The sequence below is a fragment of the Aquila chrysaetos genome, chromosome 17 (genome assembly GCF_900496995.4).
Source record: "Aquila chrysaetos chrysaetos chromosome 17, bAquChr1.4, whole genome shotgun sequence".
Lineage (NCBI taxonomy): Eukaryota > Metazoa > Chordata > Aves > Accipitriformes > Accipitridae > Aquila > Aquila chrysaetos.
In genome coordinates, this window is record NC_044020.1 from 21,567,473 (window position 1) to 21,693,569 (window position 126,097).

Below are 126,097 nucleotides of genomic sequence, written 5' to 3' on the forward strand. Positions count from 1 at the left end.
ACTCTGCGAGCCATGGCTTCACAGCAAGGACAAACTCAGCATAAGGCTGATGATGAACTCTTTAGGACTTTGTTATCTCTCCCTCCTTCTTCTGACTCTTCTAGAAGGAGAAGAAAAGTGGTCTGGAACCAATAGGGTCCAAGCAGCTGCTGGCCAGAGTGCCTGCAAACACAAGAACCGGGAGATCCCCCGCTCAGCTGCGGTACTGATGTGTTACCCTCTGGATTCCTGACTGGTGGAACCACAACATGAGATCCAGACGTTGCCCAGCTTTCTGCACGTGTAGCCAGAATAATGTATGGTACAGTGTAAATCATCTCATTGCTTCCTATAGAATACAAATATGCTTAATTGCTATAATGTGCCCCACAGCTATTTAAACAGCTAGGTGAGTACTCCACCTAGCTCAGCCCCATAACACTGTGTGGTGTAACGTCCTCAGAGTGGGTACAGAGACAGAAATTTTAACTAACTACCTTTAGTGTCTTTGAAGTCTTCTTGGTATTTAGCAGATAGGCCCCTTGATAGCTGTCACACCTTCCTTCAAACCGTGTAGAGTTTGAAAGGAACTCTGCTTGGGTCTGGGGGCTGGATGCAATAGCTGGTGTCTCTGCTGTAGGGAGCAAATATTTTCACCTTCTCTATGTGCAGTAAAACGAGGAGATAGAATCACAGCAGAACTACAGGGTGGGACAAGAACAAGCTCAGAGAGGAGGAAGGAGCTTTGTTAAACAGAGACTATCCCCCTGACTGAGCACACTGGTGTCCAGGAAGGGAACTACCCTGTGTGGCAGGTCCTTTCGCTCCAAGTGCCTGGGGACTATGGCTCTGCTCATCTGTGAACTGGCCAACTGCTTACTGTGTCCTATCCTTTACAGCTCAGCAAAGGAAGGCTACCCAAAGAAAATAGCAGAGGAAAGGGGTGGAAGCAAGAGAAGGGACTGATGAGATTGCCAGAGGAAGAGGAATAATCTCTGATACCTTTCCTCAAGAGGAAGAAATCTTCCCTGTCCCTTTCTTCATGCAGCCTCCAGAAAGATGGCACACCTGTGTACCTGGCGCATGTGTGTGTGTGTGTCATCAAAATAGCCGGTGCAGATAGAGCAGCATTGTGAACTGTGTTTAACACTGAGTATCTGTTTTGCATTGATGCTTCTTCCACACGCCTTTTAATTTCCAACTTTGGAGCCTGTGTTCAGTAATTGTGGGCAGGTCTCTATCACTTGCTGCGTGGTTCATCTCCTTTTGTATGCTCAGTCCTACATTAAATGGAAAAGGCACAGTCACAAGATTTTTAGGAAACATCCTGACTTTGAGCGTGGCCTCCTGCCCACATCTGGCAGTGTTCAAGGTATTCCACAAGGATCAGCTCTTCCAAGCTACTGCAATGTCTCAGGTCAGTTTACTGGAACTATTTCCATAGAAAATTAGTTTTGTTTGGTTCTTCCACCAAGAAGGAGCTCCTTGGGTGTAATCAAAGTTGCCACTTAATTGACAAAGTAAGTGGCTCTGCCAAAATTAAGAATCTCATGTAACTCCTGACAAATGGGTCCACAAATATATTATATGTAGTTGAAGCTTCACCACAATTACTCTTGTAGAACTTGCTTTATCTAGGACACCAAACTTTACCCGTAGGTTCTGGTTTGGGTTTTGATTGTTTGTTAACACTAGAGATGATTCCTAAGGCACAGCATTCAGATCCGGAAGTCTTTGTGGTTTTGGTTGAGCCAGTTTACCAACTTGTAAAGAGTTTTCAACTTCCATGAGTGCTTATCTACTTGACGGCTAGATTTGAATTTGCAAGTCAGCATGTTGTGATTCAGAGAAGTCACTATGCCTGGAGTGCTGGTGAGACTTTCTCAGTTCAGTGGGGTGAGTAGGAGAGATGAAGCAAGAACCAAAGCTTTGGTATTGGGCCACAAAGGTTCAGAAGACAATAGGGTCTATCAATGGGTTGTCTGGATTTTTGGAGTGTTAGCTAGAAATAAGCTGCACTAGTTATTTGTGCCCTTTTGTGAAAAGCTGCGGGTTTCAAGGTTCATACCTCTTCCTTGGAGAGAGATCCATGGCTCTCCCATGGTTTGAGAGCCTTCTTGTGAAGGTTTCCAATTCCCTTGGATATAGTTCCGTAATTCTCCAAAGCTCAATTCCAATTAACAATTTTAAAGCCTACAATCTAAAGTCTTGTGCTAGATTTCTAGGCAAAAATTTCAGAAGATTTGCAGTTCTTTGAATGATGTCAGTGTAGGAGCCAAGCATTGAGAGAGGCATAGAACAATTTACACTATGTTGCCTTCAAGCTTTCTGACCCAGTCAGTTCCTGCTCCTTCTGCTGTGTTTGTCCAGGTGTGTTCTCAATTCCTTGCTTGGCTTTAGTCGAGTGGACAAATTCTGCTGTCAAGGCAGCAGAAAGCAGGTGCAGCAGTCTACCTTGGCATTACGGAGAGATTTTTACAGAGAGATTCTTTTCAGGGATTCCATTACATTATGGATGCTGGTCAGGTTGCAGAAACATTATGGCCTCACAGATTTTTATGAACACTGCATGGACTGTGAAGTATTCTTAATACAAAGGTATACTTCACTACAAGGTTATCAAATCTCATTGTCTTTGAAGATGCTACACAGTAGTCATGGAGTGTGTGTATGTGTGTGTAAGAGACAAGCTGGAAATGTCAATGATTGAGAGCATGAAGTTTGTGATTGGAAAGGAAACAATGCAGGAGGCCCTAGGCCTGTATGAAGCTGGTGATGAGTGTCTAGAGGAGAATGAAGAATGGATTATTCTGCACTATAGGCTCTCTAACAGATGTGACTCTTTAAAGAAACTGATTATTTCCTCTTCTCTGCAGAGTCTCCTGTCAAAGTGCTCTGCAGGCATCAGTGCCTCCCCAGTACTCTTCTCATACAGAACATTGATACTATTGCCTTTTTGTTTTCTTCAAAGGTACTAAAACATTGGAACAATTTCCAAGGTGCCATTGTTCCTGAACCTCATTCTGAACCATGGAAGACATCTTCCATGACCATAGGTGTGACCTCTACTAAGTCTTCTCTTCTTCCTTTTCATTTTTGATTCAAGTTATCTATGGAGAACACATATCTATATGGTTTTGCGTTGTCAGTATGTACTATGTCCTTTGCTCCAGCTGAACAGTGTGTTTTTGGGGGGGTAGATCCCTTACTCCCCATGCGTCTCTTGGCTTAGCACTTCTATCACAAAGGCCTTCTCTGAGTCCATTTAGAGAAAGAAACTGCAGAACTAGAAACTACACACAGCCTTGCTGTGCTTTCTCTACTTCAGAGACTTCGTTCAGGTCTGTGACGCCTGTGCAGCTGTCAGTCACTGCCTTCAATGCAGATCCTTCAAATGTATGTTCCTGTGACTAAGAGCCAGGTTTGCTGAAGCCAAGCGAGGAATAGAGAACGCACCTGGGCAAACACGGTAGGAGCAGCACGGTGGGACGGGGTCAGAGAGATCTCCCCAGTGCTGGCCCCGGTGGGTGCAGCTCCTGTCAGAAGTCTGCCAGCAGCTGGACCTCTCTGGCTATGGTTTATTGATTTATGACAGATCTGGCTGGTGCTCTGTAGGAAAATCTCGGGTTTTAGACAAAAATTTCTAAGTTCGCCTGCCATTCTCAGTAACATGACCTTCTTTCATAAAGAGACAAGAATGGGGAGAATGTGTCCATCAAAATAAAAAGTGTCCAGTCTTCCTTACCTAGGAGCCTAGCACTGATTTAGACCAACTCAAAGCTGATTTCTGAAATCAGTTGGGATATTTGGCCTTTGGCCAGTTATCTCAATCAGTTGAGCAGTGAAATGTTCACTTGAGACAAAGGCAATGCGAACACTAACAGCTCCTGTGCATAATGTATAGCCAGCACGATGCATGCTTGTTCTAGAGCGGCCCAGTGATAGAGGTAGAATGGAGATCAGTCTTCCCAGCTTCAGCTGGAAGAAGAGTATAGAGAGCATTGGGAACAGGGATCCCAAGTCAGCTGGAAATTTCTACGGATCCTGGAACCTGGTTTTGCCAGACAGAGAGATCCCAACTGCCTGCTTGAGTGACGCTATGTTGGGACCCAGATATGGAACGCTTAGGCTGCATCAGCGCTACTAAAGAGCACTGGGAAATATTTCCAGGCACAGAACCGTAGCTGTCTATATTAGAAGGACAGTCCCTGGCACATTTCAGCCTGGGCTAACTAACGCTGTCTCACACAAGTCTCGGATGTAGTTTGTGAGTTAATGCAATCTGTGTACTGCTCACAACAGGCAGTTTACTTGGTGCCTGTGCTCTTCCAGAGGCCAGGCTGGTTAAACGGCAAGATTGTCTACCCTTCTCTACGGGTTGTCATCAGTGCTAGAAAATGTCCCGTATGTTTAATTTGTGGGTTTTAACCTGACCCTCAGGTTCTAAAACAGAACCAAAAGGCTGTATCCCTATATCCTAGACCTTTCAGGCCCAGACATGAGCAATGCGGAACAGGAACCAGTTCCTGAGGCCCCCTCCTTGCAAATGGGTGTTTCTGGGAGCTGTTGGAGCCTTCTGATGGCCAGCATATATTTCCATTTCCCTCATTATATGCAGGGAAGGAAAAGGCAAAGTCATTAGCTCATTACTGGTTGCTGGCTGGTGGTAGTGTTTCTGCAGTGCTTCCCTGTGCACATGCAAGGATTTGCTCCCATTCTCAAGCCAAACGGCCTAAGGAGCTCCACATCCACATAATCTGATCCAGAGCTGTTGAGCCTCTGTCCTGAGTGACAACACTGCCTGCTGCGTGCTGGGGTGAGCTCCTGCTGCTGGCTGCGCAGCAGCAATCCATCTCCAGCTGAAACAAAGGGACGCAAGTGACAAGTGATCAGGACCTGGCCTGGGTCACTGATCAGCAAAGTTCTCTCTGGTTGTTGTTTTTTTTTTTTTTTTTTTTTCTTCCATGAAAAGTCCATTTGGTCAGATGTCTCCATGGCAGCCTTGCAGGAGGGGATGTTCTGAACTGGTGGACGGCAGCCAGCGCGGCTGCTATTGGCTAAGGGGTACTTGGCACGGTACCCCCATCTCTACTGCTGCCTGAGTATAATGTCAGGAGAGGGGAAGAGGTGGGGAGAGGCTGGCTCCTCCCTTCATCCCACCACTTCATTTAGGCTGTGCTAGAAAGAAATTGCCCCCTAAAAACAGCCTCAGTGATTTTGGAGGAAGACGGCCATTGGAGACTGGGCAGCAAGAGACCCCAGGATGAGGATAGCTGTCCTCCTGAGCCTTCTGTTCCACATTGCGGCTGCTTTTCACCAACTGTGAGTGATGCTGAACTTCTGTTTCAGTCTCTTTCATGAATGCATCGGTCTAGGTAGATGGACCACATTCCATGCCATCAGCTCGCCTGCTTCCTGCTCTATCAGATCACCCCAAAGGGAAGCTGAGTTGTTTACTTTGCCTCCCATGCATTAGATTGACTTTTGTGAGTTAAAATACAAGCCACCTTTTTGGGGGGGTTTCCAAGACGGACCTTAGGCCCAGGGATGTTTGCTTCTCCAGTTGCCATGCCAGATCAAATCACTGGTGTCTAGACTGCAAAGTTATGAGGCCACTTCTTCTGAAGACTGCGAGGGATGGTTTTAGGGAGTTCAGGAGATGACTGGTGTAAGGAGTTTGAAAAAGATTATAGGGCTGTACTTAAGCTACTCAAGCAGAAGCTATTTCTCAAGTTATCAGTGAAGCAATCACTTTTCTGGTTTCACTGTTGCTTTTGAACATTGACTACAGCCGTGGCACATTGCTGAGGAATTCTGCAGTAGTGGGCTGCTGCAGGGAAGCTCTTTTGCATTTCTGAGCCTTCAGCCTGATGCCACCTCTGTCTTCTTTCCCCTGCCCCAGACATTACCTGGTGGTCATACCTGCTGATCTCCGCTACCCATCCACCCAAGTTGCCTGCCTCCATATCACCTGTTATGAAGCAAAGCTTCAAGTGAGTCTGGTCCTGGAGCGTGCTGCAGGACGTGATGTCTTAGTGAAAGAAACCATCCAGAAGGAGAAGACTTTCGTGTGCACTAAGTTCTGGGTGAGCCACCCTAGGCAAATGCCATCACTGACTTTCACTTCAGGAACTGTAAATCCCTTGTGTTACTCCCTAAGCAGGGATTACATGGACAGGGTCTGCTTTGCCTTGGAGTGAGCCTGCTAGGAATTGAAGTGGGTGGTGTCTAGGGATGTGTAGCCCAGCACAGTATCTGTTGGTCTGGACTGAATTCCCCTTCTGGATCTAATTTTTAAATTGAAGTTACATTTGTTAAAATCTACCGCACTTCTGGATACATAAGAACCCCCCACCTGGTTCCTCCTCTTCCATCCCAGACCAGTTGAAGCAGTTTTAGCTCTTCTCTGAAGGACTTGTGCAGCTCTACAGCTAAAGCCTGGGGAGATGGTGATTTGTATGACATGCTGCAGTTTCTGTAGGACCTGAAATCAGGCAGCAACTCAGCTCTTAGGAGCTATTGAAGAGCAGTTCAACGGAAATGGATGTCCTTGTTAGTTTTAAACAGCGTCTTAGAATTGATTAGTTGTTGGTGAGAATTTAGATCGAGGATAAGGCAGACATGCCTAAACAGTATCCCTGCTATTATATAGTATATTCTGTGCTGAGGCTGCTGGGGTCTTTGGCTGCTGGCATCAGGAAGACCCTCCTGTTGTCTTTTCTAATCTGGCTTTCTTACTTGTACATGCTGGGTAGTTCTGAAGGTCTAGCATTTGAGGCTGTGCTACAGGTCAATCTTTCCTTTGATTCTCTGCTACCATATCCTGCCTTTCGGGCATCTGCCCATCTTCCTGACCAAGTCTGAAGACTCAGGTGTCAGGCACCTGCTTGTCACCAGAGGCAAAATTCCTTAACCAGTGGGAAAAAGGACAAATTCCGTGACATGCAGGGCCTCCTGCTGTCATGTGGGACTGAGTGAGATCTGAATGGGATCTGGATCCAGATATTGGAGGGCATGTCCTGGGACAGGTGGAGGGGAACCGGTTAGTTCTTCCACTTTACTCTCAATTCCTGCTCAGGATCCCCAGAAGATTACCTAGGGGCTGCGTGCTCTCCTCTCTCTGTCTGTATAGGTTGCACCTCCAGCTGATGGCACAGAGGAGATTGCCACTGTCAAACTGATCATCACAGGCAAAGGGGTCAGTACTGAGGAGAAGAAAAAGGTCCTGATCCGCAAGGCCAGCAGTGGCACCTTCATCCAGACAGACAAGCCCATCTATCAACCAGGGCAGACGGGTGAGAACTGCAAACGGGAGCAACTGTGGGCCCTAGGCTTTCTGCTGGTAACACCATATGGAAAGCCTGCAATTGCCTGAAATTCATGGCCAGCCCTAGCAGAAGGCTTTGAGACAACATCTCTTGTTGATGTGATGTTTTCAGTGGCTGTAATGTCCAGCTTGTGGTGAGTGTGAAGTTGCAGGAGGCAGTAGGTCATTGTCCATGGTATCTTACACATGGGAATGTCTGTCAGTTGTTACCACAAATGTGTATAAAATGGAGGCAGCAGCTGGGGAAACAGATAGAGCAGGGGTCTGTAGGGAGGGACTGAGATCTGATAAAAATATTCCCTGATTTCTTGCCTTCAGTGAAATTTCGCATCGTGACTCTGGATGAGGAATTCATAGCACTCAACGATTCGGTAAGCCATCCCTGGGGGGCTGTGGAAAAGGCTGCCTTGTTCCATGCATGGATCCTACTTCCTTTCTACCCTGCTCATCTGCCAAAGCTCCAATTTTTCCACGTTTGTCCCTGGGCCAGACTTGGTGAGTGTCCAGAGAAGAATAGTAACTCAAGTAGAAGCTGGTAACTCAGGAAGATGGCAGAGGTGTACATGTCTCTTGCTCATCTTGGTAAAATGGTCGTGCGAGCACAAGCGTGGGACATACTGATTCCTGATGCGATGGTGTCGTATGGGGAGTGAGTAGTTTGCAAGTCAGGTTCTCCTGGGGGTGTGGTGGGGAGGAGTGCTCTTAATCTGGCTCCTACAAGTTGGAACGTGGGAAATTCTGATTAGACATTAGGAAAAACTTTTTCATTGCAACAATGATCAGATACTGAAACAGGTACCCAGAGAAGGCATTTTTGTCCTCGGAGATATTTAAAACTCAGCTGGAGAAGGCTATGAGCAATCTGCTCTAAGAAGACATAATTCAGCAGGGTGTTGGACTAGACAACCTCCAGAGGTTCCTTCCAAACTGTGATCCTATACCTCTGTAACCCCCTTAAGACTACAGCTGAGCCAGAGCTAGGTCTGTTTGGCTAGTGAGTTTTCCTGATGGAGGGCTCTGCCATGGAGTCATTAGCAAGTGCTGTGTGACCTCCAGACTGACTTTTCCTTTCCCTTTCTCCAGACCTTACTTTAATGGACCCACCTGGTAGTTCTCCTTTTTGGTGATGTTTGTTTTGCTTTATATTGTTGTCAGTGCTCTAAATTTCCAAGTCACTAGTTGCGCATCCTTCAGAGAAGGCTCTGCATCTGAAGTACCTTGTGTGTGTTGCCGGCATGCGTTTCTGTCTTCTAATGTTTTTGCTTTTCTTTCCTCTCCAGATTTCCCTGTTTCTTCAGGTGAGTGATGCTGAAATGTAGTGTTACAGTAATGTTGATGGCAGCCATTTCACTGGGTTATTCATATTCATTTCCTGGTAGATTTTACAGACCTGTGAGTGGAATGGTAGAACTTCAAGATTTCTTAAACTAACATACTCCTAATGGCTTCTGTTTTATGCTCTTGAGGTTGTGCTCCCAGTTACTTCAGTAGAAAACGGAGTTATTTTAGACTTGCAAGAGTATGGACAGATCAACTTAGACCTTTACAAAAGTGGTTAGAACTGTGAAGGATCTTTGCTTGAGATCAGAATTTAGAGAAGGATAGAAGGAGACTCAGATGCTGGGAGCAGAATCTCAGCATTATATTGTCTTCAAAATTTCTTAACTAGCCTATACCAAACCTCATTCCTTAGCTGTAGAACCTGGTAGTCTGCAGCACTGAAATCCTGAAGCTCGATTTCTATGGGGTGTGGATCAGTTTGATGCTGGAACAACTGTTTCTCCTTTCTTGTGGGTGTAGGACCCTAAGAACAACCAGATAGAGCAGTGGCTGAATGTGGTCCCCCAAGACGGCATTGCAGATCTGTCTTTCCAGCTAAGTGATGAGCCTCTGCTGGGGACATACGTCATCAACGTAACCAATGCAAAAGCGTACGGCAGCTTCTCCGTTGAGGAGTATGGTATGAGCATGTGGGGGATATGTCTGAGTTGCAGAGAGGACCTTGCACTCTTGATCCAGGAAGCTGGGTGTTTATTCCATGATAACCATCCTGGGATCCTTGGAAAAGTAATAGCATCTGTCACAGAAAAGGATCTGAGCTGAGGCTCAGGAGAGAGACCACTTTGGGACCTTGGGTCAGTGTGTGGGAGGGATGTTGTGCATAGCTCCAGACCTTTGACACCGAGACCTGATTCCTGCAGGTCTCTGCATCAGACAAAAAAAGGTCATTTAGGATGGGCTTTTCCAGAGAGCATGAAGTCCAGTGCCATCCTACTTCTCTTTCATCTCCTAATTAACTGTGTTGGGAGTCTAGTCTTCTCTCAGTGCAAATAGCTGTCAGAAGTGCAGGGACGTGGACACATTTGGGTTTTAGTATGGGAAGGAGCAATCAACCAGGGACTACACACAAATCTGTTAAAGCAACAATGGAAATCTTCCCTTTCCCCTTCTCACCACCTTCCTTCTCCATTTCCTGGCACTTATTCCACCATAGTCTATCTTCATGTTGATTCTCTGGAAAGGCTGTCCCTGGCCAGTGTTTCCTACAGTTCTCTGTTTTTTCCTTCCAGTGCTGCCAAAATTTGAAGTGATCTTTGAGATGCCAAATCAGATTTATGTGCTAGATAAAACCTTCCTGCTCCGGGTATGTGGCAGGTGAGGATTTTGCTTGGAGTCGTGGCCCTGTGTTAATTTCTGGCCTGATGAGCACAAGGTAGCTAGGTAATCATGAGGAGCTCCGGGGAAATTTATTTACCCTTCAGTTACAGGAGGCCAGAATCTTCCATGGCAGTTTGCACCCTGATGCAACACAAAAAATTCCTATAGCTATCCTTCTGGTAGTCTAATGCCCTTTTTCTAAAAATACTCCGCAAGTCTCTACACACAAAACCTGGGGGAGCAACCTACCCCTTGACAAGCAGCCATTTGCGAGGCAGAACATGGCAGATGTTTGATGTTCATCTCCCTGCAGAACAAACTCATGGGAAATGAAAGGAAGCTTTTCCAGGTTATGCTCTAGAGGAAACTAGAGAGAGGCAAAAAGGAATCTCCCCAGGTACAGTCCAAGGACAGCGCTAGGGTTAACAGCCTCTTGTAAAGGTGCTTTCTTAATGAAAGGCATTTTCTTAATCGTCCATGCTTCCGCTCATAAGATGGTGCATGCCTTCAGCATATCCTGGGGTTATTGCCGGTGATGCTGATGTAAAGTGCGGAGCTCTGTGCTGAGTCAGCACCTACAACACTCTGATTTCCCAGAATAGATTAGTTTGGCACTAATTATATCACAGGGTCCTTCATCTCCCATCACTGCAGTGCCCCAGCCTGACCCTGCTTACTGGGTCAGGGCTCCTGGGCCTGCTGTGTGGCTGCCACTCTTGTGCTATATTGTGAATATCCATGAATAAGTGGTCTCTGGGGCGACGCAAAGCAAGCCCTGTGTTCTCTCACTGTGTGTGACTGTCTCTTCTTTTCCCTGCTCCCCCAAAACAGATACACCTATGGGAAAGGTGTCCAGGGGATGGTTCATGTGAGCCTTTGTCAGAAGATAGCCCCGTTCCTGCCCAGTGCTTCGAAACCTGACCTCTGTCAGGGATTCAACAACCAGGTGAGGTGCTTAGCAGGAGCTGAGCTGTGTTCGGAGACATTCGTGCTCAGCTCCAGGGTAAGGCAAGGCTGCTGAAGGCTTTAGCTGAAATAATAGCGATGTTACCCCATGGTTTTGGCTCCCTGGCCAGTGGTCTACTGGTGCTGCCTCTTAGTAACCGTGCCTGGTGACCACGACTGGGTGTGTGTCACGTGCCTGCTCCGCATTCTGGACTGCTATGTCAAAAGGCAAGCTCCCTGAGAGCAGGGATTTTGCACTGCTGTTTCTGTGCCATTTGGGTAACTTCTAACGTCAGTGCCTTGCTCAGACCTTGTTTCCTCTCGCTGTACTTTCAGACAGATGAGACGGGTTGCTTCTTCACAAATGTGAGTCTGTCCTCCTTCAGTCGAGACTTTCGGTACTATCGGGACAGCATAGTTGCAGAGGCCTCGCTGGTGGAGGATGGCACAGGTAACTCTGGAAACATCTCTGGTGGCTGGGAAGAGGCATGTGAAGATGCACGAATCTTACCAGCAACGCTGGAGACTTTCGGGCTAGCGAGGGCTCTGAGCTTTCTGAGCCCGTTGGGGCCTGCCATCTCACCTCACAGGTAGAGACAGAGCCAGCGGTTCTGACGGCATGACACACTCACTCTGAGCGCCTGCTGTCTCAGATGGTGAAGCTTAGGGACCTCGCTAAGGGCTAGAAGTGAGTGGGAGGAAGACTAGATACCCAGAGCCCTGGGCAGATCCTCTCCCTGGTATGAAATGCAGCTGAACATGTGCACCAGTATTACCAGTGGGTCACTCTGCAGGGAAGTTGCTGAGGCGTGCTTGGCTTCCTTGCTCCCTCCCTTACGTTTCTGTCTCGCTGCTTTCGTTCAGAGATACACGTCAATGCTTCCCACAAATTACTCATCTCCAAGATTGGCGGGATGGCCTTGTTTGATGATGTGAATTCTTACTACCACACTGGAGAGACGTACAGGGGGAAGGTAATTCCCAGTTACAGTCCTTTGGAGGGGAGAGCGTGAGCAATGCCTTCACAGTGACTCTTACCTAGCGTCTTTTCCGACCTCACCTCCAGCCAGGGGCTTGGGAGGGCATGAATGCATCCCAGAGACAAAACTCGAATTGTCAAAAGTGAGAATAACACCCAAGAATGCCATTTGCCAAAAAACGTTTGAGTAGCAGCAGCTATGGGGATCCATATGTGGGGTGCAAACCCAAACATTTGGAATTTCAGCAGCCAGGAGGCCTTCTGCTCTGAAGGGTTAGAGAGCATGGGGGTGAATGAACACAGTAGTGCAAATGATAATAGGAGGTGACTAGTAGCAGTGTTGATAATATTGTTAGTGACTGAAATGGTGACCTTGCTGTCTTTGGAAATGCTGCCCCTTACTTGGAGAAGCAGGAGATTCTGTCCACTGATTAGACCCTTCTGCTCTTTTCTTGCTTACCGCGATATTCTCAGATTAAAGTCGTCAACTACCAAGGAAAGGCACTGAAGCACAAAAAAGTCCTCCTCGTAGTACGTTGCGGTGAACGGCAATTTAAGCAAAAGTACATCACTGGGGACTCTGGGACAGCTTCATTTAGCCTGAACACAACTACTTGGAACAGCACCTCGGCCTCCCTGGAGGTAAGTGAGGAAGGGTCTGTCTTCTTGGCAGGGGTATGCATGCACGTCAGAGCTATTTACTGCCCCGCAGACGTCTCCCTCATTCATGAAGGACAGTAATTCAAACCTGAAAAACCTCAGCATGTTCTGGATCTTGGCTCCCTCCGAGACCTTATTCTCTGGATCCCAGTTGCTTTCCTCATGAACTCTCCACACAGAGACCTGTGCTATGGTGTTGCTCAGACCTGATCTGAGCTTCTCACCAAGCCACAGCTAGGGTGATTTGCAGTTGACTTGCCTAACTAGAGAAATTAACTCTTTGGTTTTTTGTTTTTTTTTTTTTTTTTTTTTTTTGTCTCACCAGGCAAGTGTACTGCATCAAGATTTGGGCAGAGAGCCTGGGACAGTTGATTTGAGTTACCAGCGAGCCTCTTACTTCATACGTCCATTCTACAGCACCAGCAGGAGTTTTCTCTCTATTGTCCGTGTGCCAGAAACAATGCCCTGTGGTAAAAAGCAAGCTGTCCAGGTGGACTTCAGAATTTATCAGGAGGACCTGGAACATGGGCCCAAGCGTGTCATTTTCTCCTATTTTGTGAGTTTCTGGGGAAGTGCTCGTGGGTGATGGCTGAAGGCACAAGATCAGCATCTCCTACAGAGTCAAGCCTGGTATTTGATAGATTTGGCTCAGCCCAGGACAGGTAGCTCATCCAGCCATCATGGGGCTGGATCCTGGTTTCGATCCTGGGGCTGCAGTAATTGCAAGAAAGGCAGCACTTTTCTTTTGGGCTCGGTGCAGGGCAGGTCTTGGTCTTATGTGTCCTCCCCTGAGCTCTCCCTACTACCTGAGAGTGAGTAAAGCTCATATCCCTCCCCCAACCCCCATTTAATCTCCAATTTCAGGGTTACTTTGATCTGTGTAGTGATCTCAAAGACTATGTGACTGGCATTCCCTTGCCTTTCTGTATTCTGCCCTAGGTCACAGGGAAAAGAGGGATAGTCCACGCAGGTCAGAAGACTGTTTGGGTTGGGCTGCCAAGAAGTAAGTGCACTCCCCTGTTTTGTGTCTAGCAAGCACTCGGTGGTCTGTGGCATCCCATCTTATTTGGATATGTGGCATAAGCCTCTTTGCAATTTAGAGCTGGCTCGCCACTTTTCTGTTGCATCAGAGCAGTATGCCTTTTCAGCTTTCATGCTTCCTTTACCTTCCTGCTTGTTACCAAGATAACAATACTCAGCATTTCCCAGCCCATAGTCTCATCCTCTGTTGTCTTTGTTTTCAAAGTCTCCTTTTGCTGCCCCTGCAAGTGGCATGAAACTATAGCCTTACCCTCTATCAAAACTCTCCTGCTTTAATTTGCAATTGTGTCTACAAATAATCTGAGTAGTTAGGATGCCACAGCTTGTCATTTTGATGGGCGTTAACTCACTGTTGTCTACTTCTCCAGCTCTTTTTTTTAAAACCTAAATTATAAGTGCTTTGGGACAAAGGTCACCTCTTTGTTGGTGATGGGATGGGAGATGTTCGGTGACAGGAGGCCTTGAAAGATATCTGAGACTCTCGGTCTTGGTGGAGCTAAGCTTGAACTCCAAAGAGCTGTTTCATCTCCTTGAGGCAATGAACAGAACCAGGAATAGTCTTTTGCTGGTCGTGAATACCAGATCCAGAGATGTGCTGATTGTTCAGTGGTCTCCAGAAATCTCCTTGGTCCTGAAAGACTTGAGGAAAGGAATTAAACAGGCACATGCAGAATGGCAAAAGCTGATCAGAGTCCATTTTCACTACCAAATCTACTTTCTCTTCTTTCCTCTCTCCTCCATCCAGTGCTGAAAGGCTCCTTCTCCATCCCTCTTACCTTCAGCTCGATCTATGCCCCAGCTCCAAGACTTGTTGTTTATGTTATCTTCCCTAATGGAAAAATCATCGCTGATTCTGCCATCTTCAGTGTTTCCATGTGTTTCAGAAATAAGGTAGGATTTGTGTCTGAGGCCATGACTAAATGTGTGGGAGTGTATCTGTCTGCTGCAATGAAAGAAGAGACTGAGGAATACCTAATATGCGTAGCTGTGTGTGGCTGATACTGTGTGGGATGCTGTCACATGAACTGCAGTACGTGAATGGTGAAGTGTGCTATGATATATGGAGCAAGTATGTGCTGAGCATTGTGGGGGCTGCTGCAGTGTTTGGGAAAGGCAGAGAATTACTGTGCCTGTCTCCATGGGCTGGTATAGCAACTGCAACCCAGTAGGATCACAGCCCAGCACAGGTTATTAGTGTGATTCCCAGGAGAGCTCAAGGCTGCTCTGCTGCTGCAGCAGACACTTAGACTTGTTAGTATGTGGTGTTGGGAGGACAGCTGAAAGTGGCTGATGGAAGAAGTGGATTTTTACTGGCTGTGTAGAAGGGGCTGAGTGCTTGTGGTCGGTGACATCCATGGGAATCCTGCTTTCTTGGTTGCGTCTTGCACTCCAAAGATGAACTTCTGAGGACTGGCATTACCCCTGCTCCACAGCTGTTTATCTCCCACGGACAGTCAGATTCAGGCAAGGACAAGAGGTGCTTCAGGAAACTTGAGACCAACCCTGCAAAGAGCCTAGAGATAAGGACTAGGCTTATTTTTGATCTGCGGCTCCAAAAGGAGCAGAAGGACAGCTGTGCGAGGTGTGTGATCATGGCTGGCTGGTTTGCTGGGTAAAGAGAGGGCTGTGTTCTGACACAGGAATGTCTCCAGTACTGTGAGCTGTGCACACTGATGGTTCCCCCTCTGACATCTTTCCTGTTACAACCTCAACGGGATGTTTTTTAAAATGCCTTCTGGGGGTCTTTGGGAGATTCCTCACGTTTCCATCCAAGGCAAGTCCTTGGAAACTCTCTTCACGTAGGTCCCTTCCCTGCTCAGGAAGTGGTAGGGTGTCCAGGAGCAGCAACGTCGCTCAGGTATTGCCTGCACGCTTCCCATCCAGGTGGAGCTGGGCTTCTCGACGCCGGAGACTCTTCCTGATTCAGAGGTTGGTCTCTACCTGCTGGCAGCTCCTGGGTCCATGTGTGCTGTCTGGGCTGTGGATCGGAGCGTCCTTTTGCTGAAGCCAGGAGAAGAGCTCAGCAGCTCCTTCGTGAGTGAGCCTGCTCCCGCTTCTTCCCTTCCCTTGTAGTGATGTGAAGAGGGAGGGAGGGAGGGAGGGAGGCAGGCTGTTGCATCTGTGCAGAGCTTATCTCCCAAGGAACTCAAAGCACTGCCCAGAGGGGTCAGCAGCACTCTGTGTGGCACGGGTAAGGATTAGGGAGCTTGCATTAAGAAAGAAGTTGAACGTCACTCAGTTCGCCAGTGGTCAATCAGCGTCTGTTGTTGTGTCTCGTGTCCAGTTCAGTGGGTTGTGCTGGCTCTGTGGGAGGAGAGCCAGGGAAGAGTGACAGTGAGCCTGCGCTTTCTGGCGTGCGTTCATGCACAGTAGCCAGGAGCGATTCAAACAGGCCTTGGAAGTATGACAGGAAAGGAATGCCAGGGGTTTTTTTTTCATGCTGATTTTTTTTTTGCTTTTTCTTGCTTTCTCAGATCTATGGGCTGTTCCCATCTGTTTATAACTCCAGGTATCCTCGCCAAGTGTCTGAAGATGATAATTCTTGCGGGTTCCCAAATTCTGATGAGCCTGATGTGTTTTCAGCATTCAGGGTAAAAATGGTTGATTTGGTGGGTTGGGATAACTCATGAACTGAGGGAAGTGTGGCCTCCTGACTTACCAGTATCTTAGGGATGCTGTTACAGACAGTAAAGGGAACAGGTCCAGTTTAGGCCCTTGTAACTTACTTGTTATTTGAATAAGCGACTTGAAATGTTGACCAAGAAGAAATTGTTGTGTGGTGTCATGGTTTAACCCCAGCAGCCACTTGCTCATATCCCCCCCCACCCAGTGGGATGGGGGAGAGAATTGGGGGGGGGGGGGGGGAGTAAAACTTGTGGGTTGAGATAAACACAGTTTAATAGGACAGAAAGGAAGAAAATAATAATGATAATAAAATGACAATCATAATAATAACAGAATTGGAATATACAAAACAAGTGATGCACAATGCAATTGCTTACCATTCACTGACTGATGCCCTGTTAGCTCCTGAGCAGCAATCTGCCCCACTCCGTGCCAACTGGGTTATATACTGGGCATGACATCATATGGTATGGAATATCCCTCTGGCCAGTTGGGGTCAGCTGTCCTGGCTGTGTCCCCTCCCAACTTCTTGTGCCCCTCCAGCCGCCTTGCTGGCTGGGCATGAGAAGCTGAAAAATCCTTGGCTTAGTATAAACACTACTTGGCAACAACTGAAAACATCAGTGTGTCATCAACACTATTCTCATACTAAATCCAAACCGTAACACTGTACCAGCTACTAGAAAGAAAATTAACTCTATCCCACCCAAACTCAGGACATGCGGTCCTGCAACTTTGGTTGTGTGATTCAGGAAGCCAAGGATTATTGGTTACTTGAATTTGATTTCACATAGTTTGTTTAATTTCCATAGCATGAGCAATTGCACTCTGCAGGCTGAGAAGGCATAGTACCTAAATGACCAAGTGTTTGAAAAAGAATAAATTTGGCTGACTCAGGCCAGATGAATTTGCTCAGAAGACCTCGTTTGCCCATTGCTGAGGATCTGAATGAAGATCAGCAAGAGATGATAAAAAGTATTCTCTTGCTTAAAATGAAGCAAGAGAATACTTTGCCAAGCCAGAGGACAGCCAAGTCACCGCTGCATGAGGGGACAAGAAGGCACAGGGTAGAGGGCAGAGAGGAGAGGACAAGCTCCTGGTGCATCAGTTCTCTTTTTCCTACAGGAAATGGGGTTGAAAATTATGTCCAACACTAATATAAGGAGACCCAGAGTGTGTCCAACCACTCCATTGACAACTATGCTGCAGGAAACAGGAGTGTTTACTTCCAGGCCCCAGTTGATGTTTGCCCAGCCCCATAAAGCATATACCAGTAAGCATTTGCCAACTGTTTCTTCTTACATGGGATGCTTAGTCTTTCAGGTGAAAGCAGTCCGGGGTTTGAGCTAAGAGGCAGTACTTGCTGTAATTGCAAATGGAGAAATAGCGTTCCCTGGCCCTGAACCTGTTGTGCTAGTGTGAGGCTGCCTGAAATGAGGCTACCTGTGAAATGTTAGTGAGCTGTCTGGAACCCAGGTCTTATCTCTGAGGTGAGGGAACGGTTGTCCTTCCCATGGTGCCTACAAATGCAAGTAAGGCCCAAAGCACCTCTGTCATTTCAAATGAGGCAAGAGATTTTAAAATATGGGATGGCACCTTTTGTTCCAGTGCTGTGTTTCCCAAGAGCTTACTGGATGACCTGCAGCCTGAGCTGGGCTGGAGCTCCTCAGCTCTAAACCAGGGCCTGAGGACCCTGTGGTGACTGGGTCTTTGTTATTTCCAGCAGAGCATCTGTCAACATCTACCTATCAGCCCACTATGTTTTCACCTCTTTCTTCAGCTGGAGAGAAAGTACACAAGCATTTCCCTAAAACATGGATATGGGATTTGTATTCTGTGGGGTGAGTAAACTGGGCAGTGGGGGGTCTAGTCTGGGTGGCTTAGTGTGACCAGGAGTGGCAGCAGATACAACTGAGTTTAGATCCTAAGGGGCTGAGGCAGATGCCTAAGGACATATGTCATGGGGCTCATACCAGTCAGGCTGTTTCTCTCATTGGAGCTGATGTCTGCATTAATGCATTTTCCTCTACTAGATGATCATACAGAGGTATTGTCCATCCATGGGAGGTGGCTGGCATGGGAAGATAGGAAAGCGGGTATGGTGCAGCAAACCAGCTTGGTTTACTGCCTACACTCTGCTTGTGGTAGCCCTGTGGGGCGGGATTTCCCAAACTGTGCTCGCAGGATGTATCCTGGGATGCAGGGGAATCTGATCTCCACAGAAGTCCTTCACAGGACTGGGAGTTGTGACTTGTGAGAAAGGCTCAGTGAGGAGCCAGGGTCTGCTGAGGGAGCTTTTGGAGATTTTCAATCTCTGACTTTTAAGAATTTCTTGTCTGGAGACTGGAGTCTGCTCAGGCCAGATGTCCCCACATCTGCCCTCTCCCACCTCCACTGTCCTTCCAGCTACATCCATCTCTTCACCCCCCAGCAGCAGATATCTCCTATGTGATTTGTCCACCAGCCTGATCTGAGCAGCCAAAGGTCTCTCTGTTGTATGTGTTGCCTTCCTGTATGTGCCTGGAAAAAGTGAATGTCTCCAGTTATTGGAGTCAAATAATATCATTAGCTTTAGCTAGGACTGTTTTTATGTCTGCTGTGGTAGCAGCCACAGAACAGTCTGCTGCTCTCAGAAGTTGTGATGTGGGCACAAGGCAAGTCTCTGCCGTGTCTTCATGTTGGAATTTAAGCTGTCAGTGTCTCACAGGAAGGTGAATGGCTGGATCTGTCTCTTCTGCTAAGTTCTACTAATGCTGAGCCAGTCCTGTTGCTCTCCTGGTGTCTGGTTCTCCGTCCCTAGGCCAGGAAGAATAAAACTGCTGACATCTGTAAACCATTTTTAGATGTGCAAAGGGCAAGCGCTGTCTGAGAAAAGCACTCAGTGTGATTGACGGCATCTTGCAGCCATGTAACCTATTGTCAAAAATGTTCTGTTGATGTAAACATCTCAGGCAGTGGTCCCTACTTCTACAAGGACCTACTTGTAACTCTACAAGGGCTACAAGTTCAGCAGAGGTTAGGGGTTAGTCTGAGGTTAGGGGATGGGGTGCACTGGAGAAGAAGGGCGCAGACCAGTTCATCTGGTGCGGCGTGCAGCAAGATTCAGTTAAATGCTTCTGTTGCTGTCTGCTTCTCCTCAGTCCCAGTGGGAGCAAGAACATCACTGTCACTGTGCCTGACACCATCACAGAATGGAAAGCAGGGATGTTCTGCACAGGACATCATGGCTTTGGACTTGCTCCAACCTCCAGTCTGCTTGTTTTCAAGCCTTTTCTTGTGGAGCTCACACTGCCATCTTCTGTGATCCAGGGTGAGACCTTCATCTTGAAAGCCACAGTCTTCAACTACCTGCAGCGATGCATGAAGGTAGGTGGCCCCTGATAGGCTCTGCAATAAAAGCAGGGTATGGGGGGGGGTAGGAGACGGCCGAAATCTATGGCCTGTGATGTTTATCTTGTTACCACCTGCCATCCCTGCTGCCCCTTCAGATCCAAGTGGCCCTGGAGGAGTTTGCACACTTCCAGCTGAAGCCATGCAAAGGCTGTGTCTACAGCAGCTGCTTATGTGCCGGAGAAGCTAAGACCTTTCAGTGGAATGTCACAGCTGAGCAACTGGGTGAGAAGAACAGGGAGGTGGGATTGGAAGGGATGCGACCAAGGTGGGGATGTTTTGTTAGAGCTGACGTGGAGTGAGGAGTTATTTGCCCTGTTAACTGGAGAGTACTTGTTTGCACTCATCCTAAGGTCATGATTACTTGCAAGGCTGTGCCAGGAGGTACAGAACCGTTTAGGGCTCTGATCCAATTTTTTATTGTCAACAGGTGACTTCTTGTGTATTAACGGGAAGTGCTTCCTCAGAAGATGTTTTATGCACCTAAATGTGTGTTGTTTTCAGGGCTCATGAACATCACCCTCAGCACAGAGGCTGTGGCCACTGAAGAGCGCTGTGGCGAAGAAATACCATTTGTCCCAAACCAAGGACAGAAAGACACGATCATCAAACTCCTTCTAGTCCGGGTCAGACAAGCTGTTCTGTTACCTAGACCTAGAAGTGGGTGTTGTGCAATTCCCAGATTTTGTGGGGGTTAATAGCAAGTTACCACTTGCTATTCAAGGTGTGTAACTAGAATCTCAGGGCCTGAGCTGGGCCCAGCCGTGAGGGCTGATGGATGTGAGAGGTAGAGGGGTAGCCTCCACTTTAAATATGTACACTCTTTTATCTCCTCACTCATGAGGTCTCTGCTGAATCTTACAGCATCAGTTTCACAGACGTTCAGAAGTTATGAAATTCTGAAAATATGTGCTGTTTTCTTATCTGAAATGAAAATGATTGACAATAATTTACATTTTTGTGATAGTGATGTTACTCCAGCTGACTCTCCAGCCTGAACCAGGATTTTGTCAGTATCTATTTCTAATCCACTTGTAATCCTGTTTCTCTCCTGTGTGCTCATTACAATGCTACTTTCATGTGCTCCAACAGCCAGAGGGAGTGTTGGTAGAGAAGGCTCACAGCTCCATCCTGTGTCCCAAAAAAGGTAGAGAGATTGTTTTCTTCTTTCACCCTGCTCATCCCCCCCTTCCTGCCTAACCACCTTCTGGGTCTTTCTACTTGTTGAAATATTTTCTCTGTCAACAAGACCAAGCTACAGAAGCATACTCTAATTGTGGTGCCAGCTAGAGGTTCCCTTGGGTAAGGATGTGGGGAGGTCCAATCTTTTAGCATCAGCATCCCTGACACTAATGTGACAGCTTGAGGCCTTTTTCGCCTCTGGTCATAAAACCAGACTACTGAACAGGGTGAGGCTGAAGGACATGATTTAGGATTGCTGTTCCTGTCTTGAATTTTGTGATGTATGACATGGCCATTAGCAGATTTTGAGAGCACGAGGTGCATTGAGAAGGCATGCCTGCAACTGAAATCTGAAATGAGATGGAGCAACTTATGTAGAGAAAAGCAAGTGGCTTTGACCACGGAGAGTTTCCAGGAGAAAATCCTCCCACCCTCTTTAGAAGGAAGGCTGTTAGGATAGCGCAGTCACAATGAGGTTGATGGAGGAAGTTGAGGGTGGAATGGGACAGGGTTTTTGAGGTGATCTGCAACCTCTGTGACAGGAAAATGGAGTGTTAGCACGGAATAGTCTTGAACAGTTTTTGGGGACTTTAAAGGCTGTTTTCATCAGAATCTCTTTCTCTTTGTCCTCCCCACACACCTTACCCCACTGTTGTCAGGGAATCCAGCACAGGAGTCTGTGTCCCTGATGTTGCCTCTAAACGTGGTTGAAGGTTCAGTCAGAGCCACCGTCTCAGTCACCGGTAAGGAATTCAGCTATCATAATACCTTTCCAAATCCCATATCTCTTGAGTTTAGCTGTAGGAAAGCTCAAACCCAGAACCCCCCACACCCTTTCTGAGGTTTCCAAGGCTCCACTGCTGCCTTCTTCCCATGCGTGTGGCTGTGTTCCTGATTCCCGATAACCTAAAACACTCAGCAGTGGAGAGAATGTTCTGTTTACAGGCTTCCCTTGCCAGGATGGGAATGTGTAGAGTCCGTATGGAAGGCACAGTGGAACTGATAAGCTGGCTGGACAGAGGTGCCCCCCCCACTGCTCTGCTGGGTCTGTCTTGCCTAGTGCACTGCTGGGAATGGATCACGGGTGGGAGGAGGTGATTCCCCAAGCCTCCTGCCCAGGAGGTGGTCAGGGTGCCTATGCTCTGTTCCAGGTGACCTCATGGGGATGGCACTGCAGAACCTGGACCACCTGGTGCAGATGCCCCACGGCTGTGGGGAGCAGAACATGGTGCTGTTTGCCCCCATTGTCTATGTGCTGCAGTACCTGGAGAAGACGAGGCAGCTGACCCCTGAGATCAAGGAGAGGGCAACAGGATTCCTGCGCAACGGCAAGTACAACGGACCCACCTCGCTCCTCTGCCTTCCCCTGTGTCCAACCCCCTAGTAGTTCTGGGTGACTATTCCCTTTCCACCCAGAGTGCTCAACCACCCCATTCCCTTCACAGTGATTTCATTGCAAATACTGTTTTGAGCAGTAATGTCCTATCCTGCTTCCCAGGGTACCAGATACAGCTGCAGTATCAGCACCCTGATGGTTCCTACAGTGAATTTGGTACCAAGGATGAGTATGGTAATACTTGGTAAGCCCTGGGCTCCCTCCCTGCTGTCTACCTGCTCTCTGACAGCCTGGAGGTGGGCAGCTTTCTGCTTCCAGCATCGAATCCTTTCTGTCCTGTTGGACCCAAAGTGTTCCAGACGCTTTGTGGGCTGGGGTACCCCAGGGGTATGCAACTATCCTTGGGATGAACTGTCCTTGGACCAGCAAATTAGGAATAGCACAACAATAGGTGAGGAGAGACCCACCAGTTTCAAGGTCCCACTTTTTTTCTTTTTCCTCAACTTCTGCTTAGACTCTTCCTTTCCACTCATTCTTCCCTCTCTCTCATTCACTCCATCTCTTTCTGCTTCTGTCTTTCCTTCCTCATGCCTTTTTTTTCTGTTCTCTCCCCAACCAGGCTGACTGCATTTGTGGTTAAATGCTTTGTCCAAGCCAAGCCATACATTTTCCTGGACAACAGGACCATCCAAGCTGCTCTCACCTGGCTGGAGTTCCACCAGCTTCCCAATGGTTGCTTCAGAAATGTGGGCCAACTTTTCCACACAGCCATGAAGGTAAGAGCCAGAGCACCTTGAAGGACAACTCAAAGCAGTTCTTGCCAAGTGTACTGGTAATTGTTTAGTTCACTTCCCTGTGTTGTTCTGCTTTCTTGCATGGGAGCAAGCCAGGGATAGGTGGGACCTTTGCTGAAAAGCTTGAGGTCTTTGTGTATTAATTTTCCCAGCTTTTTGGATGTTTATGTTTTTTGTAGGGAGGTGTGGATGGAGAAGTCCCCTTGGCTGCCTACATCACTGCTGCATACTTAGAGGCAGGAGAGACACCAGAGGTAAATATTGGGATTCTTTGCCACGCTCTTGCCTTAAGATCTGAATCCTGAAGAACTTAGTGGTGTCACTGAGGCAGGCAACAGAGCATCTTGGACAGGCTTGTGGACAAAGTAATAGGGTGGGGGAGGAAGAACTTATCACTTCTCAAGAAAAAGCCTCAACTACCCCTTGAGGAGGACATTGCTGGCAGGGAAGAAGGCGAGGTTAGACTACTGGGAGCCATTGGAGTTCGTGGTGAGATACTATGCCCATTTCCCAGGCTTTGGCTTTTCATTCCTGCTCCCCCTTCTTCATCCTCCCATCCCCTTGCTACCCCTACACAGCTGAGAGCTGATGGTGAGTTGTTAGGTGGGTGTAGCTGCTCCTACAGTCAAGTAAGTAGACATAATGACATTTTTAATATGTTTTAGCTTCACAAAACATGGAAATCTGGGAAAGGAGCGCTGTAGGGCAGTTGGAATTGCACACCTAAGTAATGACAATAAGAGGGAACTCTTGGAAGTGCTAAGGATCATAACTAATTACTAGACTGTGGTACTGACAAGTAAAAAACTATAATCAACTTGATGGAGAAATGTGATTGCTATAGACTTTGAGAAGCAAAGTTCTCTGGAAATAAGAAAAGTAAGTGAAAGAGCAGTGCTTTTCGTTGCAACTGAAAGCAATGGGCTTAGGAAAAAAAGGGAGACACATGGAAATTAACCTTCTTTCTGGCAACAGATGTCCTTCAGGTCACCTTTTTTCACCATAAGGACAATTAAGTGTTGGAACAGGTTGCCCAGCGAGGTTTAGTTGTCTCCACCATTGGACATTTTCAAGGCCTGACTGGATAAAACCCTGAGCAACCTGGTCTGATCTCATAGCTAACCCTGCTTTGAAGAGGAGGTTGGATTAGAGACCTTCTGAGGTCCCTCCCAGTCTGAATTATTCTATCATTTGGTAGTTCTATGAACTGTCGAGTTTTGGCTGACTTTTTTTGGAGAAGGCTTTTCATGAACCTGAATGACAAATATTTGACACATACTGTGCTCTGCAGCAGAATGAAACAAAAGGACAAGGCCCTTCATCCTGGTAGAAAATAAATGAAGCATTTGTTGTAGGTCCTAAGAACCAGTTTTGTCATTTGGGAAGGAAAGCAAAGAGTTACTGAGAAGAAACCAGGCTGTGCTCTAAATCCATGAGTAAAATCCTGAAAGGGAGACAAACAGGACTTCAAAGCAATTTGCATAATTGGCTAGTGGAAGGCACTGTTCCACAGAGGGTTACTTAGTGCTCTGACAGTGGTGATAGAAAATCTAGGCTACCACGAGGTAGGAGACCTTATGGAATTCCTCATGCTCCGGAGAAGATGGCAACAGTATTGTTAGCTCAGAAGATTGTCCATGGAGTGAGGAATGCTTTGTTGCAGCAGCAGATTTGTTGATGTGAAAGTAACCAGACAGTTATTCAATTGAACATAGATGCCTAACCCATTGGTTTTAGATCAAATGGTCATGATGATGAAAGACACTCAGAAGTAACAATGAATAGGTAAAAATACAAGTCTCAAAGAGTTATCCTAGCTCCAATGAAGGAATTTGCTGAGTAGGTCTGGGGGTAGATGAAGTGGGAAACAAAAAGCTTGCCATAGCACCCAGGAAAAGAGTGTCCTTGAGTGGGTTATAAATGCATTTACAAAGAATACACACTCACTGGGGGTCAAAATTCTGAGAAAGGGTTTGAGGATGTCCTACAAGGGCTAATGTACTGAAGATGTTCAGAACACATCCTACTTTCCCTTACAAGCATATCTAAAAGGCTCATGAAAGTTGTTAGGGGTTAAAATGCAGGGAAAAGGTTAGGGATGTTTTACACTGTCCTGAATGAACCAATATTAAAGCATGGTTTGCATGACAAAAAAATCGAGGCAAACAGCTCTCTACCCCTACTCTGTGTTGGAATTTGACCTCTTGGAACAAACCAGATTGTTTATATTGACTGGAGAAACAAATGGTGTGTTGTAGAGGAGCAGTTTCTTAGCCTGTGCTTGACTGCTCCCACGGAGGCTAAATGCTTCTGTACAGTATGCACTTAGGACTGCTATTGTCAACACCAAGATGAGCACACTAAGTGTGAAAACACTTCCAGTACAGTGGCACCCTCAGTTCTTGTGTTAGTTTCACCAGAAGACACCAGAGCCAGATGGGTTATAATACGTCACACTGTTCCTAGACAAGGTATTAAAATGTATGATAACCGTCTGCACTTCTCAGGTGGTACACCAAGTGTTTTCACTTGAAGTTTGGTAGTTGTACAAGCACTAGTGCTGTTACCGCCATTTTAACTGTCTGGGAGAGTGAGAGATTTAAGAAGGGAAAGGAATAATAATAAAGGAGCCTCTGAACAAATTCATGAACTCACTGTAATCCCTACTTAGCTCTATTCAATTACAGAATAGAAGGGTTACTGTGGTGCTTGCAGTTATTACATTTAAGAGCAGCAAACAGAAAAGTAGGACTTACTGAAATTATGGAAGCTTAGCTTAGTGCTTCTGCTGGGCTTTAGCAAGAGACAAGCAACCAAAAAGCAGCAGTTGGATCCCGGGACCTTTTTGTACTCCATGAATAGATACTAGGAGCATTTCTGAGAATTGGTGACTGCATCCAGCACTAGTATTCCACTGTCTAGAGAGCACAAAGATGACACGGGCATTACTTTTTCTCTTTCCTAGAAGGGAAAGAGGTGAGGAGCATGTCGCATGTCAGAATAAATCTTAAATGTAGCCCTTGTGTGATCCTTACTGTACTTAATCAAGAGGCCACTGGAAGAGGGGAAATCACAAAGTGCTGTAGATGCACAGATGGGACAGGCAACCACTGCAAGCCTTTGGCTCGTGTTTGGAATAGCATAGCTGAATGCTGGAATACAACGCTGCTGAGACCAGTGGGTTTGCTGCCTCCTGCCAACAGCAGTACTGCTGTTTCAGGGGAAACTGGAAATGCCAGTGACCTTGTAAGGCACCGTAGAGGTGAATTGAACACAGTAATCTTGGTCAGCAGGCTGTGCACAAGCATTTGCAATTGTGTGTTTTTGCTCGTGTTGTGTTCAGACTTGGAAAGTAAGACGTCGTGGTGTTATTCCAGCGGTAAGGGCGTTCATTTCATTGAGAGAGCACTGCTGAAACCTATGACCAGCTCAGGAGGGGGTCTGTCAAGCACTTTGCAGTAAGGGCTGGAGACACTTCTTACTGGTGCTGCAGTGATAGAAGAGTGCAGGCTCGAGCACAGAGACACCTGGGTGAATGTATGGGGTGTTTTCCGTACCGGCATATGCTAATGCGTCCTTCTGCTTGTGTCTCGGTGTTTGCCTGCCTCGTGTGTTTGTCTGTGACCAACACCCATGTAACTCTTCTCTGTAGAGCACAGTGGTGCGCAAGGCTCTGGGCTGCATCGCTCCTTCCCTTCCCAAAGCTGCCAGCACTTACACCCAGGCCCTGCTGGCCTACACCTTCGCCCTGGCTAAGGACTCTCAACGCACGCAAGAGCTACTTGATACGCTTGATCAAAAGGCAATCAGAGCAGGTATGGGAACCTCAGTGCCAGGTGAACATTAGAGAAGGGACGAGTGACCTTTCTGAGCCCTTGGTTACATGCAACCTGGAAGGACCATAGCCTTACCCTCTAGGTCCTTCACCAAAGAGAGTTTTTAGACAGCCAGTCTGTGAACGCAAGGTATGTGCTGGCACTACTGTGGCGTGGGTGCTGATTTCCTTCAAATCTCTCGCCCTTTTCTGGTGCCCCAGGTGGAGGTTAGGCTCTGAGGGAAGTGGGCTTTCTTATGCAGGACTGCAGAGTGCCAGAGAGGGAAGCAAGCTGGCATGCTGCCCTGCTCCTTGTTAGTCCCTGACCCCCGGGACTGGCTCGTGGGTAGCGAGCTAGTATCAGGTAGCTAGAGGACCTGGCAAACAGGACGATGGAGAAGTAGGATGTCTGGGATGTAATGTGTATGCAGATTATTGGCATATTATTTTTTGTGTATCAGCTTGGTGTGTAATACAGAGTGTTGGGTGTTGCAAAATACATGGGATTGCAGTTCACCCAGTGATGTGATGACCCAGCCAAGAGGTATTACTCGATGGTCTTTGCAGACACAAGCATTGTGCCTCCTAGGCCTCAAGATTTCTTTCCTGACATCCCTCAATGTCATCTACTCCCTTCCTTTCCCAGGTGGGCAGATCCACTGGAGTCAGACCTCATCCAAGCCCAGACCCAGCACCAGCCCTTGGTCGCAGCCACTGTCTGTGGATGTGGAGTTGACAGCCTACGTCCTCCTGGCCCTGCTCTCCAAGCCAAACGTCACAGGGTCTGATCTCGCCACAGCCTCTGGCATCATGGCCTGGCTCACCAGGCAGCAGAATGCCTATGGAGGGTTTGCCTCAACACAGGTAACTAACTCGTGGCCGGGGAAGGGGATGTTGCTTGAGAAAGAAGCCCCGCACAATATATGCGAATGGTTTCAGGAGAGGAGTCCTCGTATACAGAGGTCCTCAAGACGGTGAGTTCGAGTGTCTTTAGGTCTTGGAGCTGCAAATGTAATTGTTTCTTCCTTTTCAGGACACAGTAGTCGCCTTGCAGGCCTTGGCTAAGTATGCAGCACTGACATACAGCACGAAAGGCTTTGCAGAAGTGAGGGTGAGGTCCCAGAGAGGCTTTGGGAGGAAGTTCCAAGTCTCCTACCAGAACCGGCTGTTGGTGCAGGAGGCGGCACTGACAGAAGTCCCGGGCAAGTTCTCAGTGCAGGCCCACGGCAGCTGTTGTGTCTTTACCCGGGTACGTTCCCACGGACCCTGCTGTGACAACCCTCTGCTCATCATCACATCAAAACCAAAACTCGCTGTTGCAGCTCTATGCAAGGAAATGTGCATTAACTGTGCTTTAATCCCAGCCTGTTTCCAATACAACAAATCTGTGTGCTGCAGGAGACTCAGAGACAGAATATGTCCAAATGTGAGGACAGTGATGCTTCCATGGCTCTCAGAGTATTGGAGGAAATGTTGTATAGTCGTCCCACTGCTGTGTGCCTGACTTGCACAGTCTCAAGGGGAAGGGTGAGGAGAAGGACCCCCAGCTGGAAGGATCATGGAAGGTTTCCAATTTGAGTGACCTGTGTCCTGGGTGCTGGGATGAGTGTGCTCACTGCATATGGTTTATCCAGTCACTGTCTGCGGTCCATATCGTGAGGATTAGAGTAGTCAGTGGAAAAAAAGGCATGATAGATGATATTGAACCAATTATCCATGTCTTATTCTGCCTTTTTGCCTCTCCCTGCAGATGGTGCTGAGGTACAACACGCCCTCCCCACAGGTCTCCACATCCTTTGCCTTGCGAGTGAAAACCGAGCCAGTCAATTGCACCGAGGATGATACACACTCTGTTACTGTCTATGTCCATGTCAGGTGACTCTAAAGACATTGCCCCGCTCGGGAAGGAAAGTCAGGCATGGCTGGAGAGCTGAGGGGTGCTTCTTGGCTGCAATGGAGGCACCAGGCAGTTTCAGCAGAAGGTCCAGATGGAAGATGGAGAAGGAAAGATACAAGTGTCTCTGGGGATGGGGAAGTGTTTCCAAGGGCTTTGGTTCATGCTAGGGAAAGGACTGCAAATAGTCACCTCGGACTGGGGATGCTCAGAGCAGTGCAGCCATCATCTGCCCTCTGTGAGAGGGAGCAGGGACTGCCTTTGCCCTGGTCCTGGCTGGGCTGCCTGGCTCAGGGTCCTGCACGCAGGGTATGGCGGTGGAGGGAAGGGGAAGCTGGGAGAGACTCTCTTTTTGATTTTCTCCCCCAGGTACACTGGGAAGAGATCCACTTCCAACATGGTGATCGTGGAGGTGTCCCTACTGTCTGGATTCATCCTGGCTCCAGAATCCAGGATGTCTGTAAGAAGCCTGGAATCAGGATGGTGGTGTGGTGTCAGTGGGACCATCCATGCCCAAGGAGAGGGGGAGGTTGCATAGGAAGGTGTTGCCTGTCTCTCTCTTGAGCAATCTCACCATCTGCCCCACAAGAAACATGAACACATGCTGTTGGCTCTCTCTTAGTGCCTTGAGGATGGTGATCCTTCTGGCCCGATTTGCTCAGCGTATCCTTGACAGCTAAGTAGCCTAGATTCCTGTCCTTGAGTTTTGCAGGAGCTGAGTGGCCCTGCAGAGGGAGATCAGCCTGAAGGGGTAAGAGCCCAAAATAATTTTGGAAGTGAGTGAATGAGAACCTGCCCACTCAAGCTTAGATAAACCTTGTTGGGATGTCTCACGCCTGCTTTTCAAAAGACCCAACTAAATTGCTTCCTCTGCTCTCCTGTCCTAGCTGCAGCATTGGCACTCTGTGAAAAGAACTGAGAAAACACAAGGAGGTGTTGCCTTCTACTTGGACAAGGTACGCGTGTGCTACTAGAGAAGCTGCAGGAATGGAGGGCAGTGGCAGAGTTGTGTGGAGAATCCAGGACTGGGCTAGCAGAGCAGGATATTCAAGATTCATCTTGAAGTCCTGCCTGTGACTCCACGGAGTTGTTATTGCCTATCAGTCGGATCAAATTTAGGTGAGGAATAAAAAGAACAGCTCATAAGTGAACTGTCATTTGCTCCTCTTCCCCAGCTGAGCCATAAGTCTGAGACATATGTCCTGCATCTGGAGCAGGAGATTGGGGTGACCAACCTGAAGCCAGGCCATGTCAGGGTCTATGACTACTACCATCCAGGTCAGTGTGGAACCATGGGGTGCCAGGGCTGTCTGGGTGTTTGCACTTGGCTCTGTGCAAGGATAACTTAGCTGTCTCCTGTCCTGTTGCAGAGGAGCAGGCCCTGGCTGATTATAATGTCTTCTGCATCTGAGGTAGGTGTGAGTCCCTTCCTCAGTGCCTGTACAGACCTAGCAGCCTTGTGATGTTTCCTCTGCAACTCAGCCACGTCTCTCTGTCCCACAGGAGCCCTGTGTATCTCTGATTCAGCATGTTCCCTTCATCCAGGACTGTATCTGGAACTCCCTAGGCCTCCAGGAACTTTAGTCTCTGCCCTCTGTTTTCTGGACTTTGTAATGTAGTCTTTGCTGGATTGCCCTGTAGGCTGGGCATGAAGTGATTAACGTGTCCATGCTGTGAAGGACTAGTCGTGCGCATTTTCTGGGACTCTGTGCAGGGCTGTCTGGGCTGGTATAGTTCCTGGGTCTGCATGCCAGCTGAGTGACAATGCTCATAGATGGTTTGCACTGTTCCAGAAGAACTTGCAAGCAGAATTCATGGTACTAGTTTGAGCTTACTCTGCGTGTGGAGAGTCCCTCTTTCTGGGGAGGGGCTGAGGTAGAACAAGGGCACTAGATCAAACCAGAAAAAATGCTTTCCTTCAGAGTCCTTAGTGAGAGCCTGGGCTCCCTAGCTGTTAGCATCCCAGAGTTAGTAATTTGGGTCATATTATTTGCTGGCTGGGTTACTCCCTCTTCCTGCTCTCATTTCTCCAAGGACTTGGTCTGCTCCCTTATTGTCCACTGTTTCAGCCCGCAGGGATCCCACTAGTGCGAGATGCCCTAGGGACAGCAGGGCTGCTGCATTATTGCTTCTGGTATGATGGGGCATGCACCACCTGGAAAGTCACTTATCGGTGGGCTGGGGCAAATCTCAAGTTGCATTTCAGGACTAAACCCAGCCTAAGCCATCCTGCTCATCCTGACAGCCATTTCCTGGTGAATTCTTTGGGGTGTGTGATTAATTCTGATTGTTTTAATCCAGGGATTTTCTTGCTTGTAAAAAGAATGAAAATAAAATACAAATCACAAATCTGGGTACTGCGGTGTGTGTTTGGACTCTGTGACAGAGGATGGATGACCTTGGAGGAGAGAGCAGAAGTAAACTCTTATAGAGTGTATCTGAACCGTGTACTTGGCATTAATTTCTTCCAGCACTGGATTCCCCTGCAGCAGCATCATGCAGCCATCGGTGTGGGGTGAGGACTCCTAGCCCTGCATGGTGACTGATCTCACTGAGCATCGTCTACTGCACACAGCTGTAGCTGAGCAATAAGGTCTTGGCTGATTCTGCACTTGACATAGATGTAAATCTACCCTGCTGTGTATCTCACAGATTAGCTTTTGTCCTCCTAGCATAGTGTCCTGGTTTCGGGAAGGGAGTAATTTTAGTTTCTGCACCTCCTATAAAGCTGGATCTTGCACAGGACAATTCAAACATGAGTTGTCAGGCAGGGATGGTGCCCCAGGCTTGAACCATCACCCCTAATGAGCTACTGGAGAGTGAACAGGATCTTTGTCACATAACAAGGAGATGCAAGGGCAATTCAACAACCAAAACAGTATGTTAAAATTCAACGTCTATCACTGCTTTTTAAAATCAAACCTCATGATTTAAGGAACTCCAGCTCATGATCTGGGATCTTCAAGCTTGGCAGTGCTACGTCCCTGGATAGACAGGTAGGTCTCCACAGACCCTTGCCAGAGCTGGCTGCGAGAGTGTGATGGCTAAGCCCAAAGTCAGGCTTAGGAGTGGAAGGTCTGGCGGGGAGGTTGAGGGTCTGGATTTGGCTACAGCCCTGAAAGTTCTCTGGACCAGACCCTGCAGCAAGGCTGGGATTTGTGGTGGTTTAAAGGGAGGGATTTGGAAAGTGTGTTTAAATTTCAACTTTGAAGTTCCAGAGTAACTCTGAGTTCTCAGCAAGTCCCCTCCGTGAGGCAAAGACACAGGCATTGCGAGTTCTTTTGGTTAAGAGCACTCTCCATAATGCACCGAGGAGATGTGCCAGCATGGCAGGCTGCTGAAAGCCTGCTCCGTGCTTTGTGTGCAGGTTAACAGGACCAGAATGAATGCATAAATTCAGCACGGCAGTTAGGCGTTACCAGTGCCCTGGGCAGTGCCAGAAGTGGCTGCGCTGAGGTTGGCTTTGTTCCAGGTGTCACTTTCTCCCTCCTGCACCTTTATTTAAACAGGTGCTTTTTCCTTCTCTTTATTCAATTTCCTCAGCAGTCCGTGAGCAATGCAGAGCCCAACTCTGCAGAACACGATTTTTGCCAGAATACTACTTTCTCTGAAACTTTTTAAAAAACAACTTTGCAGATGCTGCAGCTTTCTTTGCAAATGTTTCCTCTCCCCCTTGCCTTTACCTCTGGGAATGGCTGTCCTTGCTGATACCAAAAAGCAGGACTGGAGCTGGTCAGGCCCGTACCTGGTATTGGTACTTAGAGAGCACCATTGGCGAGAGCTTGGGTTCTTGCAGAGAGGGAGGGACCCCACTCACCACTGCCAATGCCACCACGTTCTTACCATCTTGGTGGTGCTTAGCAAAGCACAAGCAAGAGGTCTGATAAAGTCCCTGGAATAGAGGTTTATTGGGAAAGCAGCTGCTGTAGTGGTCATACACACACATGTATCCTACCTACTCCTTACTGACCGCAGGAGGGGTAGCTCATACATGAGCCCAGTATTGCAGGAGTTCACACACAAAAAAACCTCCACTCGTATGCATATGTGTACACACACTCTGTGTAAAAATTGCACTAGTGACATTTTTTACTCAATATCCACCGCAATTCCTATGCCTGCTTTCTTAATGTCTCTTCTGGGTCCTTCAAAATGTTATTTCTTGGACTTAAACTGTAGTACCTGTGGTGTCTGGCTACTAGAGAGCATTTGGAGGGAGGTGGCTCTCTTCCAGGAGAATTTAAAGATGGGGAAAAAAACCCTTGCACAAAACACATTGATTTCTTTGTGGCCTAAACTTCCCCCTCTCTGCTTAGAGCAGAAGGTGTCAAACATCACACTCATTTGTTTATCCTTCACGAAATTGAGGGGTTGCGGTGATCCAACCTGGAGTCTCGGTGGTGCGCGTGCTTTTATCTAGCTTGTGATCAGCTCCGCTGCTTGAGCACCGAGGATTGCCGGCCTCCGGGGACACAAATCCAGCCTCAACTCCTTGTGTGCATCTTGCCTGTCTCTGGGCCAAGAGATCGATGGGTCTGCGGGCTGGGGAAGGATCTCGGCACAGGACAACAGCCAGGTACCGTGTGCCCTGCCACAAGTTCCAGTGGGTGCGGAGCCCTGTGAAGAGGTGCTCGCTTCCCCAGTGCCTCCTGGCCACGAGCAGCCGGTCACCATACTGGTAATGGGAGATGGAGATGGGGCTGACTCAGATGAATCACGCGCACCAAGCCTGCGACTTTGTTTTTTGCTGCTCCAACTTTTATTTCATTGTGCTTCATTGTCTGGGTGTTGGATTGGGTTGATTGCTCAGGATGTAGGTTTTTCAATCAGCGCTAAGTCCAGAACTTCGGAGGTATTTATGTGTCCACTCTCACAAAAAGGCTGCTGGAGTCAGTAGGAGCCAGGACCCTCAATACCTTTGCCATTGTGAGCCCCTGTGCTGTTATGAGGGATCTGGCTGTCCCCAGGAACTGCTGTGGATCTACTGTGAACAAACAAATGTCAGCCGGGATTGTTCAGCAGGCACTGCCCGTACTTTTTGAGACCCATGGAAAGAAAAGAAGGGCAGCCTAGTGTCGGAGAGTGATTCATGTTCTTGCTCCAGTTCCTGTTTGCTTGTTTATCCAGGTGCACTCGAACCTTTTTCTCAGCCATTGGCACCAGCAGCTCTGAGCTGAACAAAGCCTGGGGTGGGGAGAAAAAGGAGAGAGGATTTGTATCTGCCCACTGTGTGTGGGGGGGGGGTGGGTGGGGGGGGTGTGTAAAAAAAAAAAAAAAAAAAAGCCCCAAACCCTACTTTCTTCGTTATGTATTAGTCTTTTGTAAAGAAAAGGGAAATATTACTAGGCCCTACATTTTTAAGAGCTCAGTTTTGTACTGGAGGATAAATTAGTGGTGCATTTTGATAAGAAATGGCCATTACGCTAAAATAGAAGAACTTCTTTATTTTAAGAATAAGTAGTTTCAAGAATCAGATTTTCTTTTCAATTATGGTAAGATACTCAGGGAAAAGTTCAGTATAATCAATAGACTAACAGATATAAAATTAGCATGTGGAAAGAAGCTCCCAAACTAGATAGCATGTGTTCCCATCACCTAGGGCTAGAGTCACAGCTTCTTGGTAGCGAGAGAAAACAGCATAGGACTCAAGCCATGCAGGTTTTGACCTGCCTGATTGATGTTCAGCCCTCTTTTCCACGGGTGAGCGTGTGTCTCAGTTGGCCCTGAACTGGACCACAGAGGACTGTGTGACATAGCTGAACGGCAGCTGTTAGATTTCCTCATCAAACCAAAATACCAGTAGGGCAGAGATAAGGTGAGGACTCCAGCTCTGCCTGCTCTCTGCGCTCTCCTGCTGACTAAGGCAGCACTCCGTGAAGGAGCAGAGCACTATACATACATACTTATTTTGTACAAAGCCTGGTCTCCCGTTCAACGTGGAGACCTGCCTCGGGAGCTTACAGACTCAGAAAGCTTGGGGACAGTGTGACCATGAGAGTTCACCGTGAGCTCCGGCTGAGTGCACGTGCCAAGGGGTTGTGGGACAATCCAGCTGGAGGCAAAACAATGGGACTGGGGCTGCGACTGGCACAGGGAGCAGGGTCAGTGCAGTGAAGAGGAAACAGGCTCCTGCTTAGCAAAAGAAAAAACACATTTGTCTGAATGATGCTGGTCCATCCACAGGGGAGTAGGAGAGCAGAGAGGCTGGAGTCCAAAAAGACTTGGATTGGCTGGGGAACATCCTGGATGGTACAACCCTGTGCCTGCAGCACTATAAACACAGGAATGAGGCAGAAGGAAGGAAACTTTGGGGCTTCTTCTCTGCTTCCTGGGAGAAACGGCAACAACAGCAGGTGGCCTGGAGACCTTGGAAGGAGAGAAGCTGCACCCTACCTTCTCTGTGACCGGCCTTCCAGAGGAATCCACCTCTCTGGGAGTCTCCCATGAAAATGTGGACTACTTTCCTCCTGAGCTGCCTGTTCTACGCCCTGGGGATAGTGGCACAACCGTAAGTGCCATTTAAAAATCTGGTGATTGATAGTTGTGATGCTGAGGGAGGGGCCAAGATAGCAGGGAGAGAGTGTGGGACGCTGTGAGTCATGTCCTGGAAGGGATACGCATGGGGTGGTATGCAGCACACCACAAGCCTTGTTATGAACTTAGGATTCTCCTGAAGGTGGGAACCTCACTCGTGGATGTTGCTGCAGTACAAGAACTAGGTGAGGACTGGCGGTGGGAGCAAGAAGAGTGAGGGACTGCAGTCTGAGGCAGGCTGAAAGGAAAGGTGTAGGGTAAAGTGAAAGGCAAATGAAAAGAGCTACAGGGCTGGGGATGATTAAGCAGGAACCAGTCTGCTGCCGAGGTAATTGAGGAGCCGTCTCAAAGCAAGAAGGGCGAATCCTTTTCTGTTGAGGGGCTGGACTGCTGCATTTTCCATGTGTACTGGGAACACCTAAGAATGGTTCCCTTTGCAGAAGCAGAGATGGTCTCTACTGTATATATTTCTCTGCACTACTGTAGCATCCTCCAAAACCACGTACACACCAGTGTGACCTGAGGACACCTGAAAGCACGTCTCTTGTATTTATCTTAAATTTACTATATACCTTCCATTACCCCTGTGAGAGGGTCACACTCTCATTGTTAATCTGTCCCTCTCACTCCAGCGGAGCAGCACCTCCTGCCCCCAGAGAGGTGGTAAACCCTCCTGCTTCCTCAGACCATAGAGTGCCAAGAGTGGGTGAGACTACTCCCGGGATGTGATGTCTTGTTTCCCCACTGCAGGAGGTATCTGATCATCGTTCCAGCTGCACTGACCTACCCTTCTTCTCAGAGGGTGTGCTTGGACCTCCGTGGGGTGGAGAAGCCTATTCGTGTGGCCTTAACTCTTGTGCATCCATCTGGCAACCTCAGCCTCTACCGCAAGGTCGTCCGGAACAACTGGATCTTTGAGTGCTCCAAATTTCAGGTCAGGATCGTTCTTGGCAGGGACCTCTAGCTGGCAGCTCCCAGAGTGCTCTTTTGGCTCAACTCCCCTCACTAGAGAAATAGAGAATGAGGATGACAGGAGGAGAGAGGGCATGGAAAGTAGTGCATGGAAAGTCAGGGAGAGTGTTTAACGGGAGCCTGGTGTCTTTGCTCCCTGCCTTTGTCTGTCTGCATGATACCGTTCCTGCTGGTTATCTCACGATCCATCCTGGTGGCACGCCGAGGGAAGGCTACCTGGCCTGGGACCAAAGGACTGGGGAGGATGGAGACACCCAAATGGCACCTGGGCAGCTCATTCTCTCCTCTGAGAAGGAAGCACTGTCACAGGGTGGTGGTTGTGAATCGTGATGAGGAAGAGCCAGACCTTCCGTCTCAGACAGCCCCCCATCATGTCTGCTTCTCTTTAAGGGCTGGAAAATGTGCTGGAGAACTAGGAAAGACGTGGGAGGGTGTGCACACAAGCTCAGCACAAGTCTTTCTGATCTGCCAAACTCATGAACCTTATTTTCTTGGTTTGCACTGATGAATAAGAGTGGATTTCAGCCTCTGTGACCCGCACACTCTAGGAAACAGATTTCTTATCAACATAGACCTTTTCTTCCCTTGGCTTAACTCTTCTCCATCTCGCTCCATGCAGGCTCTCACAGTGGCCCTGTGAAGGGGCAGACACAATTTCTGTGCCAGAACAGGCTCCCTTTTCCTCTCATCGAAGATCTGTCCCAAGTGCCAAAGTGTTGTCCCCTGTGCTTCCATGGACACCCTGTGCTGGCCTGCAGAGTAAGACGGAGAAAAGGCTGGCCTCGCAGTGCAGCAGGAGCAAGGAGAGCACTGCTCTGAAGCCATCTTGTCCTCTCCTACTGCCTGCTAATCTGGTGGCTCCTCTTTTGTGTCCTAGGTCCCCCAACCTGCAGGCAGCCAGGAGGTGGGCACTGTCCACCTGCGCATCTCCAATGGCCACTACTTCAGTGCAAATGAAGAGAAGCAAGTCCTGATCCGCAGGGCTGGCACAGGCACCTTCATCCAGATGGATAAACCCGTCTATAACCCAGGACAGACAGGTGAGCTTTGCATGGAGCACCCCAACCGTTCCCCTGCCTGGACCTGCCTGGACTTCATTCCCAGTTTCCCGTGAGCGGTATGCCGAGTGCTTTGTGCCACGCAGCCTCCGTGGGGACGAAGGGGGAAGCTATCTGCTGCCTTCTGGAGCGATGTATCCGTACACCATGTTTTAGGGGCAGGGGGGGACTGTAAGGGTTGGTCTCACACGCTGTAGGAGCAGAGCTGGCTTGGAAGAGGGAGCAGACCTGAATGTGGTCTTCTTGGCCAGGGCCAGGTAGGACTGGTCTGCTCATGCTGCAGATGAGGAAACAAAGGGGAACTCCAAGTGTAACCTGTGGGAAAGACCCTAAATTGTGAAGCTGGCTGCTGTGCTGCTGCCACGTGTTTGGGGGGAAGAGGCGGTGAGGAGGGCTGAGCAAGGGGTAAGGGGGGCTGCAGGGCGGACATGGGGCTGCCCGCGGGGCTATGTGGGGAGCTGTGATTGCAGGGTAAGGCAAGTGCAGGGCAAGTCTGGTCCTGAACGCGCTCGGTCTCTATAACGTGCTCTTCTTTGTTTTATCCCTTCAGTGAAATTCCGGATCGTAACGTTGACCGAAGATTTTGCTCCCGTTAACAGCAAGGTAAAGCCCATCTCAGTGGAGGCGAGGACGTCTCCGGGCTCCCTCTGTCAGTTCTGCCTTCTCTGCAAACCCCACACCGTGGAGGCTGAGACAGTCCCGATGTCTGCAGCACCCAGGGCGGCCAACACCAGCCCTCTACTAAACTAAACTGGAACAGCAGTGCCTGTTTGCCAATGGCTCTGCTGTCGCTCTCGCAGGACGGCTGCTGGCTGGAGGGAGGATCGGCACTGCTGCTGGTATTTGGGGAGTGTGCCAGTGCTCCCTGCTAGCTGAGTTTGTACAGGGCAGCCCAGGACCTGCATGCACCTGCCCCCCCTGCCCACCCCCCCAAAAAAAAAAACCAGGCAGGGCTTCTGGGGACATCCGTGGGCTGCTGGCCATGGGCACAGTTACCAGATAAGTTGTGTACAGACTCAGCCAGACCCGAAGCTCCCCTCCCGCAGCTCTGGAAATCTCAGCGCTTTGTGGAGTGCGTTGCACCTAAGGGTGGCAGGAGGGTCTGAAGCAAGCTGTGACGCATCTGCAAAATCTTAAGAAAAAGTAATTGATAAGGGAAAGGTTACGCATGAATTGATCATAAAAAAAAAAGAAAAGAGAGAAAAAGGTATAACCAAATTATGCTGACTTGCTGCTGGCAGCAGCTTATTCTCCCCGTGTCAAGGGAGTGAGAAGTTGCCAGAGACTTGCATATGTGCTAGCCAGGAAACTGCAAGACTAGCATCTTTCTACGGTAAGCAATTATACCTGCAGCCAGCAGCTATAGCTATTTCACACTCTTCTGTCCTCAGGCAATTTAAGGAGAGCCAACAGGAATTCATGCCATGACAGATAAATACTGAAGGGCACACATGAGCAGAGAGTTGGATCAAATCCCTATAGACTGAAATAAAGGGAGGGATTCTTCTGGCTTCTTTATTGCTGACTTCATTTCCTCTTTTTTCAGGCTGTTGGTGAGGGCCTAGGATCATGCACTCCTTTCTCCTCCCAACAGAGAAGTCATGTCTCTTATATTAGTTAGATAATAGAGTAAACAATACGTTTACTTCCATGCCTACAATTGTCTCATGAAGATATTTGACCATACATGTTTGATGTCTGTGTGAGAATATAGGTAAATTAGCATTATAACTGTTAAGAATGCTGTGATGAAAATTCACGAGGTCATGTTTAACCAAACCTATTATGAGGCTTGAGTGCACTGCAGCATTAAAGCTATAATGTATAGTTTGTAAATTAGATGGGTTGGAGATAACAGAGGTGCAATTCACCAGCATGTTTTGTTTTCACATTGACATTAGATTCAAGTTATGAAAATAGTTAACCTGCACTTTTTTTTTGTTTCAGTGAAAACAGAGCTGCCTTTGATAACTTGCATGAAAGCTTAGAATGATGAATAATGTGAATTACATGTAGCCTTCTGTTTACAGACCAGTTACTCTCCCAAGCCCCTGCTCCTGCCTCCTTATGCCTTGTGCTCCCAAATCACATGTCCTTCACCACTACTGCCTCTGGGCTGATAGCTGCAGCGATATAAGAACAAACAGAGAATTAATAGGCCTAGGAGGGCTGAAGTATGTCCTTCTCTGTCCCTCCCTGTTACTGTCAGCTGCAGTCAGCAGTAATTCATATCTCCAAGCCTTATCTCCTAGGCCAGGGATTTTACAGGACAATGTGGAGTGTATTCTTCCTATAGGTGATGCAGTTTCGCTAATTCTTGGGACTTATGTTACAAAACTGATGCATTTTAATATTTGTGAACTTGGGGTGATGGTATTTGTGGGTCTCTCCACTTTTATCCATTTTTTTTTATAGTAAATTCTAGCTTTCACAGTTTTAGAGTATCTATCAAAGTGCATCTTAAAAATTCAGGGATCAAAAAGCAAATCCAAAGAATAACACATATTTTTCTGTTACATATTTTCCTTACTATTTCAAAGCCATTCTCCTGGTTTTGGTAGGATCAAGCTCCTTGCATTGTAATGCTTGGGACTGGTGCTGTTGTCACAGCACACGGGCTGGGTGGGTAAGATAAGTTTATATGCAGGTTGCTATGTCATGCCAGTTTCTGACATTGCTGTCTGTTTGCTTTGCAGTACTCCGTGGTGGAAGTCCAGGTGGGTGTTTCAGACTCCTCAGGTGTTATGAGGAAAGGTACTTCAGTATACTTAGGCTGCTGTCTTACTGAGTCAAGTTACTTTTCTTAGGGTCTGCGTATACACATGCACGCGCATAGTCTGTCCCCATGCATCTCGTTAACAAGCACTGACGATCCAAATGGATCAGCTTCCGTCCACTTCTACATTCAGGAATGCCAGCCAGGCTTTGGCTAACTGTTACAGTTCATCTTTATGTAAGACTGGAGAGTCTAAATATCAGGGCCTTTCCTACTTTCTTTTTCGATGGCAGTACAGCGTAGAGTAACACTGGGTGGGTTGGGTTCACCTCTCTTGGTGCTCCAGCACTTAGGTCACTTCAGCACCATCTGGGGAACAAACAGCAGGAACCTGTGAAAGCCTCCGAAATCTCTGAAACGCCTTTGAATCCAGTGGGCTGTGGGTAGGGGATAGCAGGTGTTGCTGACGACTGCCTCTTCTTTCCTTCCCTCGGACTGCAGGACCCAAACCAAAACCGCATTGGCCAGTGGCTGGATGTGAGACCAAAACAGGGCATTGCAGATCTCTCTTTCCAGTTAGCTGCCGAACTCACTCTGGGGACTTACACCATCAGTGTGGTGAATCCAAAAGCGTCCAGTACCTTTAAGGTGGAGGAACCTGGTAAGATGGAGTATGGAGAACAAAGAACAGGATGGAAAAACTTGCTTGTTTCTGTCTGTATAACAGTATCTAGCCAAACATTGTAAACTAAGATTTACTGTCTGAGAGCTAGGATTAAACACAGATCTATAGAGTGGGCGATATCAGAAATGAACACAAAAGAGATTGTGCTGGAGATTCCTGGAGAAGGCACGTGCTAACAACTAGGCTGGCACAGAGTGGGAACACACTAAAGACTTCTGTGAGACTGCTCATATAGTGGGGGAAAAAAAGGGGTTCTTTCTTTGGTTTCCCTGGTTTTAATTAGTCCTTGCTTTTACCTCATGAATGTGTTCCTTCATGGGACTCCAGCCTTACATGAACTCACTCTTCCCTTTTGTGAGCCCATGTCTAGGTAGTCTGTTGCCTTTGATGGCATAACACTGTATTTTTTCTTCCAGTGTTGCAAAAGTTTGGTGTTTTCTTTGAGGGACCAGCTCAGATTTATGCTTCAGAAAAAACTTTCCCACTGCGTGTGTGTGGCAGGTAAGGAGGATGTTCAGGGAAAAGGAAAGAGCTCGTCAAAACAGTGTCTCTCCTTCCGTACGTCTTCTATCTCTTGAATCCATCAAGAAGTGGCTCAAGAAGGGCCAAACAGTCATTCTTTTTGAAGAATCCCAAATAGTGCAAGAGTCAAACTGATGGGTTCTTCCTTGGGGAAGAGGTACACGAGCCACACATGGGAGACACCATCCAGCTATAGGGAGACTTCTCCTAGGCAGGTGATACCTTGCTCTGGAAGCTCTGTGTGTCCAGCCTTGAAAGACCTTATGTGGGGAAAAACGCATATCTGATATGGGACTGATCTGCTGAAGTAAAGGAGCAGGAACTGACGTTTCTTCAGAAAATTGTGCTGTTCCTTCTCACTTACATGCTGCTGAACTTACTACCTTCTTAGAAGCAGCAGGTGGGTTTCTCTAGTTATGTAGTCATTAGCAAAAACTGAGCAGATGAGGGTGTGAAGGAAGGCATGAACTCAGATGGTATAAGCACAAAGGAGGAAGGAGAATGATCCGGAAAGCACTTTGTAGACAGATAAAGGGGGTGAGCTCATTTGTATTTGGGGCTGGGTTGTCTGGAGGCTTTTGGTGTCTCTTTGCTGCTGGTCTGACATAATTTCTCATTAATTGGGACATTTAAAATTAGACCATATGAAGCACTAGTAGAAAACAGTACGGCACTCTGCATCCCCAGGATGGGTTATAGATGCCTTCCTGTTACTGATACTGTCAGGAGCATTGCTCTGCAAGGAAAGCCAGAGAGGAGTCAAAGCAGGGAAAGGCAGCAAGGCAGGCAGGGGAAACGTCTGCACTGACAAGGGCACACGTCTGCTGTACCTTGCAAAAAACAGCAGAGCAGGTCTGATGATGGAAATGAGTCCAGATGACGAGGTAAGCCCGTAGTGAGGCAGGTCTGAGATCACTCTGTAGCTCTGTTACTGCCATACCATGCACTTGCTGTTGCTGTCTGCAGGGACACAGGTTTCTGCTGCTTTCACACCTGAGCTAATATCTCCACTGGGTGCTGCTCCGTGCTGCGTGGACCCATCAGCTCAGGTCAGCTCTCTGTGTCTACCTGCAATTCCAAGACGGCAAACACCCAGAAGTGGGAGAGCTTCAGAGAGAGGGTCCTTTCCTGTTTGTGCTTTGTTTCTGCCTCTTTTGGGTGCAGGACTGTGCTATTGCACTCCCCAAGTACACATGTGCTATATTTTCATGTGTGTCTGCCTGCTTACCAGCTGCATTAAGACCTTCATAGGAAAGGCCACCTCTATGGGGCGATGTGCTCAGCAAAACACGCAATGCCTCCGCTCGGCAGCTCTTCTGGCGTTCTTCCTGCAGGTACAGCTATGGGAAAGCAGTGCAAGGGACCATGCGGGTGACTTTGTGCCAGAAGGCAAGGAGGCATCCTCAAAATGCCAGCAAGGACACCTGTAGGGAATACAGCGGTCCGGTGAGTAAAATCCTGGAAGATACACGGGTAGTGAAGGAGCACTGCACAGGATGAAGTGTCAAGGGCTGAGTGAACAGAATGAACTGCTATGTAGGGAAGGTTTGCCAACCTCTGTAATGTATATGTAGACTAATAAGTAATTGTTTTTATTCAGTTAATGCAATTATTATTGCTCAGACCAACTGAGAAACCTTTACCCACAGAAGTTCTTCTTTGTAACTTTGCTTATTAATTATAGGGACTAGAAAAGAGGAATTACACAGAAAGATTTAGAGATCTGTTCTTTTCTGGAAAGAAGTATAACTTGCCAGAAATTGATACAGTGTAAGAAACAGCAATTAATAGAACTTTCTCACGTGCAAAATTACTATGTTAAGGTGAAACTATCCTGGAGCTGCACAAGGACACTAACGTATGGTGGAGACATGGTTAATTCCATAGCCAAGTTACACAGTGGCTTTTATACTTTGTTTTCTCTTTTTATATATTTATATATTGCTTTTTTTTATATTTTCTTTATTACATTCCTAACAAAGTGTTTCATAGCTGGGCTCTTCCCTTGTACATATATGGTTGAAAACTTTTCATGCTTTATGATTTGTCATTATGACTTAAGTTAGTTGTAATCTTCCAGCTCTGGAATTCATTACTTTGAATTTTCATTTGATTCTGCAGTTCTTCTAGCTAGATCTATTAAAATACTCGTATATTTGCTCTGTGATCCAGTTAGTGCAGTCTTCAGTTTTCTACTAAAACTGGGAAGTTGCCAACACGGTAACTATGATAAAACTGTGATGCGTGTTTTGTTACGTATTTCTACAATACGAATTACACATATTCATGCCTATAAAATAGAAAACACAGAATTTAAAATGTGAACCATATCTTCCCATATATGAGCCTGCATTATCACAGTCAGTCATTACTGCAGTCATCATTACTGCAGTCGACAGTTATGACAGAGTGATTACTACCTTGTACTTCTGACTCCTTCCCTTCTCCCCAGCCCCAAATAACATCTACCGCTTCCTACTGCAGACCGTGAGCAAGGGGTGCTTTACCCCTTCCGTGAGCACGCCAGCCTTCAGCCCGGCTCCCGGCGAGGAGGATGGCAAGCTGTACGCAGAAGCCTCTCTCCTGGAGAGGGGCACAGGTACCCGGGGGCTCGGCGGAGAAGGTGCCAGGGCGAGGGGGACCATCGCGGGGGTGTGAGGGTCAGCGCGGGCACGCCTCCCCTCCCCTCCGCCCGGTGCTGGGACCATGGCGGGACGCGGGGAGCGGTCCTGCCCGACGAACTGGCTGTGTCCACGCAGAGCTACTCTGCCAGCAGCAGGCTGAGGTAGGCTAGGAGAGCGGTCCGTGAGGCCACAAAGGGGCTTGGAGACACCTTTACTAAAGAGGGAGCTGCCGCAGGAGCAGCCTCCAAACCTCGAACGGGGCCGGTGTCGGGAAGGAAGTTTGAGACACTCTGCTTAGAGGGGCTGGGAATAACAAAGTGAGATTAAAGTAGGGCGCGGTAGTCACCTCTGATACTGATCCTGCTTCCCTCGCACTCTGCCTTCCAACAGGGGTGCAGATCAACACCTCCAGCCAAATCCTCATCTCCAGGACAGCTGCAAGGGCAGTGTTTGAGACACCAAGTGCATATTACATCCCTGGAGTACCGTACAGGGGGAAGGTGATTTTTTTTTTCCCCTTGCTTCTTCCCTCCCCATCATTTGCCAGGGAATTTAGTGTCTAGTAAATTTTGCTGACTCAAACCATTTTCTGTTCCTCAGGCAGAGTACTTTACCTTGCAGTATGTCACATTACTTGACAGTGCGGCTCCAGTTTCTGCATTTCAGATTCCCTGATGTGTTTGCACCTCCAGCTTCTGCTGAGAGCAATATGTGATGTCTCAGCAGGGGTGCTGGGATGCAACGATGTCTCAGCTGTTGGCTAGGACACGAGCCCCTCATGCTCTAGCCACACACACCTTTTGGAGCAGACAGGTTTTAATCACTCTCAGCTTAGCTTTACAGATGAGGGACTTTTATAGGTCTGTCATCTTGGCGCCAGACTGAAGTTAAGGCCACCTATACAGGAGGCTCTATATTTGTCAAAGGGAGGAAGGTTTTGGGTATGACACTGGAAGAAATATCTGACTTTGGCTTTTGTGCCTCGCTCTGTTGTCACCAGATTAAGCTTCAGGATCACTATGGAAATGGTATGAAAAACAGAAAAGTTTATCTTGTGATAAAGTTCATGAGGCGTCGGTTTATCAAGACATACATCACGGATGACAGTGGAATAGCATCGTTCAACCTGGACACAACTGCCTGGAACAGCTCGTCAGTATCTTTGGAGGTAAATCCCACCTCTGCATACAGGAAAGTTAGAATCCTTGAGCTCTGCCAGTGCTCCCCACTCCTGCCCTGCAGCCCCCCGCCAGCTCAGGCCTGGGGTCCCCACACAGCTCTGCCTGTGCAGAGCCCGCGGGAAGGCATCAAGCAACAGCCTTTCCCAAACCAGGCTGATGACATCCTAACAAAGCACTGGAGCATGAAACTCTTGATTTCTGTGTGTCTCTGGTCCCCTCTCAGGGAAGGTTCACACTGGAGGATCTCGCACACACATCTCGGAAACCTGACTTCAGTTACGCAAACGCTTACCATCACCTGCAGCCCTTCCATGTCACAACCAAGAGCTTCCTGGACATACACCCACTCACAGAAACACTGCCTTGTGGGCTGAAGCAGAATGTCCAGGTGACCTTCACGCTCAGTCGGGATGATCTGGGAGAAGACACCAGCCGTATAGGTTTTGCATATTATGTGAGTAAGGGTAGTAGAGCACCTGGGGGGAAAGGCTGCGCTGATGGGACCAGACCCAGTGAAACGTTGAGGGTGTAATTTAGATCATCCCTGCAGGGATGACAGGAAAAACTTGGAGAACTGGGTGAACACTGCACCTGGTAGAGCTCAGCCTGGCCACAGTGTGATCCTGGTATCGGGGACCCAGTCACCTCCATGGATGGGAGGAGGCTTCTACCTTTGCCGCCCATCACCCCTTAGCCTCTGCCAAGGCTGCAGCGGTAAACGTCTTGTGCAGAGTCTGCTGTCAAACTCGTCTCCCTTTAAAACTGGATGGGGCAATCACTTTTTCACTCTGCTTATCAAACAGCTGCTCAGTGGAAATAAATGGCTCTTGGTCCTGCTGGGAGACCTGCCTACTAGAGGGGAAGTGCCTTAGCTGTCTCTCACTTATCTCCAGAGAATGCACTAGTCATCCATGGTCCTAACTGGACAGACCAGACCAGAATCTCATGTGTTAAAGCTTCTCCTCCCACACTGTGATGTCTGCAAATATGCAGGACCCGAGGTGTAGGGTTGGATTGGACCCACAGTTTATTTCTGAGGTTGCTTAGGAGGCAAGATGCACATGGTGAGTGTGACTGTGCCCCGGTGTCACACAACAGTCTGCTCATCCCGTGTCCCTCCTCCCACAGGTCACTGGGAAGGCTGGAATTGTTGTCAGGGGCCAGAGGATTGTCCAGGTTGGGAAGCTGAACAGTAAGTCTGCAGCAGCTGGACAATGGGAAACAGTTGTGCCTGGAGGGTTTCCAGGTTGGACAGTGAGAGTTGCCAGAGTTTCCCAAATTCCCTGAATCTATAGGTCCTGGGCACTCAGTGAACAGGACAGAGGGAGGCCGAGGAAGCAATTGTGCCAGCTGGAAGAGGCAGAAAAGAACAAGGGAAACAATGATGGGAAGAGAGACTGGGAGAACCTGTGGGAAGATGGAGCACATGGGGTCAGAGAATGGAGGGAGAGGGCAGACAGAGAAGCAGCAGAAATTGGTTTGACATTGTGGGATTATAAAGCAGAAGAAAGAAGGAGGGCAGAAGGACATCTCGGTGGGGCTGTGGTGAAAACACTTTGCCTTTCCTTCCTCAGTGTTGAAGGGCTCCTTCTCCATCCCTTTGACCTTCACTGCTGACTTCACCCCATCACCTTCCTTAGTGGTGTACACCATCTTCCCCAATGGAGGGGTAACAGCTGACAGCACCCGTTTTGATGTTGCCTTGTGCTTTGAAAACCAGGTGAGACTCACTCCTGCAGCTGGGGGAGAGCTGACAAGCAGGAGTCAGCAAGCCTGAGGGAAGGACAGCCTCAGATCCTTCAAAGAGAGAACCGGGGAGAAGAGGGGAGGGGGATGTCTGCAGCACTGTGCCCAGGGACCAGGAAAGCTTCAGCAGTGACTTCTGTTCATAGCAATGGCTGGGCAGGGAAGAGTCCAGCTGGTCTCCCTCTTTCTGTCTGTGCTGCCTGTCTGTCAGCCTCCTCACCCCTCTTTCTTTTTCATATTTCCTTTCCTGGTGTGTTGCTCAAGGTCAAGGTAGGATTCCCAGTTAAAGAAGCCCACCCAGAGTCACCAGTGCAGCTCCAACTGCAGGCAGCCCCTGGCTCCCTGTGTGCAGTACAAGCAGTGGATGAAAACATGTTCTTTGTGAGACCAGAGAGTGAGCTGACAAGGCAAATGGTGAGTGTCTGTGCAACCAAGCAAAAAACCGAGAGTGATGGATGAACTGGGGGAGGCAGGCAGGGACTGTGGCAAGGGGAGCTGGAGGCTAATGGATGAGGAGGTCTTTGTGTGGAGGGGAAAGCAGGGTCTGCCTAGGGACATGGGCAGGAACAGATACGTATGCTAGGGGAGGGTGGAATGAAGCATCTGGAGGTATCTGCTCCTTGCCCGATTCTTCTGTGCCTGTGAGTTTCCCTAGGTCTATGGTTTGTTCCCTGCTGCCTACCGACATGGATACCCTGCCCAAGTAGAAGAACGTTCAGATCACTGTGTTCAGCCCCAGCTCACATCATCTCTGCTACGAGGGAAGCCACAACATTCCTTTCAGCCTGACATCTTTAACCTCTTCCGGGTAATCACCTCGTGACTTTTCCCAGAGCTGTTGAATTTATGAGCATCTGAGATATCTCTCTCCTTGCCTTCTCCAGACAGCCCCTGCTGTCTGTCCTGACCTAGCTGTGCTGTCTCAAGAGACGTACAATCCCATTATGAGTATGAACACCTGTATTCCCCTCCACAGATGCAGAAAGCAAGATGATGAGATCATGGAGCAGCAAAACCTAGCTTTTTGGGCTTGGGAATGAGGTCCTGGGCTGTGCGCTCTTTGTCTACGGTATTAAAGAAAAAAGAGATAGGGAGTTATGCCAAGCATTAGACCACAGGTCATTGATATGGCTTAGTTGTTAGCCTGCTCTCTGGCACTGTTTTGGCTGTTCCCAGGCAGTTCTCTTGTCTTTAAGGCAGATCTCCTCTAGAAAGGACTAGCCAGCATGGACACAAGAGAGGCAGTGCCATTTGGCCTTGGACCTGGGGATCAGATGCTGTCCTCTTTTATTTAGCAAGAGACACACACCCTAGGAGGCTCTTTCACAGCACAGGGACATCTCTTGTGTTTGTGGACAGGCCCATGTCCCAGCCCCAGCTGCTGAATGGGGTGTGTGCTCCCCGTCACACCTCTGTATGACTTCAGAGGGCAGATTTCATCCAGCTGTTCCCTCCAGCGTGCATGAGGGGATGGGGCAGGACACTGACACCTCTCCTCCCTGCCCTTGCCACTGGAAATGCGTTGAGAGGAGGAAGACATCCCAGTGTCCCCCAGAAGAGAGGTGGTGGTGTAGTGATCTCCTGAGAAAGAAGGGGTCAGGGAGGCTGTGCCATGCCTCCCTCAGCACTGTGTCTGCTTGGGCCAGTGCCGCTCTGGGCCGCCCAGGCACCGGGCTGTACTGGCCCTGATGGTTTTTAGGGTCATTTTGAAGAGCAGTGGCTGCTCTTCCCCACTCACAGATGCTTTTCTGCCTCCCCTGCCCTCCTTCTTTTCCTAACAGAACATGGGGCTGAAAATCTTCTCAAACCTCGTAATCAAGAAGCCTCAGTGCTTTCATCGGGCAGATAGGAAGCCAACCATGGGTGAGCGGCACTTTGAGCCTACCCAGGACATGAGGTCACCCAGATGGAAGAGCCCTCGGATCTCTGGGGTTTGCCGGTGGTAGATATTAGCTCTCTGAAGAGTAATGGGTGGTGCTGCCACAGCCTAGCTGCCTGGTCCACCAGCGTCGGCAGGAATGACCCGGTCCCTATAAAAAGGGCTCTGAATGTGTCGCTACCTGGATGCTCCCTGATACTAAAGGATGGCATTCCCTTTCCTGGCACAGACAAACCCAAGCATGGGCTGGGATCTGTTTCCCAGTGACTACCCCACAGGCTGTGCTGAGACCTGGCTTCTGTCCCCACCTGTGGCTGCAGGGACCGTCACTTCCCTCCTCTATATCTCAGTTTGCGCTAGATAATCATACTAAGCTGGCTGATATTTAAACCATTGCTTGCAGAGGGCTGTGAGTTTTCTGCAGACAAGTAAACAGTATTGTTATTCACAGAATTACAGAAGTGTTGGTTAAAACGGCTCTATGAAGGTCCCTAGTCTCTTTAGCACCAACTCTGGGTCAGGTCACCAAGGGGCTTTGTCTAAAACCAAGTCTTGGAAAACTTGCAACCAGCCCACTGCAAGCTGGTTCTCCTGTTACCACTCTGTTTTCCCTTCCTATTTTTGCTTTCCTACCAAATCAGCCCACTCCCTTCTGCTAGACTCTTCCCACATCTCTCTTATTGCTTGCTTTGCCTCTTGCCCCAGTGCTAGGCTGTCTATCATTGGCAGGGTTCACCTCTCCCACTCTGGTGGGACTCCTTGTTCTTTCTTTCAGGGGGGCCTTCTACAGAAGACCAAAGAATCACTAAGGAACAACCCCAACTTACAACCCATGGAAAACTTCACCACTATTTCCCTGAAACTTGGATCTGGAATCTGTTCTCTGTTGGGTAAGTGATGCCAAACTTTACAAATGGACAGAAGGATCATCCCTGTGTTATTGAGTCTTGGCTGATTTGCATGTGTGCAAAAGTCCAGCCATAGGTGTAAAGAGATGTCTGCATGTGAATTTTGTGGCTCTTCCCTGCATCTGTAGTGCATCAAACTGAAGGACTAGTAGACTTTGAGGTGCAGAATTGAAGTCTACACAGGTTTAGAGAAGAGCACTACACTTCAAGACCAAACCACCAAGTATCCTCTCTTTACACATTGGGGTACACTCTACTAACTTCTTAGTTTGGTGGGTGCACCAGCTAGATTTGTAGCCCTTGTTGCCACAGTGCTTAGATTAAGACTGATGAATGAGCAGTCAGGAGGATATGGTGCTGCTGCTTTCCAGAACATCATGCTGTTGACTGAACGTAGGGGGCTGGAATGCCTGGGCAGTATCTTGCTCAGGAGAAGGGTATAAAGCCATTACTGATGGCATTTAAGCAGGGTTCATGGCTTTAGGGAACAAATTGCTGAGAGCTGCCTTGCTGTGAGCCACTGGAGCAGAGGTCATTGGTAATATAGCAGAGGTTGATCCAAGCATGAGGACCTGCATAACCTCCCTCACTCAGGGCCCTGAGCCTTCCCATTGCAGCAGAATGGGATTAATTTCCTCATGCAAGTGCTGTCTTCCTCTCAGCTCCAACGGCACCAGGAGTGTCCTGGTCACAGCGCCTGCTGCTGCCACAGAGTGGAAAGTCAAGATGTTCTGCTTGGCGGGGAGGGGATTTGGCCTTGCCCCGACCACGAGCCTCAGAACGGTCCAGCCCTTCTTTGTGGATGTGATGCTGCCATATTCTGTCATCCGAGGTGAGACCTTCATGCTGAAAGCTACTGTCTTCAACTACCTGCAGCAGTGCATACAGGTGTGTGCCTGTGCCACAGGTAACACTGCGTGGGACAGACCTACTGTGCCCTCCAGTTTTAGAGCGTGTTGTGCCAAGACATCTCTCCTGAGTTGCCCAGTCGCTCACCTGCATCTGTCTTTCCCTCAGATCCACGTGGCCCTGGCTAAATCCCCAGACTACCAGGTGGAGCCATGCCGGACCTGCAGGGACAAGGAGTGTCTGTGCGCAGAGGAGTCCAAGACCTTCATGTGGAATGTGACAGCAGTCCAGCTGGGTACAGCAGCAAAAACGGGAGTGGTGATGGGGAACCCTGAATCTGAAGTGAGAGGGAGTGGGGGCTCCAGAGAACTGGCAGAGCCTTGCCTCCTCTGGAACCCAAAGTTTGTTCTTAGTGGTTCATGCTTGGACGATCCATTGTGTCTGCTTGCTTTCTCTGTTTTTAGACAGGCTCCTCAGAGAGGGCAAGAACTGAATGGGTGGCATGGAGAACTCTTGAAGAGAGGGCTGTGGGACCAGCTGGGGAGGAAGGGGCCGCATGGGTGTGGGTGGGGGAACCTTGTATTGCTGGTGCTGTGCTTCATATGCAATGGGAAGGGGGCACTGGGGTCCAAGGGGCTGCTGGACCTTCTGTTGTTAGTCATATGTAGTGCAATGAAGTTGCTGTTGGTGAGGCATTACCTAGTACCCTCATGCTTAGGGTGTCTGAACAAGCCATCAGTACTGGCTGGCTCACCTTTACTGGCCAAACCACTGAGGCTATGAAGACCAGCCACCCGAAGCACCTCAGACCGCTATCAGTTAAAGCAATTTGACTCCGTTTGGCCACAGGTATAAGAAACAGGCTCTGTTCAATTTATTTGCTAGGGACTCTGAATATCACAGTGAGGATAGAGGTACTGGACGCCACGTCACGGTGTGGGGGCAGGAAGCCCTTGCCAGCTACCGTGAGGCGGAGGCGTACGCTGGTCAAACACTTGCTGGTCCAGGTCAGTATGAGAGCAGGCTCACTTCTCTCTCTGAGTATCCCTGTCCCTGGGGGAAGGGAGGCTGAGCTGGGCTAAATGGTTTTCTCTCCTCATTTTTTGGCCAACATTAGCGTACCAAGGCTGTGGCTCAGTTTGCTTTGTTCCCCTCAGGACCCAGCCAAGCCTATTCCCTTCTTGCAGTGCTCGTTCTTGAGCTGCATTCATACACCATGTCTGTGTTTCACCCTGTACCTTTCCCTGCTCAATCACCCATTGTACATGAGCTTTTGTACGTGCTCACTGACCAGAGAGCCCGGTCCCTCGGGCTTGCTTTTGCTCTCTTGAGCAGTGAAGCAGGGAGCTTCAGTGCAGACCTGCCAAAGGTGAGGAGGATGGAGTACCTGACAGCCTGGGGACCAACCACTGAATTCAGACCTGAACTTGCTCTGAAATTTTGTTGCTGTTTGGGCATTTTGTGTGTATTCTTGTTTCTCCTGTTCCATGTTCACATTCCTGCCCTGGCAGCCAGAAGGTGTGTTAGTGGAGAAGTCTTACAGCTCCCTTCTGTGCCCAAAAGGAGGTACGTGGACAGCCTGAGTGGGTTCTGCAGCCTGAAATAACTAGACCTGAGAGTAGTACGAAACTGTGGGAGGTCTGATGAGACAATGTTTTCAAATGATTTTTCACACAGGAAATTTCACATCCTATTAGACAGGAAAGAACAAGAAACATTACTTCCCCATGTGCTGTCCTACTGAATTTGCCACTGAGTATAGGTGGCAAAAATCCTGCTCTGTAGTCTCCTTCCCACACTGCAGCCCCCAGGGCATTCCGGGGGCTTGATAGTCTCCAGTGAGAGCTGCTCCAGCCCTCCCACCCTGTCCCTGCAGCACTGCAAGTCTCTCCAGGATGTCCCTCTGCTGAGCCATGACCAACCGTGATTCTTGTGAAGCTTGTGAAGTGCAGTGAATTGAGTTGTGAAGCTTGGTGAGCGCTCAGCCTGGCCAGCAGCTCTCAGGTCTCTTCTAATCTGAAAAGTTTCCAGGCAGTGGAGCTTGGTGCGATGACTGGGACAGATGTAGGGAGCAGTCTGTGCGAGCGGGATGTAGGCAGTGTCCCATTTATCTGTGCCAGTCTTGTCCCTCTGGTTAGATGCATTTGGCTTGATTTTTCATGCTACACCTTTATCCTGTCATTACCAGGAAACATGGCTGAAGAACCTGTGTCCCTTCGCCTCCCTGACAATGTAGTAAAGGGATCTGCCAGGGCTTCCATTTCTCTCTCAGGTAAGTGACTGCTGTTGTGGGCTCACTGACTGCTGTTACAGATGAGCAAGGCTTAACTTGGTGATGGTGTCAGGGGATCTGTTTGACATGAAGCTGCTCAAAAGAGAGGATGCTGTGTTTCTATTCTCTGCAAGGTTTGCCAACACCAGGCTTTCAGATTTTTGGATTAGCACTTAGGCTTTCATGGGAAAAGTGATCTGCAGAGGAGAATAATCCTTATTTTTCTAGCTAGGACTTTGGAGCAGAGAGTCTAGGCCATTATTTTTACTGGGACTTTGAGACCTTGGCTAGTTCTGTGTAGATACAATCAGCAAAGCTCATAACCATCTTGTCTCCCTGTTAAGTTTCGCTGCTACAACAGAAGCTCCTGGAGAGAAGAAATCCTTCTCAGCATTACTAAGTTGCAAAGGAACACTTTGGAGGGGCTACCGGGACCAGACACACCTACCATTCAGTACACTTCTTTGCACTGGGCTCATTTGCCCCCATGCCAGAATTGGTATGAAGCCAGGCCTGGCCTAATTAGCCATGGCTATTATGCAACAGAGCCCCAGAGGAAGAAACTGAATACAAAGCTTTTCTGGCTGGCTGGAGGACATATGGACACCTTCACACCATCTGACTAGCACTCCTGCTGGCTTACTGACATTTTGATGCTTGACATATGGCCAGGTAGAATAGGCCTGGCTAAAGACCAGAAACATCTCAACCTTGCCCTAAGTGCTTTTATATTTGTCTGTCTGTATGGCACACAGTGAGCAACCTTTTACAGATACAGACTTTTACAGATAGTACTTGTTATGATTGGAACCCTTCAGACCGCAAAAGCTGGTAAGGGAAAATTCCTGAGGGACTCCAGAGTGTGATCACCCTGCATCATGATGCCAGGCTGGGAAGAGGCAAAACAGTCACCACTCTCCATCCTGCACTCTGTTGTTTATTCCTGTTTTCTCCTCTCTCTAGTGTTTTCCTCCTGTGCTGAGATAAAGCATTGTTATCCACTGCCTGGCTGAGAAGCACCTCAAATCGTGCTTACACTTGCTTTGTTTCTTACACCCTTGTGTAGGTGACCTCATGGGGATGGCACTGCAGAACCTGGACCACCTGGTGCAGATGCCCCACGGCTGTGGGGAGCAGAACATGGTGCTGTTTGCCCCCATTGTCTATGTGCTGCAGTACCTGGAGAAGACGAGGCAGCTGACCCCTGAGATCAAGGAGAGGGCAACAGGATTCCTGCGCAACGGCAAGTACAACGGACCCACCTCGCTCCTCTGCCTTCCCCTGTGTCCAGCCTACCAGTAGCTCTTGCCCTTGCACTCACTCTGCCAATGTTAGCCCCTCTGTGTTGCTGGGCTGTATTAATCGCTGTTCCCATCTCCCCAGGGTACCAGATGCAGCTTCTTTATAGGCACAGAGATGGGTCCTACAGTGTCTTTGGGCAGCAGGATGGGGAAGGGAACACTTGGTAAGCACCTCAAATATCCCTCACTCCTGATTTTTTCCTGTCTGGGCCAGAGCAGCTAATGTGCCTGGGAAAGCTGATGGAATGTGCGTTCCTTCTTTTGGATGGAGACCCCAGGAGGTCTCTGGCAGGGAGACAGACTGAGGAACTTGAGCCACTTGAAAAAGCAGCGAGGCAGGGCAGCAGAGTTTCTGGGAAAGTGGAACAACAAAGATGTGGTCCCAGCGGGTGGGAGGTCCCTTTTTGTCTCTATGGCCCTGCCGTTGCCCCACAGACAGCACCAGGTACTGCTGGTCGTGTCCTGGCAGCCAAGAGTGGTACATACTGACTGGAGGTAGATCAGGGAAGAGCAATAAAAGATCATCTCCCCAGGGAGGGCGTTGCTTGGGAGAGTTTGAAGGAGCTGCATTGGCCCAGCTTGACCCTGTGGTGTCTGGGCTGGGAGAAATGGAGAAAGGAAGGAAAAAAATGGGGGGATTCAAGATTGTCTCTAGGTATTTTGGGGAGATGAAGTGCAATGGGTAAAAGTAGAAGGGGTAAGAGCTTTTTCACATGGGAAATGACTGGGTAGAGCAGTAGTACGAGTAGTACATTTGTGGAGCCAGGCTGAAGGACAGGAGCCACGTGGGTCCTGTGGACCATTTCCACTTTTAGCTTGCCTTTCTGTATGAAAATTACTCCTTTTTGGCACCCCACTATGTCAGTGTTAACTTCAGGGACAAGCACCAGGAGATCTTTGACTTTCTCATTGCCTTTTTTGTGTTCCTCTTTCTCTCACAACTCATCCTCTTCCTAGGCTGACAGCTTTTGTAGTCAAGAGTTTCAGCCAAGCCAGAAGATACATCTATGTAGATGACAAGAACGTCCAGGACGCCCTACGCTGGCTAGAGCAAAACCAGCTCCCCAGTGGCTGCTTTGCCACCAAAGGGAGCCTCTTTCACTCCTCCCTAAAGGTAAATGAGGGCCAAGCCAGGCATCACAGCTGGGGAATGGCTGGACAGATGTTGTGACAGCAAAAGATGGTGGGGTCCCAAAGGATCCTGGAAGGTCACTCCCACAACCCGTGCAACCAGCCTTAAAGAGAAGAGGGTATGGGGCGGGGAACGTGAAAGGAACGCTTTTCCTTCTGGGGAGTCACTGCCTGCCTCCTCCAAACACCACTTAGAGTGTGAAAGGTGCATTCCCTTCACAGGGCGGCGTGGATGATGAAATCTCCCTGGGGGCATATGTCGCTGCAGCCCTGCTGGAGCTGGGTCAGCCGCTGAAGGTGAGCATGCTCCTGCTCCCTCCCGCTCTCCGGTATGCTCCCATGCCTGGGCACCGCTATGGGGATATGTCAGCTCGTAATGCTGGCGTTCTCCAGGCCAGGAACAGGTAGGGAGCTGCTGGGAGGGAGCCAATGTTTGGCCAAACTGTGAAGTCATTCCTCAAAAGAGGCAGTGCTACAAAACTGGCACGGTGCGATAGTGTTTGGTGGCTACGGCTCCCAGTGCACAATGGGGCTGCGCTGCCTGTTTTCTCAAAGAGTGTGTAATTTAATGCATTTCTCTGGAGCTACATCAGGAAGACATAGTCCGGATCCCTGGAATGAGCTCCCCTGCCACCCTGTTTTGCCCCTGTCAGAGTCTGGCACGTGTCTCTCCTCCCAACGCAGGGCAAGCTGATGCAGGCTACTCTCCACTGCCTGCAGCAGGCGGTTCACAACGTCACCAACATCTACACAGAAGCCGTGCTGGCCTATGCCTTTGCCCTGGCTGGGGACTATGAAACGACCCAGGAGCTGCTGTACAAACTGGAGGAACAGGCCATCAAATCAGGTGCTGACTGCTGGTTGGGGTAATGCTTCTCGTTCACCTGCTGGGATCTGGAGTAATATATGTCCAGCTAGAGTGCTTAAAAATGACATACGTATTTGTACATATTCCTTGTATTTGTGCAGCAACTGCACTGTGTGACTGAAAATACAATAAGTTATTTCACAAGCTGTGAGGGTGACTCATCAGAAAAAGCTTCCTCAACCTGGAGGATTTCAAGATCCTCTTGAGGGAGGAGGTAGGAATCTGTGAGCTAAGACCAGATGAAGCCCTGGAGAATAAACTGAAGAAAGCGATCCTGGCCTGAGTACAGGGAATTAGCTGAAGGAGCCCCTAAAGCACTCCGGGTCTTGTTTCCTGTGAACCCCCAATTATGTGCTCTCCAGGTAGCCTGCATGCTCCTTTTCCTCCTGCAGGAGGACAAATCCACTGGAGCCCCAAGCCAAGCTCTCCGGCTTCCACAGACTTCTGGCCCGATACTCAGTCAGTGGACATAGAGTTGACAGCCTACGTGCTCCTGGCATACCTCTCTAAGCCACGGGTGCATGCAGGTGACATGACAACTGCAGCTGGTGTTGTAGCATGGCTGACCCGGCAGCAGAACGCCTATGGGGGCTTTGCCTCCACCCAGGTAACAAGTAGCTCCCTGTGGATTGATATACTTTTGCACCCAAGGCTGGCAGGGCAAGTCCTCTTGAGGTCTTCCTGCCCCAAGTTGGCTTCACTAGAGGTGATGCTTTCAGAGGCGGGGGCTGTCTCTCCCTTTCTAGGACACAGTTGTTGCCTTGCAAGCCTTAGCAAAATACGCAGCAAGGACGTTCAGCACATCAGGCCAGGCGCTTGTGAGGGTGAGGTCCCAGAGGGGTTTCGGGAAGGCTTTCCAAGTCAACCGCCAGAGGCGGCTGCTGGTGCAGCAGGCAGCACTGACGGAGGTCCCGGGGCAGCTCCTGGTGCAGGTCCACGGCAGCAGCTGCGTCTTCGCTCAGGTGAGGTGGTGGGACGAGCGTGGGAGGGAGGGGAGGTGGAGGACTCTGCCTCTTCTCCCTGCACGAGGTCACGTCTGGCCCGTCTTTTCTCCTCCTGGCCCTCGCCCTGCAGGCAGTGCTGAGGTACCACGAGCCTCCCCCGCGGGCTGCTGTAACCTTCACTCTGCGTGTCAACACAGAGTTGACCAACTGTAGCCAAGCCAACGCACGTGTCCTCACCGTCCGCATCCTCGCCAGGTGACTCCGAGGGTTGTTTCCTCCTCCGGCAAGACACGCTGTGCTGGGGGACAGCAGCTGGGAAAGCCTCGGGGCTGCAATGGAGGGACCTGGCACTTGGGGTGGAGAGGGCAGAGGGTGAATTTGGTAGGTGGAAGGAGTGGGGAAGGAAGGTTCTGGCTACCTCCTGTGAGAAGAAGCAGTGGCTGCCGTGTCCCTGGTCCCGGACGGGCTACGTGGCTCAGGGTCCTGCACGCAGGGTATGGTGGTGGAGGGAAGGGGGGCTGGGAGGGCACTATTCTCACAGAGTCAGACCCTCTGACTATTTCTTCTTCTTCAGCTACATCGGGAGCAGAGTCACATCCAACATGGTGATCGTGGAGGTCTCCCTGCTGTCCGGATTTGTCCTGGCTCCCGGGTCCAGGATGTTGGTAAGGACTTTGGAATAAAAAACCAAAAGGAGCTGTGATGAATGGGTCCCACCTGCTTGCTCCTGTTGGGAACTGTTCATTTCAGGCCATGAGGTAACTAAATTAGCAGGGGACTTTTGCTGTTGTAATTGAACCAAAACCTCTCGTTTCCATACATGGCCTGCAGAGGTTGGCTACAGGAGATCAGAGGTAGTTCAGCTTCTCCCACTGACACTATTCTGCCTTGGCTTAGGAACAAGATGTGCTTCTGGGTGTGCTAAACACCAGGATTTGTTTCCCAGAAATTCTAAGACTAGATTTCTTAGAGAGACTCTAGTTCTAGCCAAAACGATTTTTTTTTTTCCCAATTAAGCCATCAAACTGAAAGATGGGTTATTTGCACAGCCCCCAGGCAGGTCTTTAAGAGCAGTCTAGCAGTCAGTAGAGATGAGATAACAAGAATCTTTACTGGTGCCTGTGTCTATTTGCTGACCAACGCATCAGTCCTACGTACTATCCGCATGGCCTTTTGTCCCCAGAGTGGGAGATTCCCCTAACTGAGCAGGGACAGCGTAGTTCATCCCTGAGATGCTCACAAGGGATGTCCAGGAGGGACTATGAAAGATATAACCACTAAAATCCTTATGCACGAGAAAGACACAGTTCCACACAAAGTCCAGCTCCACACCTTCCCTTCAATGCAACATGGGGTCTCTCAGGTCAGGAAGCCCTAAGGAAAGTGCTCACAAATTTCCTTGTGTTATTGTTTCCTATCCCAGCTGGAGCGCAGAACCATTGTTAAGAAAATAGAAGTGAAAGCTAGTGTGGTCTACATTTATCTGGAGAAGGTAAGTGGGAACAAAAACATTTGGTTTGGCACAGAGAGAGCAAGAGGCCAGAGGACAAGGAGCTGTGTGAGAATCCCAAGGCTGGGCTAGGCATGGGGAAAGAGCACTGGTAGAACTGTGGGCAGAGGAAGCTTACCCAATTTCACTGTCATTGGGTTAACATTTACTATTCCTCACACGTACTCCATTTCTAAAATCCAGAATCTCTAACAGATTAGAGAGATTTAGTGCAGTAAAACATTCAAGCTAGGGAAGATGAAGATGCTATGACTTCTTTCTCCCCTTCCTTGCTAATTTCTTTCCACCTCTACAAGCTCAACGATGAATCTCAGACTTTTATTCTGCAACTGGAACAAGTAATTCCGATGAAGAACCTGAAACCGGCCACCATCAAAGTCTACGATTACTACCAGCCAGGTGGGTTGCAGATTCCCTCCTACTCCGGGGTAGGGAGTGGTGTTCCTAGTTCTCTGGCTGGGAAGAGATGTGTGCTCTTCGCTGTGTGCATGCACATGTGTGTAACTGACTTCCTCATTTCCTTTTGCAGAGGAGCGAGCCTTGGCTGACTACGGTGCTGTCTGTAGTTGAGGTAGGCAGCAAGTCCCTGTGTGACCCAAACAGTGGCATCAGGAAATGATGGGCCTTGGGTGGGAGAGAGGGAATGTAAACAATCGAAGATGGGAAGGAGGATGGTAATCAGTGGGGAGCATATATCCAGCTAGAAAGAGGAACTGGCAGTTGCCTGCGGCTAGGTGTGTAGAGCTAGGATGGGGGGCTCTTTTGCAGCCAGGGAGGCAGCTGGAAGGCTCTGGTGGAAGGCAGAGACAGGGTCTCTCAAAATTAGAGTGAGGAAGAAAGGGCTGAGCATTACATGGAGTGAGAATGCAGAGCTATAGCAGCCTGTGCTAATGAGGGCCCTCAGACCCAGACACAGCTCCATTCCCTCCATGCCCCACTATATTCATTGCAGGGTAGGAAAGGGGGATTCAGGGAGCCAAAGGAGCAAGCCAAAGCTGGGAAGATGTAATATTTTGTCTTGTGGGGTGACATACCCAGCTGCCAGAAGGGGGATGGTGGCTTGTTAGTAGTAGCCTGAAGCCAGGACAGGTCTGGAGAAGTCCCTTCTGGAAGGATGAGACACAATTTGACATGGTATGTGCTGCATCCTGACACCATCCCAGAGGGAGAGCGCTGTCTAGGGACCTGCCTTCTAGCCACCCCCAGTACTTGCCAAGACAAGGCACCTTACACAGCCTGATGATAGCTGTGGAGGGACTGGATCATGCCCTCCTTGTTTGTCTTACCTCCTGTCCCCACAATTGCACACGGTTCCTCAGAAAGGGGTGGAGGAGCTCCCAAACTTGTGATAAAGGAAAGGAGAGGAACTGCCACACCATGACTCCTGCCCTTGCCCAGTATTTCAGTTTGGGCACCGAATGGAAGCAAGTGCCCCAGCTGGGACACAGCCCACATTAAAGTTGAGCCCATGTGGTCCTGCACCTGAGTGGATGGACTGAGGGATCACAACAGTCCAGCAGTTGTGCCTGCACTGTGAGGGCCTGGGTTGGGGCAGGGTGGGGGTGTCACATATCTGGTACACACCTGGGAAGAATTAAAGTAAGCATGACCCCTCACCTTGCCACCATTGTGCCAGTTGTTGAAGAACTACAGGCTTAGACTGTGAAGATAGCATTTCTGCCATTGCCAATGTACAAACCTTCTAGCTCCTCTATTGCTCTCTCCTCATGCTTCCATGGTTTCTCCTAACACTTCCCACAGTAGCACTCAGGCAGCTTTGGAGTACAAGATGCAACTGAACATGCTGCGACAGCTGTATCTCCTGGGCCCTTCCTGCAAGCTCCTGTGCCATCAGCTCTTCTTTGAAGCAGCCTCCAGATAGTAATGCAGTGCATTGAGACTCTAGCCCCTCACCCCCGCCTCAGCAGTACAGCGTTGCCAACTGCTCTTGATAAAGGACTCTAAATGCAACCGTTGGCCAAAGGAACTGTTGAACATATCCCAGCCTTCCCTTGCCTTCAGCTCCAGCTTGTGTGACGGTCACCTCCCCCAGGTACCAACTCTGCCTTGGTGCATGCTCTGCATCCTCCCATGCAAGTCCGCTGCTGGAGGGGCAGAGTTTTTGCATGTGTACATGTACGTGCACACACAGAGCAGAGGCGAAGAAGTTATTTTTCCCAGGTGCTCTTCAGTGCAATTTTCCTGGTTTGGGAGAAAAACAGTAAACCTGAATAATCACTCAAACAGACAGTTCTAGTCTCCTGACTTTTAATAAGATGACAGGCACAGTTTGAGCCTTTCAGAAACTAACTGCTCAGCAGGAAATTTCAAGTATTTTCTCTTTGCTTCTCATCTCCACGTGGTGGCTGTTGGCAGGGGTGACAAAGGACTGATGGACAGAGACTGCAAAGGATGGGTCTGTCCCTGTTCCTGTGAAGACAACAAAGGACAAAAAAAATATCTGTGTTCCTGAAGTATTAAAACTAACCACTGGGAACTCAAAGGGTTTTTTGCACCTCATATCAAAACGGGCCCACCAAAGCATCAAGGACAGGGCTCTCTCTGACTCTACCCATACAAAGCCTACAGCAGAATCTCCACTAAGAGTGTGGGGCTTGTGGCAGGCATCCCAGGGTAGGGCTGTGTGTTCCCACAGGCGATTCAAGAAGCAGGTGTTTTTCTCCATCTCATGGGCTGTGGGCAAGGAAGCATGCAGATGCAAGCAAAGTTTAGAACAGGGAGAGGCACTGGTCAAGTTCAAGCTTTGCCTTTGCCCAGCCTGGAAAGAGGACTGGCAGGTGCCAGTTCCCTAGCACGGAGCAGAAGCCAGGCTGAGACTGTGAAAGGCTTGGCACTGAAAAGGAGTCAGGCCCTGCAGTAAAGGTGAACGTGGCGTGTTATGTGCACAGGGCTGGAGGGCTGTGGAACTGCAGGGAAAGTGCCAGGAAAAGGAACTGTGTTGACTTGAGGAAAGTATATTTGATGCAAAATGCCAGGACTGGTGGTAGGACTCGGGAGAGGCAGCCCTTGTTTTCTGTAACGTACCTCCAACTCTGCAAGGAGCTGGGCACCTCCAACATTCCACTTCAGTTCTTCCTTTCCCTCAGTTAACCACTAGGATACAGGAACTCACCCTTAACATCGCCAATCACTTCCTATCCAGAACCTGCAGTCCGGCCAGTTTCTTGACCAAGGGCCCTTGCCCACATCTCCCTCCCTCTCCATACTCTTCAGGACCATGCCTGTGATGACAAAAGAGGTGTTGGGCCCTCACCTCACTCGCACGGGGCACTGTAGCTCATCACCGCAGTCTCTTCTGGAAGACGAAAAAAAAAAGTGCTGGTGAGATATACTTGCCAAGAACTCACTACAGCAACCCAGCATTGTGCCTTTGTTTCTAGGAGCAGCATTCCCTCAGCTTACAGGCCATGACTCCCCTCCGCTGTGACACATGAAACCACTGGTATGTGTCAAAGACTAGTGAGTGCAGCTAGTCCGGATTCACCCAAGTCATGGGGCTTGCGATCTTTTAAAGCCGTAAGTCCCAAACAGCTCCATTACAGTTATGGATTCCTCACTTTCTGAAGCAATAACAATCTCTGACACATTTCCAGGTTTTCCTCCCACTTAGGACCCCAGAGAACAGAGGACAAGTTGTTTTCAGTATCATTCTTCTAAGAGGGGCCTCACTCTTCTAAGCCATCCCCTCTCTATACTCCCTCTGCCTTTGCTGCCTCCTACAAAATGAGTGTACAAAAGCACAGCTCTGAGCTCCTTGCTCCCCTCTTGTTGGGAGAGTTAGACCCTAAGTGGATCTACATGCCAACTTCAAGCTTGCAAGTTCTGGGACCAGAGGAAGAAGGATTTACCATTTTGAAACCCAGGAGGGTAAGTCCATTACTAGAGAGCTTCTAAGGGGCAGTTAGATAAACAAGTCAGGGATGGTATTGTCTAAGACTTGACAACTCCAGAAAATGTCTTTCTGGTGGTACCTTTGGGTGGTTTCTGGAGTACAGCATCTGAGCTCACCTGGCATGTAGTAATCGTAGACCTTGATAGTAGCTGGCTTACGATCCTTCACTTGCATGTCCTGCTGCACCAGCAAAGTGTAGGTGTGAGGCTGTCTAGTCAGCTAAGACAAAGAGATGCAAGGATTACAGCCAGAACCAAAGTCCTGTAAGACATCCCTTCCCCCTGCTCTCACTCAGGCTCTGTGGAGACCTCACCACTGTGACAGATCTGTTCTGCTTTCCAGTCCATCTCAGAAATATCTTTTACTTCACATTCTGTGGCCATCTCCCGTTTTTTTGTCACCATATGTAACTCAGCTCATGAGAGACATCAGACCCACAGAGTCAATGTGCATTAGGTATCTAAAGGTAGCACTAGTGTTCCCAACCAATCCCACATTCCCATCCAGCTCTGCTCTGAGCTCCTTCATGCATCTTGCCTCAGTGGCTACTTTCTTATACACAGTCCCATTACATCAGCTCTTATTCTGCAGTCTCACACAACCCTCATCATTAAGCAGACAAATGCAAGGTCTGGATGGTAGAAGTTACGTGACCTGCTGTTGATTGGGTTCTACCTTGTGCTACCTGGCAGCCTGAACTGAAATCTTTCTCTGTGCTGCCTTTCTGCTCTGTGCTTTAGATGTAATGAAAGCAGTGTCTCTGCAAGCCTAATGCATCCACATGACAATAACCTGCTTACTATGAGGCTAGCTTAGCTCAGCTTATTGACAACTGGGGATGAAGAATCATGGAAATGTACAAGTGCTTCTTGGAAATTCTGAAGTTTTTAAATGCATGCCAGGTCTTGTTTCTGATGCTGTTTAGGTATGCATGTAGCTGGAGGGGTTGTTAATCTGTTGCTTAATGAGGCTGTGGAGCGAGCACTGCTGCTCACACAACCATCTGGTTTAATTTTGAGTGATCTTGGCAAACTCCATAAGCAATCTTGGATGCTCCCTACTACATTCAGGCTGCTTAAGGGCTTTCTAAGGGCTTGAATTTACAAGTTGGATACTACTACTACTCCCCAATCCTGATCAGACACTGTATATGGACTTTGAACAGTCTCTGAACAGTGCCAACAGATGTAGGCTTAACATCAGAGTTAGTCTCATTTCACTCAAGTGGCCCTGTGTACGGGCTCTACTGCTGAACTACTGCAGGCTGACACAACACACTTCTCCAGGTCAGCAAATGTGGCTGGTATGCAGGAACAACAGCTCTGGATACTTAAAATACTAATAGAACCAAGATACAAGAGTAAGCCAAAAGCTATCTGCCAGTCCATAGTCCTTTTAATAATGAAGTTAGCCTAAATTCCACTTACTTCCTCCAGGTAAAGAATGACTCGGTCAGCTTCACTTTCAACTTTCTTCACTAAAGGCATTTTCTTTAGCTGAAAATAGGGGGAAAAATGTCAGAAAGACTCTAAGAGAAAGCAGAAATATTCAGGGATATTTGTCCTTGTGAGAACATGGGAAAAATGTTCACATGGCCAAGGAAACCCTTGGGGTAGGGGAAGGCAAGGTATGGCCTGGAAGAGACTTCGGGTATAAAGATTTCTTGGGAAGAGAGGAACGGTGTTTCTCTGCCCACAGGAATGATCACAGTTCTGCATGCAATCCTGCATGATGGACAGCCATCACTGTTCCCATCCCAGCTGGACACAAACTCGCGGTCTCACCTCTTCCAGTGAACCTGCCACGGGGCTGTATCCAGACAGCAGCTCCACTTGGATCAGGACCATGTTGGTGGACACACGGTTCCCTGTGTAGCTGCAGCAGGAACCCAGGGGACAGCACTAATGTTACTTTCTGACCCATGATCTCCAGATACTCCAGCCCAGCTTTGGTACTCAGGTGGAGGAATCTGCCTTTCCTTCCAGTGTTTCTCCTGTAAGCATACCTATTCCTGTACAGTAATAGATCTTTGTGCTTCCCCTGATCTCTCTTTCAATTACACTGAGCCAAGGAGAATAAATTCCTTGGAAGGCTTCTGGAGTTACCTTCTCTAGGCATGGCAGGGAATATCACATCCTCCGCCTGCTCCCTTGGCAGTTCTGTCCCAAATCAGGCAGGGGTACAGCAGAGGAGAGTGGAGTGACAGTCAACCAGGAGCAGAGGAGGGAAGACTTAGGAATAAGTGTCAGCAGTCAGTCCCACGTGACCTTCACATCACTAGCGTTTTGAGACCTAATCCTAGAAGGGGGTGGGACCCATAGACCTTGGGAGAACTTGTGGTGACTGGCATGATAATGAGATAGGACTATAGCCTGAGCCATCCCTCTGGGGCCTGGTACCTTTCACCCAACTGAAGATACCACAGTTAAATGAATGGGGACATCTTAGCACTTGGACCTCATGAGTGAAGGGGAATCCTGGCCAGCAAGAGACTGGTGTGGTGCCAGAAGCCTCTTAGCACAGAGGAGGCAAGGGACAACTGAGTGTCTCCTACCGAGCATGAACGGTGACAGGGAACTGGGTGGCGTTGGGTGCGGTGCACTCTGTCTGCACAGACATGGCAAAGGTGACGTCGGTCCTCAGCGGAGGGATGTGGTACCGCAGGGTGGCCTGCCAGGACAGAAAGAAGCTAGTTCGCAGAGAATAGCAGGGTTTTTTTTTTTGCTGGAGAGTATCCTTGGCTAGCGTTTGGCTGCTGTCTGCTGTCTTGCACGGGCGTAAGAGAAAAACTATGTGGCAGAAGCAGAGGGTCTGCTAGTGCACTGCTCCTGGTAGTGCTCACTGGACTTCTTGGATGAGCAGTACAGCTCCGACTGGGTGGAGATGATCCAGATTTCATTTGGGGAATTGCTGTTGGATCCCAGCTACTCCTACTAGCCTTGAAGCCCAGATTCTTGCAAGTCACTGCAGCAATCTGTTTTCAGTGTTGGCTCAGTAGCAAGGTGAGAGGTTCCCTGGCTTTCAAGGTTTTTCCCCAGACAGACCTTTTCTCCTTGGCTGGGCTTACCTGCAGGAAGAGGCACCCATGGCCCTGCACATGCACGGTATAATCTCGGGGAATGGCTGGCAGCTCCACTCTCTGCAGCAGGAGGCGATTGGTGTTGTCTACTTTGATGTTTTGGCTGAAACCCTCAGAGGAGAGAGAAGCCTGAAGATCAGGGCCATCCTTGCTGAAAGTCTTGGTTGCATACAGGGCTAGGGCTTCCAGAGCAACCACTGTGTCCTGAGGAAAGAGACACACATTGGGCAGAATAGGATCCCTGCTTCCTGTGCATGCCCAGTCCTTAGACTTTCCCTCCCTCATACTGCAGCTACAGCACAATAAGTGTTGAGCTTTCCCCTTGGACTTTTAGCATGGGATTAGCTCAGAAGAATACAAATATTCACCTTTTCCCAACTTCCAGGAGCTGTAAATCCACACATCTTTTTTCTTTTTTACTATAGGTTGTGCTAGAACTCACTGCTCTCACAAACCATAGCTGACGGCAGATTCTCTGATGATGATGTCTCAAGGGGATTACCTGGGTTGAAGCAAAGCCTCCATAAGGGTTTTGCTGCTTGGTGAGCCAAGACACAATCTGGGATGCCTTTCTGATTTCATCTGAAGACAAACTTGACTTTGAAAGGTGAGCCATGAGGATACTAGAGGTCAATTCCACATCAACAGATGGAGCCCGATACCAATATAGGGAGTCTTCTTCCTGTTTTGACTGTTGGCTCCAGAATATTTGGTCATCTAGAGGTGGAGTGGGAACAGTTATGGAGTGTGTAGCTGTATCTAATGACCTTGGAGTCCTGCAAAGCCCCTGTGCCTAGGTACTGAATGAACATGTACATTGGGACAAGATACGGGTGAGTATCTTCCTATTTGCCCCCCACACCCTGCTTTTCCCAGTAAAAACCTAGGCCTGCAGGCTGGTTTACAACAGCTCTACAATATCCACGAAGCTCTCCTCATTTGAATGACTGTGAGACCAGGACTGTGAGATCATCCATAGAGAAAAGTCTGTCTCACAGTATGGCTATAGCCTGCGACAGCTTGGCAAACAGAGGCTATCCCAGCCTTGGGCTCCCCACAGAGCTCTGCCAGCGCCCCCCACTCCTGCCCGCCATTCCCTTGGTTGTTCAGCCCTGGGATCCCTACACAATTCTGCCAATGGCCCTCTCTCCTGCCCCACAGTCTTTGGTACCTGATATTATGGCGGCATTATCCAATCTTTTGAGGATTTTCTGCCTGAGGTCCTTATCACCTGCTACTGCAAAGGCATTTGCGGCTAGTGCCAGGCTGTAGAGGTTGGAACTGCCAGTATCAGCATTGACCAGGTCCTTTATACATTTCAGAGCTTTCCACACAACTGGGTCCTAGGATACAATTGAAAGCACACCAGTTGCTGGCAGTGTGTATAGGAGGGAATGCAGCCTTGATGTGTGCAGAGGAGGGTGGAAACAGGGACAGGACACCTGGGGAGGAAATCGGTAACGTACCCCTGCGTGCACAAAGGCAGAGCATCAGTGCCCTGCCTGCCCAGAGGCTGCACACAGAGCCCATCCCTGCTGCCGATACTCACGGAGCGTGGCATCCCGGAGTGTATGAGAGCTGTGATGATCGCAGAGCTCAGCCCCAGTCCTTCCTCCACTGCACCCTGCAGCCACCGCAAAACAGAGAAAAGGAGGGCTGCCGTGAGAAGGGAGAGGGAAAAGTTTTCCAGTGCCTCCTGGTGCCTGAGCAAAAGCCAGCACAGGCAACACTGCTGGTCCTACTCCTTCTGCTAAGGAAGTGCCAGGGCTGGTATCTACTCTTGCAGGTCCTGCTAACCAAAGCACTTCTCAGCCATGATGCCCCAAGCTCCTCTGGGTAGCTGACTCCCTCCCTCTGCTGGACCCATTCCCCTTTCCCCTCCCCTGCAAAAGATTTTCAGCAGCAGATTTCAGCGCTGGGGAAAGTGATGTTCCCACAAACCTGCTGCAAGGTGGCATCTGACTTGAGGGCCAGGACAGTGGCAAGGGTATGGAGGAGCAAAAGAAAAGGTATCTTTTGCAAGGGGAAGTGAAAGGTACCATTTTCGTCACTTAGGGGATTAATTGTTTGAAGCCCTGTCCACCGAACTACTGCTGGCTCCACTTTGGTGGTACTCTGTGTATGTCTCTGCATGCACAAGTGCTGTGTTTCTGAGTGTATAGGGCACATCCATGGCAAGGTGAATGTCTCATGAGTGGCTGCCATCAATTTCCATTCACTCCATTTCTGACTTTCTCTGTACAGGGGGGGAATTCAGACTGAAGGAAGAAACGGCAGCTCAATAATGGGAAAGGAAGGAAAACCAGTTTACCAAGGGAATAACACACAGCTTGAAAACTTTTTTTTTTTTTTGAGGCATGTATTATCTTTTGAGACAGTGCTAGGGCAGGGCACTGGTCCAGTTCCCATGTGCATATCATCAAATCCAAACCTCCATCATTTGTAACTTGAAAAAGTGCCACCATGACTAAGCACAGCCCTGAGTGTCACCCAAGGGCACATCAGAGCCCCCTCATGCAGTAGGGTTCATTTGTTCTTGGCACCCAAATTGGGCCAGAAAGTGAAGGAGTTCTGAGGTACCTAATGAAGAGCCAGGACATGTCATACCATCAGACCATTGTTGAAGAGCTTTCCCACACTCTTGAAGCAGCCAGATGGAGTCTGACTTTTAATCAGGGCATTGGCAGCATCCTTTATATTCTGCTCATCTATGTGGATGAAGTCCCGGGCTTGGCTGAAGGTCTTGAGGACAAGGGCAGTAAGCCTAAAGCCAAAGAAGGGAGAAGAAAATCAAATTGAACCAGTCGTTGATGCCCATCTCCAGTAGGAGACAGGAGTCTCTGTGTCTTCCACTATCTCATCCCTGGAGAAATACCAGTAGGCCAGATCCTCTGTGCAGATGGAGAGTTGGAAGCAATGCACATGAGTTAGATGCTCTTGAAGCTTGAGCTCAGGTCCGTTTGCAGCAAGAGAGAAAAAATTCACTGACAGCTCAGTGCTTCCTCCAGAGCTCTGCCAATTCCAACAGGGTGCATTTGTGTGATTTAAAGCCAGGAGGGCTGATATTTAGTGAGCTCACTCAGGCCCCTTCCCGATCCTGTTTGGGCACAAAGCACTCTGAAACCTGGAAAGAAGGTGTCTTTGCAGCCAGGTTTTCAGAATCAGCCTCACTTGGGGGTGCCCAAACACAAACAATCAAACAGGGGTACCTAAAGTCAGTTCATTGGCACGCTTCTCTTCCAAAAATTCTCAGGAGCAGTTTCTATTCAAAACTCCATACCTCCAGACTCCCTCAGTTTCTCCAGACCAAAATCCAAGCCAGCTTGAGCCTGACCAGGTCAAGCTGTTGTTCCTCAACTGTGTTTGGCTATCTCTGCTTACCATGTGTTCCCTGGCTCACTTCCTTCTCCAAAGGCACTGTATGAGCCATCTGCGTGCTTGTACAGGAGTTGCCGCTGATATCCTGTGGGAAGAGGCTGGGGGTAGTGAAGATGCTCTGTGTCCATCGTGTTATCAAGGTGACAACCTGCCCCACCAATCCTGCTGATCATTATAGAGAGCGTTGTCTCTGAGGAATTCAGCAAAGGGCTTTCAGAGGGGTGCCGTGTACCCCTTGTTCAGGTGAGACACAGCAGAGCCTGATTTACATTGCTGTAATTCCCACGGTGTCAGGCAAGTGATGCTGCACAAATCTCTTCAGCACCTAGCCTCTGCTGAGATCCCCACCGCACAGCCTACTGTAGTGGACATTACCAGCTTAATAACTCAACATGACTAGAAATCCACTCACCGCTTTCCAAATAGCCAATTGCCTTCTGTTTGATTTCTGGAGTCAGTTGTCCTGTTTCTTCAAGATATCGTGTGATAAAGACATTGGGGGCAAAATGAACCATGTTCTGCTCACCACAGCCACTGGACATCTGGAGGAGCTCATCTATGTTGTCCAGTGCTGTCCCCAAAATGTCACCTGTAGGACAGAACAACAGCTTTGGGAGCTTTACATATCCTTGCATGTAAAAAATTTCTGGTCTCACCGATTCTCCAGATAACCTGCTAAGACCGCTCTCAGTTCACCTCTGCTCACACTAGGGCGACTTTAATATCTGTAGAGTCCTGCAGGGACAGTGATATGGTACTTGTCTATCTTTCCCTTGGCTGGGTGAAATTATAATGTCGATCTGGCCCAGTGTCACTTGTATAAGAGAGATGGGATGCTTCTCTGGAGGACGTAAAGGCCCAGTATCACACCTCACTGTACACATTCCCTCTTGTTACTCTGCTAAAGCAGACATGGCGGCACCAGAAGAAAAGACTCCTGCAGGGAAAAATCTTACTTGCCAAGACCCCCCTAAATCTCACCTAAGAATGAGATGTGGGCTCTCTCCGACCCAAGGACCATGTTCTCTGGCATAGTGAAAGTGATTGTCTCTGAAGCTGAAGTTCCTGCAAATAGCAAAAGCATCAGAGCAACAACGGGGAGAAGGGAGACGGCAGACCCACAGGCATCCCCAGGAGATGGTGTAAACAAGGCTGGGATCACATCATTGGTTGGTGAAATCAGCATTTAAAAGAGAGGATGACACAGAGATCAGGCCACCCGCTGATTAGTGACTGTGATGTGGTTAGGCAGTACTGGGTGGAGCTGAATGGCTTTGCCTCTCCATTAAAGCTCCAAAATCCCCGACTTTCCCCTCCCCATGCACCTCCAGATAGTCCTAGAGTTATTCACACACCACACTGCTTTTTTTGGTCTCCTTGCTCCGTGCGCAGGTACAGCCCCAGCGGTAATACAGCCCCTGGCTCTGGGGTACCTGCACCTACCTTTAGGGCACAGGAGTGAGGTGTAGGTCTTTTCCTCCAGCAGCCCCTCTGCCTGGTGGGAGAAGGCTGGTCAGCTCCGAAGGGAGAGCAGTAAAATGAGATAGCAGCTGCGCAGCACCCCACCTTCATGCAAGCAGCTTTTCCGTCCTCACGGGCCGTGCGAAGGACCTCGCACAGACAGTAGGAATACGCGCGCCGACAGCGAAGTTTCACTGGGAGGCAGGTTTCTAAGCTGCTACCTGACCTCTGCGCCCGTTGCCCTGCCAGCGAGCAGTTCTGACGTCTCTGTCCCATTGAGCGGAGGTCCTTAGCTCATGCCCCGACAAAACCTACCCTTAGAATCACTCCTTGATCAGCCTCCCTGAGAAACGTGCCTACCTGCCCGGCCAACTCTCCCTTCCCAGAGCCACCCGCTCGGCCGTTTTGAGCTGGACCCAGTTCCAACCTCGCCAGGACTCTGAAGCATACTCTGACCTTCACCAGCAGGTGTTTAACCACTGTGTCCTTCCCTCCAGACTCTGGCACAACAGCTGTATTCTCAGTGCAAACATCTTCCTGCTCCATCACCTCAGCAGTGACAGTGAAATTCACCTTCCCTAAAGAACAAAACACCAAGAGGCCAGTTGGCACATCCATGCCTACGTTTTAGTTTGCTCAGCCTAAGGCTGCTCGCTCATGCTTTTCGTAATAGGCCACTCTCCCTTCCGACCCAGCTCTGGTTTCCTCAAGCAGCTCTGCCAGTGCCTCCCACTCCTGCCCCTCCCTTGTCCCCTTACCTAATTTTGTAGCCTTCAAATCCCAGAAAAATGTTTTTGCTGAATCAGGACACAGACAAATAGTGAACCTGACATTTGCATGCACAAATTCAAAATCCCTGGAGTCCATTAGGCTAAGCTGGAGCTAGAGGTGAAACAAAAGTGAGTTTGGGTTACAGAGCTGCTGCTGTATTTTTCCTTTCAGCTCCTTTCCTTTCAGATCCAAATGTCAGTCAAGCCCAGAAGCCCAGGGTGAGTATGATGATGGCCCTGTTGCAATATTTGTGGGACAGCAACAGCCCACGGACATTGCAGTCCTGTAGGGTTGAGCTTATGGGGAGGGATTGACAGAGATGGCTCTGCACGGAGCTTTGTGAAGAGCTTCCTTGGGGTCTTTTGCCCAGTGCCTGAGGAGGCAGCCCCTTGTCTGGGTCTCTATCAGTGAAGGACTGTTACCACACATCCCCCTGCCCAAAAACCGGAGGGAGCCACTCACCACCATGCACTGCTTCAGGTAGCTGAAGACTTTGACTTTCAGGGGAAATGACTCTCCCCGGAAAACAGAGTAGGGCAAGGTGGGTTCCACGAAGAAGGGCTTGAAGCTCCGCAGGTTGGTGGTCTCTGAGATTCCCAACCCATGGCTCTCTGAGGTGCAGAAGGTCATGGCTCTCCAGTCTGTAATACTGTCAGGTACTGTGACAGCTAGCTCAGCAACCCCTGAATCACTAAGGAGAAAACAGAGTGGAAGCGGTTGTCCCCATCCCTGTAAAGATTTCTCTTGGGAAGACAAATGCAGAAGGACTATGAACTGGAAGTGTGTGTGAAGGTGTGGGGATTCCTATGAAGTAGGACAGAGGTATGGGAAGGATAGCAAATAGGTGGGCAAGGAAGGACTGAGAGGATGCAAAACAGAATTTGCTTCTGGATAATGTTGCACCTCAAATTCTTGTTTCGTGTGGGCACACAGGGCTCCCAGGGATCCATGTTATACACCCAGCCTGTGCCAGGGAGTACCGTGTGACACTCCCACCACACTCCCACCCAAACTCCCAGCCACAGCCTAGCAGTCATCATTATAACGGTCACTTACAGATCTGCATACACAAAACAGGAGATGGTCCCTGCCCTGAAATAGGCATAATCCAGCCAAATGAGATGGAGAGGCAGAAATCCTATTTTACAAGTGGAGAACATTGGCATGTGGGAAAATTAAGAAAGCCGAGATGTATGAATAAGGGGAGACCAATGGATGCTGCGTAACTTGACTTTAGCAAGGCCTTTGACACAGTCTCCCATAGTATCCTTGTAGCCACATGAGTGTGGACTGGACAAGTGGATGATAGTTGAGCAGAAAATTCGCTAGACACTGGGGACAAAGGATGGTTATTGGTGACACAAAGTCCAACTGGTGGCTGTTTACCCGTGGCATGCCTCATGGACTGATACTTGGGCCAATACTGCTTAAATGGCTTTATTAATGACCTGGGTAGTAGGAGAGAGGACATCCGCAGCAAGATTAGCAGAGTACTCTTGCTATGTATTGGCAGACTCTACCTTGTTGGGGAGGGGTTCCTGATATGCTGGAGGGAAAGGCTGCTATTAAGAGGAACCTTGACAAGCTGGAAAAATGGGCTTGAAAATGACTAGCTTCTATATCTGGGATGGAATTATGCCAGGCAATAGTACAGGCTAGGCAGTGACTGGCTAGTAAGCAATATTGCAGAAAAAGAGGTGGGGGTCCTGGTGGATAACAAGCTGAGCATGAGACATCTCATGTGCCCTTACAGCAATGAAGGCCATCTACTTCTGGACTATATTAAGATGACTGCAGCCACTGGGTTGAGAAAAGTTATTTTTCCCCTGTATCCCTCCATTGTGGGACCACATCTGGAGTACTGTGTCCCATTTTTGCCTTCCAGTATAAGGAAGCTACTGACATATTTGAATGCATCCAGTGGAGGACTACCAAGATGGTCAGAGGGCTGGGACATTTGATATACAAGGAATGGCTGAAAGAACTGGGGTTTTCAAACTTCAGAGGGAAAGGCTAGGGGGGAGACCTTTTAGCTTTCTAAAGCTACCTATTGAGAAGGTGTAGACACATTGGAACCAGTCTCTTCTGAGGTGCATATTGATAGGATGAAAGGTAACAGACACAAGTTGGAACGTGGTAAATTCTGACTTGTGATAAGAAAAAAAATAACATGAGGGTGGTCAAACACTGGAGCAGGTGCCCAGATAGTCTGTGGAATCTCCATCCTTGGAGATACAGAGAACTCGACTACAACCTGATCTAACTGGACCTGCCTTGTGCAGGATGTTGAGCTACAGACCTTTGGAGGCCTCTTCCATCCTGTAGGAGTCTGTGATTTTAAGTTCCCTGGGATCATTTGGAAAATCTCAAGCAGAGCCAGCAACTGAACCAAACCTCCATTGTCCTTATCCACTTCTTCACACCTCCATTTTCTTTGTTGTTGTTTCACAGATGGAAATAATGCCCCGGCTCTGCTCCTGCCCATTCCCTCTCCATTATGCCTCGCAGGAGGTCTGGATCCATGGGGGGCCACAGCCCGTAATTACTCACTTGATGGGAACCAGAGTCCAGATGAATGTCTCTGGAAACCAGGTACGTACTGGCCCTGCCTCGCTACCCAGCTCAACGTGCTCTGACTCAGCACGTTCAACAGCAGCATCTGTTTCTCGGTCCAAGTTGTCCAAGTCTGCCAGCTCGCCATAAGCTATTGGGAATACAAGCATTCATTCAAAGGCAGAGCAACTGTGAAATCAGGATAGAGTTCAGCTGAGAAAAGCTCAACTCTCCATCCCTCCCACTCCCACTCCAATCCCCCTTGTCCTCTCCAAGTTGTCCTCAACCTAATTCACTGTTGTCTTCAATGAGACAACCCAGGAGACCATGTGAATTCCAGTATGTGTGTGCTCCCCCAAGAGCAGCTCTACCTGCTCACACTTTTGCTCTCAGCCCCTGCAGAAAGGCCTAGATACTGCACAGTGCCAATCTTGGCTCATTCTCTGGTTTCCAGCCGGACCTTTCTTAGTCTTACAGATGTTCCTTCCTGAGACAGCTGCCTCATTTCCCCCCTTGACCATATTATCTTCCTGCCTGCCAGCAGAAGCTTCCAAGCAGGTTCTTCCTATGCAGCCACCCCTCCGCCCCTCCAGTGCACTGGGGACACACACACGTCAGGACCCTTCCCCTCCTCCTGTGGTGCACATCTCCCGTGCAACCTCCCACTCATCTCTGGAAGCCATCCCCAGTTCCTCAGCACACTGCATGTTCAGCTGCCCTTGTGCAGCCTGTATGTTACCCGTGATTTCCAAAGAAACAGGATAAATCGAGATGTACACATGTAGTCGTAGTAGAAAGTGGTCTGAGTGCGGCACTCAATTGGAGACTTGATTTTAAGGTTGGTTAAAAATGTTAGACCTGAATTCTGGAGGAAAGAAGGGGAAAAAAAGAAGGTAGATTTCAGTGGAGGGAGTGGTGTGTCTGAGGGTCTATCTCTGCCCCCCTCCTCCCAGTATATCAGCCAACCTGTGTTGCTGCACCTCAGCCTGACCTGCAAATTTGTACAGGGAGAGAATGTAGAACCACCCTGCTCCCAAAGCCTGGTCCTGGCCTCTCACACCAAAGGAGTCTCTCTCCAGTCAGGATTGTGGGGGTGACCACTCGCATATGCATGCCCACACATAAAGTCATTATTTTGGCACCACAGTTTGCTGCCCACCCTAACACAGACTTGTTCTCATCTTTCACCTGCTATTCCTTTCTACTATTCTTTCCCTCCTTCTCTCAGGTGCTTTGCTTTTCCAACCTCCAATTTTCTCTGGCTCAGGCTGACACTCCCCTCTCCTTCCAACCCCTAGAAAGTCTGAGGGTCTTGAGCTTGTGATAAATAGGCAGCTGGGTTCTAGGGATCTGCCTGATCGATTGAAATTTATCAGGCTGGGAGCATGGAGTGTCAGTGATCTCTTAGTTCAGAAGCTCGGCAAATACAGAACCCAAAGTTGCCAGCATTTACAGGAAAGACAGTCTGTGAAGCTACCCAGTGCTGACCTGGGATACAAAAGGGCTCAGCTCTGATATTTCAGGTTTTCTGGAAATTAAATTTACCTTCAGCAGTTCATAAATGTCTGGTTGGGACACTGCGTAAGCGTATCTGTTGTACATGAATGGTGACATTGTTCCTGGTGGAAGGGTGGTTTGAAGGGAACTGATGATTTCTGGGCTCTTGTGGATAGAACAGTAGTCGCTGTAAGAGTCTGTGAGGGTGCTGGGGTGCTCCTGAGTATAACTGAACATATTGTACACCTGTAGACAGAGAATGAAAACAGTACAGGTCAGTCTGAGAGGTGGGAAGTTTTTCATTTTCATCCAGAGATTTTCTGTGAGAGCAGAGGCAGAGCTTGGATCCTGCCTGCCACAAAAGCCCAGCCCCAAAGTTTTTTGAGCTTCGTGGAGAGCTTCCACAAGTTTTAGATGCATAGCACCAGAGATGAACACAAACCCCTCTGGGGTATGGCTGCATAGCTGTGGCCACTTCCAGCTCGTAGATTGTACCTGTGAGCTCAATGCATACAGTGAGGACACCTTTGCTGTAAGAGTCATTAGATAGCTTCTTGTCTGACTGAAGGCACATCCTGGATCCACCCAGACAGTGTCAAGAGGCAATTCAAGGGTCCTTAGACCCAATGTACCCCAGGTCTAGAGGAGAAATGAGACCCTTCCACTGCCAAGTCACCACTTACAGTCCAGTCTGTGAATGGAAGGACTGTCTGGTTCATGTGAACTGGAACAAAGACATGGAGCCTATCACACCTTGGGCATTTTTTTTAACATAACTGTTTTTTTCAGAGCACTGTCATGAATTGGTTTGGGAGATGGAAGTCTCTTGCTATCTGGCTGCCACTGTGGCAAAGCACTCTAAGTTTAACAAGGATGTGACTTTGGGCTGTACTTGGGGATGACAGAGGGTTATTCTATTACATCCCTCCATAGAGACTGGAAATTTTGACTAGTGTTTGATGTTGGCCTTCATTTTTTTCTCATTAAACCATGTCCTGTCCCCATTCAAGTACTTGTAGGTATAGCCACTGTGCCTTATTAACCAGTGCGTGCAATCAGATACTCACAAGGCATCTCTCCCATACTAGCAAGGCTCAGCACTAAAGTCACTCACACTATCCATGGATAGCTCAGCCTCTGGCCTCAGGAGAAGGACGCTCTGGTCTACGGCACGGATGCTACATAAGGAGCCTGGTGCAGCCTGCAAATGGAGACGGACAGCCGATCCTGGGAGAGCCACCGTGTCTGAGAAGCCAAGCTTCACCTGAAACAGCAGAAGAAAGGACTGAAGACATTGACAGAGGAAGGGAAGGGGAGACTGTAGCTACTGGATTCTGCTGGACATCTATTGACAATTTGCGGTTAATTAGCTACCCTCCAGCCTACCTGCCCCCTTATGTTTTGTGCACTACTTACATGGTTCCTGAAGCACTTGGAGACTTTCAGACTGAAGGTGTCAGCTGCCACTTGTCCCTCAGGGAAAGCAGTGTAAACAAAGAGGGTAGCCATGGGTGAAATGAGGTCAATGGGCAGAGTGACATTGAAAGCCCCACTATACTGACCTGAAGGAAGAAGGAGAAATAGAAAAAGTATAGGAAGAGGCAAGGAAGTCTGTCTCCAAGGATTACAGCAGCAACATGCTCATCCTCTATAATACTTCTGTACAGTTACTTGGATAAAAACTCTTCTGCCTTGCTTCTGGGGAGGCCACAGCTAGACCAGGATGTAGGTTAGTGCCATTTTGTAGCAGCGACCTTACATCATGAGGGATCTTGGCAACAGTGTGCACTTTGCACCTGAGTCCAGCGTAAAGATTCTGTGAGTTTTCTTGGAGGTCTCTGATAATTCCTGCTTGGCAGATAAACTCTGACAATTTCATCATTTGATCAGGAAAAAAAAAGGGAAATTAAAAGACAGAAGAAAGATAGCATATTTGCCATTTCCTCTTGATTTTTTGTGCCAGATCTGTTGTTTCCTGTTGGTCTCAGATCTCTTGTCTCTCCTTCCCCATTTAGGCTGGAAGGGCTTTCCTGTTGGGTCCTTAATCTGTTCCTGGTATTTAGATGCTCTTACCTAATGGCGGAGCAAGAAGTACTGTTGTTTGGCCGTGATGCACAAGAGATCCTCTGGCCAAAACCTAAAAGGTAATGAAGAGAACAAAGGGTTGCTAGTGCCTCTACTCCACGTCTCTGGGCCAGCAAAGAGCCCCGTGCTGACACAGGCCCATCACAAAGCTGACCTCATTGCCGGCGCTGCCCTGCACTCACCAGGTGGTAGAAGTCTGCTGTGGCAGCGCCGTCCCGCAGCTCCGTGGCTAGGATGCGATAGTGCACAGTGACCTGCTGCACGTCCCCGCAGGGCAGCGCCGCCTGCACTGGCTGGATCCTCACAGAGCTGCGGCTGGATGAGTAGAAGGCCCTCAGTGTGAGGGATGCAGTGCCGTAAGACACTCTCACATTTTGACCGCCTAAGTCCTCCGGCTGGGTCTTTGCCTGTGGCACAGAAAGAGTGTCTCGGTGTCTGAAGATTTCTTACAGCCCTCCCCGTGCCAAAAGACTGACTGGACAGTGGGCTCTGAACTCTCCCAGGGTAAGGTAAGGTGTCTATTTCCACCTAAGCCAAGCTCAGTCAGCCCCTTTCTGTGGAGCCTGGCGTTGCCTGCCCCACCGTGCTCTGGGATAACTACCACCTAAACAGGAGGCAGGGAGCTGTATACTACTAGGGCTTGGGCTAGAGCCTGAACTTTTGCAATGCCGCTGCTACCCTGGGAGCAAGCCAGGTCATTAGACTGTGTAGAGTAGCTTATTAGTCCCTGGATCAAACCACTGAACCCTTTGCTTCTGTCTGGTATGTGTATGGAAAGTATCAGCATGGATCTGCCCTGTTAATGTATTTCGCTGTTCAGTGTTACTCCCCTCGCACGCTGTATTTCTTTTAGCACTTTCCCTGATCCATAGGGTAGAGGTGGCAGGGGACAACTCAAGATCAATAGCCTTGCTTATCTTTGACCTATCTGCACTGAGACTATGATATTAACATCTTGTGGACTTCCAGCAAGGCCAAGATCCATCATCTAAGATACCTTATGCACTCTGATAAAGACACAGGGCTTGCCTCGAAGTGTCTTGACCTTGAAGTTTAGATAGGACAGGTATTAGAAACCTACCCCTACAAGCAGACAAGAGAGCCTTCCTTGTTAATGGGAAAGCAGATGCAAGCTTTTCTCTGTCAATTCCCTGTCAGTGGCATCCCTATTTAACTACTTACATCCTGGTTACCTGCTCTGCTCCAGACTGGCTTGCAGCAACTGATTCCTTACTAGCCTTCCTTCTTTCTCTCCTAAGTTTTCTGCCTCTTATATCCCAGGCTTCTCCTAACTCTTATTCTAAAAGGAAACCTAATGCAAACCGGTCACTGATGTTTTCTTCTCCACATGTATTTTCAGATGCTTCTTCCTTAGCTCCTTTCCTGTCTTCCTGTTCTATACCACGTGGGAGTTCTTCCTTTGCTCTCTTGTCCCTGCTCAGTCCCACAAAGCTCTTTTCACCTCAGACAGATGTGCTATGTTGGTAGACCTCAGTCACAACTTCATGGGGCGTCTGTCCGCTGCCCCATCTCTCATCACGTCTCCTGACTGCTAAGGGACTGTGCGGCACCAGGGGCCAGAACACTGGCTCTTCTATGGGCTATTCGTCTTGCCCTAGATCTGTCACTTCCCTGCTCTGTGCCTCCATCTCCCTGGCTATACCAAGACAATGACATAGACTATAGGTCTGAGGGATGCATTGCTTAGTGCTGGCCAAATCCAATGTAGTTATTGGGCTTAACCTGTAGCAGAACTTTACTGCTGTTGTCCCATGCTGACGTGTCTAAAGTGAAAGAGGCCATCCCAGTATCATCCGTAAAGTAGGTCTTGGTCTGCTTCCTGCTACCATAGGACACTGTAAGAATCACCTCCTTGTTCTTCAGGTGTGTCCCATTGGTACTTTTGAGTTCCAGCTGTAACGACGCAAAGAACGGTTAGAGAACTGGAGGCCTCAGGATTGAAAAACCTGCCTCCCATTAAAAGTCCCAGGTCCCCTCTCTGCAAAGGGACTCTGTGAAGTCTAACTCCTCAACCCCTCCCCATTTCTGCAGCAGACATCTCATCTGGCAAAGCCATGTGCCTATTCTGTGGTCGCACCCTTGGATTACCTCTTGGTAGAGGTGTCAAAGGAGAGACTGGGACAGAGGACCGTGCTAACAGCTTTAGGCAGCTCAGAGCAAGGGGACCCCTCAGTACTTCTGTGCCCACCATCTCCATAGGCTCAGCTGCCGGGCTTTCCATGTTTCTGCCCTGTTCACTTACATTTCCATAGTAGGGAGCTCCTTGCTGATAGTAGTAGCTTGTCCCCCAGAATTGGAGAGTTGTGATATCAAAAGTGACCTTGCAGTTTTCAGTGGTGTTGAACTCCACGCCTAGGAAAGACAGGAGGTGCATGCAGGTCAATATCATGCGTGTGAGCAAAGGCAGCAAGATTGGATGGACTGAGGTAGAGGGTGGACTATCACTCATAGGGGATTGTAGTTTCTCCATGTAACTTCAGGAGTCATTTAACACACCCACTTGGCAATAGTGCCTCCTACATTCTGACCTGCTAGAATGACAGCAGTTTTCCAGGAGGTCTCTGCCAGACAGTTCTCAAATGCTCTTTCTGACTTTAAGATGGTCCTACTCATAATTGTCCACTTCCATTCTCCTCCCATTCTCACAGCAGAGTCCCCAGAAGGCAACATTTTTCCTTGCCTTCGCCATGTTAGTTTACAGTCTGCTGTCTTGTCATGTGGTGCCCACCTGAAATCAGTGCAGTCGTTTGCTAAGTGAATGTGTGTGTCACTGCTTTCAGCAAGGGGCTGCAAACCATCTTCTTGTAAGGAAGGATTTGTAAAATTTTGTAAGAAAGAGGAAACCTTACAGGATGGGATATTTAACAGTAGCTCTGGACAAGTAGCCTCATCTCCCTGTTTGGGACATAGAGGTAAATCTGACAAGGAGCTATTAACAGTACACACTCAGGGCCTTGGTTATCACTGGTTGCTCTGAGTATCTCCTCATTCCGGTGGACTTTCCTAAAGTATGGTTAAAGAACAAAAGAACCTGGCCTGGCCCACCCCTGTGCACATTTCTACTGTGACTAGAATATGATAAAAAGTAGCTCTTGCCCATCTCTGCCAAACCAAGGTGACTGTCAGAGGTGGACTGGCCACAACAGCTTGTGGAAGAGCAAGCATACTGGCAAAGCCCATCCTGCAACTGGGAGAACTCACATGTCCTATGTGAGTCAGACCTGGGTGATATGGTATACAAGAACATCCATGCTGCTATGGTGGTCCCAGGGAAGACACAACCCTCTGAACACTTGATCCCATGGGAGCCAGTGCAGAAAGCTCCAGTGGTTTGATGGGAAGACACAAGGATCCATAAGGAGTCTTAGAGATGAAACCCCAAAGACAAGCATGTTGTATGAGTGTAAAGTGAAAGATCTTCCATGAAGTGTAGAATCAGTTTTTGCTACCTGTTCCACTTTCTTTCAGAAAAGCCACAGCTTCCAGGTTGAAATCATAATTGTCACCACGCTTCTGGTGGTACATCTTAATATTCACCTCAGTGGCAAAGCAGCCATCCTCGTTTGTCTGGGGATGTGAAATTGTATCTGTTAACCAATCATGAATGCGTTAATCCCTTCTGCAGTGCAGATCAAACCCAAGGCCCAGAAGTCTAAAAGTACATGACTAAGACACTTGAGTTAAAGGAGCAACTCCCATACTGGCATGAAACACTTCTTTTCTGTGGAGCAGTCACTAATAGGAGATGCTGTTTCACATGTGTCTCATCTTTACACACTCACTCATGTGCCAGTAGCAAACATGAGTTGTCATTTCTCCCTGACAACATGATTTCTTCTGCTAGGGCAGGATTTATCTTTAAGATATGTGCTGGGTTACTTAAAAATATGTAAGCAAATATAGATAAGTTCATTGAACCCTAGAGATGAATGAGTAAAGTCTGTGCTGAACTGCAATTGCTTGCTTAGATGCAAGAGATAATTTCTGTGTCTCCAAAACACCTGTTTCTAGGAAAGAGCACATAAGTGTTTACACCACATTAAAAGGTGTTACTAAAAAGCATCCAGTGGAAGTGAATCATGTGGATAGTGTTTCTATTTTTTATTGTCCTGTTGCAATACCTGTTTTGTAGGCAAATCTGCAGTAGTTAGCTTGCCTACAGATGGTTCTTCCTTTGAGTGCATCTAAGTGCAGTCAGAGAAATCACTGAGAGGGGCTGATTGCTACACTGGGGAGTTAAGGACGTATCAGTCACTCATCCCTGAGCAAAGAGCATGCTGCTTCAATAGCTAACGTCTGTCCCACTCCTTCCTGTAGTATTCTTCCCTGTCTTTGCCCCGTTCCTCTCTTTTGCAAGAGGAATGGATTTCCCATGTGCTCACCTTGCCAGCGTAATCCTTACAAATACTGCGCTTGGCTTTGGAAGACCTCCAATTATAGCGGGTATGTTTACGGCACACCACAGCCTTCACAGTACCTTGGACTGGTTTCCCATACGTGTACCTGGCAAACGTAGCAGAGAGGACTTACATTCACAGACAGAAACTGGTTCAAGGGTGAATAATAACAGTTTTAGCCTGTGGTTTGCAGCTATACAACCCAGCAGCCTGCAGTCTCTTCATGGTTCGTGAGTTCAGCAGAGGTCAAGAAGTTAAAATGACTGCATCAGATTGAGGCAGAAGGCAGTGGTGGGTGAGTTCTCTCCAAGTCAAATCTAGTCCCACCAGGCAGTGCTAGGGGACGTTGTGCTGGCTACAAGTTGAGTCATTATTCCTTCCACACTGGTATTAATCAATGCAGCAGAGGTACTGTATTGTAGGGCACATGCCCCACTGAGGGGATCCACTGCCACACTTTCAAACTCACAGAGAAAGAAGTGGGGAGAGAAAATATGGAGAAAGGTGAGAGTCCAGGAGAATTCCTTAGCAAAGGATGCCAGGGTACCAGACTTTTGGGGTGGGGGTAGGGTTGGCAGAGACCATTTTGAGCTCAGTTATTGATAGCTGTGCAGTTTCCAAACCAGTAAGAATGCACCTTCTGCCACGATAAGTCAGCTCACATGCCACAGATGTGGAGACGGAAGTTCTCCTCCAAGATGGTGACCACCTGAGGCATCTGGATGGAGACACTGAATTTGGGCAGCACTGTGTGAAAGCAAGAGAAATATAATTCAGTGAGAATAGAGAGAGCTCATTTGTTCCAATCCTCCCCAAACGGTTGTTCACAGAAAAGAAAGATCTGCTTTCATTCCCTGACTATCAGCACAGGGCCTAGTAGCAATGTACCAGCAGCCCAGCCAGCAGAGCGTGGTGGGAGCAGACAGCCTTAGTGTCCTCCCCAGAGCACAGCTGTGGGACAGTATCTCAGTCCATCCTCAGGACATGGGGTAGGAGAAAGGCAGGGGTGCCTGAGCGAAAGCCAGTGATTACACCTACTGGCAGGCAGTTGGACAACTCAGGTGCTAGCACAACCAGCACAGCTGTTCACAGCTGCATGGCCCATTCAGCTCTGTGTGGGAGAGGAGTGCTGGAGGCAATACATCTTTCTCTGCTGCTGTCAGCTCCCCGAGACTCTTACCATACTCCTCTACCCTGAAGGAATGTGCGCGGTCAGGCATTTTGATGGTGTACTCTCCAACCGGTGCTTCTGCAGCCAGAGGGAAGGACAGATCCACTATGCCTCCCACAGGTGTAACATTCAGCCACTGTGCAATTCGGTTCCCTTTGGGGTCCTGCATAGGTAGTAGTAGAGAGTGGTTATTTCCCAGTGCAAAAAGAGACTCTTTTGCAGGATGTCCAAGCTACCACAGCATGGTCTGAGCACATATCCTCTTGTCCTGAGAGCCCCGGGCTATGGCACAGCTACAGTGCTCAGGTAAGTCCAAGCTCGAAGAAGACAAGGTTTTTTTTCCTGTCTCATTGAAAAAGTCAATCTATCATATTATTGCTCTCTGGTGGCACCGCCATCTCACTGGCTGCTGCAAAACTGTGGTTTACTGCCTGCCTGTCTCACTAAGAGAGAGAGGTGGTCCCTCTTAGAGACCCCTGTGGTGATCTGAGCTGGCATAGCCCCCAGGCCACTGTGGAGAGGGTCAATCCTGACAGCACATGCTGCCTAAGGCATGAGCTACTTGGGAATGATTACTGGGGAGTCTGATGTCTTGAATGCCCAGGAAAGTCTGGGGAAATGAGTCCAGGACTTCATGCAGGGGAACATGACGCCCAGTATAGAAAGGAGGATATAAAGACCTGGGATGCAAAGGTATCTGGAGGCTTTGTTGACTGTCACGGTCAGTCCATGCCAGACAGTGTTCTCCCACTGCTGGTTCTTGGGAGTGCAAGATGCAGAACTCTGGCTATGGTCACACTGCCCAGCCAGGAAGGACTTAGCGATGAGTTGATGGGTGCTTTATAAACATATGGAACAAGTAGGAACTGTTGTTTGAAAAGGTGAAGCTGGATCAGAGTACTACATTTGTATAAACTGGCATAAAACATTGCGCAGGTGTCTCAGAAACCATGTGTTTATGTATTGATTGCTTGGTGGGTATGGCATGCAAATGTGCATTAGCTACTGCCAATTGCTAGTCGGAACTGTGACCTCTCTGCATGGGTTATTACAAACTCCCCACCGCTTTCAGGTATCTTTCCTCAGCTCATGTCCATATTTTACCTATAATATTGAAACTAAATTAACAGATTTTAAGAACAATAACCTGAAAGCTGCTTTAGGAAGTTTCTCTAGCTGTGTAGCCACAACACGAACAGGTCAAACTTTTATTTTCTGTATGTTAAATGTAAAAGTCTCCCTAAAGAAACTTCAGGGTTTTTACAAATTTCCAATTCACAGGCTAAAGGGACTAAAAGTCCTGTGCCCACTCCAGAAAAGTTTGCTGGACTGGTTTCCAGTGGCACCCATCCTTTACTGCAGGTACCCCTGTGTGATCGGTATCCTGACACTGCGCTGCCAAACTTGTGGGATACTAAAGGAAGGAAGGGCAAGAAGTCGAGGATCGTTCCCATTCATTCTGAGGTAACTGGCTTTCTGCACCCATATTTCCCCACTGTCATCTCCAAACCTTTGTCTTCCCCAAGGTGAGAAGAGATCACCACTTCCAATAAAGGAGGTGCCTTACCTTCAGTTCCACCAGGCGGTGCTGTGGGGAGGAAATAACAGTTACTGGCAGGATGCTTTCAGGTAAATTACCATCCACTTCCCTGGCTTTTTTTATCCCCCAACCATCCATGAGTCAGTATTCCCTAAGCAATTCCCAGGGACTGCCCGTCACCCAACATCATGAGCAGCTCCTGCGCTGCAGGCGGTGCGCAGTGCTGTTTGTAAGCACCAAAAGCGACACTGAGACTAGCTGTCCACAGATGGACCCCCTGGCTGGGCCAAGCGCTGACCCAGAAGTCATGGAGGCAGCCCATAGCGTTTTCAGACTTATGAAGGTTTCTCCCCTCTTGACTTACCCTTTCATTGCTGGCGATAAAGTTCTGATCCAAGGTTACAATTCGCAACATGACTATAGAGCAAAAGAAAAACAGGACTGGCTGAAATGCAATCAAGTCTGTTAATAATAAGAAGAACGGATGGCTAAGAAAGATGTGCCCATATGCTTCCCTGAGAAGGTGTGGGCAGCAGCTAGAGCCTTCCACTCCTGGGGCTGTGCTCAAAGCCCTGCTACGAGCTGGCAGCCTGCTAGAAAAAAAGTGGTTGAGAGAAGCAGTGTGGGGTTTCTGGGAAGGCTGGCTGTGCCGGTGCGAAATAGCATTTTTCTGGACACCGGAGCTGCGGTGGGGCGCTCAGTCCTGCCCGCAGTGAAGGTCATGGCGGTGGAAAACGAGGAGAGGCATGGGGCAAACAGCTGTGCCCTGTGGTGGCCTGAGCTGTGCTAGGGCAACGATGGGGCCTGCAGGACCACGGTCCTCCTCTGAGGAAGCCTGTGGGAGAGAGAGGGATTTAGGGCACTGACAGACTGTCGTGGCTTTGACTGGAGCAATCATGAACATGACACGGTGGCAGCTGAACCTTTTCTCGCCCATCAGCCAAAACGCACAAGCCCTGTTCGCGCTGGCATGCTGGCTGAGTATGGCTAGTGCCGGAGAAAGCACGCGCCATGCTGAGGCAGGAGAGAGGTATCCCCAAATCCCCCAAAGCCTAGAAGGGAGATGAAGCCTGTGACCATCTCCCTTGCAGAGCAGGCCCCACTCCAAGCGCTAGAGGCTACTCCATATTTCGTGGCCTGAGGACCGCTCTTTCTCTCACAAGACTCGGCATTCTGTCCATACCAATCTGTCCAGGTTTGTACACAGGTTTGTCTGTCTGGATAAAAGTCTTCTTGTCTGCGTGCGTGATTAGGACTTTCTGTTTCTTCTGAAACTCTGAGTTGGCCTCCAGGACTGTGATAATGATAAAAGCCACTTCATCAGGGTTTCCAACAGGATGAGGGACCTGCAGGCATAGTTGTAACCATGATTCAGGGTGGATACCCAGCCTTTTGGAATAACAATTATGATACTGCTTTTATATTGCTCCAGTTCTTCTTGCCCTGAAAGACCTCACCGTACTTTTCAGAATGTTTTCTAGAAGAGTAAAATATCAGTGGGGCTACACAGCAGGAAGGACACTGGCAGACCTATACAGGCTGAAGGAGAAGATTCAGTGCTCGATTAAGCTGTCCCCATGGGAAGACACAATTCTTTGCCTTCCTGCCCAGCAAGAGCAGAACTCATGCTCTACCCACCCTATTGACAACCCTTGGAAGTATCTTCCTCACCTGGAAGCTTGTGCAATGAAAGAAGGTGAGCTGAGAGATGGACTGAGTGATCAGAGTCGCATTCCCAGCTCTGCTTTGCAAGGTTACTGTCACATCAATCGGGACTGCTTGCTTTCTGCTGAGCTGGAGGCACACTGTCTCTGAGAAGGGGTAGTACAGCTGAGATGGTATTGCCACGGCATAATTTCTATTAAAAAAGAAAAAAGAAAAAAAAAGTCAGGTGAAACTGATTTTCTAAGAGGACAGGTTTTGACCATAGGGTTTGGGTACTTCCTAATAAGACTTCTGGTCTCTTCATTCCACTGTCACGATGCCAGTGGGACAAGATCACACCGCTCTTCTCATCTATAGGTACTGCAGCCATTAACACTGAGTCTGCGCTACATGCTGCACGCACATGTAAAAAGATAAAGTCACTGCTTCCAAAGCTGAAAGTCAAAATCAGGTGAAGAGCCCTCCCCACGACACCCAAGGGATCAGCAGCAGAGCTTGGCTACATTGCAGGTTTCCTGAGACTTCAGCCTTTTCATTGAACCATGCTACATATCACCATCAGTTTAGTTTGCTTGGTTGGTTATCTGCTTTCTGTCCTATCAGCTACTCTTGGTCTCAGAACCAGTGCCGTGCATATGGGACCCAGTGTCCCGGCTTCGTGTCCCAGACACAGAGTGTCTCTCAGCTCCTGACACTCCTGCCCTCCTTGCTCTCTTATGTCAGATCTCACACCTCTGTGGCTACTCTCACAGCTGCACCCGTGGATAACATCAAAAGCTGTTCATACTGGCGGGGTTTTCTTCATCTTATACTGCCCTGCAGCAACTAGGACCAAAGAAAAGACAACATTCAAGCAGGTCTGAAAACCCTTATCACTGTCTCCTCCTGCTTACTGCCTCTGGACACGTTCAGCCAGCGGCATGTTTTGCAGCAGCGGGAGGGCAGGGCCTGGAAAGATCAGAACAGCAGGAGGCAGGGACGTGACCTGCTGGCAGTTCTTAGCTGGAGCTCAGCACCCTGGCAAGAGGGAGTCAAAGTCCCACTGGCCAGGAGCCTTGAGTGCTTTCACACTTGAGCGCTGTCAAGCTGCCTTGAGCAGCTTGTCTGCTGCTGCTATGAGGGGATCGGATAACAGATGCCAAGGACATTTTGATTTTCCTAAAACTGACTCATGGCACCTCTGCCCTGCCACTGGGCCAAAAGATGGGATAAGCACTAAAGACTCACTGTTTGAATCTCCCATACCACCCTCGCTCCCAATGGCCCTTTACTCTGGAACATTTTTTTACACCCTTTTGATAATTCATCCCTTTCCCTTGCCTTCTGAGCTATAAAAGTACGAGGCAGCATCTCTGAGGCTGCCATTCAAGAATCCCAAGAGCCAGGCTGGATTACTTTCTCATGAATCTACAAAAAATATTGGTATACAGGTGGGACAGCAGAAAGCCTATTGAAGCAAGCAGTATTTCCATAAAGCAAAGCTTCACGCTGAAGGTAACAGTGGGAAACAGGTAGCAGTAAAGCACCATTTGAGAGGGAGCTGTGTGAGCCTATGGAACACATCCTAGAGGAAGAGGCTGTACTCTCACTGGCAAAGATTTTTAAAACTAGACTTGTGCATGCCACACCACAGGTGGCAGGAGGGAACCCAGCTACGACCCAGTGACATATTTCCCACTGTAACATCTACTGTTCGAGCACAGCCATGTTTCTGTTTGCACTTATGCCATGGCTGCAAAAGCAAAGGCCTTCAAAAAGCAAGAGCAAGTTCACAAGCCAGTATATCACAGCAGTACCTGCTGGAACGGGAGTTGCATTCCTGATAAAGCATATGAAGAGAAGCAGTGCTGGGAATTGTCCTTGACAGAGGTCTGAGAAAAGGCACGGAGGGAGCAGACGGCCAGCCAAGCCAGAACAAACACACTGCTTTACAAAGAGCATCCCTATTAGATACCTTGGGCTCATGTTTGCCCGGCTCGTAAAGGCACCCAGCTTTGTCCACTAAAGATTTAAATGGTGACCTATGACTCTGGGGAGAAAAGCATAGCCCCAAAGGAAATACATTCTGGAGCACAGCAGGAGATGCGAGATGTTGGCAGGTCAGAATTAAACATATGCAGAAAGCTGGCAGAGTTGCTCTGCCTGAGTCCTTGCAGAAATACATGGTCTACATCAAAGGCACTAAAGGGAGAGCCAAGTAGTAGGGGAAGTGTGGGGGGAGCACGCATGAGCACCAAATGAAACCTTGGGAATATGAGAAATGACATCTCTCTGGAAAAGCACTCCTGGTCTTAGGACTTCTGTCCTGTTTCTGTCCCACCACCACCCCCCCAGGATTCCCCACAGACCAGAGCGTGTATGCGAAGCAGCTGAGGTTCTTACAGCGTTGCAGGCGTTCCAGCTGTGCTAGGCAGGAGAAGGATGCTGCCACACAGGAAAGCGATGCTCCACATAGCTGATTGCAGGTCAAATCCCTCCACAGAAAGCTTAGCCTCTCCTCTGTCCCCACTTCGCCCCTGCTTCTGCTGTCTTCCTTCTTCCCTCTCCCCCTCATCCAGAGCTGAAGGACTCTGCAGCTCCTGCCCTGACAGGGTGCCCGTCTCTCTTGGCTTCGAAACCAAGAAGGTGGAAATCATGCTGCGCATGGCTGGGGCTGGGATGTGGGCGGGTGGAAGGGGTGGAGACAATGTTTATTGCCTACGCACCAAAGGCACTTGCCTCGAGGCTTTGTAAGGCTTGTTGATATTTCTCTGGGAGACGACTTGCTCTGCCTTATGCACCACAGCTGATGGCAGGAGGAGTGCTCAGTTACTATATTTGGTATGGGGGCCCAATTTTTATAAAGGTGTCTTTACTGGGACTTTGTTGGAAACATCCTGGGACAAATTCATTCTTTGTGATGTGATTGGATTTTTCTGCAGGATTGTTCTTCTTCTGATTGTTTTTCTTTATGTATTATTTACTTCTTATTGAAATTTCACTCCTGCCCTGCAGCCTCCAGCCAGACCGGCCCAGGTTTTCACACATAGCTCTGCCAGTGCCCCCATTCCTCCCTGGAAGAAGGGAAGAACTTTAGTATGTAATTATCTTTTTGTTGTCTGACTGTTCCCATTTAACTTCAGAGGCAGCCAACTTGATGACCATTCAGAGATGCAGAGCCATGGGGACTGTTTCTGAAAATCAGGCAGAAATCGGATCGTTTTTTGTCCCACTAGCTTAGGCTTGAACTCAAAACCCTGTTGATTTCAGAGAATCAAATATGCTCCCAGATCAGTGACATACAGTGCTTTAAACCTGCAGATTATCTGCAATGTCACTGCTAGGTTAAAGGCTAGCGTGTTCCTGTTACATTGGACGGTGCACTAAGAGAGTGGATGCTAAGCACACATACGGGGACTGTGCCAAAGTAAATCCAGGCGATTGCTTCAGCTAGGAGCAAAGAGTGGGTGGATGGCAAATTCACTCTGTATTGTGTACCTTTGGTTATGCTCTGCAAAAACACAGCTGGGGCCAGGGCAGGATGAGGACATCCACCTTCAAATGAGGTTGCAACTAGAGGGCAAATACATCCAAGTCCTGTTCACTGTACTGCTGCCACCCAGGAAAAGAAAATACAAGGTTGCAGTGCCTGAGAAGAGTCTGGAGGAGATGGATGGTGGTGGCAGTGTAGAACTATCTTATGGCTGGAAGAAGGTGGCAGAAGACCAGACATCTGGCTGGGGGGGGGGGGGCACGTAAAGTAGAGATCTGCTAAAATATGTGGGGATTTAAAGCATCTTGCTTTATTTGGAAAAGCCTTACAATGGAGCTACAAGAGGAGCTGGCAGTGGGTGGCAGGAGCAGCCCTGGAAAAGGTCTGTACCCAGGAGGATCAGACAAGGCTGGGATGGGTGGGTGGACAGAGGTAGTGATGCAGGGAATGGAGGTGAATTGAAAGGTTTTTACTCCAAGCTCTGATTAAATACTGGATGAGGGGAAGATCACTAATAATGCACAGAGAGAGTACTGAGGATGCTTTTTACAAGCTGAGGACAGTAGCTGGTGTGCAGGTTTGGCTCTCATCGGGTGCTATAGCCAGGATGCAGACCAGCCACAGCTGAGATGAGGTTTTCTCCTAAGTCCCCTTCAGCCTAGGTTAGAGGTCACCCACCCCACATCTCCCCACAGTGCGTTGGCACCCCATGGCCTGGAATACCATCTGAATGTAGACATGGGTGGAGAACTGTGCTGTGCAGCCTTTAATCTGGTGTTGGTGGAAGCAAGTAAATATTAGCTAACGTCATTAGCCTGGAAGAGATACTGTCTCCATATACCAACTCACCCACTCTTTGGACTTAGGAGCATCTGAGGTGGGTATTTAGGATTGCTCCAGTCCATCGGTAGAGGCAGTTCTCTCCTCCTGTGTGGATCTTGTCAGCTGTCTGTCCCAGCCCAAGCAATGGGAGCACCAGTGCTCCTCTTAGCCCTGACCCTATTCCCAGTTGCAGCTGCAGCAAGCCTGGAACCGTGAGATTATCTCCTTTTGATTTCGGGGGGCTTGGTGGAAGGGACTGTCATTGAAGGGTGGTACTGAGGTGCTGCAGTGTTTAGCATCACAGAGCTGAACGGTGGTGGCCTTGTTCTCAGGGCAGCTGCGCAGAAGCAGCGCCTACTGAGTCCCATTGGAGCGCTGGGCATCGAGCACCGCTGCAGGTGAAGCTCCTGGTGTTTGCTTGTGCAGACACTGCACTGCACACACCACAAAGCTACAGAAGCCACAAGTTTTGCCTCTGTTCATCCTGTGTTGGTGGGGGTGAAATTTGGCGTGAGGACTGAAGCCTTATGCCTCAGTCACTGAGTCTTCAGCTTCATTCCTTACAGAGCCTTGCTCTGTGTACTTGCAATTGGAGTATCGTACACTGGGCAGCTGTGTCCTGGCTGGTGACAAGGTGGTGGCAGACAGATATCAGGAGGTCTCTAGTTCCAAACTGGGTATGTTGTTTCTTTCTGGTATGGAAAGGGAGCTGCGCCATAGCTCCTTCACTGCAGGCCTCCAGGCATTTCTGACCCCTGGTCTACCTCTTCATGAAAACAGCAGAGATGGATTCTGGCTTGTCCACCTCAGCCTCTGAATTGTTTTTGAACATCTCCTGCTCTCTTCTAGTCACTATATGGTGGTGTTCCCTGCTGTCATTCACCATTCCCAAGAGGAGAAGCTCTACATTCACCTCAGCTCCCTGACTGAGGCCGTCCACGTGGCCGTCACCTTGCAGACAACCCAGAATCACACACTGGTGGAACAAGATGTGGAGAAGCCAGGCACTTTTCAGTGCATCACCTTCCAGGTGAGTGTAGCTGTGGCTGCTGATTTGGCAGTGGATGCTCTCACCTTCGCTTCAGACAGGAGCCCAGCACTTCTCTGCGTACACTGTCCTTTGCCTTGCCATGGGTTGCAAGCAGGTTAAGTGTATTTCCCTACCAGTGCCAGGCAAAATACAGCAGTGCCCTGGAGCCTAGCAAAGTAGGGAATCTTTCCTGTGTAGATAAAAACCTGTTCTTTTGATCTGTATCAGCCCATTTCATCCTACTTAAAGCCTGTTGGAAAACACTGACTTTCAGTTTACTCAGTGTTTAGTCCCTAAAAATGCTTCTATATCACAGTGCAAGTCAATGCATTGGGAATACATTCTTTTCATCCTCGCTTCCTCAGAAGCCTGCCCCTCCAGCTCCAAGAGGACCATTCTGCTCTAAAGCTGCATCTATATTGCAAGGTGTAGTTGCAGTTTGCATGGACATTGAGCTTGCTTTAATTTACCTGTGGTGGGTGGTGATGGTGCTGAACCCACAATGAACCGAATTTCACTTAGGCAGTCTGGATATTTCTTGGGTGGCTTAAGTTCCTGTCATTGCAACTTTGCTGCTCTACTTAGCTTAACTAGACACACTGAGGCTGGGGCATGAGTACAGGACCTTCAGTTACATTTCTGGAGAGCCATGGAGATGTGTCTGGTGCTGAGGCTCTACAAACTGCCCCTGTCTTCCTCAGCACCGTGCAAAGTCACTGTGCCTATGCCCTGATTGTCCTGCAGATTCAGCAGAACTCAAGGAAGGGCTGTAGTCACTTCTGGTTCTTGCATCAACAAGACAATGATTAACTAAGTGCCAGCCCTCAGGAAAGAGCAAGTCCTGGCTTTGGAAAGCCAAGGAAGTCTGCTGTTAGCAAGAAGAACCTTTCTCCTGGTGAGCTGAGTCTTTCTGATACTGAGATGTCCTGTTTTTGCCTGATCAGTATCTCGTCTCCTGTTAGTGTCTTGGTCAGCTCCAGATCTGACTTCCCTATAGTTTTTCTTGGTTTCATAAAAATCATATTTATGTGAAGAGGGAGAATAACATGTCAGTTGGTTCACTCTTAGGTTCATGAACAAGAGACAGGCAGTGACTGCTTCTTCCCCCTATAATGACAAGCAGGTTAGAGACAGTCATACAGTGGAATTTGGACTCTGAAGTTTGGGGATTTTTTAACAGTAAGATGATGTCTCACATCTAGGATAAGATGCAAAGTCTCTGACGAATTTGTTTTCCATTTCCTTGTATCAATCAACCTAGGTGCCAGAGTTCATTCCCAGGATAAGAGATGATTCCACATCACACGTAAGACACCTTTCTTGGCTGCCTCTCCTCTTACAAACTAGAGGGCTTCAGCCTCTCCTGTGTCTGAGCCAGGTTAATGTTGGAGATGCAGGGTGGGAAAGATAGTAAAGGGGAGAAAGAAATGTGGAAAGAGGCAAACATGACAAGGAGAAAGGCAGAGAAAAGAGAATGAGGAAGCTGGGGAGCACTGAGAAGACTATGACTAGGGCAAGGAGAGAGCTAAATCAAAGGAGGGGAAGGGAGGAGAGGGAAGTTGGAGATTTTGGTAGGACAGGTGACTCAAGCTACTTGTAGTCTCAGGCAGTTTGTTTTTTTTAACCTGACAGCCAGAGGTGGTGGTTTTTCTGCATGTCCTGATCCACAGCAGGGACAATGTGCTCTTTGAGGGTCGCAAGAAGGTTCTGGTCAAGCCCCAGAAGAATATAATCCTGGTAGAGACAGACAAGGGCTTATACAAACCTGGCGAAACAGGTAAGGCAAGAAGGTGGCATATGGAAATGGGGAGGGAGGGTCAAGGTAGCAGCCACATCTAGGGGGAAGATTTCACGAAGTGCAGCAAGCTACGCTTGTTGGGGGTGGAAGACAGCAGATCTCTATTATCAGATGTTTCCAGGAACAGTATGAGTCTCGGTGTTCCCCTCCGAGCTGTGCTGCACTAAATGCCCAGCCTGCTGCTCCTGGGTGTTGTTTTGGTGAAGTATCTCTAGTGAGACCTAAAAGGAAAGCCAGGACTCTTCAGGACACTGAAAAATCTCTTGGCTTTTTGAAGACTGTTCTTAATATTTCAGTAGAGCCTAGAGTGACAGTTCCGAGCTGTAGAAATACAAAGAGTTACTCCACAGTCTTTACAATATGAACGGATTGCAGACAGACCAACCTCACTGTTTACCACATCGCTGTAATCTTCCCAGGTAAAGGCAGTGAGTTTCCACAGCCCGCAGCTGCATATCAACCTCCCAGACAAAGTCCTCTGGGGTGGGAGATGCTGGGGAGGGCTGTTTGGGGAAAGACCTGAATACCTCTGAGGTAAACAGAGAGACACGAATACTGGAGCACAGAAAAGGAGAAGCAGACTTGTGCAAGGACATGTTGCAGTCAGAATGCTTTACTATCCTTTTCTTTCTATCCCCAGTGAAATTTCGAATTGTGAATCTCGATGAGGACCTTAAGGTCATTAAAAATGAGGTGAGTGTCACCTTGTGCTTTTCTAGAAGTAGAAGCCTCAGCATGAGACACACTGAGAGGCTCATGAAAAAGCCATCTCCCTTCATGCCTGTTAAACCATAAGAACAAATGATCTTTGAAGGGAAACCACTCATCCACTGGTCCCCTGGAGAAAGACTGCAGTGTAAGCTAGCACAGAGGGAAGAGGAGACCTAGTGCGGAGTCTGGATGGGGCAGAACTTTCTGGTCAGGGGCCCACATCAGGCAGTGTTATTAGTACTGGTTCACATGGATGCTGTTTTGCTCTGTACAAAACTGAGCTTGTGTTTCTCTTGTTTTTACAGTATTCCCAGATATGGCTGCAGGTAAGTGACAAAGAACTGACCAAAGGGTGTCTCTTCTACTGTGTCCGTTCACTCCTGGACAGAGTTGTTCCACAAATGTAACCTCATAAGGTTATGGTTATGGTTCGGGTTCAGCTCAAGTCTTTTCTATCTAGTCAGCCTGGGTTCTTCATTCAAACCAGCACCTCCGTGATGCACATAGCTGAACTAGAGGCAGTGCAGTAATGAACCTTTGCCCAACACCTTGTCTGCACAGAGCACAAAGCACAAGGCTAAGCACTCAGTAGATGCAGCACAGCTGCTTCTCCTTCGCACAGTGTTATGGTGTTACCACTTCCCAGTAGCTTTACTGTTCTTGGCAGCCTTTGCAATTCAAAAGTTCAGTAAAAGGATACTGGAGGGATGAGAAGGAATCTCGCCTGGTGATCTGGCATCCTCTCTACTGGGGCAAGGGTAAGCCCTCGTAGTGCCTTCTTGTACCCGAGTATGGCTGGACCTGCCAGGTATCCGTGCTCCCGGTGTGACTTGGTGCCTCTGCATGTCCTTTCCCAAATAGGATCCTGAATATAACCGTATTGCTGAGTGGTTGAATGTAAAGTCAAGACATGGCATTGTGGATCTATCTTTCCCCCTCGCCTCTGAAGCACCCCTTGGGGAGTATACCATCTCAGTGCAACAAGACGTGGCTCAAAAAACCTTCAGTGTTGATAAATTTGGTGAGACTTGGACAACAGATGTGAGGGAAAAGCAGTGTGGGTAGCTGGAGAAGAAAGCAGGGCGATGCAGCCATGTTCATCACACCTTTTGCCGTGGGAGAACAGCAGACTGGGGACAGGGACAGATGGGTCTGTGCACACATCTCATGCTGGGCTGGAGGTTCTGCAGCTGCACAGGGTACAAAGGAGAGGCTGTGGTCTGACATCTTGTTCTAGCTGTGGCTGGACCCTGTGATGAGCGCTTTCTGCTGCTCATTGTCACCCTTTTCTAAGCTAGGCTTACTATCCACTCCAGTCAGCTGCTATAATAGGAAGCAGCATCATGTCTTAGTCCCATTCAGTTACAGTGATGTATGTAAGGACAAAACCCTGTGCCATTTAAAATGTTTATGCTTGACTGAGCTGGAGTAGAAAGCAGTCCCATGTGCAATTGTAGCAGCAAATAGAGGGTGGTGTGGCTGAAGGGAGTAATCCCTGTTGCAGCATGGTGATGAATGACTGGGGACATTACTGTCTTTCCCCCCATCTAGACTGCAGCCATTACAGAACTTACAGTCAGTGTCCATACTCAGTATTGCTTTTCTTCCTCCACCCTTATCTTCCTCTCTTCTATGCAGTACTAAAAAAATTTGAAATAGAGATTGAGCACCCTCCATTTATCGCTACAGCAGATGAGGAATTTCAGCTGAAGGTCTGTGGCAAGTGAGTACATGATACCGTTGTGATCTCTGGCCTTTGACTCCACAATCACCTCCAGATTGCCCATAGCCGAGCAGTGGCCTTCCAGTATGATGTTCTTGCATTACCCTGTGGTTGCGGGAGCCAGATCACTCTCTGGAACGGGCTCCTTCTTGCACCTGGTCATTTACTGTGAGGCTGAAGGACACTAAGGATGCTGGGTATACTGGGTGGAAAGGGATGCAGACTGATCTTAAGGGACGAGCTGAAGTTCCTGATCAAACAAGGTACAAAGCTCTCCCAGGCTCCACTTCCCCCCAGTGAGGGTGGGGGGTGGCCTGGATCAGAATTTCTGCTGAAGCGGCCAGTCTTCAGGTGAATGTTTCTCTCCTTTGACACAGGTATACCTATGGGAAGCCCGTTCAAGGGAAAATAGATATTACTTTTATCACATTATCCCAGTTCTTGGAAGACAATTTATCAAATTCTACTGAGATGAGGAAGCAAACCAGCTGGGTAGGTGAACAAATAGGAGAGTGGAACATATAACCTGCTGGAAATGTATGTCTGTCCCCTTAACCTGCCTCGATGCCCCTCTGATGTGCACCAACCTGTTTAGTCTGGTGTCTTCCCAATTGCTAGACCTGATCAGACCATTGATTCCTCTTCCTGTGACCCTATCGCTTGAATTACTGCTCTAGCTGCCCATGTCTGACTCAGTGTTTCAGGAGAAGGTGTAAGCTCTGTGTAAGTAATGATGCCTGGGGCCTTTCCCAAGGGTCTGTTTCATATTGTATGCAATCAGATCACTGGTCTCTTCAGTCCTGTGACAGCTCCCACCAATAAACAGGCTATCAGAACACCAGATGGTCTGTGGCTTAATACCCTGTTTCTTGCTGTATCCATGCAGTTAATGGATCATCTTAAGCTTGCTAGTGTCCTGTCTGAGATTATGTCCAGTGCTAGTTACACTTTCTGCACATTTGTGTTCATTATACGTTTGTGGTTAAGCTCCACACTTGGTTTTTCCCATGGCTTTCAGAGGCAGCTCTTTCAGCCTGAAAATCACAAGAAAATATTTCTAAATGTCAGACCAGCCAGCAACAAGCCAGAATATAAAAATCCAGCTGGATCTCTGCATCTTTTAAAATGCACCCAGTAGCAAAATATCTCCAGCTGGAATGCTGTACAGCCTTAGCTGTGCAAAACACCAACTGAATGCCAGCTGCCTCTCAGATGGCATGTAAGAGGCCCTGCAAGGTTCTGTGGAGAACTTAACAGGCACGACTAGAAACACTTTGTCCCCCTCCCCTCTCTGGCAGACTGGCTGTACCCAGTTTCTGCCTTAACGCTTGGCAAAGCTCTTGCAATCTGTGACTGGCTGGATGCCCTTGTTTAACACGGCCACGTCACAGAGATGGTCATGACTGGAAAGCCACACTGTCAGGATTTATTCGTCAGGGCCATACAGTTTCAGGGAGGAGGCTACCTTTAGCTCAGGTAAAGACACTCATTCTCTTTCAGCTGCAGGATCTTGGCTTAATCCAGTCTCCTGAGTTTGTGACATAATTGACCCTTGTGTGATTTGCCTGAAGCACTTTTTTCTGCCACTTTTTTGGTGACTATTTAATCCAAGCATGTTGATTTTCTTCTATGGCTATGGTATCCCTGATGGGTTTTGGCAGTTATAGGTTTTTGAGCTTCCATCTGTTCCACAAGTATTTGGAAATACTTCTTTAGGATTGCCCAGCATCTATGTAACAGTTCATCTTCCTCCATGCTCTTCATCTCTGTTCATATCTCTCTTTCTGCAGGCAAACAAGAATGGCTGCACTACTTTTACAGTGAAGACAGAGACTCTGGAATTAAAGAAAACTGACAGCTGCATAATTGTGGTAGGAGAAATGGTGGAAGATGGAACAGGTACTGGAAAATATGTGAAGCGTTCTTTTCCTTGCAGGCAACTCCTTTGGTTTTGGCCTTTCTGTGACAGTTGAATTCCTTTTGAAAAAGTAACTTGCGGGTTCCCAAGTCTTCTGGCATGATGATAGTCTCTATTCTAGTACCTCTTCCATCTATCATTACCAGATTTCCTAATCTTCTCCACCCTTCATCTCCACTAGCATGTATATAGCATTTAAGTGATTGCCTGGACACCAAGGTGTTCCTCAGCCAGTTGCAAAGCTCTGGCTAGCCATGGAAAAGTCTGCAATAAGTCCTTGCTAATTGTAGTGCACCATCCTGACAGGTAGTCCCTACCCACAGTCTCTTGTCCTCTCTTTTCCTAAGCCTGGGGCAGGGCTGCTTATGCACACTCCTGTTGTAAGGAATGCCATTCTGCTCCCTTTTAGCCTGACACAATATTGACTATAAGGAGGTAGGTTTTCAGTATCGGTGTTAATGTGCACCTAGCTCTGGCAAATGGAAGTGTCCATTGTTTGAACTGTCACACTGTGGGTGGGGTCCTTCAGGCCACTTTTAGGCATCTGCAGTGTAGCTGTCTATAACTAAACAGTCCTCTACTTTCTCCTTATCTTCAAAAAAGAGAAAAAAAGTACTTATAGGGTACAATGCATCATGTCATGAAGCAGAGGGCCCAGAAAGGTTGACAGAATCATATCCTAGAAGAATGTATTTTGTCTCCTAAATTTAGAGGTTGTAGATGTTGTAGGTAGCGTTGAAGCATCTTCTTGTCTTCTGCTTCCCTAAGAGCACTGCCAGGGTTTAACAGATTTCTCATCTCTCCACGCAGGAGCAAAGACTATAGAAATATCTGAACTTTCTATCGCAGCAAGAATGAAGTCTATAGAATTTATCAACCTCCATTCATTCTACAAACGTGGACTACCATACACAGGAAAGGTAACACCCAGAGATCCCTTCTCTGCTGAGAATACATCATAGATCTAATCTTCTGTTGGTAGGAAGTAACAATCTCCAGGAAACTAAGTGCTGGTACCCAGCAACTCTGAGCAAAGCCTCCTGTAGAAGTAATTTCTTCTCCCCATCCTAACCTAGTATATTCCCTGGACAGGAATTCTGGGGCCAGCTGCAGTCTCTGGAGGCTTCCCCAGGAGTAGCTCCTGAAACTGGTCTGTGTAATAAAAGGCATATGGGATGGGGGTGGCATTGGCAGGGAAATAACATTCCTTTTGGACAAATGCTCATGGTAACTTGGCAGAAATCACTAAAGCCTTGTATATCAGTTCACTGGCAGTCATTTCTAACTCAAGTCCCCTGGGTGATGCTAGGACTGCTCTCCCATTGGGGCTAGAAACACTTTCACCTGGGCCAGTACTAACCCCAGTGTGAAGGAAGGCAAGGAACAGCAAAAGTTAAGTTGCAGGAGACAAGACTGTTTCTGATCATCAAAGGTCCTGCAGCATTGTCCAAGAAAAAGCTCAGGATCTGGGGAAACCACCTTATTTCCCCCCAAATAGGTGTTTCATTTGGCTGCACTACCGTTTATTTCTAATCCTGAAAGCTACACATTGTTGGTTTTGTGTATTTATTGCACTTTTATTTGGATCCTTCCAACCTGTCTAAAAGCTAGAAGAGCTAAGGAAGCCCAGTAATAGAAACAATATTAACCGCTGGCAGTGCCTTGGAGTGTGACACAATGGGGTTTTATCTTCCTCCCCTTCTCTGCAGATGTTCTGCCACAGTGACGATTCTCCCCTCAGCAATGAAATGGTCTACCTAACAGTTAACATCAATGATGAGGAGACACATCTATCGTTCCTCACAGATGAGAATGGGGAAGCCCACTTCTCACTGGATACCACCAGCTGGAACAGCACACTGGTTTCTCTGAAGGTGAGCATCAGCCACAGAAAAAGGAGGATAAAGAGGAAGGTAGGCTGAGGAAAAGGATAGAAAGTGGAAGAAATTTGAGGTTTTGGAGCACAGTCCTCTGGCTCCTGATCTCATTTGACTATATCTGTAGAAGCATCTTTAATTTCTCTCCAGTGCCATCTCCTCAGGGAAGCCGGAGGCTGTGCTGCAACAGTTCAGCCAAATGGTCACCAAAGGTGCTCTGCTGTCCTCGAGCTGGAGCATGATCCTAATCTTTTATATCCCCCTCACCTTCCTTTGACTCCACTGAAAACATCTGTTAATCTGAATACTTCCTCGGAGGAAATCTCCCCTTTCTCCACTCTGGGACATGCTGGAGGCAGCTCAGCAGAACTGGCAGTTGACACTTGTCTCTGTTGAACTCCACTTCTTGTGGCTGCTCTGGCCCTATAGCTTGTCCAGGCTCAGCTTGGCAGGTAGCTGCTCTTGACCTCCCTTGCAACACCAGACCTTGAAGTACTTGGTTTCTTCTCCTCACAACTTCTTACCCTACACCTGGAGCTCGTTGTTACCAGCCTGGCAGTACACCCATCTTCCCATTCCCTACATTCCTGCAGCCGATGTGGGATTCATGCCCAAGCAGTACAATCTCCTATTGCCATCCATTTCTCGGAGACTGGAACTATTGTTCCAGATGTTTTTCCCCGAGATCCCAGTCTATCCAGGGTGAGGTTCCCTAATTTTGTTGGGCAGGATTTGGTGATCAGAGGTTCTGAAATCTAGGAGGTAGGTTTCTGTCCTCAGGGAGCTGGGGGACAGGCTCCTTGTTCCTAGGCCCACAGCTATTGTCCACAGAGCCCTAAATTATCTGCAGAGAAGTAGAGCTTCACTGTACAAAAGCTGTTCTGGTGTCTGTTGTGCTTCAGGGCATCTGACCAGGAACGTAAGCTGAAAACAGCGGTGCTGTGCTGGGGTTAAAGTCTGATGTGGGGTGTGTCCCCATGGAAAGATAAAGGAGGAAAAATGAGATTGTGGGCAAATCTCCTAGACTTAGATTTTTGCTAAAACTTCATAAGAGAAAGTCTCATAAGAAACTTTAAAATGACATTTAAACAAGAGTATTTTAAGCATACAGATGTGTGCTCAGGTAATAACTTAGTGTTTTCAGCAGGTGTACAAGCTCCCTTGTATCACTTGATACTGCTTACCAACTCATGTTTTTGTGCTCTGAAGGGTACCTACAACCTTGGAAATGAAGATAAGCAAGGTTCTTCTGAAAGTCACACAGAAGTTGAGGATAGCTTCCACTGGCTGAAACCTTTCTACTCTGAGAGCAACAGCTTCCTTGAGATTGAGGCCAGGGACGATGAGATGCCCTGTGATCAACAGCAGGAAGTACAAGTGGATTATATCCTTGACCGGAATAAACTCAGCTCTGAAGCAGATCACATTGATTTCTACTACTTGGTAAGCGCAGAAGATGGCTGAGTCTCAGGGCAAGATTATGCTTCCTGGCATTTTACCCTTTTCACACAGCACATAGATACTCACAGGAAAGGGTAAGCTGCTCCCAGGCCAGTATTAGTCAGTTTGTAAGTTCTGTTCTGCCCAAACCTCCTCCTGTTTTCCAGTTCCTGGACCTGCTCCTAGCCCCCAGCTGCTTTGCTTTGTTCAGAGTGCCTGGACCTAAGCTTGGGTGATAGAAGCCTGCCATTCACCCTACTTTTTATTATGTTCACATGGGTGGTAATGGAGGGCTAGCCTGGTTTCTGCCCAGCAAGTATGCCCCAGCCTTCCATCTGTGCCTGGGGCAATCTGTCTGTGAACTAAGAGGCAATCTCTGGGGCAGCTGACCTCCCCTGGCCTGTGTATTTACAGGAAAAAGCTTTGAATTGCCCAGGGCCTTGATGTACTCCAGAGGTATGTAATCATTTTTTGATGAAGTCCACTTTCAAGAAAGTGAGTCCAAAGCAAGAATGTGACTACAGCCTAGCTGAAAGGTTATGGGTATCTTGGTTACTGAACTGGGCTCATTTGTATGGTCAAAAAGTAAAGTATCCTAGTAATGTGAAGATCAGAGTTCACTGGGGCTTAAGAGCAGCTGCTCTTAGCTTCAGATGTATGTCTGGCTTTGCAAGTGGTCATGTCTTCTCATTGCCTAACCAACAGCTCTCAAGTCCCTTCCCAGCTATGTTATTGCCATCTCTGCTGCAGAGCTCTTTAGGTCATGTTCTGCCAGAGGAGCTTCTGTGACAACATCTGTCAGACGTCCTTCTCTCTTCTCTTGTTCTTTTCCCACTCTCCTCATGCTGTCAGAATTCAGGCCCTTGAATGGCTCTTCTCTTTGCTCTTCAGGTGATAGCAAAAGGCAAGATCCTTTTCAGTGGAGAGAAGCAGGTGCCAATTATCCAGCATGAGAGTGAGTAGAAATGCATGAAGTTCAGTGCCTCGTAACACACCCCAGAAAACTGTGACCACTTTCCTGTGACAATCTCTGCAAGTGTTCTTATTCACACATGGGAGCTATTGAACTGAGTTCTTAGTGGTGGTCCACCTCATTAGACCAACACAATCTCATATCAGTTCAGTGTCCTTCTAGGTGACTGTCCTTCTCCTGCCTTGTCTGATTGATCTAATATCCAACGTTAAGACTTTGCTAGTAGCTTGTACCTTTGGAGAAGATACAAAATTTGAGTAGCTTGCCTGTTTATCTAAGGTGCAGTAGGGAAGAGGAATATTTTTGCCAAACTTGAGCCAAAGAGGTGGTCAGTATCCTGGGTTTATTGTTAATCTGTGACAGTGTCTGTGTGGGATGTTCTCATCTGCAGGTAGAAATTATTAAATTCCCTCTTTTGATTCTTATTGTGTGTCCTACCTCAATGAGCTGATTCAAATGAATGCTTTCCCTCTCTTCCTTGCTGCTATCTTGTGCAGATCTGCAGGGCTCCTTCTCATTGACGCTGACTATTGGCAATGACTTCCTGCCTGACATCAAGCTTCTACTGTATGCAGTCTTCTTGGATGGAGAGGTGGTGGCTGATGTGGAAGACTTTCAAGTAGAAAACTGCTTTAGACACAAGGTGAGTAAGTAGAAACACAAGGAGTACGAAAGCATCATTGATATGCTCTGGCCTGCTGTGATTCCTGGTCCTCAGGCCAAGTGGTATAAGCTGGATACATGCCAAACCAGATGCCCAGCATTTTGGCTGGGAAACAAAAGAGGTAACCTCCTTCTTCCCTGAATTCCTAGTCCTGCCCTCCCCAACACTGACTGGCAAGCCTTTCCCAAGGAGCAAACCAGGCCCTCTTGAACTCTGTTTTCTCGCCCCGTTCCCCTTGCTTGGGGACACACTGTCCCCCATGTTCTCCCTAACACAGAAGAGAAGCCTGCCTGCTTAGCTCCCTGCGGTAGCTCTGGATCAGAGGGTGGTGGCTGTGTGGTGGTAGGGGAATTCTGGCTGGGCTGTGTGCGCTGCAGCCCCTGTAACCTTCCCAATGGGTTTCCAGGAGGGCCTGTCTCAGCATCTCAGCATCTCAGCCCCCTTCCCCACCTTACTGTCTGTCTTTCCATTTGCTGCCCAGATGTCTAAGAGTCACAGGGTCCCACTCTCCAACGGTAAGCCCCCTGACCCTGCCTTGTTTTGCAGGTGGCACTGGACTTCTCAGCCAAGGAGGAAGTCCCGGGATCGAAAGTCAGTCTGGACCTCAAGGCTGCTCCGGGGTCCTTGTGCTCTATCCAAGCTGTTGACAAGAGCGTCCTTCTGAAGAAGAACAACACCCTAACAGCAGACACAGTGAGCGCAGCCTGCCGTGACCAACCCCCTGCTATCTGCCTGCCTTCTGTCTCCACGCGCTGGCAGGAGGAAGCCCATAGTCCGTCCCAGGACATGGCTGCAGTGTTAGGCGACTGCCCTGCCATCCCTCCTCCTCGGCCTCTTCTGAGCAGTGCTGTGGCAATCATGTTCCTTGTGCACCAGCCCTGCACTGTGGGTCTCTACCTGAAGAGCGGTGGATGCTGCACGGCACTGGAGGGGTAGGCGGGGAGAGCAGCTTCAAAGAGATGCTGGTGCTTTCTGCTTGGAGGGCAAGTGCTTAGCAGCTTTCCTCACATCCACCTGTCTCTCTGCTCTTCCATCTTCCACCAGGCAGTGAGGCCAAACGTCTGAAGTGGAATTTTGCCCCAGTAGAGTCCTCCTGCCCCTAATGTTGCTGAATTACAACCATATGACAGGTCAGGCTGAGCACCTGAGCAGTTCTTTAGAAAACAGCAGCTAGGGGATAGCACCCAGCGCACCCAGCGGCTGGTGAAAAGTGATCAGGATTCTGTCAGCACCCAGGTACATTCTGCGAATCTAGAAGGGTTGAAGAAACTTACCTCAAAGCAGCTGTGTGTTTCAGAGGAACGAATTTAAGACTTAGAACAAAAATAGTGCAAGAATTGAAAATCCTAACATAATTCCACAATGTACACCAGAGATAATACACATGTATATGCCTCATGCAAAGTTGTAAATTAAGTTATAGCAGGTCAGACTGTTACAAAGAAGCCTCACCAAATCCAGGGGGAATTGCTGTACCTGTAGATAGGATCCACAGTGTGATCTGGTGTTCCATTTTATAGGAATGCTGTTTTAGTGGAGAGCACTTGCATCATCTACTAACAGGTATATAAAGTAGTAACATTAAATATGGAAGTCAGATGTGCCAATGCCTTGTGCTCAAACTGAATCATGCATTTTTATCCTAACCTTGCACCCTAGAGTTAAAAGGCTTGAACTGTCAGAGGTGAAAGTCTGCAGACTAAAAGCTGCTTGCCTACATCCAGTCCTTGCGCTTCATGTCCTTTAGTATAAGCTGGGCCAAAGCCAACTTCCTCAACTGCAAAGCTTTACAAAGTATAATAGAGGGCTACGATCCAAATATTTGACCCACACACATGCTTGTTGGCCAGTCCCTTATGAAGGCCTCTGTTTTTCCATTGCAGCTGTATGAGAATGTCTTTGATGACAGCTTTACAACTGGAGAACGAGGGTACCCTTATCACTTGGAAGACTTTGAGGCGTACCCTTGTCTGCCCCAGCAGCCCAGTCTCCACAAAAAGACTTGGATGGGAGCACCATGGTACCAAAATGATGCTGATGTCTTTAATCTGTTTAAAGTGAGTGTCTACACTTCCACTAAACTTTTCCTGAGCCAGTGGTTGCCAGTATGCCATCCTGAATGCCCACAAGAATTTACTCTTAGCAAACTTCAGCTGCCCTGACTTTCATTGCTACAAGTAATCTGTGTCTTGTTCTTCAGTGTAGCCACAATCATTTGGGGATTATGGGGAAAGGTGAAACTTATAAGTAAGCATAGTGCAAACCATCTGATTAGAGAAAGACAGTGTGAAAATGAACAAACTTAGTTTAGGCTACCATATCTACAAAGGGGGAGTGGCAAGAATATGCCAATAAGACCTGAGCACCTCACCATATTTTGACCAATCACCAGTTGGCCTTTATTTTATTTGCAAACTTCTTTACTCTGTGTTTCATTGAGTCTCTTCTTACTTCTCCTCAAAGCAGTTTTCATAAAAAGAAGGCCTTCACAAGTTGGCTTTATAGCTAACTATCAAGGCAAATGGCAAAATAAGCTAGTCCACTAACAGGCACAATAGCCTGAAAAAGATTATGTTTGCTAACTGAAACCCAAGAGCACTGCTTCTGACAGAATGCTGTTTAAAGAAATATATGCAAGTAAAAGGACCTCAAAATAGGAGAAGATGGTAACAACACACTGAAAACAACCCAAAATGGAGTCTGAGTTGCTTAGGCTTCTCAGACTGGCAGAGTTCTACCTTACAAATACAGACCTTGATTCCCTCCAAAGGCATGGTACTGTGCTGCCTTCTAGATGCTTACTCCTAGACTATGTTGGATGATAGTTAAAGGAGATCCCACTGTACCTCAATTATTAGTGATCCTGTAACATATGACTAAGTCCACAGGCATGTACAGCCTTTGCAGAAAGGGTGAGGGCCCATCATGTCCATGAAGGGTTTTGGCACTTCAGGAAAGTAGAAGAGTTCTCAGTGATTTGCAGACCATTAAATCAAAGCAAGGATTGCTCACAGGATCAAATGAGTTCTTCTGGTGTGATGATGTCTTCTTCTCAGTCCATGCACATGAGCGTGTATTCTGCCCAATATTGTCACCTTGTGAAGCACAGGCCCTGAGAGTCTGAGTCATTCAGACAAAAGCAGAATCCATAGTAAGTTGTGACCAAGTTCCCCATCAGTTTTCTAAGCCAGGACTGGCACTAACTTGTGTGAGAACGGTTGTCTGTGAACAGCCAGTCAGCTCTTTCCATTCTAAAATTGTGCAGAGATTAAAAGCTTAGAATTTTTTTCTCTTAATTTCTTTCTTGGGATATATGGCGTTTGACTGTGGCTTATTGTTAGGGTCAGGCATATGAAGGACAGATCTAGTTGAAATCTACTTTTATGAGACGTAATAATTGGCCCCAGTATTGCCCAGAAGCTAGTTTCCATACCTCATGCACTGCCCAGAGTTTGAGCCTCTAAGTTTATGCATATGTATACAAACAAGCAGCATTTTAAAGTGTTTCAGCTACCACCAGCCCCCTTAGGATACCTGCTATCATGAGATATTTTCAACATTCCTTGTTCCCTTTTATTTATCATTGATTTACTCTCTTCACTGTTTTCCCAGAATTTGGACATGAAAATATTAACCAATACTAGAATCAAGAAACCAGTTTCCTGTATGCAACCAGGCTTTGAGAAAAAGATGTATTCTGGAAAAGACAATGTTGTTGGTAAGGAACAGACATGTCCATCTCCTTGGCTGAAGGGGCTCCTCCCTCCCAGTTCTGGCCAGCCTGCAGCTGAGATGCCTGACTTCCATCCTGCTGTGTTTCTTGTTTGTGTATGAGAGGAACAAAGCTTGTGTCCAGTTCAATGAACCTGATTTACAAATCACAGATAAAAGCTCAAATCTCTGTGCTTTATCGGCTGTCCCTGTGTTCTGCACTTTTCACAGAAAATGTAAGCTCTCCACCAGCACTTTCACAGATTATGTAAAAGAGTGTGACTCCATTTGAGCATGCTGTCTGCCCCTGGATCCTGACCAAACTTGCTGGATCTGTCAGACTAAGCCTCAGGCTAAACTCATCCGACTCTGTCTCCCTAAAGCTGTGTTCCCCAAAGACACACACACTGTGTCAGATTCTCACTGAAACACCAACCCTGTCCACTCTTGTTCTGTGTCACAAACCATTTACGGTTTGTGTTAGATTGCATGTGAATGAAGAACTAATTTCACCTGTAGCTACATCTGCTGTTTTCTGAGGTATCGTTTGCTTTCCAGCAGACAATCATGTTGGCCACAGTGATTCTGCACCTCGCTCTGACAACAAGAAGACGCCAAAACCACGGACAATTTTCCCAGAGACCTGGATTTGGGATTTGGTCTCTGTTGGGTTGGTAACAGCCTCTACCTGCCCTCCCCAGAGACACCCCTGGAGACTTCTGACTACTTCTGAGCAAGTTCTCCTCTTTCTCTTCCTGCTATAGGGACAACGGTCAAGTGTCTCTCCAAGTTGCTGTACCTGACACCATCACAGAATGGAATGCCAACGCCTTCTGTGTTGCCGATATTGGCTTTGGGTTCTCACCTCTGACTACCCTTAGGGTCTTCCAGCCTTTCTTTGTGGATCTGTCACTGCCATACTCTGTGATCCAAGGAGAGACTTTCAGCCTAAAAGCCACTGTCTTTAACTACCTCAAGGACTGTATCCAGGTGAGTATTCCCCCAATTACATGGCCTCTGTCAGAGCAAAAACTTGAGCCCAAAGGCAAGCTACAATCTTCTCAGGAGCCCTAGATACTGGCATCTGGGCCACAAAGCACAGCCTCACACTTCGTGACCCATGGTATTTGCTCCTTTGTGCACTGCCTGTTCCTAACACTACGCCAATGTGTCCTTGTACACCCCACCACACTCAGGTGCGCACCACCCTCACAGAGACTCCAGAACTAAAGGTGGATGCCTGTCCAGGCTGTCAGTTCACCAGCTGCCTCTGCGCCAACGAAGCAAAAACCTTCGTGTGGAACGTGACAGCCACCAGGCTGGGTGAGGTTAAGCAGAGGGATGTGTGGCAGCTAGTGGGAAGAGGGGTGGAATTTGCCTGTGTCTGCATGTCTGGTCCCGATGCCATGCTCGTATATACAGCTGTCTGCTGCAAGTGCTCAGCAATGTGCCCCTGTGCTCCCTGCAGGCAAAGTGAATGTCACTGTGAGCAGTGTGGCAGAAGAGTCACACGATCTGTGTGATAATAGGATTGCTGTGACACCTTTGCAAGGAGAGAGAGACACAGTGATAAAACCTCTGCTCGTGAAGGTTAGTCACACCTCAGGGTGGAGAACACCTGGGGACAGTGGATCATCCCCTGAGGCAGTTAGCAAGATGCTAAGAGGAATTTTAGCCCCTTCTTCTTGGAAGCAGACAGGCCTGCTGAGGCAGGGTGACTTCCTTTCCTGCCTTCCCTATCTGAACTACTCTTTCTCCATCTGCAGCCAGGAGGTGTCCTACAAGAGAAGACCCAAAACGCCTTTCTCTGTGCTGCAGGTATGGGACAAAAATCCCTGACTGCTGTTGATCACGAGAGCACGATGGAAGGGACAGGGCTACTGCAAATACCCAGAGGTGGGGGGAATTTGTCAGAGAGCAAGCGCTGGTGGCACCATCCCTGCCTGGGAGAACAAGCACTATAGTTTGTCTATGTCTGTCTTCTACCTAGCAAAGTTTCCTGTACTGAGGCATTTGTTTGCAAGTCTCAGCTGCTGTGACTCAATATCACACTGAGCCTCACCTGGGTCTCCTTGGGATGTTATACTTGCATGTGATACTTCTTCCACGGGATAAATTTCTGGGTTCTGCCTTCCTCAGATAACACCGTCTCTGAAGAGTTCTCCCTAACTCTGCCTGCAGAAGTGCTGGAGGGATCTGGCCGAGCCACTTTCTCTGTGATCGGTGAGAAAGGCTTTCCCTGCTCTTGGGTCTCCAGTGGGAAGAGCTTGCACAATGCTTTGGCCTTAATGATGTATCGACACAGTTCCTCCTGAAATAAACTGTAAGGGGTGTGATGTTGGCCTCAGAAATGTGGATGAAGTAATCTTTTTTGGTATTTATTCCTCTCATAAGGAATGATCCTGGGTGATCCCCAAGTGGCTGTAGGAGAAGGCACAAAGCTGGGTATCTCCTTTGATGTCTGTCACTGCCATCCACCTCTACCTAAGTGAACCAAAATCATCCTTGCAGCTTTCCACCTAGATTGCCTCTGTAATTCTTTTCCCTCCTTGATACCCACTCAGGAATGACAGCTCTCTTCACCTTTCTTCAGACCCCCTCAACCTTTGCATTCCTTCCCTCCTCCCAGAACCATGATGTCTTCCCTTTCTGTGCTGGCCTAATCTAGGAGAAATCTTAATCATCTCCATTCAGTGAGGGGCTGGCTCTTTTCCAGGATCCCAGTAGAGTTTAGAGAAGTCAGCAGTCCCTTTGTTTCATACTGCTAAAAGTGTGTGCTTTTGCTTTCTCCTGCCCCTTCACCTCAAACTTAAGGGGACATCATGGGCCCAGCACTTCAAAATTTAGACCAGCTGCTACAGATGCCCTTTGGCTGCGGCGAACAGAACATGGTTCAGTTTGCACCAAACATCTTCATACTCCAGTACTTGAATAAGACTAAACAACTGGACCCAGAAATTGAAGATGAAGCACTGAAATTCCTGAGAACAGGTAATGTTGTCCTTCTTCCTTCTGCTGCAAAACAAAGGTGCTATAAATGAAGAGCGTGGGGCACTGGTCTGGTGGGCAGGTGCAGGGCAGGAGTGGGAGCACTGCGAGAGCTGTGACAAGGGAAGGTATCACAGAGAATAAGGGAAATGTCTCATGGAAGGAAAAGCGTGTTCCTGAAGAAGCAGGACTTCTGCCTCTGCCTGTTATTGAGGTACTAAGCCTGCTTTTTTGAGAAGGGTGTGGGTAATTAATGATTTCCATCATTATGTGATGCCTGTGGTTTGTTCCCTTGGAAGTCCGAGGCAGATGGAAGTCCCTTGTGGAAACAGGGTATCAGCTGCTATTAGCTGGAATAAAGAGTGGCTTTTGAGAATAGATAGGAGTTTGGTAGCTTAGTGTTTCCCCATGTTTTAGGACACATAACGTAGGGGCATGTCAGCTCTGTCCAGTATAATCTGAATTTAATACGATGTCAGTGTCTGTGTCTCATTTTGCAACGTGCCCTGCATTTCAACCTGCCAGTCTCCTTATCCTGCTACGCTGCAAGCTCAGCAGTCTCCAACAGATAGGATTTTACTCCCTTTCCTTCCCCCTTTCTCTCCTGTACTGCTAGTTGGGACAGCTATCTGGGAGAGGGGGGCCTACCCAAGAGAATGGCAGCAGCAGAGAGGCAAGGTGGAGGGTAAGCAGTGGGACTGTGTGAAGGGTGGAGGAAGAGCAAACGGATACGGATGGTGTTCTGCCCTCAGAACTTAAAGGCATGGCCTTGTTGCTTTCTGTACGTCCCACAAAAAGTGCTTCCTTGAGTCCCAACAGGGCTAGCATCAGTGCTGACAAACAAACAGGGTTTCATATTGGTCCCCTCTAGGAAAAGCCTTCCTCCTCAGTCCTACAGCTCTTTTTATTCACAGCAAGGTGCCCATGAGGGTTCCCTGGGGCACGGGGAGACATGAGGTGGCTGAGCATGTCACCATTCTGCAAACCAGCAGGGCAGATAGATACCCACAGTGCTTGCACGTAACAGCTCTAGTAAAATAGAGCAGCCGCATGGGGCACTTCAGTGATGCTGTGCAACTGCTTCTTGTCATGCTGATGCTGTGGGATGCATGGGGAATTGTGGGGTGGTAGGTTTGCCTCAGTGTCTCTGACTGTAGGACCTGGTGAAGTCTCTTGCTGTGAAGACTTCTTCCCACAGCAGGGGTACAGTTTGAGATGCTCCAGGCCCTCACACTGAGAGTCATGTCCTGGCACCTGCCTTCATAGGTTACCAGCGTCAACTGCTCTACAAACATGATGATGGCTCCTACAGTGCCTTTGGGAAAGCTGACAAGCAGGGCAACACATGGTGAGTGACCAGAGTTGGTACTGTCACCCCAAACCTATTGTCCTTGCTGGTTCAGCTCCTGGCTGTGACACAGGATTCCTTTGTGCTCTGCTCACAGGCTGACAGCTTTTGTAGCCAGGTCCTTTGGACAAGCCAGCTCTCACATTTACATCAATAAGGATCACGTGCACAGCGCTCTGCTCTGGCTGCAGAAGCACCAGCTGCCCAGCGGCTGCTTCCAGAGTGTGGGGAAGCTCTTCAACAATGACTTGAAGGTATGGCTGCCAGGCATGGGAGTGGGAGCGGGAGGCATACAATGTGGGGCACACGGTTGCTTCCCCAGGCTCTTCCACTCTGCACAGTAGCACGAAGCAATGTCCCCATGGCCCAGCACAGCCAAGGCAGCTTCCCAGAGCAGAATGAAAAAGCATGGCCTAAAACAGCAGGCATCTCCTCTATGTGAGTTTTTAATGTCAGCTGGGCTTTCTTCATTTTCACTCTAGCCAAAAGGCACCATGGCTAATTGTGCCAAGGCACTTCAAGGGCACAGGGAGAAATATTTTTATATTTTAGTGCTTGTCTAGAATATCCTGTCTGGATTCTCCCTCTTCTTATGCCCTATGATGCACAATACTCTCCAGATAGGCCTGACTATGTGCTCTAATATGGGATTATCTGAAGACACAGTTGTCTCTCCACCGCCCAAAAAGTATGACTTCTCCTGGAGCCTGGCATCCCCAAAATGATCCCTGCAGTGTAGCTGGAAATGCACCGAACTCTTGGTGAACATGCCCTAGTGTTCGGGTACCGAACAGTGTGCATGCAGTATGGCCATACTTGGGTTCATTGTCTTTGCAAAGGTAGGAATAATCCAGACTGGTCGGATTACAAAGTCACCCATATTAAATACAAGGCAGGTTTATGAAAGAAAACAGTCTGCTATTTTAGTAAAGCAAAGGGTTACACTTTTTTTCTTAAAATTTGGATGCAGTACAAAATAAAACTAGACTGTATATGCAGACTGTTCATCCTTGTCTGACTTTCATTAATTTCTCAGTTTAGGTTTTCTATTTGAACAGAACTTTTTCAAATAGGTTTTTCCCCAGCTCCCCTTACGCTTCAAAGTTTCTGCTATTCAGTGTGAATGATGTTACTCAGCATCTCAGCCCAAATTCTCCCCCTCATTTTAGATGTAGTCTCATCTCACATCTGAGGATGCAAGCAGAACTTCCCAAGAATCAATGTTCTCTGACGGGAGAAGAGGCTCCTGCGAGCCTGTTTACCCATATTAACATGTAGCTTCTCACAGTCAGCTGAATTGTATGTAAACTTGCATTGCTTCTTGTATGCAAATCCTGCATCATAAAAACTTTGTTCAAGTGTCCAGTTGTAGCATATTTAATAAAATAAATAGCTTAATGGTTTGCCTCATGCCTTCTATGAGAAGGCACGCCTAGGCTGTATGAACAATATGGCTTTGAGACTGCTCTCAGCACCAGACTTTCATGATACTCAATAAGTGAGCCTGGAGTGCTTTCCTTCAGTCTTCACATGTCCAAGAATGCCCAGAGGCATGCTACTGTACTCTCTTGGATACACCATCTATAAGCAGTTTCAGTGGCTATACAATGACAGGCAAGCAGTGGTTGGTTTTGTCCCTTTCTGATGTTTGGCTGTGTGACTTGCAGGGTGGTGTGGACGATACAATCTCGTTAACAGCCTATATCACTGCTGCCCTCGTGGAGCTCCATCTGGAGAAGAATGTAAGTCACATCTGAACAACTTGCAGGGCTTGGGAATGTGCTAGACCCTTCATTCCTCCCCAGGTCTGTGGTTTCAGGGAGTACCCAGTCTGAGCTGGTGAAAGGTTCTGTCACGTCCCACCTTTGTACACAATAAGCTCAATAGGAAATTTTTAACTTGGTAAGGAGTTCTTAATATAAATGGCCTGATTTGCAGCAAAGCAGAGCATCTGCCATTCCGAGCTGATCTCAGGGGAAACAATTGTGTCTGAAAATGGCTCGGGGCTTGCAGGGAGAGGCAATAGTTTTCATTAAACTGACCAATATAGCTAAAGGAGAAAAAAAAGACCACCTTTCAGGTATGCAACCCCCCTCTCCTTCAGACCTGAAATAAAAGCAGTGACCTTCAAGCCAAGTGTAGACTGTTCTAGCCATGATGGGCTGATATTCCAGCCTTACTGGTACAGTTCTGAAAACAATGTCATACCCCCTTGGGAGCCAAGACCCACAGTATACAGGTCTGACGCTTCTGAGCCAGCATGTTACTAGACACTTCTGATAGCCGGATTCTCCAGTGTATTAACAATCCCCCGTCCCAGTGATATGTCCAGGCACATCTTTGTTTTCAACTCACAGCGAGTGATGCTTTGTCCACTCTACTTGACATTCCATAGCCCTGAGAGAGAGGCTAGCACTGAAATACATCCCCAGTAGCTGGGATGCTTGAGGGTTGGGGATAGATTTTCACAACAAAAGTGTTCAGAGGAAATTCACTGGGTTTGGATTCCTTTCTCAGGACACCATGCTGGATAATGCCTTACATTGCCTCAAGAATGTAACACTTGATAAGACAAGCCTTTATGTTAAGGCCTTGATGGCTTATGTCTTCACACTGAGCAAGGACATGGAAATGAGAGACCAGCTCCTGGATATGCTAGAGAAGGAAACTGGTAGGTTGTTGCTGTATAGAAGATTTTGGGTTCTAGAGATAATGACTGTGTTTAAGGCCTGATATCTGTAGGATTTAATTGCAGTGTGTTTTGTGTCAGAAAATGGTAATTTATTGAAGCTGTGAAAGTCTCTAGTTTTCTCAGACCCAGGAGACAATTCGTAATCGAAAGCAGCAGAGATGATCCATGCTTAATTTGTGTGGTCAAAGCACTCACCTGAGTTGTGGTACTCCTGTCATTCTTCAGCAATTCACATATAGTACAAGAGATCTTGCAGAGGAAACTTGTTTCACCATGTTTAGTCAGCTGCTGGTCAGGGCATTTACTTGCAGAATTCAAACCTTTTGACTGCTTCCCCACTGCTGCTCTACTCAGCTCAAGGCCCTTGGATGGATGCATCTTCATTGCTGTGCTGTTGATCTTGGTTCTTCCTATTGTCTCTTTAACATGGAAAAAAATTGACTTCTATCCTGAATATGGATGCCAGGTGGGGCTTTCAAAGCACCTAAGCCTATGGTTAAACAGTTGGTAACAGTATAACCTGATTTCGCTTAAGTTCTTCCCCACAGCTGTTCCTCTGGCAGTATGGTGAACTACATTGGGGACTGAAAAATGACACAGAAGAAAAAAGGGAGAGGGTTTTTTAGCCTGACCAGCTACCAGTGCAGCTCACTGCATAGCCACTAAAGCTGCCCAGCTGGCTTCACAGGGTGGCTAGTGGGCAAACTGGAAGGAGTAGCATTGCACACACTGAGTGCAATACTTTTTCAGAGCTACCTCTGAGAAAGTACAGATGGAAAAAGTGACTGGAGCACATCCTTACTGATGTCCAGTCAGTCTCATGCTTCTAACTTACCAAGCACTTTGGAAAATGTCCCCTTAAGGCCCTAGGTCATGGAGCACTACAAACTACCTGTGGGTCAAGTCACAGTTTTCTTTGGCTCTTGCTTCCACTGATAATAGTTAGCAATGACTTGGTAAGAGCAATGGAGTTGTGAGGGAAAGGTGTTGTCCTACATGTTTAAATGTGTCTGTGTTCTGCCCACTGACTCTGAGGATGTGACTGCAGCCACCATCTGTAGGTCACCTATAGCTGCATCACCAAGACACCTTCTACCACTTCATGAAAAAATTGTTCAGCTTATGTCACCTTGGAAGCAATAAATCACAAATCCCTCAGGCAAAAACCTTCCATTGTGGTAAACATAATGAAGTAATACCAGTCCATAGAGTCCCTGAGCTAAATTCTAAAGCCTTTATGCTGCTTTTATGCAAACAAGTGATTTTGTGATTCTTATTTCAAAAGTGAAGGTTTGTTCTGAAAACTGACTTTGAATTTAAAAGCATTTTGGGTTTTCACATTTGTACCATTGCAGATGTCTACATTGGCACAATTAAGCTAAAATCTTAGCTGAATTTTGGTTAGCCCCCTACTATCACTACAGCAAAACATTCAACCAGACTTTCATGTATTCATTGCCTGTGAGCTTGGACCATAGGTGGGAGCCCAGGTCTAACTTAAATTGTCCTACATATGCACTGCATAGTAAGGATGCCAACAAAATAAATTGGGTATTCTTGCTCCTCCGGTAGCCCAACAGCAATTCTCCCTCAAAGAGTGACCAATTCTTGTACAACAGATACAACTGACTGGAAATGAGTCCTAGAGCTTTTCAGCACAGGGAGCCCTGTTGGATTATCCTCGGTAAATGCAGAAACAGCAAAAATACAGTAGCCTGGGGACATAGCTTTGAATATACACAGAGCTGAATAAAAATAGGACTGTATGTTAAACAAAAAGCCTCTGTTCGGAGTCAATCAGTTTCTAGAGGAACTCTTTCCTAGAGGAACTAACTGGTTGAGGATTTGGGGCCTGGATCTCTGTGCTTTCAAAGGAAGAAATGGAGCCTATCATAGATAGCTGGCCCTTCGGAGTACAAAAACGACAGGAGGGATTGGCTTCTGCACTCTGAGGTGCCCCAGAAAGGCACATGTGTTTCTGATGGTGTAAAGTAAACTGCCAGTCCTCGAAGGGTACCATGAAGCTGAAGGTACTATGAAGCTGACGTTCATAGGGATCTACTGTTCTTCTCTTCCACACGTTTCTCCCCCCATCAGCAGAACTCCTGACATCACATTCCAGTAGCAAAGAATCTTCTTCTTCTATGATTGAGACGGTAGCCTACATCCTCCTGGCTCATGTCTCCACACCAGACTTTGCACTCAATGAAGCCTCAGTGAACAAGCTTGTGCACTGGCTCAGCAGACAAAGAAATGCCTTTGGCGGATTTGCTTCCACACAGGTAACAAGCTGGGGAAAGTCATGGGGGAAGGAGGGAGATACTGTGCCTGGAGTGATGTGCACATCTCTCATGTGCGTGTCACTCTAGATCCATCCTTTGCAGACAGGGATACGTGAGCCCTACTAGGGAAGGGGAATGCCATGGGGAAACTCTTTTTCTGTGTGGTGTAATTGGGATTACCCAGGGCCTGGGGCTGCTAACCCCAGGGCTCAGAAGCCACCCTTTCCAGGTAACAGCAGTCATCCTGCTGCCTGTGGCACTATGCACTTAGTGGCATAGAACCCGCCTGTGTCAGAGTGTGAATCAGGGCCACGAGGAGTGTGGTTCTCCCTGCAGTGCCTGACCTAGTGTGCTGGATCTTGCACTGCATGGCTCCACAGCAAAGTGACTCTCTACCTTCAGGACACAGTTGTTAGCCTGCAGGCCCTCGCTCAGTATGCAGCTCGGATTCCTCAGGAGATCAGAGATGTGAAGGTGACAGTGAAAGGCAAGGAGGCTTCTCCGTTGGAGTTCCACGTGCACAGGAACAACAAGTTGGTCCTGCATCAGGCACCTCTCCTTGCAGTCCCAGGGATGTACACAGTGCAGGCGACTGGCAGTGGCTGTGTTTACATACAGGTGAGTATATATAACGAACAGAGCTGTCAGGTTTTGCCACTGACTATTTAAGCAGGCATTGTAGCCTCAATTTAGGAGTAGGATTTGGCTTTCTAGGCAGAATCATGTCAAGCTTGAAAGAGCTCAGGTATACTCTGTTGGCATGGTTTTATTGCAACCATCTATGGTATCTTCTTCTCAGAAATGTCTCAGCTTTGCTGTCCCATGCTACAGAGCCATGCCATTGTGAAGAGATCAGTAGATCTCAAGTCAGGAGTGATGACATACGGAACAGTACCTGCTTCTGTATCGAATGTTGCTGATGTCACTGCTTCAGGGGCTGAGCAATGTGTATCTTCTTACATAATATTCTTTGGGTTGTTATCACATGCAGAGTTGAGGACTGATGTAGAACCAATGTCTTCTTATCCCAGTACACCAGCACAACTGGTCCATCAGGAGAATACATCTTATTTTTCTGGCAGCTTGATAGTGGTCTGCTTATGAGCTATTCATGCAGCAAAGAACTCAAGTCACTCCCTGTGGAAACCTCCCTCACTGGGTCACTTCTGTTCAACCACCTCTTATGATGCTCACAGAGACTCTGCAAGCAGTGTCTAGACAAGAGGACACAACAATTATTTATTGTTAATGCATGTAGGAGGTAACTAGGACTCATACTACTTGGCTATACTTGAATATAGTCAATAAGCATAAGATATCTGATGAGTACCTGCTGGCCAGGCAGTCAGTTATCAGGCAGGTGGAGGAAGATTGGTGTATGCTGCTCTTTGGAGGAATGTGATCACCCCTCTTGCTGAGCTGCCCTCTTCTGATTCTTTGCTCGTTCTTTCTTTCTTAAGGGTTTTATACTTGCTTTGTCAGTATTTTTCCTCTTGATACTTAGAACTACTAACTATTACCATGTCAACAGATAACAGTTACACTTCTTTCTCCCTGTGGCGGGGTTTTAGCTAATATACTTTCTCACGCCTTAACAATATTTTTTTTCAGTAAGGCTGAGACAATGTTGTACTGAGTGAAGCCTTGGATCACAGACAGCTGAGCCTCAGTGCTGAGGGTTACATCTGGCAGATATATCTGATGCTATGTGCTAAACAGCACATGTCTGAACAGAAAGCACAGCTGGGGACAACTGTGTTAGCCGCTGGTTACTGATTTGTTAAAAGCTAGAGGCACAGGTAGTCCTTTATCTCACACAGGGAAACTTCAGGGCACTTCACAGAGATGTTTTCTCCCCCACCAGACCACTTTGTACTATAACACCCCACCACCAAAAAGAGAAGAGGTCTTTGTCCTGGATGTGGAAACAGTACCAAAAGAATGTGATGGTGTCAGGAAACAGCTTGACATCCATGTGTCTGTCAGGTAAGAGATCCCTTGAGGCTCTTTCTTCAGTGGAAAGAAGTAGGAGCCCCAGTAGTATGACCAGAACCCCATAAAAACCTCCTGTCTCTGGAGGCAAAGACACAGGGGAGGACTCTCTTCTTATCCATAGATCACGATGAGATGATGAACTGAGAGTTAAGGCCTGGAGAAGCATGGGAACGCACTGGCAGTGGCTTGCAGAACCACAGCAACTATCTCAGTCAGCATGGAGCAGCTCAGCAGCCCCTAGAGCACTAGCAGCTGACGTGGCAGCGTTCCCAAGAGCCAGAGCTCACCCCTTGGGGAACACTTGGCAGCCTGGGCTGAACCAGCCCTGAGATGCATTCTCCTCCAGCGTGAACCTCTGCTGGAACCAGACAGCAGAAACTCCAGTCCCTACCCATATTTCACTTGCCTGCATCTGTCTAGGATGAGTGTCTTGGTCCATATTCTCCATGCCCTACTGTCCTGAAAGAGAACAATGCCAACATTGCTGCTCTCAACCTGTAACATAAAAGATCCCTTCCACCTCTTGGAGAGGGCAGCATGAAGATTTACCATAACACATTTGCTGCACAATCTGTCTCCATATTGAGCAAGTAGATGGGGGCGATTTTTTGTCCTTTTCTCCCGTCAGTTAGACATGCTGCTGAGCTTTCACATCACTGTAGGGCAAGCCAGAGTTTGGGCCAGTTCATTAGTATCTCTTAGAAACGCTGTGATGCCTTTGACATCTAATGTGCTTCTCTCCTGCCTTTTTTCAGTTACGTAGGGGACCGTGAGACCAGTAACATGGCCCTGGTGGAGGTGGAGATGCTGTCAGGGTTCATTCCTGTGAAGCGCTCTGTGAAAGCGGTAAGACTTTTTTCTCTGGCCTTCCCTGAAGATATGAAAATCTATTTTCCAGATGTAGCTCAGCCAGAAATACCCAAACATCTAAGAACTGCTGGAGAATGGTAGCTACTTATCTTGCCACAAATTAACTAAACTAAGCTATATATAGCTTACATATATATGTATAGTAGGCTATTTCACAAGGCAATTTTCCACTTGCAGAATGGATTGTGCAGTTTTTCATGTTCAGTAGTGAGGATCACATATGCAGCAAGAGGTTAGAGAGGAGCTGAAAAGCACCTAGTTAGAATCATCTGGGGTGCACTGAGACCCTTTGTTGTTGCCAGTACCATTTGTAGGGATGCTCCATAAAGTGGTGTTGAATCCCATGGAGTTGTTCAATGACATACTCCAGTGTTCCAGGAGATAGCCGGGAAGATTCATCATAGCCTCCTACTAACCATCTTTCCCGTTGCTACAAGTGCTGAAAGTAGGAAGGCGGCTTAAGGACACTTGTTCCAAATCTGAGAAAATCTTTTCTAAGGCTTTGTGCACTCCCAACAATCTCAATGCCATTACAACTGGGGAACACAGGCCTTACCCTGACTAGGCTAAGTGCTTTAGTCAGCAGTGGTTCACTGACAAATACCAAACTTGGTGTGAGACAACAGGGAAGGCCAATGAGATGACGCTAACCAAGCTCATCTCTTGTCTTCCTATACAGCTGGAGAAGATACCCCTAGTGAAAAAGACAGAGATGATGGAACCAGACAAAGTCACAATCTACTTGGAAGAGGTAAGAGGAAAACGACAGGGAACTGCCCATTCAAGTACTAGCAACTGCAGTACTTTGCATTGGGACCCTCAGAGATCAGAAATACAAATCTCTAGGCTGGTCAAGCAGGCTAAGATTTTGGCAAAAGAGGGTGGAAGAACCTGGAAAGATAGAGAAAGACATGTCTGATGTAGAGGGAATGAAGTTGGTATGTAGGTGACTTTGGGATGGCCAGTGCATTTCTGCTCGCTTCTATTCTTCTCTCCAGCTAGGTGAGACTTCTCTGAAGCTTAACATCTCAGTGCAACAAGATGTTGAAGTGCAGAACCTGAAAGCGGCAACAGTGTATGTCTACGACTACTATAAGCCTGGTGAGATTTCACTGACATAGGCAAAGAATAACTATTATACCCCCCACTCAGACACAGTTCTGTCTATGCCCCTTATTCCCTTATCTCCCTTTTTCCAGTGCACTTCCTCCTGCAACTCCAAGCTTGGGTTTCCTCTGTACAAAACTTCCAGATTCAAGTAGCAGAATCACTTGCTCTTCTGTTCTTGAGATGAGACTGCCTAGCACTATGATTATGTTGTGGTGTGTATGTGTTCAAAATGACTGTGTTTTTTGACTTCCTCTAGCTTTAAGCTTCATCTCTGTGGAAAGAAAGCTTCTCTGTCAATTTACCATGTCTTCTCCAGCTCCTTAGCTCTCTTGAAAATACGCAGGCATTTATTTAAAATCAGTGTTACATACTGCCACCCTGATCCACCAGAAGGCAGAATTTAGTTCTATGCTTTTCATGTGTAGTGTAATAATCTTACCAACCATTGGGTGATGTCATGTCTCAGAGGATAATAGGAAGATAATTTCTTACCCTTTAAAGCTCTAAATGAGCTATCAGCACACAGAAGAGAGATCTTGGAGTCACTCTGAGTCTCTCTAATTATTCCGTGCTCAGTATGAGCCAAAACAGCAGATGGAACATTAAGAATTATTTTAAAAAAAGAATTTGAGAACAAAATGGAAAAACTACCACTGGAGATTTAGAAAGCAGCACCACAGGCCTATATGTTGTATACTGAATTCCATTCCTGTTTCCCCTTCCACACCATGCCAGGAAGAGGAGGAGACTTCTTAATCCAACCTTTACAGAGCTAAATATGGTCACCTAATATGCTCTCTCTTTGCTATTCCATCCCGTACAAGAATTTTTGTGCTTAGTACCTACAATTTAAAAATTGTTATCTGACATGAAAATACTAATTGTCAGTTAAAAAGCAAGGCTATCAGGACACACTACTGAGAGGTTCTCTGTTTACAAAAATGTCCTTGCATTAGAAAGTATCACAATGTATAAGAGGGTCTTTTACAGCTGTATGGGAGACAGGCTGGGGAGACAGACCGTTGGTCTGACCCACTGTAGACATTCTTCTGTTCCTGCACTCACAGTCTGAAGAGTAAAAAATTAAGGTAGTGGAATGGTTGTGTTAAACAGAAAGAAGCTTGGCATTACCCTACCATGCAGTTCTGCTGTTCACCGCCCTTCCTCTTTTGTTTCTACAGATGACCGCGCAGCAAGAGAATATGGTTTCCCTTACAGATCAGGTTAGTGTTAACAGGCTTCCAAGGTGGGAACAGCTGAAACAGAGCAGAGGACTGGTGGTAAGCAAGCAAAGCAACCCACCTCTGTTCTGTATTTAATTCTATCATGTGCTGTAGAGCCTTCTTCGACTGCAGGTTGAATTGGAATCTACTGCACTAGTTGTGGGCACAGTTTCTACCCCAGGTACAATCTCAATGCAGACCAAGGCTTGAGCATACCATGGAAGGTTAAAAGGATCTATTTTTATTCCACTTCTATGCACTCCTTACATGTGCAGTCCTCACAGCATCCCAAATCTGAATGCAACTGGAAATGCCTATGTCAATGACAAAAAGATGTTGCAACTCATCCCCTAAGATCTCTTAGTCCTTAGATAGCTTCCTAAAAATTAATCAGGCACTTTGCCTTTTCTTGCTCTTTCTTTCCACAGATGTCTCTAAGAAGGGTTCCTACTAGAATGCCCTGGCTCTGCAACCAATAATCTGAGTTTTCTGCTTCGATAAGGAAAACTTCATTGCTCTGGCTTTCCTCTTCCCTGCTGTGTTGGATGCACGCTATTTCCTTTGATCTATGCCCTAAGTTTCTATGTGAAACCTGGCTTGTTACACAGTAGTGTGGGATCAAGTGAAATAAAGTATGTGGAACCTGGAAAGAAGTCAGTGACTTGACAATTGTGAAGTCTGCAGGGATTTTAATGCCTGAAAAAGAGAGAAACATTACTCAGGTCATGGTTACATACTTTGCTTTTGGTACCATAGTGGCTTAAGTCTTCCTCTCCTCCCTGAGTCCCATCCCTGGTCTACCTTCTCAATTGACTTAACACAACAGTTTGTCTGCAACCAAACTCCAAGCAAAAAAAGGCAGTTTTAACCCTGATCTGGTTGACTACATGGCCCTGTGAATCATCTTTCTGTCACAACTGAAGAGCAGCAACAGGCAAGGGGAGGCTAAGGGAGAACTGCTTTACCAGTTCTTCCAGACAGAAAAGGACTGTATAACAGTACCTTATGAAGGGAGGCCATGAGACTGAAATAACATCCCCTCCAAATTCACTACATGGTGTGTGGCCTCTTGCTTGTTTCCATTTCTTACGTCAAGCAGGAGTAGTTTAGAAACTCAAAAAGGGCATGATCCTGCAGATCTCACTTTCAGATCCCATTGCCATTAGATCAAGGGCTCCAGGATTTTCTTTCAATGCCTACTGCTTTAAAAGCAAGTCTGTCAAGCCATACAAAAGAGGAGTTAGATCTGGATGTGTTTGTGGGGCTGGTTTTTTGGGGCTGGTTTTTTATGGCCTGTGCTTTCTTTTTTGGAAGCAAACATTTGTAATCTCCTTTTAGTGATTCAGTTACCTTTCATAAAAAGAAATAGCAATATGAGGCAGTGATGGACTGTGTGAGCATGCAGGAAATGCAAAGCTAAAGCTGCTGTAGAACTTTAATGCAAACAGACATTAATAGATGTTACCATGTAGTGAACTGTCCATGATCTTCCTGAGGTTATGGCAGTTTCACCTTCCTGATGACATGGCAAATGGGTATTGATGCCCTTACAGCTTCCTCTATATACCTGTCTTGCAGAAGGGGATCAAGCAGCTAGCTAAGACAACCTCAGAAAGCTAGCAGATAAAGATCACGTGCATATGCTATGAATATAAGGTAGACTAACACTTGTGTAAATGACTGCTGCATGTCACCATCTGGTAGCACCAGGACTGGGGTAGTACCTGGATGGCATCATAGGTCCTGCACTGCTGGCATGCTCCTGGAGCTGGGGTTAGGAAAGGACGCTCTTCCCTCAAGACAGACTGAGCAACAAATGACACCCATGAGATATGAGCCTGGAAGATGAAAAAAGGGCCTACATTTCTGAAAGAGACCAGGAGTTGCAGAAGAGTCCTTGGGTCTGACAAGGTCTAGCTAGGAGAAGTTGCAGAAGGCGGCAGAGACCTTTCAATCCACACCCCACCTGTTGGGATGCTCCAGCTGTGGACCTGAACTCAGCTGGAGACAGCAGAAAAAAGATATTGCAATCCTGTATGCAGTTGGCTGTACCTGCAAATTCACCTCTACTGCCTCGTAGGGGGCTTGCCCACCACCTTTACTGCTGGTGCCTGAAAATTGCAGTGTGGGTGAACTCCCTCTGTACACACCAACTTCTGATTTACTGGGAAAACAGCCCTGGAATGCAAAAAGGACAAAAACTCATCATGTATCCTGGTTGCGAAGGAGGGTGATGGCAGCATCACAGGCTGAGAAAGAATAGGACATACCTTGATAATACTTTTAGGGCTCTGAACAGCACCATATAAACCAGCCAAACAAACAAAAAAACTCTAGCAGTGGAAATTCCCCTTACCTGGCTAAAACTAACCAGCCTTGACCCAGGAACAAACCTCCTCCAACCACTCCTCTCCCTCCCTCTTGGAAGTGGGGATCCTGCAGCAAAGGGGGGAGATGAGGAGAGAGGAGGAGAAGGGGAGGTTGGGGACTTGGGTCAGGTGGGCTGTGTGGGGACATAGGATGGGGAAGGGAGACAGGGTCCTCTTGGATGAGTAGGGCCATTGGGATGGAGGTCTAGGTGTTGCGGAACCCAGGGGCAAGCAAGACCCTGCTTCCCCCACTCCTGCCAGTGTGGCCAGTCTCCTCCTCTCACAGCCCTGCTTGCCAAGCTGCCCTAAGACCTCTGCCTGGTATTAGTGTCTGTGCCTTCACCACCACCCTGCACCCCCACTTCCCCCAATCCCTTCCCTCCTGTTCTCACATACCTCATTTTCTCCTTCTCTCTATCACCTGCACCAAGATCCTCTCCCTCTCAGGGTGTCTCCTGCTCGGAGACCCGCTAACCCTCCCACAAAGGCTCCAGCCCACCTCCTGCTCCTGGGACACTCTCTCCTCTGCCCAGTAGCATTCCTTGTCAACCCCTACATGCAGCAGAGGGGCAATTATTGTGGGTCTCCGCTTCCCCTTCACACTGCCCTGCTCCTCCACTGCCCACTCCGTAACCCCAAGTCCCAGTCCCCATTGCCACTGTGGCCTGCCTAAACTGCTGCCAGAGCTGCTTGTCCCAAGCACTTTTTTTCCCCCAAAGGTCCCTGCCTTTTCCAAAATTCTCTGCCTGCCCAAGCATTCTGTCCACTCCTGTGTTTCTTCTCTCTTCACTTCAATGGTTGGCAAATCTGTCTTTCCCTAGTTGACCTAACCCTCCTGTTAGCTGTATATGCCTTTTTCCCATCTGTGCAAGACCCCTGCTTACTCTTCCTCTTGTTTTCTCTTTCGCTTTTGTCTTCTCTTACTTCATCTGTTACTTTGTATTTCTCCATGTCCCCTTTAGGCAAAGAAATTTTTCACACATAGTGTATATTTCTGCAGTTGGTGTCCTTTTCATTGTCATCTCTCCCTCTGAATTGTAACGGTCCCCTTTTTTTGCTTTGTTTGTGTACCCAGGCATCCCACATTGAACTATAAGTTCAGTCCTAACTACGCCTTCTTCACTATCATCTTTTATATCATGCGCCACTACTCAGTGTTCAACTTTTTCTGTAAACAATCAGAAATTACTGTCTCTATAGGTGTGATTTGTGGTACCACTTTCCTTTCCCCCCCTCTTCTTTTTGGAAAAAATGCAGTGTGACTGTAACAGGCCCTTCCTGTTTTGTTTGAGGATCATCATCTCCCTGTCCTCAGACTCTGACTTACATGACCATTTCCCGTAAAACTGAGTTCAGTTTTCTCATTTCAACTACACATGCCCAGGCCCCCTTCTGGATGGGTCATTCAACAGCCTCCGTCACTGGGCTTGTTTAGACTCTGGCAACTGTTAAGACATTAACCCAGATGGCTAATCCTTACCTGTGGCACTACTAAAAAAAGATAACAACCTGAGGAATTTCAGGATGCAACACATGCAATTGGAAAGTAGAGTGTATGCAGATGGCTCATCAGGATATGCAGTGCCATTAGCAAGGTAGCACACATAAAAGGTGGGATACTAGCTACGAGTTTTATAGAGCTGATTACCAAGGGAGAAGTTACCAGAGCAGTCATGCCGTGAATATGAAGCAAGGCTATGAAGTCAAAAAGCCCAGGACTAACGGAGAAAAAGTGAACAAGGTGGGCTGTGTATTTGGGAGGTGATGATGCTTCTAAAGAGAAAGTACCTAGGAGAGAAAAAAGAGGGGAAAAGGAAGATAAAGTGAAGCAAATCATGTGACCACAGTTTTTCAGGGGATCCCTGTGTAGCAGCCCTTTGCCTGATCAACAGAACTTGCAAGAGGACAGTAAATCTATTTTTATTCTGACCATTCAGAGCGATCTGTCCATAAAGCGGACAGAGCCAGCCTTCCTCCCCTACTCATCATTGTTCTTGGGGCTGTCCAGTAGGGACAGGAAAAAGGGAAAATAAAAGTCTCACAGCAGTGCCTAACAAGCATTTAGGGGAAGTAGAAAACCTGAGGAACCAAGTGATTCTGTGGACAACTGATACAAAAAGAGGACAGGGCTGAGTTCAAGTGAGCAAAAATATGAAGGAACTGGAAGGGGCCTCTAAGGAGCGTTCCCCTAGCACTGCCCCTTCCCCAGACAGCGTGGGACACAATAGGTACTGGTCGGTGGTGCTCTGCCAATGGACAGGAAAGGACAAGGGAGCAAAGTGGACCCTAGAATCTCCCAGTTGCCTTCCTGGCAAGTTTCTTCCTCTGGGTATTTGGGCTGGACTGAAGTAGCTTCAGGAGGAAGGTCCTCTAATCTGGTTGAACTTCAGATAGGAAGGTTATAAATAAAAATCGAAGGCTGTAACACAGCGTGCTCAGTGTGCCAACGAGCCAGGCTCTCCTGCCTCCAAACGGACCTGTGTCAAGGGTCTGTAATTTTACAGTTATATCATCAGATGGCCAAGATATTATATCTAAATAGAGACAGGCGCACCAAGATTCCTCTCCTTCTGATGATAGGAAGTCTTGCCACCTTGTACCTGTGTGGGGTAGGTAAGTAAGGAAATTAAGCATGTGGAATGTGAATACAAACAGATGTTTCCTGGCTGTGGTTTCAAATCAGATTGATGTTGTTCAGCTGCATACGAGAGGGGCTGAGGAAGCTGGCAAAGCAGAGGGTTGAAGAAGAGCTGCTGTGTGGCGAGCTTCCTTAAGATAGGAGTGTACAGCAGAAGTCAGTGAGTTTTTCACCTCTTGGAGGAAACATTAGGGAATGCAGTAAGTGGCTAGTCTGTGCTGGGTGGGCAATCTGACACTTGCTCAGTTCTGCTGACTGTAGAAAGGTGCTCCTCATCCTTGGTGACATTCATAGGAAACACCTTCCAGTGCAAGAAAGGAACCTTTGTTAGGTGTAAGCAAAGGTGGGGTATGAGTAGCTGGCAGATGGCCAGGAGACTTCTTCCCATCACCTCACCACAGCTGCTGTGTGGGTCTTGGTGGCCTGGAGGCAATTGGGAAATTTCCTGCAAAGATTTGCAGCTTCAGCCTGCAAAAAAGAAGGTCCTGAAGAGCATAGTACAGGAGGCAGCTAACAGGCAATCTGGTAACTAGCATCTCAGATAGCAAGGGATTTTTCTGCAGATAAAAGTCTTAAAAGGAGTGGGAA

General features: G+C 48.1%; 4 protein-coding genes across 10 annotated transcripts; 3 read left to right on the forward strand and 1 right to left on the reverse strand.

Moving 5' to 3' along the window:
* The first annotated feature begins 803 nt into the window (after positions 1–803).
* On the forward strand, positions 804–30,953 carry LOC115352484 (alpha-2-macroglobulin-like protein 1). Its single transcript, XM_030040742.1, has 35 exons — positions 804–1,396; positions 7,112–7,274; positions 7,625–7,677; positions 8,587–8,604; positions 9,107–9,266; positions 9,877–9,961; positions 10,796–10,910; positions 11,246–11,360; positions 11,774–11,883; positions 12,363–12,530; positions 12,874–13,104; positions 13,488–13,551; positions 14,335–14,480; positions 15,474–15,623; positions 16,064–16,180; positions 17,340–17,487; positions 17,938–18,055; positions 19,355–19,580; positions 19,703–19,829; positions 20,109–20,230; positions 20,697–20,751; positions 21,446–21,529; positions 21,938–22,114; positions 22,285–22,366; positions 22,742–22,898; positions 23,096–23,170; positions 26,569–26,731; positions 27,377–27,594; positions 27,764–27,979; positions 28,481–28,605; positions 28,994–29,084; positions 29,512–29,580; positions 29,800–29,902; positions 29,995–30,036; positions 30,128–30,953. The coding sequence occupies exons 1-34, from the start codon at positions 1,250–1,252 to the stop codon at positions 30,033–30,035; spliced, it is 4,239 nt and encodes a 1,412-aa protein (XP_029896602.1). The 5' UTR covers positions 804–1,249; the 3' UTR covers position 30,036; positions 30,128–30,953.
* A 2,200-nt stretch (positions 30,954–33,153) lies between these two features.
* Positions 33,154–60,443, forward strand: LOC115352777 (alpha-2-macroglobulin-like protein 1). The gene is made up of 36 exons (XM_030041403.1): positions 33,154–33,302; positions 35,909–36,092; positions 37,008–37,170; positions 37,739–37,791; positions 39,885–39,905; positions 40,406–40,565; positions 41,006–41,090; positions 42,446–42,557; positions 43,596–43,710; positions 44,126–44,235; positions 44,736–44,903; positions 45,140–45,370; positions 46,045–46,108; positions 46,491–46,636; positions 46,927–47,076; positions 47,318–47,470; positions 48,444–48,525; positions 49,317–49,431; positions 50,112–50,337; positions 50,467–50,593; positions 51,184–51,305; positions 51,810–51,864; positions 52,487–52,570; positions 53,637–53,813; positions 53,954–54,035; positions 54,829–54,985; positions 55,225–55,299; positions 55,687–55,849; positions 56,263–56,477; positions 56,617–56,832; positions 56,945–57,069; positions 57,389–57,479; positions 58,238–58,306; positions 58,621–58,723; positions 58,854–58,895; positions 60,086–60,443. Exons 1-35 carry the CDS (start codon positions 33,154–33,156, stop codon positions 58,892–58,894), a joined length of 4,389 nt encoding a protein of 1,462 aa, XP_029897263.1. The 3' UTR covers position 58,895; positions 60,086–60,443.
* A 132-nt stretch (positions 60,444–60,575) lies between these two features.
* Positions 60,576–88,491, reverse strand: LOC115352481 (alpha-2-macroglobulin-like protein 1). Of its 3 annotated transcripts, XM_030040735.2 has the most exons (36): positions 88,238–88,491; positions 85,862–86,048; positions 85,374–85,536; positions 84,555–84,607; positions 84,218–84,238; positions 82,660–82,813; positions 82,142–82,226; positions 81,465–81,585; positions 80,532–80,649; positions 79,325–79,434; positions 78,805–78,975; positions 77,244–77,468; positions 77,050–77,113; positions 76,393–76,538; positions 76,091–76,240; positions 75,025–75,222; positions 74,257–74,344; positions 73,477–73,630; positions 71,389–71,617; positions 70,914–71,037; positions 70,612–70,733; positions 70,138–70,189; positions 69,676–69,759; positions 69,107–69,283; positions 68,698–68,779; positions 67,924–68,080; positions 66,866–66,940; positions 66,488–66,659; positions 65,819–66,033; positions 65,305–65,520; positions 64,792–64,907; positions 64,022–64,112; positions 63,665–63,733; positions 62,354–62,456; positions 61,599–61,640; positions 60,576–60,754 (listed from the first exon to the last, which is right to left on the reverse strand). In XM_030040735.2, exons 1-35 carry the CDS (start codon positions 88,489–88,491, stop codon positions 61,600–61,602), a joined length of 4,587 nt encoding a protein of 1,528 aa, XP_029896595.2. In that variant the 3' UTR covers positions 60,576–60,754; position 61,599. The 3 variants fall into 3 exon arrangements, 1 of the variants encoding a protein (XP_029896595.2); XR_005930773.1 differs by lacking the exons at positions 60,576–60,754; positions 61,599–61,640; positions 62,354–62,456; positions 63,665–63,733 and having other exon boundaries at positions 64,028–64,230; positions 64,343–64,907; XR_005930772.1 differs by lacking the exons at positions 60,576–60,754; positions 61,599–61,640; positions 62,354–62,456; positions 63,665–63,733 and having other exon boundaries at positions 64,028–64,248; positions 64,343–64,907.
* Positions 88,492–90,235: 1,744 nt separating this feature from the next.
* LOC115352483 (alpha-2-macroglobulin-like protein 1) lies at positions 90,236–121,152 on the forward strand. 5 transcript variants are annotated; one of them, XM_030040737.2, is made up of 37 exons: positions 90,236–90,361; positions 90,999–91,179; positions 92,441–92,485; positions 92,812–92,956; positions 93,618–93,670; positions 93,994–94,014; positions 94,550–94,709; positions 95,327–95,411; positions 95,789–95,903; positions 97,202–97,310; positions 98,140–98,249; positions 99,039–99,203; positions 100,416–100,649; positions 101,538–101,601; positions 102,117–102,262; positions 102,830–102,976; positions 104,167–104,340; positions 105,896–106,001; positions 106,553–106,664; positions 106,759–106,984; positions 107,191–107,317; positions 107,463–107,584; positions 107,761–107,812; positions 108,134–108,217; positions 108,809–108,985; positions 110,249–110,330; positions 110,428–110,584; positions 111,998–112,072; positions 112,848–113,001; positions 115,120–115,304; positions 115,707–115,922; positions 117,169–117,290; positions 118,055–118,145; positions 118,849–118,920; positions 119,168–119,270; positions 120,461–120,502; positions 120,931–121,152. In XM_030040737.2, exons 1-37 carry the CDS (start codon positions 90,294–90,296, stop codon positions 120,954–120,956), a joined length of 4,353 nt encoding a protein of 1,450 aa, XP_029896597.1. In that variant the 5' UTR covers positions 90,236–90,293; the 3' UTR covers positions 120,957–121,152. The 5 variants fall into 5 exon arrangements, with proteins under 5 accessions (XP_029896597.1, XP_029896599.1, XP_029896598.1 ...); XM_030040739.2 differs by having other exon boundaries at positions 115,123–115,304; XM_030040738.2 differs by having other exon boundaries at positions 106,556–106,664.
* Positions 121,153–126,097: the final 4,945 nt, after the last annotated feature.

Bases quoted from the DNA above. Each gene is read 5' to 3' on its own strand.
- LOC115352484 (XM_030040742.1), top strand. From the start codon at position 1,250: ATGCTCAGTCCTACATTAAATGGAAAAGGCACAGTCACAAGATTTTTA. The intron at 13,105-13,487 runs GTGAGTTTCTGG...ATTCTGCCCTAG, and splicing joins GTGTCATTTTCTCCTATTTT to GTCACAGGGAAAAGAGGGAT. The intron at 18,056-19,354 runs GTGAGTAAACTG...GCTTCTCCTCAG, and splicing joins TGGGATTTGTATTCTGTGGG to TCCCAGTGGGAGCAAGAACA.
- LOC115352483 (XM_030040737.2), top strand. From the start codon at position 90,294: ATGGGAGCACCAGTGCTCCTCTTAGCCCTGACCCTATTCCCAGTTGCA. The intron at 91,180-92,440 runs GTGAGTGTAGCT...CAATCAACCTAG, and splicing joins TTCAGTGCATCACCTTCCAG to GTGCCAGAGTTCATTCCCAG. The intron at 120,503-120,930 runs GTTAGTGTTAAC...TTCTTTCCACAG, and splicing joins TGGTTTCCCTTACAGATCAG to ATGTCTCTAAGAAGGGTTCC.
- LOC115352777 (XM_030041403.1), top strand. From the start codon at position 33,154: ATGGGTCTGCGGGCTGGGGAAGGATCTCGGCACAGGACAACAGCCAGG. The intron at 33,303-35,908 runs GTAATGGGAGAT...TCCCCACTGCAG, and splicing joins AGCAGCCGGTCACCATACTG to GAGGTATCTGATCATCGTTC. The intron at 49,432-50,111 runs GTAAGTGATGCC...TCTTCCTCTCAG, and splicing joins TGGAATCTGTTCTCTGTTGG to CTCCAACGGCACCAGGAGTG.
- LOC115352481 (XM_030040735.2), bottom strand. From the start codon at position 88,491: ATGATTTCCACCTTCTTGGTTTCGAAGCCAAGAGAGACGGGCACCCTG. The intron at 82,814-84,217 runs GTAAGGCACCTC...CTACCTATGCAG, and splicing joins ACCGCCTGGTGGAACTGAAG to GACCCCAAAGGGAACCGAAT. The intron at 75,223-76,090 runs GTGAGTGACTTT...CTCTGTCTACAG, and splicing joins CTGAGCTATCCATGGATAGT to GTGTACAATATGTTCAGTTA.